The sequence below is a fragment of the Mytilus galloprovincialis genome, chromosome 2, assembly GCF_965363235.1.
Source record: "Mytilus galloprovincialis chromosome 2, xbMytGall1.hap1.1, whole genome shotgun sequence".
NCBI lineage: Eukaryota > Metazoa > Mollusca > Bivalvia > Mytilida > Mytilidae > Mytilus > Mytilus galloprovincialis.
This window is the reverse complement of record NC_134839.1, coordinates 28334280-28468218: the sequence shown is the minus strand read 5'-3', so window position 1 is coordinate 28468218 and position 133939 is coordinate 28334280. Positions and strand designations below refer to the sequence as shown.

Sequence of the window (133939 nt, the reverse complement as noted above, 5' to 3'; positions counted from 1 at the left end):
CCAAAGATCTTGCACAAGATTCAGAGGGATCTTTGCAAGACCATTCTTATTGCTCCGGCTTGGTCAAGACAGTCTTGGTTCCCAGAACTACTACTTCTGTGTTGTGCGAAGCCCCTTTGTTTGCCTCTAAGAGAGGATCTACTGTCTCAATTCAAAGGAAGAAAACTGCATCATGGTCTGGAGAATCTCCATCTGCACGCTTGGTTGTTGTCAGGGATTCCCTCAGAAAGGGAGGCTTTTCTGAGGGAGCAACCAAGCGTATCTCAGGATCAGTCAGACAATCTACAGGAGCAGTTTATGACTCCAAATGGTCTATCTTCTGTACTTGGTGTCTGTCGAAGCAGATTAATCCACTCTCTGTCACTGTACAACAGTTAGCGGATTTCTTCCTTTACCTTTTTGAGGAGAAAGGTTATTCTCCTTCTACTATAAAGGGATATAGATCTGCCATAGCCAGAACAATATCACTTTCAGGAGGCTCTGATTTTGGGGATAATGAGTTTTTGTCATTATTGATAAAAAACTTTTGCCTTAATAGACCTCGTCAAAGGCGTTTGGTTCCTTCTTGGGACTTAGGTTTAGTTTTGAAGGTTCTTCAGTTTTCACCTTTTGAACCTTTACATTCAGCCTCCTTCAAATTTTTATCTTATAAATGTTGTTTTCTGATAGCTTTGGCTACTGGTCGCAGAAGGAGTGAGATTCATGCTCTGTCAATTTCTGAGTCTTGTCTCCGCTTTGCATCTGATAAGTCTTCAGTTACTCTTCTCACTGATCCATCTTTTTTAGCAAAGAACCAGTTACCTGATAAAGGTTCTGGTATTATTACTATTCCTGCTTTACCTCCCACATCGGATAATCAGGTTTTGTGTCCAGTGAGAGCCTTGCTTGTTTACCTAGCTTCTTCAGCGAAATTAAGATCTGCTGGTTCTTCTAGGTTGTTTATTCCTATTAAAAAAGGAATTTCTGACATTTCTGCCAAAACCATTTCTACTTGGATTTGCAATACTGTCATTTTGGCCTATAAATCTGCTTCTTCTGAAGTTTTAGTTAAACATCAAGTTAAAGCACATGAAGTAAGAGCCTTAGCCTCTTCTTGGAACATTTTTAATTCCTCCTCTATGTCGGAAATCATGTCAGCTGGTTTTTGGAGGTCTGATAGTGCCTTTTATAACCATTATTTACGGTCCATGCCTCTTCATTGTGACAACCTCTATTCTTTAGGGCCTTTGGTTGCTGCTCAACAGGTTGTTTTTCCTCCTCCTAGTGATGGGGATTCAGCCCTTCGTTAAATTCTGTTATCTAAATTTATGAAGGTGAGGTATTTAATGTAATAAAAATTAAATTTTTAGAATTAAAATTTAGTTTTGTAAATTAAATACTCACCTTCATAAATCAGAGGTCCCTCCCTCCTCCCCTTCATCCCCCTTTTAGTGCCTAGCATTTTAAGGAATAAATGATGAAGGTTTAGGACACACAGGTGTCAGGTGGGAGAGGTTGTCACGGGGTCATGGTTTCTTTTTCTGGCTGGTTTCCGGTTGAATAATGCAGCGAGTGGACTGATATCTAAATTTATGAAGGTGAGTATTTAATTTACAAAACTAAATTTTAATTCTAAAAATTTAATATTTCACTTGACCCATATATTTCATCTTTTAGTACTGTGATTTTTTATGTTATAAAGTCAACCTGTAGGTTTGATATATAAAAATGATAGATTCTGAAGCGAGATGAATGATGTATCAAATATTCTTGCTTTGTACCTTTTCAAGACAAAATATTCCACTCAAACACGCACCAACAGAAAAAGGTGCACTCGATTTTCTCTTATCGATACAATTGTTACCCATTTTTTATAATTTTTTCTTGAGTCACATAATGGAAGGACAGACACGAAAATTACTGAACTAATAGATTGATATGTTATCCGATCGTGGTATTTAAAAAAAAAATAAAATCGGAGGTTAACTATCAAATAGATAAATTGAAACCTTATGCAAATGGTACACTTCGTAATTGAGAAGAAAATTGTCATTTTATTTGTTTCTAATAACTTTTAAATTTTTTGTTACTACAGTAAACATTACAGTAAACAGTTATCGCCTTCTCTAACAAAGAGCTTCCGCCTGGGTATATAGTTGGTATAACATGACAGGAATAAATATTAAACACAGATGATATGGAATACATAACAATGTGTTTTTTTTTCTCTTTATACGTATTTTCTAAAATTGAATGTATCTATATTTTTTTTTTTTTTTTTTACTAGTTTCAAGAGACCCGAAGCCTTGATTACATTCAATGCCGTCAGGTTGGAGGAAGGGGATGTCTTCTGTTTCACCAATTTCAGAAATCAATTACATGTAAATTTCATTTCAATTCAATTCAAAGTTTTATTGCCATATAAACTTTATAGTTTGTGACATATAACAACAACAAAAACAAATAAAGACAATAACTAAGTAACTCAATATATATATATAAATTCAGGTAAATATTAAAGGGTCCCCTGTCCTCAGTTCCATTGACTTTTTTTTATAAAGGATCCTAGTTTATTCACTTGTGTTGTTGTTGGTGGGTTAAGTATATATATATATAACTTTGTCATTGTTAGTGAGATTAGCAAATGAATTACTTTCTCTGTTAATGCAATTAAAATATGTTAACCTAATATTTGAATTACGGGAACAATTTATTAAGAAATGTTTCTCATCATCTAGTACTTTTCATTTTTTGCAAAGTCTCTCTTCGCGAGGAAGTTTAAAATGCCTTCCTTTTTCAATTAATAATGAATGGTCACTGATTCTAAGTTTTGTTATTAATTTTCTAAATTTAAAGTTTGAGTTAGAGAGGTTATGTTTAATCAATAGATTTGGCTCAGGTCCTTTATAAAAAATAAATTTACGTTTATCATCAATAGATCTCAATTTACCCACCAACAGGTTGTTGTAGTATGAGTTTATTTGGAGTTTAATATAGCTTTTAATATTTTTAAATTGTTTTAAATTATCACAGGTTTTTAGTCTATCTATATCAATGTTAGATTCAGAAAGAATATCTTTTGCAAAAGTGAACCATGAATAGGAGTCACTAGAATCCAAAGTTTTAGTTAATTGAAAAGATTCATGTAATAAGGGATTCAAATTTGAGGTGAAAAGCCTTGCTAAATACATACTAGTTTGCGTTTTTATATGACATTCAATGGGCAGTCTTCCCAATTCGTTCCTTGTACCAAAATTTGAGGCACTCTTGTTAGTGCCAAGGGTGAACTTGCAATAACCAAGATGCAAGTTTTCTATTGGAGTCTTGTCAATAAAATTAAATGGGTCCATAATTTTTTCCAGAAACCAAAGCTCTTTTTTAGCTTTGAAATATGTTATATATGAATCCAAATATGTTATTTCAGAATTATAAGATCAATGACAGGGTATAGAAACTGCTCATTAGTACATGGGGAAAGAGTAATGAAAATACAAAAAGACGAAGAAACAGATAAGGGGATGGCAATATAGTGAAGCATTTCTAAAGTGACGGTAAACTAATCTGTATATTTTTACTTATAACGCATTATAGAACAAATTTACAATCTATAAGACATATATAAGGTTTTTTGTTTGTTTGTTATATATAGATTAATTATATATTCTATTTCAATATCATTCAAAAACGTAGATGTTATTATCAATGAGACAGAAATCCACCATATTCCAAATGACTTGACTTAAACGATTATAGAATACTGTACAGGCTTCAACAATGAGACAAACCCATACCAGATAGTAAGCCATAAAAGCTAGTCCTAGTATAATATAAGACTTCGTAGGTTCATATTGTTTGCATTCGACTTTTTTATCGGTTTGTTACCCCTATCAAAGCATTTACATTAATAGTAAAAAAAAATATCCTATATTAAAAAACATAGTATACAACCGATATAAACTTACTAAGTCTGATAGTATAGGACTACTATGAAAGGCTGCGACTATCACTGAATTACAGGCTTCTTTTTTTTGTTTTCTTCTCTTTGGTCGGGCTGTTGTCTCTTTGATACATTCCTCATTTCAATAACCTACGACTATCACTGAATTACAGGCTTCTTTTTTGTTCTCTTTGGTCGGGCTGTTGTCTCTTTGATACATTCCTCATTTCAATAACCTACGACTATCACTGAATTACAGGCTTCTTTTTTGTTTTCTTCTCTTTGGTCGGGCTGTTGTCTCTTTGATACATTCCTCATTTCAATAACCTACGACTATCACTGAAGTACAGGCTTCTTTTTTGTTTTCTTCTCTTTGGTCGGGCTGTTGTCTCTTTGATACATTCCTCATTTCAATAACCTACGACTATCACTGAATTACAGGCTTCTTTTTTGTTTTCTTCTCTTTGGTCGGGCTGTTGTCTCTTTGATACATTCCTCATTTCAATAACCTACGACTATCACTGAATTACAGGCTTCTTTTTTTGTTTTCTTCTCTTTGGTCGGGCTGTTGTCCTTTGATACATTCCTCATTTCCATTCTCAATTGTATTCTTCCTGTTTTGGGACAGCCACATAATGAATGTGGAGGACTTTAATATGTCTGTGAATGCTTAATCCTCTTAAGAAAAAATATCAAACAAATCAATATTCAAAGATCTTCTACAATTCTAAATTAATAACTTTTCAGAATAAGTCTTTCCTAGAAATCAATAATATACAAAGAAGTGCTCTCAATTTGATTTGGCGATCGATTGCTGTTTTGTTCATATTTTTAAAATCATTCGAATCATTGCAGTCAAGTGCGCTGGAGGGATTTTTTTTTTAAATAATTTAATAAAAATACGTACTAACAACTTCATTAATCAAGACGAGTCGCAATTATTAGAGTGGTATTCTGATATAAACAATATTTATTCAGATAAAAAGAAATACACGAATCAATTATTAGAATAAACACTGAACTTGACTTTTGCAAGTTGCTACTCGAAATTGCACTTGACTGTTACAAGGAACTTCTCCAATGTGAGAGTTTTGTATATTGATAAATGTTTTATGTTCGGTTCCTTAATTATTCATCAAATCCTAGTAAACAGTAGTCCAATCTAGACAGAATGAAATTGATTGAAAAGATCTTTTATTTATAAAACAAGAAGATGTGTTAGCCAAATGACGTCTATTTTCTGATATTAATATTTTGCTTTATTTAGAAATAATAATAAAAAAAAAAAGATACGACTTTCATCCTGTTTACTTGTAGTCATAATTTGTAATTTGTTGATTCAATTTATAATAAAATTGAGAATGGAAATGGGGAATGTGTCAAAGAGACAACAACCCGACCAAATAAAAAACAACAGCAGAGGGTCACCAACAGGTCTTCAATGTAGTGAGAAATTCCCGCACCCGGAGGCGTCCTTCAGCTGGCCCCTAAACAAATATATACTAGTCCAGTGATAATGAACGCCATACTAATTTCCAAATTGTACACAAGAAACTAAAATTAAAATAATACAAGACTAACAGAGGCCAGAGGCTCCTGACTTGGGACAGGCGCAAAAATGCGGCGGGTTAAACATGTTTGTGAGATCTCAACCCTAATCGGTACCATCAGTGGCAAATCCAGAAGTTTTCAAAAGTGGGGGCCCACAAGTGGCGGATCCAGCCATTTTAAAAAAGGGGGGGGGGGGGTTCTCAACACAGATTAAAGGGGGGTTCCAACTATATGCTCCCATTCAAATGCATTGATCGGCTAAAAAAAGGGGGTTTATTTGTAACTATTATTTAATGTTTAATTATTCAGGGTTATATCTCGTCTCTCTATTTTGAATATATACCAGCTTTGATAAGTGTTTATTATGACAATAAGTTTTTATTTCTGTTCTGAACTTCTCGTATTATGAACAACAAAATTATTTATTTTGTAAAAAATGATTTCCGTTCTCCATTTAAACTATATACCTTACAACATTTTTATTTATTTACCTGCATGTGTTCGTCATTCTATGTGGCGGTATTTTTGTACAAGGTTGTGGTTGTTTTTTCTGATTTTGTTTTTAACATCTGACCGCTTATTTTATTGATTTTGTATTTACATTGTGTCATAGATCACATTTATTCGTCCAGTGTAAGTTCACAGCGTTAATATGTCTTTTGATTGAGTTAAGTCATTTCAATTGATATTTTATAGTGTGTCTTCCTTTGTTGAGGTGTTCGGTATAGTTTCATATAAGGGTGAAGGATGGTCAGAGGCGGATATAGGGGGGCCCGGGCCCACCCTTTTTGGAGAAAAAAAATTGGTTGCTTAATATATAGGGAATCACTGAAGCGTGACTAGAGCGGGCCTCTCTTAAGCAGTCAGTGGGCAGTGGAGGATCCGGGGGGGGGGGGGGGTCCGGGGGTTGGGAACCCCCTTTTTTTTAGCCGATCAATGCATTTGAATGGGAGCATATAGTTGGAACCCTCCTTTAATCTGTGTTGAGAACCCCCCCCCCCCCCCCCTTTTTTTAAAATGGCTGAATCCGCCACTTGTGGGCCCCCACTTTTGAAAACTTCTGGATTTGCCACTGATGGTACCGATTAAAACGTTTAATTTCGCTGCATTTGTTTGCACCTGTCCTAAGTCAGGAATCTGATGTTACATATTTGTCGTTTGTTGATGTGGTTCATACGCGTTTCTCGTTTCTCGTTTTTTATATAGATTAGACCGTTGGTTTTCCCGTTACAATGGTTTAACACTAGTCATCCATGGGACCCTTTATAGCTTGCTGTTCGGTGTGAGCCAAGGCTTCATGTTGAAGACCGTACTTGTTTACTTTTACAAGTTGTGAATTTGACGAAGAGTTGTCTCATTGGCACTCATACCAAATCTTCTTAGTATATCTATATAAGACTGAGAAAAGTTTATTAAAAGAAAATGTTAAAATACAAAGTTCAGGGCAAGACAAATATATAGGCCCGAAATATTGATAAAGTAGCATTGCAGCAATCGCTGAACCCGCTTTACATCTACTGGAAGTGGGGGGGGGGGGGGGGGGGGTATTGGTGTCCCGCATTTATAAAACTGCTGCCTAGACATTCAGAACAAAATGTGATCAATCATATGACATGTGAATATTAAAACAAATAAAGCACTAAAGAACTTAACCAGATTCGGTGAGCATAGTATTTGTTCTAACTTTTAAGTTGATTGATTGGTGTTTGCTTAACGCCGCATCAGCGCAAAAAGACTTCAAATAAATATTTACAATTGTAAATTAAGATCGATACAAACATAGTCATAATTTTTTTTTAAATGAATACTGGTAATCATATTTCATTGATAAATTTCTTAAATCAATTTTCCTTACAGAGATTTGTATACGATCACCTTTCAATTTAATGTTTTATTTTTTATTTTAACACTTGTTTAACTAGAACGCGTTGTTTCAATGTAAATCCTAGATCTAGACATGACATTACACGAAGGTGGTTACGTTAGCATACAATGACAAAGCTTGGCAACTTGGAACGGTTCATTACGTTTGCCCGCATTACCATTACATTTGCGCGCAAAAATCATTACGTTTGCGCGCAGCTTTTGATTACAATTGCGCGCATTCTTTTGACAGGTAAACTCAAGTAAACAGGTACAGGTATTAATACTTATTTATTTATATCTTGTTCAATTATTTACAAATATAAGTACTCATTCCGTTAGTCTTAGTCCCCAGCTCACCAACGATGAGGTGGAAGTGGAATTTCGAGCAAGATAAGTACGCTTTATTATGCACAAGCACTAAATTCTAGAAATATTATATATACAGATGAAAATGTTAAAATGTTAAAACATAGTTAATCTTTAATAAAGGTACACGTATTGATAAATTCATTACTTTACATGTCGGTACGTGCCGAAACAATATGTTTGTACCTTGGTGTAACTTCCCAAACTAATTTAAATTATTTACTAATTTTAAAAACAAACACTATAATTTGAAACACTTTTCATCCTAAAATATTCACAATGAAGTTACATGTATGCCTTAAGCTATACTACGGACTTTATAAGGATCACTTTATAATTGGTTTTAGAATTCAATATGAACAATATATAATTTGAATTTAGAAATTTTCAAAAATAATAATTGATAGTCATATTTATTATGAAAATAAAAATAATATATAGTCAATTACAATTTGATTAAATCTTTATTTATATTTTTACCTGAGTTTATCTGTAAAACGAATGCGCACAAATGTAATCGAAATGCGCCCACTTGGAATTGTACTCCTTCAAGTGTCTTTGTTGTTTACTTGTATTTTTTGTGTGGTAGTTGTAGAAAAAAATGCTATGTTGATTTATTTTCTTCATGAATGACTGTTATATCTTTTCTATTTATGAAGAAATAGCATAAAAAATGTGATGCACACTGTATTACCCTAGGGTTATTTAAAAGCTTGAAGTAATTTCGAATACATAGAAACAATACTACGGTCATTTCCTATTATTTAGTTTTAAATCTTAAGGAATTTTAAATCATGAAAAAATGTTGATTACGTCAAGGTCACATGACAAAATCATGTCTATGAGCTGATAGAATAAAATCTTTCAGCCTATCAGAAGACGTGTTACATCCAAATTAAATATATTTATCAATAAAGGGAAAACTTCATCTACAACATAGTCAACATTGTCCCCCTTAACATAAAAGTCAAATATCTATTATAAGTATCCCAACCAAGGTCACACAGGGGAACATTGACAAGCAACTACAAGTACAATATAAGCAAAAGATGTGGTGTAAGTGCTAATGAGACAACTCTCAATCCAAATAACAATTTATAAAAGTAAACCAATATAGTGAATGTACGGCCTTCAACACGGAGCCTTGGTTCTCAAACCGAACAGCAAGCTACAAAGGGCCCCAACATTACTAGTGTAAAACCATTCAAACGGGAAAACCAACTGTCTAATGGTTCTTGATACAGTATACTATAATTTGACAGATATTACAATAGATATGAATAAAAAAAGACAATAAGTACATTTGGATTGTTATGCCCAGCGATGCTACTCGGGATCACGTCATCAGCGATAAAGATTGATGTCTAAGATCCGTCCATAAGCCGGATAACATATAGCGATATTTAGACATACCAAATTCCTATATAATGCAGAGTACTAGCGTGCCAAAATAAAAAGAGCTCAAGTAGTATTCGTGTGTTCTTGTCGTCATTAAAATGAACCAATTCATCATCTATTTTGATTTTGATTTGTATGGACAGAGTCTATTTTGGTAAGTTCGGGACTATTATAGTATAAATGTATGGAAATACTGACAAGGACAGACTATTCATGTAAAATCCATCAAGCAAAATCAGTACACCAACACAAAAAAAAAATCTTTTCTGATTTTTTGTCGGTCGGAAAGGTGAATTTGAAGATTTACAATTGTTGTCTTATTGTCAATAAGTCAACTAACAAACAGGGATTTAAGTTCTTATAAATAACTTTACAACCTTAACAATGAGCAAAATCCACAGTGTAGTCAGATATAATTGGTCCCGACATGACGAAATGTAGAATAATTCATACTTTTAAACGTCAAATAAATTATTCCTACATGTACTTCGACCATTCTGTATCGCATGCATATGTATGCATCAATTTGCTTATTTCTGTAATAATTTGGTCATGCGGAAAGATCATGATGTCCTTGAACTTTGACCCCAAGGTCAGAATACCAAATATCCCATCACGTTTGCTATAGTCTTAATATAATTATATCGTACAAGTAGGTTTGTCTTTATAAACATAAAACTTGTCAGACAGACAGCAATTGAGACAATGCCAAATATATTTACGACAACGTAGTATCAAGGGTAAAATGCCAAGAGTATTACACATTGTAGTAAAACATAAGGTTATATTTTTTAATGTTGTTATCATTGATAAATATATCTTGTTTTAGTAATGGAAAGAGAACAGAACTCGTGCCTTATATGCGGAGCGGTCATTATTTATTCTTTATAAGAATTAGAACATAAACAAATTTGGTCTATAAGATAGACAAAAGATACCAGAGGGACAGTCAAACTCATAGATTGAAAATAAACTGACAACGTCATGGCTAAAAAATAAAAAGATAAACAGACAAATGATAGTACAAAAGACACAACATAGAAAACTAAAGACTAATCAACACTAACCCCACCAAAAACGCGGGTGATCTCAGGTGCTCCGGAAGGGTTAACCGATCTTGCTCCACATGTGTCACCCGTCGTATTGACAGAATCGTTCAAGATAGTCACCAACTTTTTTATTATTTAGTGAGAGAACATCATCTATATAGCGGAACGTAAAGTTATAGGATATTGCTAGCTTCTTACCTTTCTTCCTAAAAGTTTCTGTATGAAGACAGCCTCATAATAATAAAGAAACAAGTCGGCAAGAAAAGGGGCACAATGGGTTCAAATCGGAATTCCGACAGTCTGTTGAAAAATACGTACTCCAAACATAACAAATATTTTCAAGAAATCAAGAATCTTGATTATGGCAGTTTCCGAGAATTTTTTGTTTGAATCAGAGTGATTCTTTACAAAGTAGGATTTATCGTCAAATGTTAATTGTCAATTAGTCAACTAACCAACAGCATTATTGAATTCAATTTCTTATATATAACCTATCTTCAGTCTTATTTTTTTAATTCTCAAATGCCCGCAAACGTACAATGCGCACTAACAATAAGCGAAACCCATACAGTGTAAATAGTTATAATTTGTTCCGACTTTTAGTTATAAATTAACGTGAAATTAATAATTCCTATTATCGTATGCATATATGCATCAATTTGCTTATTTCTGTAATAATTTGGTCATGCGGAAATATCATGACGTCCTTCAACTTTGACCCCAAGGTCAGAATATTAAATATACAATCACGTCTTGTTTCGTTACTTGCTATAGTGTGAATATAATTATATCGTACAAGTATGCCTTTATAAAATTTAAAAAAACTTGTCAGACAGACAGCATATTGAGACCATGCCAAATATATTTACGACAACGTAGTATCAAGGGTAGAATACATAAGAGTTGTACACTTTGTAGGGAAACATAAGGTTTCATTTGCAATGTTGTAATCATTTATGAATAATATGGTATTTTGCTTTATCAAGTACCCCCCCCCCCCAAAAAAAAACAACAAAATAAACAAAAAAGAAACAAACCAACCAAACATTGAGTAAGCTCAAATTAATTAAACCAAAATCGTTTCCAACCTTTGCGAAAGATATCGGTCACTCGTAACATACTTATATACTTGGTGAAGCTAGTTTTTGATACTCTTATATTTGTAATAGGAAGCAAAGTTGCTTCTGTTTGCAAAGAACTATTTTGTGCATTTCGCCACAAAAAGAAAACCTGGTGCCAAGAAGAAGTAATAGTTAGAAGCAGTATTTTTTTTTAGTGTTGTACAATTTTATTATCAATATATTATTTGTGCCCTTTATGTATCTAAATACCAATACTATTTGTTTATACTATTCTATAAAATTCTCTTTCTTTTAATTACTTTCTTTTAATTACCTTATGTAAATCATGGATATCTTTGTTTTGGAAATAAAGGAAAAATTACAAAAAATTAATGTCAAAGTATAGATAGTGTTGTTTGTCCATTGTTTATCCCAGGCATAGATTACCTTAGCCGTATTTGGCACAAATTTTTGAAATTTTGGATCCTCAATGCTCTTCAACTTTGTACTTGTTTGGCTTTATAACTTTTTTGACATGAGCGTCACTGATGAGTTTTATGTAGATGAAACGCGCGTCTGACGTACTAAATTAAAGTCTTGGTATCTTTGATAAATATTTACACCACTTGGTCGATGCCACTGCTGGTGGACGTTATGTCCCCTAGGGTATCATTAGCCCAGTAGTCAGAACTTCGATGTTGATATGAATATCAGTTTTGTGGTCATTTATATAAATTTTCTGTTTACAAAACTTTGAATTTTTTGAAAAAAAACTAAGGATTTTATTATCTCCGGCATATATTACCTTAGCCGTATTTGGCACAACATTTTGAAATTTTGGATCCTCAATGCTTTTCAACTTTCTACTTGTTTGGCTTTATAACTTTTTTGATATGAGCGTCACTGATGAGTCTTATGTAGACGCATCGGGCGTACTAAATTATAATCTGAATATATAAATATAATTATACTTCTGATGTTAGATTACTTTCTCAATGACATATAATCTTTTGACTTTTTAAGTCATTGTGGCCATTATAGAAGCCAATGCAATCTTTACCCTGAATATCAAAGTAAGAGCACATTGAAATTCTTAAGATAATTTATAAAGACTTTGCCAACTGATAATAATTACCATTACCAGTGTTGTTATCTTTCCAACAGGAACACCCCTCCTTCCCCATTTAAAAGCTCCAACCCTTTCATTTCACAAATAAATATTGTTCACATTGTATTATAACGGAGATTAAAACCATCTAATCGAAACTGAAGAAAAAAATAATAATAATGTCGTAAAGAGCTGTATATCTCTACAACGGTTTAAAGTACAAAAAAAACCCCGGATCATATGAAACATTAAAGACGTGTTCATGCATACATCATTACATGCATCCATGGATATAAGGGTGTTAATGGAGTACGGATAATAAAACTATTTTTTATCAAGGGGTTTTAAAGTAAGAAGGTTCACTTAATGTGTAATAATAACATTGAACAATCATGTGATGGAAACAAATTATAAAACTGTTTACTCAAGTATGACAGAAAATTAAATCCACATTAATACGTTCTTACATAGTTAAAACATATTTTATTTGCATAAATACAAATTGGATGAGACACAAGTCAAACAGACTTATGAAGTCTTTTCCATTTTACATAAGCATGCATACATTTCATTTTTTTCAACATTTGTATAAATTGGACAGAAAAAAAGAAGTGATCAAAAGAAGTAGAGAAAAAGAAGGTGAAAGAATTGGAAAAAAAAACTTAATTGTAATTTGTCAAGGTAAGCACCTCCGTCGATGTTTTGTAGAAGTAATCGCTGACTGCATGGATGTATGCTCGTCTTCAATTTCATAATTTCGGATCATTTGTATGTTTCTTAGTTTATGGTAGCGTTTGGGATTAGGAAGGTTGACAATCTTCATATCCATGCATGCACAAGAAAAATTGTCTGAAAATCTACAAAACGTATAAAAGTTTCTGGGCAAAGGGAGATAATGCAACCTTTTTCGTTTTACTAATGACCACATGATTATTTTTACTTCTTCATGTTTATATTTCTGGTTACATATTGCATCAACAAAAAAAGAAAAAAAAGAATATAAATGAATAGCTATGTATTTATTTTGCCTTTTGCTATTTTCTTTTATTATTTATTCCATTTCAATTTATATTATCCTGAATATACACATAATAACAAGGTAAAACGGATTAAGTGGACTAAAACAATAATGTTGCCACTTTACATCTAGCTGTCATTACAGTAAAGAAGAGGACCAAGAAACATATTTGTTTACCAAAACGGCATTGTCATGGCAAAGCAAGTAAGAATATACATATTTGGTGTGTTGAAATGTTAACATTTTTCAATAAACTTATTATTTTTTATACGAGTTGGTGAGGAAACAGGAGTTTATGTCTGCTCTATACAACCAGGGACGAAGGATAACAAATTTAGCATTGAAAAATGTCTTCCAACTGCAAGTAGGAATATAATTAGTATTCGGGTGAATAAACAAACTTCTTTTTTTACCTACAGTAAGTTTGTATTCCATGGCACACTACAGATCGTTCCGAGGTACTGCATAGATATATCCAAATAAATCAAGCCTATGTCAAACATCCCAAAAAATGTTTCGGAAACGATAATTTCTAAAACAAAAATCAAGCATTTTCCCTTGATGTCAAGGGTCAAGTTTACACAGAGGTCATTATGATATGCGATCCGTCTTATTGTTATACACCATACAATAAGCTAGTGTCAAGAGATAGAAAAAAAGTAACAGCCTACACAAGATGACATGAGAAGCTGAACCACAACCAGAAGATGTAACACTTATAACACACAATGAACCCGTTCGACCTGTCACGTATCCTTCATAACATACGTTCCAAATCGAAAATATATTCTGGAATAATATTTCCACAGGAGTGAATATTATAGCATATGTTCCTATCGGAAAAATTAATATAGAATATTTGTCCCAACAGGAACAGATAGTATGACATTGTTTATAACAAAGTTTACAGTGGAACTTCTGTTTGGCGGAATGAATGGTAGACAGAGTTCCACTCACTGGGCCACATGGTGTTATGAGAGTAACACGCAATCAATATATCAATTTCTCTACTACATCATTTTATTTTGTCAAGTCTGTTTAGTTTTCTTCGAATACAGATTTATCTAATAAAGTTTTTAAGTCTTATCGCGACAGTCAGTAAATTCGTACTGCAAATTATCGTAAAAACCAACGTCTTGGAGCAAAATAATAATCAGTATATTGGTGATAAGAGAATCGAATAACTCATTAAAAGATCCTATTGTATCTGCTGCATAGATGTCTGGATGGAAGTAGGGTGTGCGAAGCATACTAAATATTATATCAGGCGGAGTGTTTGCGAAAAAAATCAACTTCAGAAAAGGTTAATTTGCCTGAGCCTCTATTTCTAACATCTATCTAAAGAAGGTTTCATATCATGATCTGCCAAATAGAATGCATGCAAAACCTCCAACATCTCGACTCCTAAATGCAATCCGAATTCTAAATTGGTTCTTAAATGGAACATTTTTACCCAGCTAAATTTCATATACACATGCATCAATGTCAATGTCAATGTTAATGTTACAAAACTGGTTTTCGTTCAATTAAAAGTGTGGTTTTTTTTTCAGGACGATGTAAGTTAACATTTTTATATTTTAACTGTAATATATAGATTAAAAGACATGTTTGTTTATTTGAATAGACTATGCTAACTATACAAAAATGAAAAAGTGGTATTATTGTTAATGAGCCAACTAGACACCGAATGACTTTATGTTAAACAACTTAAGACCCCCGTATGAGCTTTAACAATGATGAAACACGATATCGCTTAACAAACTTTAAAAGGCCCGACATAACAAAACGTAAAACAAATTAAATGAGAAAGACAACGACCAAGCCTTCTACACATGATTTTTGAACCCACCAATCTTTTGAATAATTTCCTTACATCACAATTTAAAGTAGCAGGTTACCAAACGTATGGCTTTCGGTTTCATATTATTGATCCTAAATTTAGAAATTTTGTATTCAATTTTTATTTTTGAAATATTTGTTTTTTGTTTTTTTTTAAACCTTATTTTTACGTCCTACTCTGATGAAAAACAATTAAAAAAAACCATCAGCAAAAATAATTGATACATTTTTCTTCCGCATTCACATTTTGGGTTCAACAATACATAACATTTTGATACCTCAACATGCTCAATGACCCGATCAAAAGGTATATCTACTCACAAAGGTGTTAAGTTAAATTCAGTCTCACAATATTTTACGTCTAATCTGAGGAATATATACGAGCTAACATAAAAAGGAAAACATACTATATTATAAACCAAAAACAAAATAATAATTATAATAAAAATAATAATAATGATTTATTTTATTATATAGTGTCACATATTCGATCAGACATATATATATATTTTATTTAATTTTTTGGATCCTTTACTATATATAATTTAGCTGATCTGTAAGAATAACATCTTCATGCCTTATATATCATGTACTGTAGTACGACGCTAGATTAAAACTAACGAGGAAAGGTAACACCCGCCCACCGAAAGCTTCATTTTAATGAAGCCCAGGTGATCGTATGGTCTAGCGGGACGGCTACAGTGCAGGCGATTTGGTGTCACGATATCTAAGTAGCATGGGTTAGAATCCCGGCGAGGGAAGAACAAAACAATTGCGAAAGCAAATTTATAGATCTAACATTGTTGGGTTGATGTTTAGACGAGTTGTATATTACATAAACAACACAAAATGAAATGACTAAACATCCAGCCTCATGTAGACTTTTGAGACACTCGTGTACAAACATTTATTTCTAATATCTAAAAGTTAAAAGAATACACTAAACAAGTCATTTTAGTCTATATATGTAAACTTCAAATCTTTAAATCTAATAATATATATAGACATAAAGAACAAGGAAACGACAAACATTTAAATGGGGAAAAGGTCATTTACAGAGATTCCTGGTCATCTTGTCACTGTCTGTATTGTGTTTTGTGATAGTTGTCACTGGTAGTTTTGTGTTTTGTGATATTTGTTAATGGTTGTGTTGTGTTTTGTGAAAGTTGTCAATGTATGTGTTATGTTTTGTACTAGTTGTCAATGTATGTTTTGTGTTTGTGATAGTTGTCAATGTATGTGTTGTGTTTTGTGATAGTTGTCAAGGGTTGTGTTGTTTTTTGTGATAGTTGTCAATGGTTGTGTTGTTTTCTGTGATAGTTGTCAATGGTTATGTTGTCTTTTGTGATAGTTTTCAATGGTTGTGTTGTGTTTTGTGAAAGTTAGCAATGGTTGTGTTGTGTTTTGTGAAAGTTGTCAATGTATGTGTTATGTTTTGTGATAGTTGTCAACGTCTGTGTTAAGGTTTGTATTAGTTGTCAATGGTTGTGTTGTGTTTTCTGAAAGTATTTAATGTATGTGTTGTGTTTTGTGATAGTTGTCAATGTATCTGTTATGTTTTGTACTAGTTGTTAATGGTTGTGTTGTGTTTTGTAAAAGTTGTCATTTGTGTTATTTTTGTTCTAGATGTCAATGGCTGTGTTGTGTTTTGTGATAGTTGTCACTGGTTGGTTTGTGCTTTGTGATATTTGTCAATAGTTGTGTTGTATTTTGTGATAGTTGTCAATGAAAGTGTTATGTTTTGTACTAGTTGTCAATGGCTGTTTTGTGTTTTGTGATAGTTGTCAATGTATGTGTTATGTTTTGTACTAGTTGTCAACTGTTGTGTTATGTTTTGTACAAGTTGTCAATGGCTGTGTTGTGTTTTGTGAAAGTTGTCAATGTATGTGTTGTGTTTTGTGATAGTTTTCAATGGTTGTGTTATGTTTTGTGAAAGTTGTCAATGTTTGCGTGGTGTTTTGTGATAGATGTCAATGTATGTGTTGTGTTTTGTACTAGTTGTCAATGTATGTGTTGTGTTTTGTGATAGTTGTCAAGGGTTGTGTTGTTTTTTGTGATAGTTGTCAATGGTTGTGTTGTTTTTGTGATAGTTGTCAATGGTTTTGTTGTCTTTTGTGATAGTTTTCAATGTCTGTGTCGTGTTCTGTGATAGTTGTCAATGTTTGCATGGTGTTTTGTGATATCTGTCAATGTATGTGTTGTGTTCAGTGATAGTTGTCAATGGCTGTGTTGTGTTTTTTTGTTTGTTATTGCGTTTTTGTTGAGAATCTTTATATTTGCATTGAAATCTTTCACAACCTTTAATGATGTTCAGGGATAAAAGAATGTGCTGTTTCTTTATGAATCAGAGAATGTCTTAAGGTATGAAAATAGACATTTATAAACGTATCTGCAATTCCCGTTCACCTTCATTGTTAGTACCAAATATTTACATAAAGACTGTCACAGAATCAACTAGCTCAGCACAATTTCTAGCCTTGATTGGTCGGCATTTCTCAATCTTTGGTATTTTTTGTGCTGTTGTTACTTTCTTTGATCTTGACCATACTTTTTTCCAAGTTGATTTTATTGTTCTTTTGATATCTTCTTATTATTTTTATATCAAGAGAATCAAGTATTAAAATGATTTTTCTTTAAAAATGGTAATGTTTCGTGAATGTAAGAACATGCAAAATAGTTATTTTCACATTTGTATTTACAGATGGAAACGACTACCAGTGATTATAATGATTGGAGAGATGACAAATCTGTTCTTCAATGTTTGTCATACATGTTGAAGCATGAAATAATGTGTGACGTCATATTTCTTGTTGGAAGTGAGAAGAAAGCCATACCAACCCATAAAACCATTTTAGCTAGCAGAAGTCCTGTTTTCAATACTATGTTTGAGGGTTCACTACCAGAGAAAGGAGAAATTGCTGTACCTGATATTGAGGAAAATACTTTTCGAGTTCTTCTTCAGTTAGTAATCTGATATGTGTTACAATATTCACTACGCTAATGAAAAATATTGTTTTTTTATTGTTTTTGCAATTTAACAGCCAATATCGTCTACTGATCTACTATTATATCAAACTTGTATGTTGAAGTTCATACATCTGTAAACTAACACAATGACTCACGGACAATATTTTCATTTAAATCAAGCTTTTTCCTTCAGTAACTGAAAGTAAGAAGTACAGATAACAGCTACTGATATTTACAATATGAATGAAAATATAGAATACATTTTGAGGGTTTGTAATTTGGGCTGTTTTATTATAAAGTCATTTTATAAAATTCACTGTTTGCAAAGGTATGAATTATTCTAAAAAAAAATAAGGATTTTCTTCACCCATGCAGAAAACCATAGCCGTATTGGTTGCAACGTTTTGCAACTTTTGGTCCTCTGTGCTTATCAACTTTGAACTTTTTCGACCTTTTTTCATCTGAGCGTCACTGGTTAGTCTTGTGTGGACAAAACGCACGTCTGGCGTATTAAAATTTAAATATGGTACCTTTAGTAAGCTAATATTCGTGTGTTTCTCTGTCCTATATGTTCTCCCATTTATTTGTATTGTAGTCCTGTCATGTAATGTTGTCATTTTAATGTTATATTTAACAATGCAATAAAAGCGAGAGGTTTGGCATGCCACAAAACCAGGTTCAAACCACCATGTTTTTCGTAAAATGTCCTGTACCAAGTCAGGAAAATGGCCATTGTTATATTATAGTTCGTTTCTGTGTGAGTAACATTTTAATGCTGTGTTTCTGTTGTGTCGTAGTTCTCTTCTTATGTTTGATGCGTTTCCCTCAGTTTTAGTTTGTCACCCGGTTTTGTTTTTTCTCTCAATCGTTTTATGAATTTCGAACAGCGGTATACTACTGTTGCCTTTATTTAACTTATATGGTGTGTCCCTTTTGAACAATTTTTCCAACATGATTGTCTAAATCTGAAGCAGTCTTCTTGCATCCAAATCTTAACATTGATATAAGAAAATGTGGTAAGAGTGCCAATGAGACAACTCTCCATTCAAGTCACAAAAGTAAAAGTAAACTATTATAGGTCAAGGTACGGTCTTCAACATTTAGCCTTCAGACCTGTCGGGTCACCCCGAACAGCAAACTATAAAGGACCCAAAAAATGACTAGTGTAAAACCACTGAAACGGGAAAAACCAACGGTCTTATCTTTATAAAAAAAAACACATTTCTGAACCACCTCAACAATATAAGATACATATATATATATATATATATATATATGCAGACAAATGTTAGCTATATCAACTGACTTTATTTCAGGTATATATAATGTGATGAAGTTAACGTTACATCTGAAAATATGCAAAATTTGTTGTATGCTTCTGATAAATATATGTTGTTCAAAGTCAAATCAGAATGCGAACAACGATTGAAAGAAACAGTCACAACATCTGATCCTTTGAAGACCCTTCAAACTGCTATGGAATTCAACATGGAAGAACTAAAATTGGAAAGCATAAGCTACATCGAAAAAAATGCTGGGAAATGTTTATTTTCGGAGCTAGCCTTGAAACTATCCAAAGAATGCGTAGAAGATATTTTAAAATCAGATTATCTCAGCTGCATTGAAACGGATGTTTCCAGTTTATTCTTGAATGGTCATCGTACCAATGCACCAGATGAGAAAGAAGTAATCGGAAAAAACATACGATCAGCTCTGAAAGATCTATTGTTTTTGGTTAGGTTTCCGCTGATTGAAATGGAATACTTTGTGAAGAACTAAATGCCACTGAAAATATTAAAAGAAAAAGAAATTATTTGTATGTTTACAACACCCTTTACGGATGAAAGGTCATTGTTTAATACGATCCCCCGAACGCCAGTTTCTGAAAGGACATTATATCGTCTTGAACGCCACCATGCTATTGACAGTTTAAGGCGAAACACAAATAAAATTGATGCACTAGGAATTCGAGTAGACAAGCCTATCTGGTTAAGAGGGGTTATAATTTATGGTGGATATGGAACTCGACCTGATTCAGATCCTCCTTGGTACATTTTTAATAGTACTAGTACCATATCATTACTAAATAGTACAGGCGAAATATGTTATGAGAAGAATGCTCAAATACTTGAAAGGGAATCCTGTCAAACATGCGATGTTAAAATTACTAATCCAATTCAATTAAAAGCAAATACACCATACACATTATTGGTTAAAAATATAAACTTTATTTCTTATTTTGAGAAGGATTGTAAAACAACAAGCACCAGTAATGGTGTAACAGTCCCGTTTAGAGACTCTCCTATGTGTATGCTGGACTCGTATTCAGCATATAGCTACATAATACTTATTGTAACAAAGATATACGCTTTCAGAGTTCCCCAAGAAGGTAAATCACGAAAAGCTCATCGGAATCATGCAATTTATAGCTTGTTGGTTTTTGTTTTATTTGTTATTTGCAAATTTAAGAAATATATTCTAAATATTTTGAATTTCAACAAAAATAAATGTTATTGTACCGATAATTTTTAATGATAATTAAATAGATGAATAAATTTCAACGAACTTCATTTTAAGGTGTTGGTGAAATAATCAGTGAAAAACAGATGTTCCATTTGTTAAAGTGTTGTGGTATCTTTGCGTTGCTAATTCCAAGTGAAGTAGTTGAAATCATGCCTTCGAAAGTTATACTGACGTCATTCCCATTATGGAATAGTAGTTTCACCGATAACGCCGGACATGACGCAACAGTTGTAAGAAAAAATATAAATTAAAGAACTGAAAAAAGGAAAGCCCACAAATGGTGACAAAATCAAACACTATAAATCACAGGAACAAGTAACAAACAACTGACATTTTCCTAACTTGGTACAAACATTTTCGAAGAGAATGACGATTTGGATCTGATTTTATAGCCACCAAAAATTCCCACTTCTTGTTTGAACGTTGTTCATAGATCCTTTATATTGACCACATTAGGTAAGCGACCGAAACAGATATAATAATTTAATGTGACAATAATTGGAATCAACCTTTTCATACATACATAACAGACATACATCATTGACTAAAAAGTTCAACAAACATTAAAACGCGCTGCATTTTTATGTTCCTGTCCTAAGTCAACAGCCTCTTGTTCAGTGGTTGTCGTTTGTTGGTGTGGTTCATAGGTGTTCTTCATATAGATTTGACCGTTGGGTTTCCTGTTTGAACTATTTTACACTTGTCATTATGAGTTCCTTTATGGCTTGCTGCTCGGTATGACATACCTCATTTTCTTATATATATGTAAACGCCATGGCTAAAAAGATAAATATTACTTTTTTGTCAGTCCTAGAACATATTGCAAATGTATAAATTATTCTAAATACTAAGGATTTTCTTATCCCAGACATAAATAACCTTAGCCGTATTTGGCACCACTTTTGAAAATTAGGGTCATCAATGCTCTTTAACTTTAAACTGACTATTTTGATCTGAGCGTCACTGATGAGACTTATGTAGATTAAATGCGCGCCTTAAATTCTTAGCCTGGTACCTTTGATAACTATACGGATGTCAATATGTATTATTGCATTGTTTACTTGTGTGCCTCTCTGTTGTGGTGTTCTTGAATTTATTTGTACTGTGGTCCTGTCATGTAATGTCATTTTAATGTTTTATTTAGCATTGCTATAAAAGTTCAAAGATGGACTAGCCACAAAACAAAGTTCAATGTGGCAGTTGTAATCTTATAGATCGTTTCTGTGTGTGTTTCATTGCCGTTTGGTTTTTTGTTGCACTTAAGTGTTACTGTTGTTTAGTTGTTTTCCTCTTATAAGTGATGTGTTTCCCTCGGGTTTAGTTTGTAATCTGGATTATTTTTTTCTCAATCGATTTTTTACTTTCGAACAGCGGTATACTACTGTTGCCTTTATTTACAGTATTTATTATGAATCACTTCAAAGTGTTCTAAAGACAGAGTATCATAAACAGAGTCAGTTTGTTCTAAAGGTTTGAAAGATTTAAAAAAATAAGATAGAAACTCTAATTTCAATGTTACTGAGACATGGTATTTCAAAAGCTTTAAACTTATTTTCATATTACGGTAAATTTGTATTCAAGTTAATTAATTGATAATTCAGATAAGCAAACTTACTGATAAATAAGTCATAATTACCGTTACTGAGTATCGTACATTTATGATTGGGAGAAAACAGTTTTAAGCTTGGGTTATCTCCCGTCTGATGGGCATCATAAAAAGCCTTGTATCTTTGATGCGGGTTTTTTTTTTACAACAAGTGTAAAACATTGAAATTAAATCAAAACCTTAAATATGAAATATATGTATGTACGATAGGATAGGTTAAGTACAAGTTATTTATCTTTTCCGGTCGTCTCTAGAATGCATACGTTTCTTTGTTTGATAAATGACTTATGGTTTGCAGTGGTAAATATTGATTATTTTTTTTCTCTTCTTTTACGAGAAAAGGGATTCTTAAAAACGACTGAACATAACTTTATATAGGTATTAGACAATCTTTTATTGTTAATGAAAATCAGAACTAGACATTTTAGAGAGAGATCTTCGTTTTTCATGGTTTCCTTTACTTTCACCTCAAAATGTCTTTCCTTGCTTTAGTTTTTTGTTTGTCACAGCCTCGTCATCATTGAATATGAACAAAAATATATCCTCGTAATGCAACTAATTTCGATCTTTTTGCAATCGATCACTGCCTATCGCAAGAGTTATGTAAACATATCAGAGTAGGGGAGTATTACTTAATTTAGTACTTGAATTTTTTTGGCTTTTTTTCATTTTTTCGAAGTATATGTCAATGTCTCCTTTTACCACATTCCTTCCGGTGCGTTTCGGATTTTACTCAAAAATATCTTAATGTTGTACGTTAAACGATTAAGTAAGCTGATATCTTGTCAGATCGTGGATGTTTAACTTTTGGTCATGATTAAAAGGATATTAATCAATCTACCAGTTACGCACTGTATCACTATAATACACATTTACAGATAGCATTGAACTATCGCCGTCTGACACAATTTGTGTCGTTAACATACATGAAAACTTGGTGTTTGACACAGTCAAACTCAAATATAAAAGTACAAATTCATTGTCACAAACGAGATAACTCAATGAAAATATTTTCTTGTTGTTTGTTTTTAGTTTGTGTAATTTATACTTGGCGCGTTACTAAAGATGTTTAAGAAAGTCTATGACTAGAAAACAGCGTAACGCGTTATGTGGATTTTACAAAAATCTTTGTAACACGTGAAAACCATGTGATTCATAAATTAGGTTACTGGTACTGCTGCATGGTATCTTAACCAATTGCTATTTCAAACTATGTATTTTTTAAAAGAACACATTATTAAAAAAACACATAAACGAATTTTTATTGTAAGCTGTTTACTCTGAATTGAAGTACTTACTTGTATCCATCCAATCATTCAAACGATATTTGAGAATTTGCAGTATTTTATATCAATCAAAAGCAAAACTTCACATTTTCAAACAATTTTGAATCTTCTTAGACCAATATATGTATTTATAATTAAACACTAGCTTCAATCAAATAAAATACAAAAAATGTATTAAATAAACACCAATACTAGAAAATTAAAGATTAAAATGCTTCTGTCACAGTGATAGCCGGTAAAATGGTATGCGAATGAACACTGAATATTTTGAATAGATATCATTTCAAGAAGAGTACTTGCTAAAACAATTATCACTCGAGGTCAGGTAATATTTCCAAGCCACTATTGACAACGTGTAATAAAAAGGGAACCTATCTAAATCACTCCATTAGAACGTAAAAAAAATATTTCTATTAATATTATGCAATCACATTTCTTAATTTGTCCATAATGAAACATGTTTACCCATCAAATTTCCATGTTTACATGCATCATTATAAATGTTAATGTTAAGTAACTGTTTTTCGAAAAACAAGAGGCGTCAATATAAAAATTTTATCTTTTAGAACATCTGATGTAAGTAAGACATTTTTATTTTTTAAACTATAAATAGATAATAGACTAGTTGATTAAAGTTGCAGATATCTTTTTTTATGCAATCTTATTACACTTAAATTTAAGACCAACTTATCTTTCAATTAATTTCCCTATACACACATAGATGTACACATCTTTGTTTATATACAAATGAGTAGAATATTCCCATACAAATCTAAACAGTACATGTATTTTGACTATCGACTTCATATAAGTGGTTATTTTACAATAGTTTGAATTATCGGTCGCTTGAGGTTGTTGGGAATATTTGCATTTGAAATCTTTGAATGATCTCATTTTCTTTTTCTTTTTGAAATATTTTATTGTTTTTAAACCTGGTTATTCCGTCCTACTTTGATAAGTACGTCTGAGTCAGTGACAACTCTACAACAGATGTATCCATCAGATCGCCATCAATGATGGTGATACATGGCTGTGTACATAATGTATATACAACTCGTCTAAACATCAACCCAACAATGTTAGATTTGTAAATTTGCTTTCGCAAATTTTTGGTTCTTCCCTCGCCGGGATTCGAACCCATGCTACTGTGATATCGTGACACCAAATCGCCTGCACTGCAGCCGTCCCGCTAGACCACACGACCACCTGGGCTCTCAAAAAAAGAGCTTTCGCTGGCCGTGTGCTACCTTTCCTTGTCAGTTTTAATCTAGCGGCGTACTACAGTACATGATATATAAGGCATGAAGATGTTATTGTTACAGATCAGCTAAATTATCTATAGTAAAGGATCCCACAAATTAATGTAACATACAGTCACAGAAAATAATTATATTTATAAGTACGTCTGAGTCAGTGACAACTCTACAACAGATGTATCCATCGGATCGCCATCAATGATGGTGATACATGGCTGTGTACATAATGTATATACAACTCGTCTAAACATGAACCCAACAATGTTAGATCTGTAAATTTGCTTTATATATATAGAAGGACTTAGGCTTAAGTACTGTAATTACCTATTACTCGGGCGTTGTAAGCTGTGTCTTCGTGGTAAGCGTCTAACCTCGTTGACCATTAGATTGAAGAGGGCGCTGCAGGCGTGCGCAGGCTCCGACATCCGCTGTATCCATCCAGAGGCCCATTGGTGTCAGTTGTCTATTCCTAACAGGGAGCACCCGGGCTTAGGGTAAAGATACAACACCCCCCTCCTTCCTAAAAAGGAGGAACTATAAGTTCCGACAAAGGCATGACAACTGAAGACGCCTCTTTCTATTAAATTCAAACTCCTAAGTTAATTGACCTAACCAACGAATGGGTTATATACTTAAAATCCACCCCCTGTTCCCTGGCCGTGGGGTCTCTAATTAAATTTAATCCTTTCCCTAAAAACATGGCATATAAAAAATAAATCACTTAACTAATTGCCTTGGACAACTAAAAAAAATAAATTTTCTCAATTTCCTGTACTAGGATCTCCAACTCAGAATTGTCCTAATTCTTGATTGCATATATCTTAAAAACACAAAAAAACTAAATCTACTTCAAATAATCAAAATTTACAAAGATCTCTATTTCTGCCAGTTCATTAATCTCCCCTCGAATTTCCAATTAATCTAAACTACAATCTATTCTACTAAATTCCCCTAATATTGAAGCACCCGTTCCAGCATGGAACAAAAAGTGAAAACCATGACCATAAAAACAAAGTATACACCAATACCGTTCTTCAATATGGCGATATGTAAAAATGTCCAACACTAATCTACTATTTTACAATTTATACACTGGCCTGGTTTTCAAGTCCTGGGGAGTACAGCTTCCAGACAGGAAGCGGAGGCTAATGCCAAAAACCAAAATCTGTTGTTGTCACTTCCGGGTGGCACATTTGAATGTGACCATGAGTTCTGCCATGGCTGGCAGCAACTCCATCCTGACGGATCTGGTTAACTCAGCTACCTGGTAGGTCAGCACGACCTCCTGGTCTTACAGGTCGAACAGTTCCCTGGCCTGAGCCACAGCGCTGGCAACAGATGTCACTGCCACTAACTTTCTAGTGTTGTGGAACACTAGAACCACCAAGGATTCATTTGGGTTGGTTGCCACTTCCACTGGCTCCTCCACTGGTGGAGTGACCCTCTTTTCCTCCTCCTTCTGGGGTACCGACTGCACTGTCTGTGTCACTGGTGGGACATCCACAGAGCTAGAGCTTACCTGAACAGTAGTCTCCGGCACTGGCACACTGGTTGTGGACTGAGCAACGTCGGGCTCTGCCACCTGGCAGAATCTGGAGTTTGCCTGACATAGGATGTCATATGCCGGACCGTTAACTCCCTGGTACTCATCTAGAGCGACGCAGGCTCAGTGTGCTGGGCTTAGGTACCGAAGCACACCTAGTATCAACCTCCAATATAAGGTTACTACCATGCTGGTGATGGGATGCAGGGAATAAACACTGCACTTCTGCCAATTCATCTCCAGACAAACGGCTCTCAGTGGTGGCATGTCCACACCTTGGATTTTGCAACCACTTGGGATGGCTGCTCTCTCCTGCAGCCAGGAGACAAACTCTGAAGATGTTGTGTCTTCTCGGCCAGTGAGCCACCTGGCCAACAGGATCACCATATGGCCCCTGAACTGGTGGAAGCCTTGATTTGACATCACCTCCCTGTTAAAATTAGACTCAAACATTGGGGACACATGATCCCCCAATGCGTGCTCCCGCAAGTGCCTTGTCATCACTGGACATCCAGGAACTGGACAAGCGACGTCCCGGACACTCACCCTCCAGGTCCTCTCCTTATACCCACTTATGGGGCCTGCCCAAACCTGAGACTCCCTGCCACTCCATGCGTCGGATATCTCCCTCTTGAAACCCATGGGGTCTGTGCTGGCAGGCACTGAAGTGGACTGCTCCTCACTGTGTGCTGTAGGCACTTCCCCTTGCACCTCTGGCTCTTCTGTCTCCTCTGGAGTATTAAGAGTCTCTTCTGAGATGGCAAGTGTCTGCAGGCCATCAACCAGAACAGGTACCTCCTGTTCTCCTGAGACACTTACCTTGGCTGCTACTGGAGCTGACTGCTCCACAGCCTCGACCACCAGTTCCCGTGGCACCTCATCCTGTGTCTCCCCTGGAGTACCCTGTACTCGAACAGGTACCTCCTGTCCCCCTGATACACTTACTTCTAGTATTGCTGGTACCTCCAGCAATACTGTAGAATCCACCACAGGTCCTTCCTGGCCAGGTTCTCCCATCCTGACCCTTCTCCTATGGGTGGCTTTATCCAATAAGGACAAATCAAAGGGCTGAATGCCCATTCCCGGCTGGGAGTCACCATCATCTCTACTCTCCTCCTCCCGGCCCTCGCTGGAGCACGACCTGAAGGACTCAGAATCAGACTTTCTGAAAAATATGAAAAAATAAACAAACATTAGTTAAACTGACAATTTACGTATTTAATACACACTAATTAAACTGACTATTTACACAATGTGGTAACCTACTCGCTTTGTAAGACCCTTTACTATAGATAATTAAGCTGATCTGTAACAATAACATCTTCATGCCTTATATATCATGTACTGTAGTACGCCGCTAGATTAAAACTGACGAGGAAAGGTAACACACGGCCAGCGAAAGCTCTTTTTTTGAGAGCCCAGGTGGTTGTGTGGTCTAGCGGGACGGCTGCAGTGCAGGCGATTTGGTGTCACGATATCACAGTAGCATGGGTTCGAATCCCGGCGAGGGAAGAACCAAAAATTTGCGAAAGCAAATTTACAGATCTAACATTGTTGGGTTGATGTTTAGACGAGTTATATATATATATATATATAAAACCTCCAAGCAAAATTGATTGTTATCTTTTGGTTCCCAATTCTTATAGTTTGTTTTTTTTAAATGTCATGTACCAAGTCAGGAATATGACAGTTGTTATCAAGTTGTTCGTTTCTATGTGTGCTACATTTATTTTGTTTGTTTCTGTTCAACTTCAGTGTTTCTGTGGGTCCGTTGATGTCCTCTTATAGTTCGTTTGTTTCCCTCAGTTTTGCTTTGTAACCCGGATTTGTTTTCTCTCAATCGATTAATTATTTTTGAACAACAATATACTACTGTTTCCTTCATTGTATCACCCCTACATTACATTTGATGACTGCATAATTCAATCAAACGATATCTATGAAATAGAACCGGTGTTCAATTAGATCCAGTCTCTTAATAATTAAACTTAAAATCTGAAATGTATATAAAAAAGTTAACATAAACCCAAAAATACACCGAATCTGAACTTTAAAAAAATATAAACTTAAAAAACTAAATAGAACTATAGATCAAACAAAAATAAATACATTAAGATAGATTTCTTTTCCTCTTGTTTGTTTTAAGATTAGTATGCTATGCCTTGTGATATCCCCAATGTTTTTGTTGTTTCTGGTGGTACTTTGCAGTGTCTTGATTGTGTTGAAATCATTTTTGTCAATGTCTAAGTTCAATATTTTTTCTGATTATTTTTTCAATGTGTGTGGTGTGCTGTGTTCTGTGGTATTTGTCAATGAGACTGGGTTTTGTTTTATAATATATGTTAATATATGTGTTGTGTTTTATAATACTTGTAAATGTCTGTGTTGTGTTTTATAATATATGTAAATGTCTGTGTTGTGTTTTATAATACTTGTAAATGTCTGTGTTGTGTTTTATAATACTTGTAAATGTCTGTGTTGTGTTTTATAATACTTGTGAATGTCTGTGTTGTGTTTTATAATACTTGTAAATGTCTGTGTTTGTGTTTTATCATACTTGTAAATGTCTGTGTTGTGTTTTATAATACTTGTAAATGTCTGTGTTGTGTTTTATAATACTTGTGAATGTCTGTGATATTTGTCAATGTTTGTCTATTTCTATGTAAACTTGAACATTTTTGTAAACGGCAGCGACATAAAAACTTAGAAATCCCTGGATTACCCAACAACTTTATTTTTTTTTCACGGAAATAAAGAAATTAATAAGTATTTGATTCCCAAGGCCGTTATACAACAAATTTCAAATTTACATACACCATTTTGGAAGCAAATTTTACAAACAGCTGAGATTGGCAATTTTGTAACATGTCTTATTTCAACTGTTTTGATTGGTCTATTTGTGTCAAAAAGTAGTTTAGCAAAAAAAATCATAAACAACATTTTGGAAGCCCAACGACGATATGTGTTAATGGCTATGCTGTGTTATGTGATGTGTGCTTATGTCTGTTTTGTGATATTTGTAAATGTATGTCTTGTGCTTATTTACAGATTGAAACAGTTATCAGTACAGTAGTAACTGGGGAGACGAAAAATCTGCTCGTCAATGTTTGTCATATATGTTAAAATATGTTTCTGTGTTGTGTCATGTGTACTGTTGTTTGTCTGTTCGTCTTTTTCATTTTTAGCCATGGCGTTGTCAGTTTATTTTCGATTTATGAGTTTGACTGTCCCTCTGGTATCTTTCGTACCTCTTTTAAAGCATAAAATTATGGATGATGTCATATTTCTTGTTGGAAGTGGTAAAAAGCCATTCCAGTTCGTAAAGTAATTTTAGCCAGTATAAGTTCTATTTTCTATACTCTGTTTGAAGGTTCTCTACCAAAGAAGGAGAAATTACTGTACCTGATATTTAGGAAAACACGTTTCGAGTACTACAGCAGTGAGAAATCATAAACGTGTAACAACATTCATTTCTAATACGGGATTTTCTCTGCTTTAATATTGCAATTGTTTTTGTTTGTAACCCGGATTTGTTTTTGTTTCAATCGATTCATGACATTTTGAACAGCGGTTTACTACTGTTGCCTTTATTTACGGTATATAATTAATTTATTTAAGATGTTGAAATATGACATACAGACGTTTGATAAAAAAGAACCAATCAATTTAGACCAAAAAAATAACAGCCAAACAAGCTATGTCAACTTTGAATGTTGCAGATCCAACATCAATTTGAGTACATAATGATTCACAGAAAATGTTTGATTTCAATCACGCCAGAACCCTCAGTGACTGTAAGTTTGAAGTTGTGATAACAAATAATTTACAAGATGAACGCAAATATTGGTATGATTGGCAGTGTTTTTGGTTTAAATCTACTTTAACAGGTAATTAAAGGGGATATCTCTTTTAAACAAACTCTTGCACTAGAAATGTCTTAATAATAAGTTGATTTAGTGTCTCTTATCATCATATATTGATAAGAATATCACATATATATGTTCACAAATGTTGACAAAGGTTTGCTGGATTTGTTTTCTCTCAATCTATTACTGTTACTATCAACTACTGTTGCCTTTATTTTGATATGTCGATAGACTTTATTTTATGTATATCTACTTTGACCAAATAAACATAACATCTGAAAATATGCGAGAGTTATTGTATGCTTCTGACAAATACATTTTGTTCAAAGTCAGAACGGAATGCGAACAACGATTGAAAGAAACCCTTAAAACAAGTCTGATCTTTTGCAAACCCTTCAAACTGCAATTGAATTCAATATGGGAGAGATAAAATTGGAAAGCATAGGCTATATAAAAAAAAATGCTCAAGTTTTTTTAATTTTCGGAGCTAGCCTTGACATTATCCAAAAGAATGCATAAACAAAATCTTAAAATCAAAATATCTCAGCTGCACTGAAACAGATATTGATTCTAGAATGGGCAACCAGTGCACCACCTTATAGAAGCTATCCAAGAAAACTCACATTCTTTCCTAAAAGACCTTTCATTTTTGGTTAGGTGTCCCATGGTTGAAAATGAAGACTTTGTGAATAACTTTATGCCGTTGAACATTTTAAAAGATAAAGCAATTATAAGTATATTTACAGCGCCTTTTACGGATGAAAGGCCATTGTTCAAATTCCAGTTTTTGATAGGACATCATATCATCTAGTGAGGCATCGTTCAGTTAGCAAATCCTTGCAAAATCCAGGTAATCAATTATGCACTCGGAATTCGAGTAGACAAACCTATCTGGATAAAATGGATCATACGTTATGGTAGGTATGGAAATCAGAAGGGTGGATATTATTCGTTTTACAATGGTACTATAGATTTCAATTCTGTTAATATAGACAATGCAATTTCCCATAGGAACTCCCTTTGCGGCTAAAACTCTGACACTTTTACTATTAAGTTTCGTGAAAAATAATATTCCAGAACGGAAAGTTTATATGCAAAATATATATAGGTCAAAATATAGTGCTGTTCGGCATATTTTCAACACGTATATGCCCTGAACGTCTAAGAGTTTAAACTCACCTCCATTTTAGGAAATTCTTAGTATTAAATTTAGGCGCTACAATGTTTTTCTATACTGGTTACATTCCTAAGTGATGTCTCTATGAGATGAAACACAGAGATCATATATGGGAACCAGTACGTTAACAATTAACATTAATATATAAATTTCCCCAAAAGAGGCGTGGTTTGAGAAACAACTGTATTTACAAAGTGCAACCTATAGCAGTTACTTTGCTAAATAAAGCAGGCGAAAAACCATTTGAAACAGAAACTTGTATATCATCAGACGTCTCCTCGAGAAACACACGATGCTCAAATCACCATACCATTTTAATTAAAAGCAAACACATCATCTCATTATTGGTTAAAAAAAAAATATACCTCTTATTTTGGTACGGATTGTTAAACAAGATGCACCAGTAATGATATAACAGTCACGTTTAGAAACATTCCTATTTGGACAACAGGCACTTACACTAATAAAAGGCAAATTGCTTATTTAGCATGTTGCTACACAACACTTATTGTACCAAGTATACAAATAAAAAAAAAAGAGAAATTTTAATTTTCTTCATTCTACGATTTATTCAAGTCCTCGCTAGAGTTAGAATAAACATCAAGCAGTAGTATTATATACGGACTTACATGTTTGATTATATCTTTTTTATGTAACTGTCAAGGGAATAACCTATCAACACATTCCTTTCGTTGCTTATTGAATTTTTATTCACAAAGATCTAAATATTTCACATTTTAAAATTTATGTCAGCAATTATTTCTCAGATCCCGGATGTTTGGGAAAGCTGAGATGTCTAATCATATTTAAAAGAATATTTTCATTTGAGCATTTAAAATCTGTCTCGATGTGATATACATTTACAGAAAGAATTTGACCTATCGCCGTGTTGACCCAATTTGTAATGTCAACATACATGTAATCTTTACTAAAATTACAGTGCAGGTACACTAAAACAAACTAGTGACCTCAATAAAAATAGTTATCGTAGTTCGATTTTAAATTAGTATAATTTTATACCGGGCCCGGTAGCATACACTTTGAAGAGTGTTTATACTTAGAAAAAGAGCAGGTTAAAACCTTTAAGGATGTACTTAGGTGAGGTTGGGTGAAATTAAAGTTGATAATGTAAGCTTGTACAGAATTCTTTCAGGATAAGAATAAGCTAAAAATATTGATAGGTCATGGACCTCCTGTTCGAGATGTTTGAGATTTAAAATATGGCGGGAAAAGGCTGACTCAGACTTTTTCCTTACAATTGCATTGGTATAATTTGGGTTTCAAAACAAAAGAAAGAATATCAAGAATCTTCTAAAACTTTGGTAAATGACCTTTCATTAGCTATTAAGTCTTATATGAAAAAGTAAATTAGTGTTATGGGGCAAAATATTTTACAATTCCTTGTATTGTATGGAAAAACACCAACAGGAATCCGAACATTTGACACGAACTCCAAAACCTCACCTAAGTACATCCTTAATACGTGATTAACCCAAACATCAAGTGTAACACGAGATAACAAGGTAATTGTTATATTTTTTAAAGTCATAAGAAACGAGTGACTGGTGAAAAATAATGTTCATCCAATTCTTGAACCAATGCATGTATATATCATAAACTTAGTCCTCTGTGCACGATTTTACCATTTTTTACGCAAATATATCGTATAATCCTCAATTTTTTTTCTATCTGTCTGTCATGATTTAACAAATATGGCTACTCATTAAATGCCGTGTTTTGAAGCCGAAGTTTACCGATTGTCACCTTATAGTAAATAATCAACAAAAAGCATGGGCATTAAGCACGTGTTTAACATATACAATCAGGTAATTGTTTATTTTTATGACAGATTCATGCGTATTGCTATCACCGGATTTTTACGAGGAGGGTCACGCTTAGGTCACTATGCATACGGAAAATATGTCGGCGAATTGCTTCCTGGCAGCAAGCAATTAAAAATAAGTAAACTTCTTCTAAATGTGGACAAATTAAAGAATTTTCCTCAGAAAAAAGTATATGTACATAAGTTGTATAATGAAAACCATCCATTTAGTTTTAAAAAACATATGCATACTTTTTTTTATTTTGAGGTTTCATACGACTTTAACTTGTATTTGTCAATGAAATAACCACCAAACCAAAATTAAAAGAATGAGGCGTATTGTTGACAGTGAGATCCAAATGTATCAATTGCCAATGGATGGAGGTGTATATTTACCAATTAGATAACAATCCTCCAATACCTAAGGGAGACAGTGAAATAACAACAAAAAAGAGTCCAAGTGAGATATCTATACATCAATGACAAAAGGAAGTGATATAACCATCAACTGAAAACTAAATAGAAGCGGTATTTATTCGTGGTTAGAACTCAATTCAATACACCAAAGGATGGAGGTGATTATTTGACAAATTAATAACTATCCACAAACTAATAATTGGAGGTGGAAAACATTTTACCATTGAGATGACTATCCATCAAAGACTTAAAGTAATTGGTAAAAGTTTTGCAAGTGCAATGCTCATCAACCAAATACTAAAGGAAGTGTTAAAAGTTTGACCACTTAGATGGCAATTCCATTAACGACTAAAAGGAGGTTGGAAAAGTTTTGCCGTTGATCGATGAACATATCCACCAAAGACTAAAAGGAGGCGGGGAAAAATTTTGCCACTGAGATTGCCGTTCACGAAAGAATAAAAGGAGGTGGGGAAAGTTTTGCCACTGATGTGGCCATTCAACAAAGTCTTAAAGGTGGTAAAAGTATTGCCAATGAAATTACTATCCATCCAAATTTAGAAGAAGATGGAAAAAGTTTGCCAGTAAGATGACTATACGTTTTAATGAACTAAACTAAAGACTAAAGGGAAGTGGAAAAAGTATTCCAGTGAGAGGACTATCCACCGAAGACTAAAGGGTTTGGATTGTTGTCAATGAGATAAACATCAAGCAATGTCTAAAGGGAGGTTGCCATAATTTTGCCGATGAGATGACTATCTTCTGAACGAACAAATGAGGTCAAGATATGTTTGCCAGGGATTTTCATTAATGACGAAACGATATCAACATATTTACCCTTATATGTCATGATCTAATTATATACTAGTAAAACTACTCGTGCATTGTTATTTTGCTTAGTTTTGCGCTTAAGGATGTACATCTTTGAGGAGCAAAAAAATTCTAGAATTAATCTTTTTTTCTAAACCTGATTTTTGGTTTATATGACTGTAAAACAAATAATTGTTGAAGAAAAAATCATATGGTATTGCGCTTCTTTTTTTGCTATGCCCTCTGAAACAACCCAATTTTGATGATTTTTCCATTTTTCATCAATTTTTACCCATTTTTGGCTATTATCGTGAACAAATCAAAGTTCCATAATTAATTAAACTTTTTTTTCATACTCTCAATAACGATGAAGGGGACCAATCTGAATAAATTCAACGAAAACAACTATAGGTAGGTGTTAATATAAGAAAGTTTGATCATATGTTGATACTTTTTCGTGTCAATTACCATGTTGTCAATTTTGGAAATTTGTGATTTTTCTCTGTTTATAGAACAAAATGCATATTTTCTAAACTTCCTTGTTATAATTGATTGAAAAAAATACACATCTATGAAATTTGAAAAGATAAAGTTATATAGGATGTTTATGTTTCGGGTAAAATAATTTTTTGTACCCCTGCCCCATTTTTCTCAAAATTTCACTCAAAAAAACTGACTCGATTAGTAATTAAATTTGAAAATTTCATTCCTTAAAAACTACTTATTGGAGATACACAATGCTTTCACAGAGTCAAATTTGAATATGATTATTATCAAATTAATTGCTATTTTCCACTTATATCACATGTTTTGGAAATATTTCTGGAACGAGATTTCAATGAGACTGAACGAGACTGAAATGTCAGAAGAAATCATCCTTAAGACACGTAAATCAACCATGGAATATGTGCATTTTTCTTTCCTGAAAAAACGCTGCAAACGTAGATTCATATATCTTATTTGTATAACAGACACACTCATTAAAAAAATATATAAATCTGACATTATCAAAAGGCTTAATGTATTAATTGACAACATATTTGTTACGATTGCAGAGTATATTTTCAAAAAAAAAAACAATCGGCATTCCAAGGATAAATTATGGTGTTCTTCTTCTTGTCTAATTTAATTGTGTAATATGTATTCTACAAGGCATAACTATAAGTTCCAACATATGCCTCTCATTATATAATACAAAGTCAGGTGATATCGTTGAGATGTCGCGTACTGTGTTGGTGATAATACGACGTTGTGCTTTCCAGTTCGCTTTTATTGCATTTGTTCGAAGTTTCGGAATTGATAACTATATACATGTATATCCAGGTGTAATGATAAGTCGTTATCCTAAGGCTATTTTTTTCTTATTTTTTCTGTACACTTAGCTTTCATTTTTTATTACCATGCATTGTCAAGCTTGGTAACTCATAATTATTTGTCAGTAACTAAATGGACGATGCTGTCCCATACTGAGCCTTCTGACCTTGTTTGTTTACATTTAAATTTCAATGGCGTCAAAATCACGTGATGTCGATTGGTTCTACCCAATCAAATAGTTCTACTGTCAATTAGGGGATTTTCCAGTCTACGGCAATTACGTTATTTCTTTGTGGGAGATTGCTTCAAAATAGTTTGCAATAATTTTGGGTTTTATTCAACAGGAAAACTCTTTTTTTGCCATCCCTTTTGACATCAATGGAATTATGTATGAATATTTATCTACAGTCATGATGGTCAGAATATCGAACTTTTTATAATGAATAAAAAGAAAATTCTATGAAAAATAAATGTAAATTATTTTTCATTAACCTACTCTATATTCCTGTACAAAATTATGTCATGGGCATCGTTTTTTCAATTAGTTTTTCTTTCATTTTGGTTGGGTTTTTTTCGCGGGAAAATCGCGAAAGACGTAAGGAGCATGTCATTTTAAAATTCCTAAAAATACGATTCGCTTGACCTGTATTGCCTGCCACAAGATTGATGACGCTGAATGGAATGTACACAAAGCAATGGAGGCCGGAAGTGGGATTTTGTGAAGTTCTAGAATGTTTTTAGACATTCGGAAGTCGGGATTGAAACGGGCATTAGAAATTTGGCATTTTTTAGCAATAATTGAGAACAATGAAAACTTACCTTCAGAAATATTTTTTTTATTCAAAAGTGCAGAAAAAACGTATTCTACATTGTTTTTCTACGCCGGAAGTAGCGTAGTGACGTCAATGCGGAGTTTCCCCGTGTGTTAAGTTCAAACACAAATACCTAACGAACTGACAAGATGACGATTTTAGACTACGGTAGGATATATCTATGCAACCGCCCGAAATGTATGAAATATATAAATAGATTTAAAAGTACATGTACATGCAACTTTGTATTCTCGGGGAATCAGAGCATAATAGACAAATGTGACCAGTATAGTTGCACAAGATTGTATCTTAAACACTTCTTATTCAATCGCTTTATACAGGCTATTTTAGGTATAATGGATGATATCCTAGTTTTAAAGGAAAAGGGATAAACAAGCTAGTTTTCAATAACCCTTGCATTCTTTAAGAAAAGTCATTTCATATAGGTCTCTTGTATTTGTATACTGTATTAACTGCATTGCTGAAAGTGTTGTTTATTATTTGTTATTTAAGATATGTTTTACTGGTATTTTTCAATTCTTCAATTTAGGTGGATTCATGGTTCATCGCCATCTTGGGTTAAATTATCGCAGTACACAGTCTAGTTATTTACCCAAAATATGCAAATTTGTAGACAGTTGTATAAAATTGTATTGGTTATACTGTTTATGTATATGAAAAAAACTTGCTGATTATTGCATTATCAAAAATATTTAAACAAATACCAAACATTTGTGCTTTAGCATCATTTTTTTCAACTAAACAATTTAAGAGGAGAGAACTCTTTTGATACAAAATCTATACAGGACTGATAGAGATTTTTTTAATTTTACTTGTAGCAAGAAAACAAGTTCGGTGACACCATTTTTTCTTATCATTTTCTTAAAACATATTTTAAAAACAATCTTGTCACAATTTATTTAAAAATTCTTTCTTATAGCTTTCTTTTTATGCACATAAATGTGTTTTTCATGACCAATCTGAACAAATTTAGGTTTACAACGCCTCATAGCTTAAAAATAGAACGGTGATCCATCCTTTTTATCATATTTTTGAAAAGAGCATACTAAAAATCTTGATTTTGATAAAGTATAAGAAAATTCTATCTCGAGAATCATACACCTATGATCTACCTTAAGCAAAAAGCAAAATCCCTAAAAACTCCAAGAAAATTCAAAACTGAAAGACCCAAACCTAATGGCAAAACCAGAACCTCAAACACATTAAACTCATCAACTCATAGACAACAACCGTCACATTCCTTACTTGGTATAGGCATTTTCTTATGTAGAATTTTTAAATGTTTCAAAAATAAATGTACAGAAAATCAAAAACAAGAGTTCATTTGAAGTCAACTGATCTTTTGTCTATCTAATGCCAATTGATTCATTTATGTTTAGGGTAAGATTCAATGCAAAATTAACAAAAGATTGAGATATCAAATCTGTATTATTCGCACAATTTTTTAGTGTTGAATGATGTTCTACTTATGGGTATGTGAAAAATAGAAATGTAAAATCTTCAATTTGTGCTGTTAAATTTCTCCCAATTTCCGAAATCTCATGACCTTATGAATGAAATAAAATCAGGAAAATTTGGCCTTATTTTTTTCTTTTTATTGCAAGATTAAATCGTCTCATTTGACTATACTAAACCAAGTAAAACGAAAAAAAAAAAACTTACCAAGCACATAAATATATAACCCAGGCGTGACTGAATATCTTCTGTTGTAAAGTTTTAAGAGCTGTGTCATATCAAGGTAAATATGACTATTGTTTCACTTGTTTATTCATTCCTTTTAAGTAGGACTAAATGTGAAAATGTTGGCCCATAAAATATTATGACATACAGTACTGTATATTCAAATGGATCATAATTTCATTTCATGATAATGTAAAAAATAGGTCCTGTATAATGCGTTGGCCATATATGTCGGATACAATACTGCTGAGTCATGGGTGTCATGGGAAGAAAAAATCTCAAGTTACATTAAAAAAGTCATTTAATCGGAGAAAAAACCAGATGTTTTACGTTAAGCCTTACAAACTCAATATTGTCTCCCGCGCAACTACTGTTTTGCAAACAGTTGAAAATGCGTATCAGATACTTTTAGATAGAATAATAAAAGCTGGGTTGATTTTAAATACATGTGTGGTATAAAATGTGAAACATATCAAATCACGTGACTATATTTTTTTGGATTGATTCACGAACCTGTCCGCGATATAGATGCTGTTCCCTCACTACATAATTCCAAATATTGTGAACTATACCATCGAGCTAGAGATAAAGAATGCAACAGATATAGTTAATTTTTCCTCATAACAGTTATCAAAGGTGCCAGGATTATAATTTAGTACGCCAGACGCGCGTTTCGTCTACATTAGACTCATCAGTGACGCTCATATCAAAATATTTATAAAGCAAAACAAGTACAAAGTTGAAGAGCATTGAGGGTGCAAAATTCCAAAAAGTTGTGCCAAATACGGCTAAGGTAATCTATGCCTGGGTTACTTGACTTACATCTATAAATTGACTATGAGGGTCGTTTAAAATATTTTACGGACGCCATCACGAGTTGGTTGACCGTTATGGAATATCCGTTTTACATATGATATAGAATATGTTCTTTAAGTTGTACAAACAATCCTGTTCCCTTTCCATGTATGTGACATAACGAATTATACCATTTACCTGGTTTGTAATTGCATGAACAACACGACGGGTGCCTGACCTTCCAGAGCACCTGAGATCAAACCAAGTTTTGGTAGGATTTGTGTAGCTTAGTCCTTAGTTTTCTCTGCTATGTCTTGTGTACTATTATTTGTCTGTTTGTCTTTATTTATTTAGCCATGACATTGTCAGTTTATTTTTGATCTGTGAGTTGAAACTTGAATGTCACTCTGGTATATTTCGCTCCCCTTTAGAAGTATATTAACGTATAATTGAGGATCTACTTACGTCCAAACTATGAATTTGTTACGAAATTTTATGTGTGCATCTTTTTTTTAAGTTGGACTAGTGATAGTTGATAAAATACTGCATTATATAATTTGATGAACAGACGGTTAGATTGCGATTTTTGAAAATACTATTTTTATTTATCGGGCCGGTTTAAGACTTATTGTAGATACTTGAACTAGACATCTATGTGTCTTTGGATAATTAATTTCGTCGGGTTGCTGTCTCAATGTCTCTTGAATAGGAACTCAGAACACCAAGCTTTTTTACCAGTCAACAATAACACTGAGATCATCCTCAGTTCTTATGTTAAAATTTATGTTGCTCAGTATCCATTTTTATGTGGTGTTAATCTATTCGTCGTCCAACGTTTTATTCCTAAATATTCAGACCCATTTTTTTGTTTATTTTGTTGGCGCCATAGGTCTCTTTGTGCGATTTTCACTGCGCTTTCTCATAACTGCTTGTTCAAAATATATTTATGTTTAACGAACATTGTAACATTAATTTCTTCTCCTTTTCATGATTCAAGATACCAATCAATGTAAAACATGTGTTATCTGTGAAGAGGACGATTGAAATATATAGAATCAGTGTGGGCTCAAGTAAAAAATGCAGGAGAGGATGAAAATATGATTAAATATGCGATGAATAATGAACCCTTCCTACATGTATGAGATATAATAATAGATTTAAAAGTACATGTATATGTAACATTGTATTATCAGGGAATCAGAGAATAGTAAATAAATCTCACCAGTGCAGTTGCACCAGATTGTATCTTTAAATTACTTCGTATGCAATTGCTATATGAAGTCTATTTTAGGTACCATGGATGATGTCCTAGTTTAAAAGAAAAATGGAAAAACGAGCTGCTTTTCAATTAACACTGCATTCTTTAATGTAGTATTAAAGAAGTGGCATTTTAAATACATCTCTTTTGATTTGTATACTGTAACAACTGCATTATTGTCGTCTTTTATTTGTATTTTACGATATAGTTTATTGTTGTTCTATTATTTCCTAATAAAGTAATTTTGAAATGTTTCAGTAATTATCTCAAAAGTGAATTAAGGTTTATTTCCCCTTTCTGTAGCCATCTTTGTACGAATTTTCAAACTTCAATTGTATCAAAACTACAGATATAATAAATAATAGCGATAGGCCATTTTGTACATATTCTAAGGGGAAACTTGATGCAGAGCATTATTTTTTACTGTTTCATTGCATTCAATAGAAAAAGAGTACTTTGAGGCAAATAAACCAAGATTTTTATAGAAAATCCACAGCCTTTAATACAGATATTTATGTTATAAAATTTGAAACATAGATTACTCACTTGCTTTTCTATGTTGTGCTAGTGTTTATTTTTTACAAAAAGTCCTAACCAACCTGGAAACTCCAAAATGTGTCGTGCTGAGTCACTAAAATCGAGCGCACCCTAAAAGGTGTACTTGATTTGGTCCATATTTTTATTTGTTGTAACCAATAACTACATTAACTAACTTGTTTAAAGGAAATCAATGCTAGCACTGCATGCAATAATCATATATCTATCAGTCATCAAATTGTCAAATATGAGAGTTCAAGGATAAAGGCTGTGGGTTTTCTATAAAATTTCCTTATGTTTAGCATTGAATCAACACAAGGGTACATAATCCTTAACAGCACATCCAAAACCAGAGTTTCATTGAAGCTAAATGATCTTTAATACCAATTGGTTCATGTATGTGTAGAATGCGATTCGATGCAAGATTAAAAAAAAGTTGAAATATCAAAACTGTAATCACAAATATTTGTAGTGTTGAATAACGTTCTACTTTCATGATATGTGAAAGATAAAAATGTAAAATGTAAACTGTACTATTAAATTTCTTTCCGATTTCAGAAATTGGATGACCTTGTGAATGAAAAAACATCAGGAAAAAGTGGTCTTATTTTTTCTTTTTATTGCAAGATTAAATCTTTTCATTTGAATACACTAAACCAGAGTTATACAAAAAAAAGATGTGACCAAGCACATAAATAAATTACCCAGGCGAAACTATCGAATCTCTTCTTTGTTCAAGTTTTAAGAGTTGTGTCATGTCTAGGTAAATAAAACTATTGTTCAATTTGAACATTTGTTTGTTTAATACTTGTAAGTAGTACTAAATGTAAAAATGGTGGTTCATTGTAATATATATATGACATACCTTTAAATTGATCATGAAATATTTCATGATGATCTTTAATATACGTCAAATATAATGCGCTAGTCATACATATCGGAAAACAATACTGATAAATCATTGGTATCATGGAAAAAAACAATCTCACCTTACATAAAAAATAATAATCATTTAAACAGGGCAGCTGGATCATTATTTGAACACTAACAAACTCATTATTGTCCTCCGCGCATGGCGTTAAGAAAGGGGGGATTTAAATACAAGGCTTCCGTCTGGTCTTGTTTAGCGCACAATTCTTGCAAGATTTTTTTATGAAACTTATATCAAAGGTTTATATCAGCAATTGTTCAACAATTACTGTTCATCAATGCTTTTATTTAAAGAGAAATGCCACTTGGAAATATAAATTATATGAGAAATTGCATTGTTATTGTTATCATATGTACAATTCTTGCCAGAATTTAATGAAACTAATATCATAGGTTTATATAAGCAATGTCTTTGAAAGTTTTGAAAATCAGTGCTGATCACATTTTTTTTTTAGTTAGTGCCCTTGTACCTTTCACGATTTTCACTGAATAAGGTATACAAACAATTTTGGGGGGTTATTATTTTAGCGTATTCAACATTCTTATCAATACCTTTGCATGTGTACTTTTAAAATTGCGGATAGTGTTTTGGCGATTTTGTTGTTTCCGCGAAAATCAGCAAGAAATCTACGACCCCCGAAAAAATCCGCTATACAGTATGTGCAACGCTGAGGACATTGATACTTTTCTTTTTGTTAATATGGTCTTAAATGCAGTGAAACTGCTTTTAACATCGAAGAGGGGGGGCAAGGGGTTTAACTGTTATGCTGTTATGGGGCAATTTAATTCTTTGTTATCTGTTATTTTGAAAATATATTTGCTGTTAGCTGTTATTGTCTTATTCTTTGTTAGCTGTTATTGGGCTATTAGTTTTTTTTGTTATCTGTTATTGTGATAATGTATTTCCTGTTAACTGTTATTGAAAATTGGAATGTTAGCATTTTTTTGACAGTCAATATTCGGTATAAATAGAAGATCATTGGACATTGGGGTCTACCACTACTGTTATGTTTGTCCCGTATTCAGAGAAGGATTCCATAAACATTTACCCATCACAGAAGTGAGGTCCAGGACAATTCAAGTATATCTTATGATTATCCTTTGTAATAAATTCCATTTTTTAATGAATGTGTATTTAGAATTATCTTAATTTTTTGTATGAGAATAATGTTCCTTGTTTCCCGTACGAACATTTAAATTAAAACAATTCTTAATATGACAAAAAGGAAAACATATGGACAGGAATATCTGACAAGGATCTCAATTAAGGACTAGGTCTTAACAACCAGTTAACCTTTTATATAATATGGTACTTAGACTCAGCTCTGTGATTCTTTTCAAAGCAGAACCAAATGCATTGTACAATGAAAGTTCCAACCATGTACTTGGGTCCGAAGCTGCACATAACTCATTACAAAAGATTTCTTTCGTTTCAAGCCATTGTTTCCCTACTAAACTATGTATTCTACTTACTAGTACACTTGGTACAATCAAAAACCTCAGCTGATAAAAAATTGTTCAAATAAGGCCTTTGAAAATAGTGGAATAAATTGGTTTTGTAGTGTCAAAATTCGTTCGAAGTACTTGATAAATTGCAAGCTTATAATTGGTGCTTTTGATTTTGCTACCCTATATACCCATTTGCCTCATAGTCTTATTAAGAAAAATTCACACACCTCATTAAATGGTCATTTAAAAAAAGTCAGAATATTCAAACTATTTTATGTCATTTTTTTTAATTAGCAACAAAGGGAGCTTCAGTCAATATATATAAACAATACACCAACGTTTCATGAGAACTGCTGAAAGCATTTTTGAGTTATTTTTGAAAACTAGAAAATACCACCTTTTTGTAATGAATAAAATCCCTTAACTCAATAACATAAAATCTAAAATCAATAAAAATCGAAAGGGAGTTTACAACAATAGATATAAACATTTCAGCAAAGTTTCATGAGAACTGCTGAAAACATTTTTGTGTTAATGTCTGAAAACTGGAAAATCCCCCCTTTTTATTTAATAAAACCCGTTAACTCGGAAACGTAAAATCTAAAATTTATAAAAATTGAAAGTGACCTAGCTCATGTTAATAGATATAAACAATTCACCAAAATTCCTTGCTTTGTGAAAGCATTTTTGAGATATTATCAGAAAACTGAAAAAAAACAACAATTTTATTGAATAAAAACTCATTACCCAGAAACTTAAAATCTAAAATTTATAAAAAAAAAATAAAACAAAAAGGGAGCTCACGTCAATAGATATAAACAATTTCCCAAAGTTTAATGCAAATTGGTTAAAGAGTTTTTGAGTTAATGTCCGACATGTTGACAACAGACGGACAACAGTATACCATAATACGTTCCGTAAACGAGCGTATAAAAAAATATTATAATATATTGAGTAGTAATTTAAACACATTCTAGATACATAAATTAATACTAAAAACATAGTCATAGAAAAGGGAATGCATTACAAAGGATTATATCCGTAATAAGAAATACTGATTTGTCAAAGACCGAATTATTTTAATATTTCGTTTACTGTTATCTGTTTTTGTCCATTTTAATTCCTTGTTATCTGTTATGAGCCAAATCAATTTGCTGTTTTGCTGTTATTGGGACCCCCTTGTCCCCCTCATCGAAACGTGTTATATGGGGGCAAAGAAACTATTGTTTGGCAGAGACTGAAAAAATGTGTTGAAAAAAGCTGGGTAAAGGTTAACTACAGGTGTGTTATTATAGTTGATTCAAATACGTATAAATATGAAACATATTAAATCATGTGACTATATTTGAAATGATTCACATACCGTAACAGAATACTTACGTATAGTTTAGGACTTATTAAGATTAACGTTAAAACTATGGATTCATTTCGAATTTGATTTTCAGATCTTTTTAAATTATATTGATAAATGTATAACGGTTATATTGCAGAATTTGGAAAATTTTATTTTTATTCATGGAATTTTTTGGGTCGATTTTGAGCTTTGGTATAGTGTATATAGTTTAAGTATAACTCTGTGTGTCTTTATATAGTTTTTGTCATCTGGTGGCTGTTACAATCTGTCTTGTATAAGATTTCAGGACACCGACCTCATTTCCCATGCAACAATAACTCTGAATGAACACACTACATGCATTTAAGTTACAACAAAAAACGAACTGATTCATGTTCTATTAATTTTGCACTTAGAATATTTTAATGTAAAAACAAAATCGAAAGTTAGTTGGGATAGGTCGTACTAATTTGTTTGTTGGTTTTGAGTTTTATTCATGTGTTATGATTTGTATGTGGTTTCTTAAAATCAAGCAGAATTCCGTTACAATTAGAATGAAATTCAAACTGTGTGGCTGTGGCCATTGATTGACATATTAAATTCATCCATTGACTGGGACAATTTACGTGAACGGGTGTCTGTAACGACCACTGTTCACGATGTACCTACGATAGACATTCAAACTGTGGGGTCACCAAAGGTTTCTTACCGCCTTTAACTATAAAATAATTCGACAAATTAATCAGGAATAACCTTTATGTTTTGATTTATATAATTGATATAAATCAAAACATCGTGTTATTTCTGAATATTTTTCGAATTACTTTATTAAGGTGTTGAGAACCTTTGGTGACCCCATAGTTTATGTGTCTTTAAAAAGTACATAGTTAGCAGTGGTCGTTACATACAAACGTTCACCTAAATTGTCCCAGTCAATGGATGAATTTAATGTGTCAATCAATGGCCACAGCCACACTGTTTTGAATTTCATTCTATATAATATATAATATGTTATACCAACTGAACTCCCTTATAACACGTCACGGAAGGGATGATTATTATTAATTTCTCCGTGCGACAAAAGAGATGATTTCAGCCTCCCAATTGTGAACTTTCCATTTCTATGTAGCAACATTCCAGCAGCGCCTGCATACGGAGTATATATCTCCAAATTGAAACGATATTCCCGGGCTTGTATTTCCTATCATGCTTTCCTTGATAAAGGGTTGCTACTCACAAGGAAGATATCAAACCAAGAGTTCCAAATGGTGAAGTTGAAATTATCCATTTTTTTAATTTTACGGACGCCATCACGAGTTGGTTGACCGTTATGGAATAACCGTTTCACAGATGACATCGGATATGTTCCTTATGTCCCTTCCCTTTTCACGAATGTGAACTACCGAATTAGACTATTTACTGGATTTGTTATCACATAAGCAACACGACGGGTGCCACATGTGGAGCAGGATCTGCTTACCCTTCTGGAGCACCTGATATCATCCCCATTTTTTGTTTGGGATCGTTTAGTTTTCTATGTTTTGTCATCTGTACTATTATTTGTCTTTTTGCCTTTTTAATTTTAACCATGAATGCAAAAGCGCAAGAAAACAAAAAAGGCACTTCGAAGAGCTAGGCAGCAGGAGATTGCCAAACAAAGAGATGAATCTATGCAAGCCATTATGACGGCACAACGTAGTGACAGTAAAATGTTCCATAAATTGGTAAATGCGCAAAGAAAATCAGGAAAAATCATATTATCAGAGCTTAAAGTACAAGGAGAAATTCACTCGTCAAAGGACGACATTCTTCAAGGGTGGAACAAACACTTTAAACAACTTGCAACACCATAAACGTCAAACGAAAATGTGGAATATACAGATAGAGAATTTGATATTGACGTTATCGAAGAAATCTGCAAAAACAACGCCTCACCTATAATTTTTACAGAAGAGGAAATTTTTCAAGCAATCGGCAAACTTAATACCAAAAAAGCTCCAGATATTTACGGCATCACGGTAGAGCATATAAAATTTGGAGGAGATACATTAATTAAGGCAGTTACAGCAATAATCAATCATATATGTTCAACAGCATCAGTACCTGATTCCCTGAAATTAGGACTACTTACTCCAATCTTCAAAAACAAAGGCATACTATCTGAAGCAAAAAATTACCGTGGAATTACGGTTCTACCAGTTATAGGGAAAATTTTAGAATGTCTACTCCGTGATCTTATCAGGGACTTCATCAAAATTCTACAAAACAGGCTTCAAAGGGGATTTACTCCTACAGTCTCCCCGCTCTACAGTGCTCTTATTCTTCTAGAATCTATTTTGGAATCTCTCGATCAAAAAACATCAATCTTTATAGCTCTTTTGGACGCAAAGTCTGCTTTTGATGTTGTGAACCATAACAGCTTGTACCGAAAACTATTCCTGTCAGGAGTAGGACGGCTACTAATACGACAGCTAAGTACTAATGCACTCACTTCTATCAAATGGGACGGTCTTACCTCTGAACCATTCCTTATACAACAAGGAGTTAGACAGGATGGAATTTTAAGTACTGAACTGTACAAACTTTATGTGAATGATGTACTTGACCAACTAGATGACAACGGGTTAGGAAAATATATTGGAGACATCTACTGTGGAGCGGCAACATGTGCCGATGATATTGCCTTGGTAGCAAACTCGCCAACAGAACTCCAAGTAATGATCTCAACGGTGGAAAATTACAGCAAACACGAAAAATATGTTCTTCAACCTACTAAGAGCGTTGTCTTAAAAAACAAAGGCAGTAACAGTAGCGCCAGTTCTCTCCAAGACTTCGCAATTAATGAGCAGGCAATTATTCAACCAGATTCAGCAGTACACCTGGGTATTAAACATAATGCTAACTTTAAAAAGACCATCACCTCTCACATAAATGAAAACATATCGAAAGCAAGAAGTATGTATAGCCTAATAGGCGCAGGACTCCATGGCAAAAATGGACTTAACCCTACAACAAGTCTTCATATATTTCATACATACGTTCTAACGGTGTTAACATACGGCTTAGAAATTCTCCTCCCAGATAAGACACAACTAGATAATATAGAAGTATTTTATCGAAAATCATTAAAGCAAATTCTATCCATGCCAACAAATACAGCAGACGTTGCAATATATACACTTGCGGGAGTTATTCCTATTATTGGGAAAATTCATAAATCAGCCCTTAACACCTTCAATAAAATTTGCGACATGGATTCATCTGTGGAAAAAGACCTTGCTGTAAGACAACTTGCATTAGTTGGATTTTCCTCTTCTAGCTGGTTTGGAAAGCTTCGAAATCTCCTTGCCATTTATGAACTCCCATCAGCACAGGATATTCTTGATAACCCATACAGAAAGGAGCGCTGGAAATCAATAGTAAAAAAGGCTGTAGACAATTCTTACAAAGCTCAAACCACATCTTCTGCTCGTCTATACTCATCGCTTCGCTTCTTATCCACCAATAATCTGCTATGGAATAGACCACATCCAAGCTTAGCCAGCGTAAATACCTCTTCTCAAGATATTAGTAGATTACCGACGAAGTTGAAACTGTTGACAGGTACTTACTATTTACAAAGCAACCAAGCTGCCTTCGACCAAAACACAGTTGACCCAACATGCCTATTATGCAAGGGTATTAAAGCCAGAAACAATCGATCATTTCCTTATGGAATGTCCAGCTCTTCATGAAATCCGTTCAACTTATCTACAAGAATTATATAATTTTATTTGTAGTATTGATGTGTGCATGAAATGTAGTATCCATAGTAACATCACACTAGACATTAACTTTATATTGGACCCTAGTAGCTTTATTTGTGCTTGTGGTTGTAAATGTAAATGCATGGATGTTTGCTACACTGTAGAATACATCACAAGGAAGCTTTGCTTTGCTCTACATGGACTACTTACTCGTATTATTAAAAACCTTCCGCCAAGCAAGCGTAAGGGTCTTTGTCAGTAACCAACACTCATCTCACGAGGCGTACGTAGTATGTCTTTGTAGGTATATATATATATATATAAACATTATTCGTCATTGTGCGAAGTGCTCCTTTGAAGGAGGGATTTTCTCAAACAGAACAGAACAGAACATGGCGTTATTAGGTTATGTTCTATTTATGAGTTTGAATCTCCCTGTGATATCTTTCGTCCCTCTTTTCAATTTCCTATTCTTTTTTTCTGCATCATTTTTTTGTTTCGACTAATGCAATTTCCTCGGCGCTTTCTCTAGACTGCTTGTTTCAAATATATCTATGTTTAATGAACATTGTTACATTAATTTCATCTCTACTTTATGATTCACCATACCAATCTGTGAAGAGGACGAGTGGGGTATAAGATTCAGCCGGAGATCAATTAAAAAGGATAGGTTTCTCGCAAAGGTGAGAAGATTCCTAAAAGGTATTATCAATTATGTGATGAATAATGTATCCTTCATGCATGTATGACATATAATAATAGATTTAAAGTACATGTAACCTTGTATAACTGGTGTTGTTGCACTAGATTGTATCTTACTGCTGTGTTATAAATATTTGTTTTCGGTGATTATTTTGTGCATACAACGTAAACTAAGCCGTTCGTTTTCTCGTTTGAATCGTTTTACATTTGTCTCTTGGGGCCTTTTGATAGCTGACTGCTCATTGTTGAGGGTCTTATGGTGACTTATAGTTGTTAATCTCTGTGTCATTTGGTCTCTTGTGGAGATTTGTCTCATTAGCATCAAAGTCGCATCTTCTTTTTCATATTCTTACGCAATCACTATAAAAAGTCTATTAAGTTACACTTTTTTGTTTTCAGAAAATGTCTAATTTTCGTTTATTTGCAAAATATCAAATTGAGAAAGGAAATGGTGAATGTGTCAAAGCGACAACAACCCGACCATAGAGCAGAAAACAGCCGAAAGCCACCAATATTACATGCAAACTAGCTTAAGGAATCTGATGTACAGTATTTGTCGTTTGTTTATGTAATTTATACGTATTTCTCGTTTCTCGTTTTTTGTAAGTTGGTCATCAGGTGCAAAAAGCGTCAATTTGTTTTACCCCGAAAACTCAGGGATGCTAGTATATGATTCCAGCTTCATTTTGTATGTAGATTGGACCCAAGTTATCAAATTGACCCCAACAGTTATTAGGTGGGAGTGAATCTGAACTTGGTTCAGCAGTCTAAAGAAGGTCATTTAGGTCCAAAATACGGAATTTTCACGATTTTTTTCAGATGTAGGACTTCAACTGGACCTGAAACCAGAAGTAGTCGTTTCCTATACGCATTTCAATAATAATTGTGATCATATTTCTGCGGGTTTGCAAGTTATTTCTGCAAGTTTAAGGCCTCTGATCTTCCTGTGAAAGGTACTGAAGGGAAGCCTATTCCTCCAGAAAACTCAGTTTTATCCGATTTCAATTTTTCCAATTCGTAATTAAGCTCAAAATGCAACTAATACACGAGAAACGTGACAATAGATAGCCTCATGGTGAGGGAACATGCATAAATTTCGAAATAAGTATCAAACAGTTGACTTCTAAAAGTGTTAATTTATATATACATCTCTTTAAATTTGTATACTGTATTAACTGCATTATTGAAAGTGTAGTATTTCATATTGCATTTTACGATATATGTTTTTGTTATTCTTTTATTTCTTAATTAAGCACTTTTGAAAATGTTTCAGTAATTATCTCAAAAGTAAATGAACAGCACATCCAAAAACAAGAGTTCCATTAAAACTAAAAGCTGAGGAGGCGATTCGATGCAAGATTTAAATAAAAAAAGAGTTATCAAAACTGTATTCACAGAAATTTGTAGTGTTGAATAACGTTATACTTTACGATATATGAACAATTAAAATATAAAATCTTTAATCTGTACTGTTAAATCTCATTCCAATTTCAGAAATCGGATGATCGATGTTGACCTTGGAATGAAATATCATTTTGGGGACTTAGTCTTATTTTTTCTTTTTATTGAAAGATTAAATCGTCTCATTTGACTACACTAAACCAGAGTTATACAAAACAGGACCTGAGCATTCACATAAAGATATTACCTAGGCTGAATATCTGTTCTATGTTCAAGTTTTAAGAGTTATGTCATGTCTAGGTAAATAAAACTATTGATTAACTTGTTTATTTATAAATTTTAAGTAGGAATAAAAATGAACATTTTGGCCCTTTAAAACATATTTATGACATATATTTAAATTTATCATGAATTCATTTCGTGATAATTTTTAATATATGTCATACTGGTATATATAATGCGTTGGCCATACATGTCGGAAACAATACTGACGAATCATTGGTTCCATTGCAAGAACCAATCTCATATTACATAAAAAAAAATCATTTGAACGGGGGAAGCGAGATCATTTTTATATAAACCCTAACAAACTCATTATTGTCCTCCGCACATGGCGTTAATGGGGACATAGAAATAACAGGCGTTCGTCTGGTTTTGTTAGCGTTCTCACGTGTACAATTCTTGCCAGATTTGTTATGAAACCTTTATCCTCGGTTTAAATCAGCAATGTCTTGGTCGAGTAAAGGGGATTACTGTCCATCAAACTTTTATCCTAGGTTTAAATCACCAATGTCTTGGTCGAGTTAGGCGATTACTGTCCATCAAACTTATATCATAGGTTTAAATCAGCAATGTCTTGGTCAAGTTAGGCGATTACTTTCCATCAAACTTTTATCCTAGGTTTAAATCAGCAATGCCTTGGTCGAGTTAGGCGATTACTGTCCATCAAACTTTTATCATAGGTTTAAATCAGCAATGTCTTGGTCAAGTTAGGCGATTACTGTCCATCAAAATTTTATCCTAGGTTTAAATCAGGAATGTCTTGGTCGAGTTAGGCGATTACTGTCCATCAAACTTTTATCATAGGTTTAATTCAGCAATGTCTTGGTCGAGTTAGGCGATTACTGTCCATCAAACTTTTATCATAGGTTTAATTTAGCAATGTCTTGGTCGAGTTAGGCGATTACTGTCCATCAAACTTTTATTCTAAGTTTAAATCAGCAATGTCTTGATCAAGTTAGGCGATTACTGTCCATCAAACTTTTATTCTAGGTTTAAATTAGCAATGCCTTGGTCAAGTTAGGCGATTACTGTCCATCAAACTTTTATTCTAGGTTTAAATCAGCAATGTCTTGGTCGAGTTAGGCGATTACTGTCCATAAATCTTTTATCCTAGGTTTAAATCAGCAATATCTTGGTCGAGTTAGGCGATTACTGTCCATCAATTTTTTATCATAGGTTTAAATCAGCAATGTCTTGGTCAAGTTAGGCGATTACTGTTCATCAAACTTTTATCCTAAGTTTAAATCAGCAATGTCTTGGTTGAGTTAGGCGATTACTGTCCATCAAACTTATATCATAGGTTTAAATCAGCAATGTCTTGGTCAAGTTAGGCGATTACTATCCATCAAACTTTTATTCTAGGTTTAAATCAGCAATGTCTTGTACTGTTTATCAAACTTTTATCCTAGGTTTAAATCAGCAATGTCTTGGTCGAGTTAGGCGATTACTGTCCATCAATGCTATTATTTAAAGAGAAATGCAACTTGGAAATATATTTATTATATATTGGAAATTGCAGTAATTGTTCTCGTGTGTAAAATTCTTGCCAGAATTTAATGAAACTAATATCATAAGTTGATATAAACAATGTCTTTGAAAGTTTTGAATATCAGTGCTGATCACATGTTTTTAGTCATTGCAGAGGCGGATTTAGGGGGCCAGGGGGGGCCGGATCCTTATTTTTCAGAAAAATTTTGGTTGGTTATATAGGGGATCACTGAAGCGTGACGGAATCCCCCCCCCCTTTTTTAGGCAGTCAGTGGGCCCCCTCTTATGAAAATTTCCAGATCCGCAACTGTATTGTACTGCACTGGGTAGGGGGGGGGGGGTAAAAATTATTTGTTTTTTTTTTTGTTTTTTTTTGGGGGGGGGGGGGTATATTTGAACATGAATACAAATCAAATAAACAATTCTAAGTTCTTTGACTACAGGTATTCTATGTCAGAAACCTATTATGTGTCAAATATTTAATAACAATCCAAATTCAGACTTGTATAAAGCGCGAATATTGTGTTCATTTATGCCCAACTACATGTATTAATTTTTTTTTTCGTTATTGTCCTTGTACATTTCATAGATGACATATATGCAACGTCAGGGACATTGACAATCTGTTCGTTTATTAAAATAAGTTTTAAATGCAGCGAAATTGCTATTTAACATCGGAACGTTTTATATGGAGGTTTAAAGTTGGCAGAGAGTTGAAAAATGTTTTTAAAATGCTTATAAATAGAATGATAAAAGCTGGGTTATGGTTAAATACAGGTGTGGTATTATAGTTGGTTTAAATACGTATAAAATGTGAAACGTATTAAATCACGTGACTATATTTGGATTGATTCACGTACCTTAGGAGAATATTCACTAGTAGAATATTCACGTATAGTTTAGGACCTAATGAGATTAACGCTAAAACTATGAATATGATTCGACATTTGATTTTCGCATCATTTTTATTTGGACTAGTAAAATGTGAAAAAGAATTTATTTACACGGATCCTTTTCATGGTGTTATCAACATGCTTCATGTGAATGGTACCGGATTAAATGAAAGTTATGTTGGTCTTTTAATTGATAGATTAGTCGGAAAGTTCACCTGTACCAGTTCAAATAGTACAATCCTTTGTTCGGAACCATTGGTAAGTTAGTAGTGTTAGTACATATCATTAAGCTTGAATAACCGTATGCATTCACAGTTTACTTAACACACCATAAGAAAGCTTAAGACTGGGCAAAACGAACATCACCAAACCTGGAAAAAAGGGGGGTGATCTCATGTGATCCGGATGAGTATCTTTCTCAAAGGGATTAAGACTGAATGTATGACACAAATTAACTACGAGATCCAAACACTATACAAACGACCAGGGGATTCAGTACATGCAAATCAAGTCGTCTTCTCTTCACCTTTACTCATTTTTCTGTCTGGGTCTGGTATTTAAAAGTAGAAATCCACTCGTTATGTAAGCTTCTAGTACTAAAGATCCGGGATGTTTGAGTATGAATCAATTTTCGAATTTTAAGGTTATAATGTTATTCATAGGATGTAATTTAAATTAACATTTTAAAATATTTTCCGATTGCGTCCTTTCGCAAAAGCGTTTAACCTATCGACGTCTGATACATTAATGTTTTATATACATGGTAAATGGATATTTAATGACTTTTACTTCAAATCATGATTTTAGTTACATATTAAAATGAGATAACCTATAAAAAGGTCCATCGAACTTCCTTTCAGTTACATACTTTCCATAGCAGGCACGGAACCAGAAATGAAAAAAAATTGGGATTGACTTTTTAACCAATTTTTTCGCTATTTGAAGAAAAATACATTAAATGAAACGAACCATCAATAAATAATCTTTCTATAACAATTGTAATGATAATTTATAAGAAGATTAATATTATCACTTCTGATTGTATGCACAAAATGTTTATAGTACAAGTGTTTTGTGTGTGAAACGGAAAAAAAACAACCGCATGATTTCGGGGTCTGAATATTAAGATTAACAGAGAATTAAGGACCACAAAAATTAACCATAGATTAAAACAGTAAATTCTCTCAATCTAAACCACAAACATGGATCAAAATTGTCATTCATTTTTTTCGTTTTTACCCATGTAATACGTCATTGCCGAGAACAGACGCATTATGTATCCGCTGATACACTAGCAGACGAAATTGTGGATAATCCAGTCGTTATAGTATTAAGAATTGAACGATGGACAGTCAGTGCGTGAATTTTTCTTGCTACCTGATTGGAAGATATTACGAGACGTGAATAATCAAAGTTTATTGATTGGTTAGGACAATCCAAACCTAGTAAATGTCCTTCAATCCCGTAGAGTATCGGATTTGTCCTCTCTATTTTAGCAATAAGATTTTACCTGGTCATTAATCATGTATATTCATGATATTGGTACACAGGTAACTTTTATCTATAAATAGTCGAATCTTCTGGAGTTTCGTAAACAACAACGATACTTCATAACGTGTGACCTCACGTGTGTGGTAAAATTTGTTGATTGATGCACGTGGCTATTCTAGTAAATGAATAAATCTACAAAGACAGAGCACTTTCCATTTTCATCAGCTAAGAGTCGACTTAGCCCTTTTTGAAAGGCTAATGCTTGTATTATTGCACTTACTACTATAACTCCATTATGGAGGACACTGCTCGTAAAAGGGCGCTCAATTATTTGAATCAGTATATTATATACTAAATACACTATAATCAGTATATTTGCAGATTTATATTTACAAAATCTTGTTTCTTACGCATCTGTGTTGCACCTAATACAATTTATTTCATATCAGTTGAGAATAAGCTTCTCGTATTGGATAAAAAGGGGTCACATGACATTCATTATTCCTCAGTAATAAATTCCAGCGGTCATTAACAGAACAAAACGGACCAGAAAACCGGTCATTAACGAATTTTTACATGATAGTGACCGGTGGGCGTGGCTTCCGTCTATTAATGACCGTTGGGGCGTGGTTTCTCTGTTAATGACCGGTGGGGCGTGGTTTCTCTGTTTGAAGAGATGTTCCTTTAATAAAACATTTTCCTGTTTTCAATATAATAATTATATTTAAGTTGATGAATTGTTTACCATATGTTTTGGTAAGTTCTAAAATTATAGAGAACTTGATTTAGTATTCATATACTGAAAAATTGCACTAAAATGAATGGCATTATTTCTACGACTGGTTTTCCCTCTTTGTCATAGAAATCGTACAACAACTCAAGTTTGCTTTGGACATTTTGAATTAATGAAAATTTTCAAAAACATGGTTTCTCAATGAAATAAACATAATAGTTCTTGAATAACTGGTCATTATCGTGATATATGGACTGCCCGTAGGACAGTGGTATTGACTGTGACAGCGATAATGACCTCGCCTTCGGCTCAGTCATTATCACTATCTTTGTCAATACCACTGTCCTGTGGGCATTCCATATATCACGATAATGACCAGTTATTCAAAGACTATTATATAAATGTTGCACCTAAAATTAGATATAATATTGAGATACAGCTATTGATGCATATACAATTATTATTATTATTGCATAGCAATATTATTTTTCCCACAGAAAGTAACCAAAAGTAGTGCAATAAATCTTCAAAATTCATGACGTCATCAACAACAAAATCTATAAGAAACGAGTGACCGGTGAAAAATAATGTTCTTACAATTCTTGAACAAATGCATACACAAAATCATAAACTTAGTCTTCTGTGCACGAATTTTTCATTTTTTTCGTGTAAATTTCGTATAATCGTCAATTTTTTTTTAATCGCTCAGTGTTGTTGTGAAAATATGGCAGGTAATTAAAGTTCGTGTTTTGAAGCCGAAGTTTAACAATTGTCAACTGTTTGTCAACAATCGACAAAAAATCAACAAAAAGCATGGAAATTGAGCACGTGTTTAACATGTAAATTCAGATAATAGTTTATTTTAAGGACATCCATGCGTATTGCGATCACCGGATTTTAACGAGCTGGGTCACACTGAGGTCTCTCTGCATACGGAAAATATGTCGGGGGAATTGCTTCCTGGAAGGCAGCAATTAAAATAAAGTAAACTTCTTCTAAATATGAATGAATTTAAGAATTTTCTTTAAAAAAAAGTACATGTACAAAAATTTTATAATGAAAACTATTCATTGAGTTATAAAAAAACATATGCATTATTTTTTTTAATTTGAAGTTTCTTATAGTCCGGCCGATTGGTGCAGATATAGAGCAGAATTGCTCACTTGATGAGGAAAGCATGAAACTTTGCATAGCAGTTCTTGGTTATATACCCTTTGATTTCAGCTATGGACCCACTCTGAAAAATCCAATATGGCTGCCATTTTCAAGATGGCGGGAAAACGATATAAAATTCAAGATTGTCCTAAAGGTATTCTATATAATTTCGGAAATTAAAGTAATGATTCTTTAAAAATGGACTTCATGTTCTTGAATTTGTTATCAATTAATTCTAAAGTATAAAACAAATAATGTGGGTATTTCTATAACACATAAGTTTCAAATATGGCTGCATATACAAAAACAAATAGTGAAATTCAAAATGTTAATCAATATGTTACATGTTATTGTAATTGTTCTTTAAACGCTTTCAGTTTTAATGGTTGGAATAGGTTGACACGAGTCGATTGACGTTAATATAGGTCGGTTAAATGTGGTGGAATAGTAGGTTTTCATCTGCCGTACCCACTACATCGTCAAATTATTCTATTTAATCAATAGGTGTACCTTTCTTCAGGCGGATTAAATGATTGCAATCATTTAAAATGGTTAAGGGTTAGGGTTATTTCCTTTTCCAACTACGCGCGTAACCAATTTGGAACATTTCAGCGAGCATGGTCCTAAAATTCACTCCTGGTCAGCACTTTTATTAGTTTCAATGGTAACAGTCATGTTTAAATTTAGCGGAACTGTGATGGTTCGTTTTATGCAAACTAGCTGAGTTAAAATCTCGTTTCCACTATTAACAAATGGCGCATTTATCACTTTATTGTTGATGGTAATTGTGGGAGTACTCAGGTTTATCACTGCGATCAGTGTGTCCAATATAACTAGCCTAAGTATAACATCGTCTGTTAATGGCTCTTTGCACACATCCAATTGTATGTTTACTCTATTAATGTCGAGAGTCGTTCCTTATAATCTTTCCAATAACAAGCTGTTAACCCAAACCACGTAGCGTTACGTTCTCTAAATCTCCATTTTCTGCCGGAATTAATTTCTCATTTACTAATGTTATCATTGCAGCAGTGTCCACAATCATGCTCACATTCTGGTCATGTATAGTACCTCGTACTACTAAGCTCTTTCTAATAGTTCGTCTGATGACAATATTGGACGAGGCAATGGGCCTCTGTTCGATTTTTTGATAAGGTGATGTTTCATGGCCAATAGACTTTGGAATCTGAGTTGTCCTACTGGCCCGACCCTTTGCTCCATTGTTGGGGTTACACTTTGATTTGCTCTGTATCCTGGTGAAGGTGACCGTTGTCTGAAATATTCGGGATTTCTGTAATTTGTCCGTGGAGATGCTAACTGTTGTCTTTAGGGACTATATGATCTCTACCTTAGTGGGGTGTTGCTGATCGATAGGCATTAAGCTTGGGTGTACTTCTATCTGCCGATTTACCACGATTGTATTGCTCAACAGATCTTCCACGTTTATATTGATCAGGTGATTTTCCATTGAACTGGTGATCTTCCATGATTTTTTTATCAGAAGAACCGAGATTATATTGATCGACCAATCCAAAGTTATGCTGATTAGTTGAAAACATAACATCAGCTAGTTTTGTGACAATTAATGTGAGGTTATGCAACTCATAATCCAAAAGGACTGCTCATATTTTCTTTATCGATCGGTGATACTACGCCATCAGCAAAGTAGACTTTTCGATGGTCATAATTGGCACTTTTTTATCCATATATTGCCATCTGGTTTGCTTTTGAGGTTTTCAATTGTTTTAACGCCTTGTTGATTGTTTTGGGTTCCTCTCTATTATATGACTTGAATAATCTTTGTCTTTACATCCTCGACGGAATGTTTTGGTTTCAATCTGGTTTGATCGTCTTTCTTGCTGAACCGCTGCTCCAAATGCTTTTTTAGGCCTTGGAAGCATCATCTATGTTTACCATGCAAGCGTACTCAAAACCAACATCGGCCTGGCAATCTGGGGCCTACACACATTTATCCTATTTTCCCATTGTCATCTACCGGCAGTTCGTTCAATTTGGTAAATGAACGCCTCCCAAATGGTGGATCCTCTTCAATTGCGTTTTTGCATTTTTGGCAGCTGTTGGTTTAGGCTCCGGTCCCTTGCATAAAGATTTTCTTGCCATCGGGTATATTCTCTCTCCAGTTAGGAGTCTGAAGAAGAGGTGTTGCCACACTCTTTTTGATTCCTCTGCCCTTTCCTGGTCAATGGAGTCAACTTGCTGTTATGGGAAGAATATTAGAGCTCCAGAAGTGGACGAGGTCGTCATAATTGGAGTGATAAATGTGGGATTTTCCATTGAGTCGACGGGGATAATACCGTAAGTAGTCGCTGTATTCAGCATTGGAGAAACTTAATAGAATCCACTTGCAGCCAATTATTTCTGTAATGGTGTGCTGATCTGAACTAAATATTATTGACTCATAGTAGATGGTTAGTGTGCGTAAGAAGACACATAAGCCTTTTGCTGGTATCCTTGATTAGTACTAGAGGTTTATAGTATGTTCTTAAATGGAGATTGTTGTTGAATAATTTGAACTGTCTCATGCAGGGCTAAGGCCCTGACATAGGACTTTTGACTTAAGGTGAAGACACCTTCAACAGAGTTGGCCTGGTTTATGTTTCATGCAAACTACAATTGGAGAAAGACCCACGGCATGGATTTTGTTTTTTACTTTTGGTAAACTTGCGTTGTACTCGCTAAGGTCAAATTTTGGCTTAGATGATGTGTCCATTGCATTAACTTCTTTATTTCGATTGTCCACTGATTCATTTACAACAGATGCCAGTTGTTGGAAGGTACCCTGCTGTTCAAATGCACTTTTAAATATAACTGTGTCTCCTTCCTCAGTTGTTGTCAGCTTGTCCATTCGTCTCACCATAACATTGAATATCTTATTGGTCTAGCCATCAATTCCGCCAAGCAATTATTACTAGCCTTGTGGTCTATCCTGTCTTCAGACTACTGAAGTTGCTGAGATATTGCTTTCATCTGTTTGTTATTGATATTCATTGCCTCTTTCTGTTCAGATTGAAACGTAATGAGACCAACACATATTTTATATATTTGCACTTCGCTCTGTTTTATATTGCGGTAAATCTCAGTTGTTCTTTGAGCATTTTATTTTCTATCTGCTAAATATTCTTGGTACAATTGTTTGATAGTCATTTCTGAGCTGTCCTCTGTTAAAGGGTCTTCAGTTGTGGATTTCTCCATATCCCCATGTGATTCAGTTGCTGCCATTTCCATGTTCTTGTCCTTGTTGTCCTCAATTCCTGCCATTTCAATGTTCTTGTCCTTGTTGTCCTCAATTCCTGTCATTTTACTGATATGTGTTTAACTGATTCTCAATTTACAGTTTAATGTCTCAAATTGCAAAATATTGCGACCCAAGAGATAAGAAAGGCACTGAATAATATCTTAAGACAGATAAATCCCAAATCACAGCTTTTATGTGTGACCCAAGACAACAAATAGTGCAGCTTTTAATGAAAGCTACTACTGAAGCTTTTTATGAAAGCTACTACTTTGTGAATGAAATGACAAGCAAGGCAAAATCAGAAAGGACAGAACTGGGACAGATACAAAATGACACTATACATCAATAAAATGCTTATATTCAGGTCAATTCTCAATAATGAATATTTGCTTATTTTTCAAGGCGGCCATTTTGAAAATAGCCGCCATTTGTATTTCAAAAATAGATCAAAACAAAATCTTGCTAAGTACTCTAAGTCATTCAAATATGTTGATTTTTTTGTGCACCCAGCATCATATCTACTGTGGTTTGTGCAATACTGGAAAATATTTAAGAACGTACGGCAGCCATCTTGAAATAAGCCGCCATATTGAATTTTGAGGGTGGGTCCATAGCTAATATTGCTCAGTACACAAAAATGTACCATCATGCAAAAATTAGTGCTTTCCTCATTAATTGAGCAATTTTTTCACCGAACGGCCGGACTATTATGACTTTAAACCAATTTTTACTTTCAAATATTATATTTCTATACACTAAATGGGTTATTGCATGAATATTGGGGAAGATTGGACATCTTGCACAACAAATGTATAGAATGTTTGCCAAATTGAATATCGTCAAGCTAATCCATTCTCAAGTTTAGAATAACAAAAACGCCCGGTATGTTTCTTTCACCAGATTAAAGATTTGTTTCACGTTTAGATACATAAAACTATTTTTGTATTTGTTTATACTCTATTTGAATAGAACTTTGTGTATTGTTGTATTGAAATAAATATTTAAATTGATAATGGAATGACTTAGTAAGTTCTATAACATGTGACCTCAGGACATTCTTTACTACTTCTGGCTATTTCTGATATTTTCGTTTTCGTCTATTTTGCTATTTGTTATTGTCTAGTTATTTATTTTTACTATCACTACATTCGCAATGAAAAAAGCGAAAATGGAAATATCAGTATAAACACGTTAATTAATGAAAAGACAAAGTGAAGGCATATATTAGAAGATTAGACTTTGTCATACATGGCGGAGAGAATAGTTTTGAATACTTGTATTTCCGTCAATTCAGCCAAGTTCAATCTTAAATTCTAAAATGTTCAATATAAAAATCACTAAAATAAAAACATCACTCGTTATCCTCTACTGTTAATTACAGAACAGTTGTTGATATGTTAAAGTTTATGTAAAGATAAAGCGGTTTACCAGAAAGTTGAAAAAAGGCTTTTAAGTACATTCCTATTGAAAAAAGCTTTAAAATCTGGGTTAAATACAATGCGTGTGTTCATGTGTATCTAACAAATCTCTCTCATAAATACAGTTTTGGTTTCCCATTCTGTCGAGTCACCAAAAAATGTGAAAAAAAAAATCATCACGTGACTAGATTTGGCTGGATTCACATACCTAGCATGATATTCACGTATTCACGGTAGTATACTCAGTGTGGGATTTGTGGAGATAGACCTTAACACTATGAATTCGATTCGATATTTGATTTTTACATCTTTTTTATTTGGACTAGTAATATGTGAAAAAGAATTTATCTACACGGATCCTTTTCATGGTGTTATCAACATGCTTCATGTGAATGGTACCGGATTAAATGAAAGTTATGTTAGTCTTTTAATTGATAGATTAGTCGGAAAGTTCACCTGCACCAGTTCAAATAGTACAATCCTTTGTTCGGAACCATTGGTAAGTTGATATTGTGTTTAAATATTGGGTCTGACAACGAATTTAACCTGTTTAAAAATTTGTCAAAATTTTCAAATTTTGATAACTTATTTAATCTGTGATCAGAAAGTACAAAAATCTCTTGGATTCTTTAACACAAATTAAATCCTGGATAATTTTTTATGAACATATTTGCAATTATTGTAAACCCAATCCCTCAAATGTGACCTTTCAAATCAGACTTATCATTGGATTTGTTCTAAAATTATCAACACGACGGGTGCCACATATGGATCAAGATCTACTTACCTTTTCGGTGAGTCTCCATGAGATTATTTTCTATTTTTCACGGGGGTCGTAATGATCACTGTAGCTTTCTATATCGTGTTTGCATACTGTTGTTTGTCACTTGTTCGGGTTTGGTTTTTTTTTTACTGATGAGTTTGAAAGTCCCCTTGTTATCTTTGGCTTCTTTTATTAGAAGACTCACCTTTCATGGGTTCTGTACAGTAAATATTGAATTATTTTAGATTAATTTTAGATTATAATTGTACACAGTGGTGTATTTTGGAAGTTTCAGCCATTAAATACTTTTACAATTGTTTTCTCAACAAGTAATCTCAAATAAAAAAAGACAGTTTATTTTTTTCGAAATTTGACTTTTTGTAACTGTTACTACGGTTCTTAAACTCGCATGGCTTCCAACATATGCTTCGTTGAGCGTTCATGATGTAGTAAATCCAGAAAAGTGATTCTGACGCTGGATATTTATAAAATGTTGTTTGTATATTTTACGGCACTGAATCTATACCGCTGCTGGTGGACTATCAGTTTCCGAGGATATCTTCTTCAGATCCGTCAGTAGTTACTCCTTTGGTACTCACATGGTTTATAACATACCTTTCTTTTCTAAATTTATAAATTATTGATAAACTGATGTTTTTACTCCCTCAGGCAAAGTTCACCATAGTTCGATTTGGCTATTAAATTTATGTCGCATTTAGTCCTATAACTTTTTAAATATTTTGATGATATCTATCATTGGCTTTCAAATATTGTCTTAACCGCTTACCCTTTCCTACGTTTACTAGTAGTTAGCTATGTGTATATCTCAATTGTTTTCCCTGTTTCTCCCATATTATCAGTTCGTATTGTAGGATTGATAGACCTTAGTACTTTTATTGTGTCAATTGGTAAATAATCCCAATATTCTTCATTTATATAAAATGCAAGTTCTAATGATTTGTTCGACTGGAATAAAGTCTGGGATATTTTGGGTTGCAACAGGACAATCAGAGAGCCGTGGTGTAGTGGTTAGTGCATCTTACTACTAATACAAAGGTTCCTGGTTCGATTTCCGTTTGGGATGAAAATTTCAGGGACTGAATTTTCGGCTCTCCCTTAACACCATATGCGCGAGTATGGTCTTCAGGAATCGATGACAGTCCGTTTGAAGAGGACGATAAATGACTGACCTGTGTTAAGAGAGAGCCATATCTCTTGCACGTTAAAGACACTCTCGTACAGATTTAGAAAAGGAGCAGGCTAATGCCGTTACAAGGCAGCACTCGCACCCGCAAAGTGGAAAGGGATTAATATAAGTTCAATTTTGAAAAACTTGTTTCCCAATCAACTATAAATAAATATGTTTAAACTAAAAAGGACAATCAGGGTATGTGAGATAGGGGAACATTTCGTCTTATAGTTTGCCATGCATAAACCCCTCGAAGAGTTCCAAAGGTGCCGAGAGCGTGACATAATGTTTGGACATTGAATTTAAATTACTCGTTTCTATACTCGACGTATACATCCTGTGCATGCGCACAAGGTCTGTCTGTATCATCAATTTACAAACAGATAAGAGAGTGTTACAGGAATTTCTCCTTATACCAATGCAGCAAGTCTTGGACTAATAACTAAGCCACTAAAATTGCCAAATAAATATAATATTTCGGTTGAATGGATGACACATACAATTCTTTATGTAAAAATCAAATTTCCTTTTTGTCACTCCTTAAAGTTTTATTTTAGCAGTCCGGCAAGACCAAATAACTCCCAAACTAAATGTAAGTAACATACAAACAATAAAAATATATATAAGCACAAGCAATTAAAGGATTAAGAAGATTAGCAGATGCCAAATAGAAATAACAGTTATAGATTAAAAGAGTAATAAGTGTCCGACACGTATTTGTAAATTATAGTCAAAACTGTCACAGAGAATAAATAGAGTAAATGTAACGGTTTATTTCTTCCTCTGTGATATTTTATCCTGAGGATGATCTGTCCCGGTAATTTTTTTCCAGGCATGGTATTTCACAGGTTGATTTTTTCCAGAGGAGTGAAAATCTATCTGTGTTATGCGGATAGTATGTACCGGTATATATTTGCCGTACTGTATTTCACAGAACCGTGTCCCATTAACTACTATATAAGTTACTCACAATCAATATATACCTGACTATAATTATAAAATGTTTCACAAAGGTAGACCAAATTTGCATAATTTATCAAAGGGAGGTAATTATGAGCAATTTATATTTTAAAGATATTAATATAATATATTTCTGAATCTATTTTATAGTGAAATTTTTCCTTGAATCTTATTTTTTATATATTCATTTATATAAAAGGATGACTTACAACTTGATTTAATAAGACAGATAACATTTCACAGGTAAAAACTATCCAGCTGTTAAACATGCTTTTGTTCCAATATATTGTTATGCTATGGTTTATTTGATTTCCATATAACCAACAGCTACATCTCTGTCCCCAGATTATTTATATAGTTAAAAATATCATCATAATCAAATTCTTTTATTACTGTTAACAGTAGTAATGCAACTATATTTCTACCTTACTTTTAAATTTATATTTGTACTGAGATCTGAAAACAACTCACTTTTACATGTGTTACACTAACCTTATTTAATCATGATATTATTTTCACAATTACGATCTTTGAAATTACTTCTGTTTTTCTTCCCTATGTTTCATGATCATTTTCTTTTTAAAAGGATGATATTGACTTGAATATTTCAGGAAATTTTTTCAAGGATAATTTGTGAAATTATTTACCATTATAATACATTTTTTTTTTAATAATTTCGCTTTATTTCAAATACACTATTGTTATTTCATAGTATTTTAAAGGATAAGTTTTTTCTAATAACTATAATAAGTTAACTACCCAGATAGAATTTAACGGCAAAGGAAAAAATATCCCAGGGAAATATTTTCCTCCGGATAAAAAAACAACAACAACTACTGTGACATTTTTTCCTCCGGATCAAATTTCACCCGGATATAATTTTGCTTTACATAAATGCATTGAATACCTTTGTCCAAGATTATGACACATAATCCGTATAAAACACTTATGCCTAAATTTACGACAAAGTCTAGAATTATAAAATCAATGCAAAACCTAAATAACATTCAAACATTTGAAATACTAAAATGTTGTTTAAAAACTATTTTCACATTGCACAGTCCAAATAATCCGGTCATAGCATTGTCATCATACGATATATTATATATGGGATAAAAATTTACTTCGCTAACACCCAATATAGAATTTCCTGACTCCATATATATATCGTATCAGGTCAGTAGCACACTATGTAACTTATAATATTTAACAAAAACAATTACTGACCCTGCTTTTCTTGTATGTGTGTCACGCCTGAGAAAAGCTAGAACATAATGACGTAACGTATATTCTAAACCTTTTGTTGATATTCCATTTTGACATTTTACATGTTTAGAATAAATAAATGATTTATACATAATATAACAAACCTGAGCATAACAACTTGCTAATCAGGGAAATTAACTAGAAAATTTTTGTAATGATATGAAATCATCAGAAATGACCTCATTACTGACATTTAGAAATTTTACATTGTCACGATTGTCCAAGTTAATTTTTAGAAGAAAAAAATTAAAAATATATTTTAAGTAGTTAACTAGAACTTATATATATATATATATCTTTAATTCTGAACAAACCAAATTACAATGGTATAGAGATACATACAATAATTACATAGTGTATATGTACAGTCATACAAAAATTATACGAAAGCAAGAGGGAGGTACAAAATGTACATATCATATATTACGGTATACATATTAAACTAAATGATATCAAGTACATGAATTACCCAGGAGAGCCTAAATGAATATTTACAAGTCTTATAAATTTGTACAAGTTATTAAGATCAGAAATATTTTAACTAATCACCAACCAGTTCATTAAATTTCAATGCATTTGGTTGATTTCTATTTTTTCTTCTTCTCAAAAACTGTTTACGATCATCATTGAATACAGTACACATAAAAATATAATGAAATTCATCTCCCGATGTCGCCAGAATTACAAAGTAAGCATTTTCTATTTTCTCTTGTTACATTTTGCCATCTACCAGTCCCAATAGGAAATCTATGATTTCATGTTCTCAATCTACATCATGTAATAATATTTCTATCATCTAAATTTTTAAAATAATATTCAAATTCACAATTTTCTTTATACATACGGTAGTTTATAGCTTTTGGCGATTCTTGCCGTTAGTGTGCCATTTCTGTTTAAATTGAACAACAAGATTTTGTTAAACAATAGTATATAGCCATGTATCGTTTACAAAATATTGGGTATCCCACACAAATAATAAACCAGATTCATCAAGAATGGATTTAACATGTTTCAACCAAGTAATATCATTTTTATTTTTATACAATGAGTACTTCTATAGTATTGCAGCCAGGAAGTTTTTCTTGTTTTGCAGACAATAATTTAGTCCATTAGTTAATTATACGGAGTTTTATATCAATTTTCAAAGGATATCTGTCCAATTCTCTGTATATCATGAAATTAGGTGTAGAATTTTTAACCTTAAGCAAAAGTTTGCAGAATTTCATATGAACCAATTCTATAACCGAATTATTACCAAAACCCCAGACTTCACTCCCATAAATTAAAATAGGTTTAACAATCTTATCAAATAATTCAATTTGACATTCAATAGAAAGATTGTTCAATCTTTTTTTTTTATAACGTCGTACTTAGCACACATTGCTTTATTTGCTTGGGCTTTTTTAGCCTTTAAAAACTTCCTGTTCTACTGAATAAGACACCTAGATAAGTAAACTCATTAACAATTTCTAGTACAATATCTTTATAATTAAGCTTAATATTATTAGGTAGTCTACCTTTTAGAAAATTACAATTTTACTTTTTTGTACATTCACTTTCAGTTTCCACAATTCACAGTATTCAGATAAAGTATCCAGTTGCTTTTGTAAGTCAACTTGCGACTCTGATAACAAAACTGTATCGTCTGCATATAATATAATAAAAAGTTCAGATAACAATTTAGTTTAGTTTTTAATTCATCTGATAGAGTTTTCAAACCATCTATGTTCTTTTCTATTAGAAAATCTTCTAAATCACTTACATATAAAGAAAAAAGTACAGGAGATAAACTTTCCCCTTGTCTAACACCAACATTACATGGGGAAAATTCGGAAAATTCATTACTATAACAAATTCTAGATTTTATGTTACTGTACATATTTGTAATAATATTAAACATTTTACCATTCACAGAGTATTTAAGTAATTTTTACCAAAGTCCTGCATGCCAAACAGTATCAAAGGCCTTTGCAAAATCAAAAAAGGCACAATAAAGATTTTTCTTTTTCTGTTTTAACAGTTCAAATAATAGATGAGGTACAAAAATGCTATCCATAGTAGAATATTTTTTCCTAAATCCAAACTGGTTTTCTTTAAGCAATAATGAATTCTCTAAAAATGAGCTTACTCTAAGATTGAGTACTGAAGTAAAAAGTTTACCAAAGCAGCTTAAAATAGTGATGGGTCTATAATTTTAAGGAACAACAATTGAACAAGGGGGGGGGGGTTCTTATCTTATCCTGTAAAGTTACAGAGACGGTTTTTCTAAGATTGTTATTCTGCAGCATTGTATGGTTTTGTTAAATATTATAAGTTACATAGTGTGCTAATGACCTGATACGATATATATATGGAGTCAGTAAATTCTATATTGCGGGTGATAGCGAAGTAAATTTTGATCCCATATATATCGTATTGGGCCACTAGCACACTGTGGAATCAAATCTTAACGACTATCAGGAACATGTGTATTTTAAACTAGTGTCCTGTCTTCTATATTAAGAACCTACTTCCTTTGGTCTGTACGACAAAAATGTCAAAAAAATAACCATTTGTGTGGTCACTTGTACAACTTGTCACCATCATAAACGAGGCTTCGTCAATGACCTGTCAAGCGACTTAACAGTGGAAAAACCGATGACGCGAGAACAGTAACTCTTCGTGTGACAAAGTCAAATACAGTCAAACAATGACGATTATATATATTACGATACTGATTAAATTTTTTTTTATACAAAAATCATACATTTTATAGAAATCAATTGTTCAAATTGTGTTATTAGATATATAAATGCAAATACGTGATGATTTACTATTCTTATGTCGAAGATCGAATTAATTGCATTAGAAAAAAATGATTTGAAAACAACGTTATGAATTGCCTGCGTCCGAAGCGCTTTTTAGGATTTACCTTCATCAGAAACGTTCAAGGCCGAATATTTGAAAGACAAGATGTATATTGATTGAAACAGTAATATTTAGTTAAACTGGAATTATAAGAATAATGCTGCATAATGATATTATACAAAAAATTGGGGGGAAAACTAAAATAAACATGCAAAATCAATTGCTCTTTCAAACCAACAACCTTTGTATACGAAATATGTTGAAACCCATATTTATCAATCAATATACACAAATATACTTCAAAATGCTTATTTTATCTGGTCTAGAGTAAAAAAATATTTAATAATATTGATGTGTTAAATCATCTTGACCATTTACAGTCTTACTTAAACAATGTAAAGAATTCTTATTAAAAACTGTATACCGACTTAGTGCTGCCTTTTTGAAATCCTTAATTGATTTTTCGGCACATCTGTAAAAACCGGAATCCAATGAAAACGAATAAATTTCGCCAAACATTTGGTTACGATGACTAATAACAACAAATTACATCGTTGCATTAGTTTGCTATGGTATGTTTTTGAATGGTTGATGTAGTCGGTATTTAACATAAAATATAGAGTGTTAACATGTGCCTATGGCTACAAGGACGGTTAAGCTCACACATAGATATCGGAAGATGTGGTGTGAGTGCCAATGAGACAACTCTCAATCCAAATAACATTTAAAAAAAAGTTAACTATTATAGGTCAATGTACGGCCTTCAACACGGAGCCTTGGCTCACACCGAACAACAAGCTATAAAGGGCCCCAAAATTACTAGTGTAAAACCATTCAAACGGGAATGCGTGTTTTCTATATTTGCCTGTTAGAAGTCCGATGCTGTAATTCAGCAGCTGTCGTTTGCCATAATTGTTTTTCGTTAATTGCTTGAACAGTTACTGTATGGAAAGTTGTCTCATTCGCACTCACACCACATCTTCCTAGATCTATATACTCAGAGCATCAAAGGATGACAGACAGTGACGTAAAGACTTAAACTCCTGAGATGCTAAACTTCTAGTGGTTGTACATTAAATGAAAAATACAAAGGTTGAGACAAACGTACAAAAACCAAACAGGCTTGTTTAATAATTGTTTTTGAAAAATTGCGTATAATACCTGTTTTAATATGTATAGAGATATTAAGATAAATGCTTCTTTCCAAAATATGTCACATTGAACAGAAATCATGAACTAGTTTAATTTCTTTCAAAGGATGTGGTTCTGTCAAACTCTTATGTTCATCACTAGATGTAATAAATGTAATCGACTGATACAACTGTTGTTTAATTATAAAAACGTGTTTTATATTACCTTTGACCAGTATTTTTGTCCAGATGAAATATATCGTTCCAACAAGACAAACAATCTGGTCAACACGATTGTCTTCTGAATGACATAAAACACGTTTATCAACAAAATTGTTTTGCAACGACATTTATCGTTACCTAAAATTTGTCATAGTAAATTAGTGACGTTTTTTCTTGGACATGACATTCCTTTTGCATTGTCGTCCATTGATGGAGACTAAATTTTGAATCACCGCCGGTTTCGTCACGTATGACATGTAAATTCCATCCATCATTGTCAAAATATTATGTTATTATATATCAAGTCTGCTTCATAACAACAAAAAGATCAGTAACAATATGGTTGTGCTAAAAGTCCTCTGGATTTCTCTTTTTCTAAATTATTATGGAACATATGGAATAGTGGATGATATTGGTGATATGCTTATAGACCCATATCATGAAGTTTTGGACGAATTAAAAATCCCAACGAAAAGTGTGTCTATGTTTCAATTAGATGACATATTAGAAACATTTTTTGGAAAACTTAAGTGTTTACCCAAAGGATCTCATCACTTACGTATGTGCCGAACTGCAGTGGTAAGTTTTATATTGAAATAGGAATTACTTAAAATTCCTTCAGAATTCAGTAGGATTACTAATAAAGCAGTTTACATGAAAATTCTTCTTCATTTTCGAAAGCAATTGTCAGAACGACAATATTTTTTTTCAGAATTTTGTTTGTATAGACATTAATGGTATTTTGTATTTTATATATATTAAATTTGATATATATCTTAGTGAACCAACTAATTGTTTTATTCATGTCTATGGCAAGGCTCAAGCGGCAATCCTGACACGAACGGTGTCCTCTTTATTTTCATCCAGGTCTATGTCAAGACAAAACGGTAGCCATTTTTATTTCCACACAAGTAAATGTTAAGACACAGTCGTTAGTCTTTTTTTTTAATTTAATTCATGTCTATGTATAGACACATAAAGCAGCCATATTTTCATTTCATACATGTCTATGAGAAGACAAGAACGGTTGCCGTCTTATTGTTTCATACATGTCTATGAGAAGACACTAAGTATAAACGGTAGCCGTCTTCATTTTACATAAATTTCTATTTGAAGATACTAATGGTAGCCGTGTGTTTTTGAAAACGTAAAAGGAAAAAGTTCTGTACAGTTGTTCGGTAGAAGATATGAAAAAACGGGAGAAAGTCATTTGCATAAATTTTTAGAGTGTTTTTTGAGAAAAAAATATTATCATTTATTTCCCCAATCGCTTGCAAATACAAATGTAGCATAGTGGGTAGTCGACAAAATGGTTGACAAATGATGCTTTATTTCCTGATATCTATCTCTTGGAAAATCGTTTTCTAGACCTACACTTTCCAAACAGTGAGCTATCCCTGATGGTATAATTTTTACATAACATACCTAATAATGACATATACATGTATCGATATGAGATAAAGATGGATCATATAATGTCATATTAAGTTGTAACTGTTCAATATTAGACATAAACCAGAGTCCTCCGGGCTAAATTATAATCATTAACTACAATAAATCAGTTTGTCCAATAAATTGATTTATTTCAGATGCTCTTTAAAATTATAGATAAAATGAGACAGGAACAAAACGATACAAAATAAGACATCACAAGGCCAACAGGTTGTTTTAATATCAGTTTGTGAAAAATAAAAAATAAAACAATAAATACCGTATCAGAGAATGCTCGTAGTTCCTCTGAGCATGGTAAACGTACTTCAGCTGATAATTTATAAAGTATGCCGCAATTGTCGGACGGCTGTACTTCGCAGTAGGTTTTATAACAGTATTAACATAAAAGATACAAGTTGACGAGTTCGTGTGCGATGTCTATCTGGATATCATTCTGTCTAGTTATAATATTAGTAAAGTATTTTATTGAATGGTTCTAGCAAAAGAATGTTTTCCGTTCTTTGGTCGGGTTGTTGTCTCTTTGGCACATTCCCCATTTCCATTCCATTTTTCACAACAAAATTGGAAAATTGACTATTTTTATACGTTCTCCGCCGTTTATGCAACAAAATATAGTTGTCAGAAATATCTCGTCTGTAGTATGATTATCATTTTATTCCCAACATATTTCTGACAAAATTTACGGTAAAACATGCAAAAGCAAACATATACAATGCTGAAATATTGTTTTAGTTTTATAAATGAAAAAAGGGAAAATTGTTGATTATTTTAGAGAGAATATTATACAGTTTAAACTTTCGAGTAAAAGTATGTTTGAACAACTTCCAAGTACAACAAAGGACATTGACCCTTCCTTCTTTATATTATTTAGTGACATGCCATTTCCGTTGCAAACGACTGAACTATGATACTTGTAATAGTACAAAGGGAAATATAGAGCTTGTAACACTATGACATGACTCCTGAAAAATATACAGGTCATTAAGTTGATGTTCCTGGCGTATGCAATATCTCTATGATGTTAATCATATTTTTAAAATAAGCAGAAAACAGTATATTAAATGTTCCAAAAAAAATTTCTTAGATAATATATATAAAAGTGAAAAAGTAATTTACAAGCTTAAAAAGTAATAAAAACGTTCTTGGTCCGAATTTATTCACAATAAGGATAATAGCTCAAATCTATTTTTACTGCTAGTAAAATGGAGCAAACGAAACCCACCATGCTCGCGTTGCTTTCGGTCACTGATTATATTAATTTATACAATGCTTGTTTATAGTCGGCCTAATAAGTCATTGGACCAAATGTTGTAAGCATTTCCATAAATTACAAGTCATTTAAAGTTTAAAAAAAATGTAAAACCCTTCTATCACCCTGTTTCATTGTGGTGGGAAGCACAAATAAATGAAACCGTAGCGCTTTGGATGAAACAGCGACCGCTGTAAAGTAATTAACTAGTTTTATAGAGATATTCATATTATGCTGTATTTCTGCTGTTGATACTGACTTGATTTTATTACCTCTGTCTAAAGCGGCAAAGTAGCAATATTGTGGCAAAGAAACAAAAACCTATGATATAAAAATTTATTCGATTGAAATTTCATTTTTAAATTATTTTTTTTGGCCTGAAAAGCTTGAACACAGGTCTTTTATATTTGAAAGTCAAGTATTTTTTACCACACACAAAATTAATCATTTTGACTAGTTATTAAATACATTTTAGCTAGACGATATGTTTTGTAAGTACAACATAATATCAAATTGGTTGTCAAAAAGATCATAAACTGCCAAATATAGTTGTTCAATTGACGAACATACACGAATCAACTTCCTAAGGCTATGCTATAAAATATTCATATTATTATTTCTCCCAATAGGGTTTTATTAATTATGAAGTATTGGAAAATTGCGATACAACATGTCTTTATATTAACTTTGAGTGTATTCAAAAAATTGTCCTCTTAATGCAATTAATATAGAAAAAAACAATAAACTGTTACGAAAAATATAAATTGATCAACTTTTTAAAGGTGTTTATTTTTCTTTCAAGCAGATATTCTTAAAACACACACAGGAACAAGAATTTAGCATACAAACCAATGTTTCTATTTCGTTTCCCCACTCACGAAACTAAATTGTGTCATTCCCTTCTGAAACAAATCATTGTTTTGTCTCAGTTAGAAATTTGATTTTAAATAATTACATTTAACCCCACCCCCCCCCCCCAACCCCCCCCCCCCCCTCGTCTAACAAAAAAAAAATATGAAAATACTGTATTTACATTTTATAGACTAGGAAAAGCTTTCAAACAAAACTAAATCTTTAACATTAAACGTAATGAAGCCAAGGAAAGCGGACGACAAATACGTTTCGATGACCAGTAGGTTATTCAACTGAAATCTTGATGTGTTCTGTGCATGAAGATCAGTGACCAAATTAAGAAAAAAATAACCCATAATTTAATGAAAAATAAGCTATGTATGGACTATTAACAAGCAATTATTGTGGATTTACCGTCACGTTGACGTTTAACCCCACATCTACTTTTTTCATATCTGAAGGATTTATGTTTTCTTGTTACTTGTCCTATACAATGTTCAGTAATGCATAGACCATTAATATTGTGTTGGTAGAGGGGTCGGGCACTTTTTTTAATTTGTTTGATTCTTAATTTCTTGGGGGTATTTTTTTTTTCTGGAAGGGAAGTGATGAAATATCTTGTTGCCATGGAAAATAAGGTAATAATATAAACACAACATCGGATGTACAAACATTTGTCATTGAAAACAAATGTTTTTATTTTGGTTAAACTCGAATAAAAATTTTGTTACGAGAGAAAGAAAAAATATGCCAGACAATTTGACTCTCCGCAATAAGAACTTTTGTGAAAAGATCTAGGAAGATGTGGTGAGAGTGCTAATTTTGTGAAAGCACGTTCTGGTGCTTTATAGATAAAAATGTATATATTAACTATGAACAAACATAACAATTCTTAATTTGTTTATTTTAACATTTTGTTTTGCTTAGAAATAAGGTGCATCAATATAATTGATTCACAATAACTTATGGGTACTGAATGTCAACGATGTAAACCTTCCTAAACCTACATTACTTCTCTGTGGTGTGGCTAATAAACAAGTTTTTAATCATAAGTAAACGGAAGATCCGTGATTTTTTTAAGATAAAATATTCAATCAGATCAAAACAAAAATATTTTGTTTTCCCCATTTGAATAATGTACTTTCTTAGCCTGCATATAGGCGTTACTTCACAAATAATATAAAATGCATATAAATATATATACTTAATACATATAGTGACATGCGTCTGTCTGAAACATGAACTTTGTAAAAAAAATCGTTTGCTATTTAGGAAAGAGGTAGGACCGATTACTCTTATATGTGTTTCACCAACAGGAACCAAAACTAAAAGTTGTCAAAACTTGTTAATGTCACTATATCCTTAACTTAGAATGTTTATGCACATTTCATATATCTTCATAAATCTACGTATTGCTTTTACTAGTTTCTCGGGGGTTTTATTGATGTGAACAGAGACTATCAAAGAAGTGTATTCAGCTCAAAAGAGTAGACAACAATTTCCAATGAATTTATTACACACTAGGACCAGTTTGTCTAGAAATATTTTTTGATGCCAAATGAAGATAGAAGAAACGAGCAACAGCAACACAAGTGCGTTCAAGTTCAGTTAAAATGAACGTCACACTTAACTCCGTAACATTCAAATGAACTTTATCTCGCTGTATTGAAGACCCATTGGTGGCTTTGTGCTGTTTTCTGCTCTTTGAACATATTGTTGTCTCTTTGACACATTCCCCATTTCTATTCGCAATTAAATCTGAAATTTATTCAAATCTTTTTTTTTTTCTAATTGGGATGATTAAAAGGAGCTTGTCAAACATTGAATCAACACTAGTAAGAATAATGACTATATGGTTCATAAATTATTTATTTATTCAATGTAAATAGTTATAATAAACTCTTGAAAATTGATATCAGATGATATCCAATTCACACTCGTTATGAAAATTATAATTATCGCATTGAACATTAACAAAAATAATGAATATAAAAAAATCTGCCATCTTTACCGACATTTATAAATGACAACACTTTTATTTAGAAATGACAACAACAACAACTGAAGATGTTTCTAATAAATGACAACCTGTTTAATTTGAGGATTTCAATTGTCAAGTCCCCTTTAAAATCGACCAATATACCAGAGACGTATTATTTGTCTTTGAGTGTACTTACAAACGGTTCATGCAAGAACATGAAATAAAAATCAGTACTGGAAAGTCACCTAAATTTATAATAAGAATATAGAACGCTAGTCAATTCGTAACATGGAAATTTTGCCATGTTTTGGTAAATACAAAACTCCTTAACATAATGTTTAGATATGTTCACTGTTGTTTCTAGTATGTTTTTGAAAAATCAAGATTTTTTGCTGAAAACGTTTTCTTTTTATTTACAGTGCCTTCAAAGTAAGGATATTTTCAAAGCTTTGGCAATAAACGAGGGAGAAGATCTACTAGAAGGAAATTTTGGCAAACTATCAATAATCTTAACCTATCATTTATTGAATATAAACCATTTCTGCCACCAAAATGCAAGTGTAAATCCAGACATAGACTATTACAAAAGACAATTATTCAATACACTCGGCCAAACTCAGCAGAATATCAGAGCAAATGCCTTACAAAAAGCTCTAGAGGACATCGACGATCAGTACGAATCTGACGAGGAAAAACATGACGATGACAGCCACGGGAGCGAAGAGCATGTCACAGATGATCATGGTCATGGTGGCGATAGTCATGGTCATATCGATGATCATGATGACGATCACACCGATAGTGAAGAATCGTCAACGATGAAGACCAACGTTCATGATAACGATTCTGATCCTAATGAATCACATGAAAGCGATGAGAGTGACCACCATGACGACCACGATGATAGTCATGAAGATGACGATGATGAAGTCAAGGTTATCAAGACTAAGGTAAGTTCATGATGAATAAAGACCATGAAGATTGTCATAACATGACGGCGATGGAGTAACGGTTAAACATTTAACGTATAAGAGTTTTAAAAACAATATTATCCTGTTTTAAATATATCTTTATGTGTAATTATAGATTTTCGTTGTTTTTTTTCAATTTTTCTTGCTTGAGCCTAATCGTCGAAAGAGAGAAAAGCAATAGAATTGAGAAGACCAATGATAATCTGTTTATTGCTATTTTACATAAATTGTTCTATATATTAAGAATGTTCTTATCACAAGCAGAAAACCCAAGCCGTTTGTGGCACAACTTTTTTCAACTATTGATCCTCAAAGCTGTACAACTTTGTACACCCTCCCCCCCCCGTTTTTTTGACTTTCGAACTTTTATATCTGGGCGTCACTGGTAATACTTGTTTGGACGAGGCGCGTTTTTGACGTAATGTATTTTAAACCTGATGCCTTTTGTTATCTATTATTCATGTGTTTCTTTGCCTAATACGTTCTCCTATTTATTTGTATTATAGTTCTGTATTATTATGTTGTCATTTTAATGTTATATTTAACAATGCCATCACAGTGCGAGGTTTGGCATGCCACAAAACCAGGTTCAACCACCATTTTTTTCTTTAAAAATGTCCTGTACCAAGTCAGAAAAATGGCCATTGTTATATCATAGTTCGTTTCTGTGTGTGTAACATTTTTACGTTGTGTTTCCGTTATGTCGTTTGTTTTCTCCTATATATGAGTGTGAATTCACATTACTATAAGACGTGTCACGGAACTTTTCTATCCCAAATTCATGTATTTGGTTTTGATGTTATATTGGTTATTCTCATCGGATTTTGTCTAATGCTTAGTCCGTTGCTGTGTGTGTTACATTTTAATGTTGTGTCGTTGTTCTCCTCTAATATTTAATGCCTCAGTTTTAGCATGTTACTCCGATTTTGTTTTTTGTCCATATGAGTTTTGAACAGCGGTATACTACTGTTGCCTTTATTTACTTATCTCTTGTGAAAAATCTGTTCTCGGCAAGTGATTGGTCAAAATTAAATTATGACGTCAGACTTTCTTGTTTTCTTCTGAATTTTCCTATTGTGATGTAATGAAAAAAGGCGACACTGCCTGATGACGTCACATATAAAGAATACAACTTTACTTTGAAAAGGAATGCTAAAAATCATTTGAGAAACAGATTCCAATGCTTATAACTGGCGTATTACGATATTTATCAGCTGTTCGATATTTGTATTGGGTTTTGAATATTCTTAAAATTTGGGCATTAAATTTCATTTCATTCATTTGTGATGCACTAAATGAATCATATTACATAATTGAAACAGACATAAAATGAACAGAACTATCAAACAACTATCTAATAGCAAATAGTGTGTATGAGACATTTTCTGTATTCTTGTAATTATTTCCTCTTATTATTGTATTTATAGTGTGTGAGTGCCGGTACAATATTTGATGAATTGGATTTGGATCCAGAAGAAGATGTCCTTGATATCGACACTGTGGATAAAATATCACAGTTATTGGTCTATCATTTCATGACAGGTATTGGCTTTATCCTTATGTTTAAGGTAGCACAATACAAAGATTTTTTTACTTCCAATCACTAACCTTTGAAGTGCTGTAACTTTCTTATGAATGCATAGAAAATAATAAAAGAGGTATACATAGATAGATAAAAGATTAATCTATTAAATGAATGCAATATTTTTATTATGCAATCATTATGTAATCAATTCTTATGTAATAAGTGGCAAAATCTTGGTAAGTTCACTTGAATGAATTTAGCTCTATCATCTCTTTAACTATACAGAAAAATTTAACGAAATCTTAATCAACACATCATGGGCTTCAAAAGGGTGTCTCAGATTGTCTCTATGGTATTCCATTCTCTCATAAACCTCTATTAGTGTAAACATCCTAACCACATAAAAGATGATAATGTTTAATTAGGTGTAAACTTTGTTCTATACATTCTATCTGAAATCTGAGACACCCTTTTGTAGATAATGGCCATAGGAACAACATATAATAAAATCAACCCTCTAGGGATACCTATGCAGAAGCTAATTTCATTTGAAGGTGGAAATTTAGTGAAAAATATTTTAGATACAGTTAACATTATAATTGGTTACATAATTGTTGCATAATACTAATATTGCATTAATTTGAAAGAGTAATCTGTTAGCTATCCAAAACTACCACTTTTATAAATTTTCAAGCATTATTAAGAAAGTTAAAGCATTTTAAACTTGGGAGTTGGAGTTATAAAATCTTTGTATTGTGCTACTTTAAATCAAAATTTGAAAGAATTGCAAATATTTCATAGGAATGTTAGAAATTCACACAATTATATATTGATATATCCATATGTATCCGTGCTATACTGGGCTATGATTTCGTACTCCTTTCTATTTTGAATAAGTTTTTTTGTGATTACATTAAGATGCTCCATAAAGAAAAGCCGACAACATGTGGTTAATTTTGTGTGTGTTTTTTAACGAAATTCTTCTGTATTTGTATCATTCGAATGAAATTTACAGTGGAGATATTTTTTTTTTTATTTATCGATTTCATGTTTTGGTTGTAAATTTCCTTTTCTTTCTACTACAGGTGCCCGAATTCAGAAGGACTGTCGAATTTTCCCGAGAAAATCCTATTTTAGGAATAATTTACTCACGTATATGGATGCCGTCAATGATAGCATTCCCAAAGAGGAATTCGTAAAATTGATGGTCACCCTCAAAATTGCTTCTGGAATGGAAGAATCACATGACGATCACTTGCACAGCAGAAGAAAACGAGACTTGACAAACGTGATTGATCAGTCAATAATACATAGAAGGTCAAAGAGAGCCACAACAAGCGCCCAGGTATACACACTTTAATTCTTGCACTGGCAGAGCTTAAAATTAGTACATTTCACGACTGTATATCTTTTTCATATATTTTTATTTAGAAATACACAATTTTGATACGTGAATTGAGTTTAATTCATTAAAACGTTTTAAAATTTAAAAAAATACAAAAAAGTTTAGATTGAATTATTATGCTTATTGTCAGAATACTATCTTACAATGGCCAAAGAGCATTAAATAATGATGTGGTTTTATTTCAGAAAACCTGCTATTCTCCAAACCAGCTTCTTGCTATTTACAACTCGCAAACTGGAAATACAGTTTCTAAACAAAAGTTCATGGAATTATGCCCGTCTCTACTTTATCAACAAGTATCTGGTTCCTGTTCTGGTTTGTCAAGTACTCCAGTAACAAAAGCAATTGGTGATGCAGAAAGTAAGTTCTTATCACGTGATATTGGATTTAGGGTTCTTTTTAATTTATGTTGTAATTTGATAAGAAATGCTGATATATGACCTTTTCCAGTCTTGACAAACCGAAGCACTATGTTGAATAAATACACTTCTTTTCTAGACCTGTATAATACTTGGAAATGTTATATTGATAAGTCGAAGCTTACAGAGATCTACCCAAAAGTTTAAAGATTTAGAACCGTAAATGAAATATTGAGATAAACATGGTCAATTTAGAAAACTATAAACACAGGAAACATTTATTTTATCATATAAGTCAATATTATTAATTCGTATATTTTAACAAATTTGATTCGTTTAGGGATAGTCACATGTTAAACTATATTTTCGAAGGTAGAGAGAAAACGGCGGATAGCAAAAAGCATATTGACCGGCAAAAAGCATATCGCACGGTTATTTTTAGAATATCTAAAAACCGATATACTTTGTGACGTCATGTAATGAATTTCAGGATATTGTTAAACGTTTTGAAACACATGATATCTGTGATCGATTATTTGACGAAAAAAATCTTCAAATACATAAGATGTCTAAAAAAAAATTAAATGAAATAACAACTAATATGTTGTTATTGTCAAGGAAACAATGTAATATCTATAAAATCCCAACAAACCTAGAAATGACGATTTTGATACAAATATGGTCGAAAATTAATAATATAACAAATATAGCCTTTGTATGAGGTCAATACAGGATATATCGACCCAAAGAAGTATATCGACCTCGGACTTCGTCCTCAGTCAATATACTTCTTTCAGGTCAATATATTCTTGTATCGACCTCATACAAAGGCTATATTTGTATACTAGCATTTGTCTCTGTAAAATTATAACTTTTATATATGCATTAAAAATAAAGGTTAAACAAAAATTCAATAACAAGTGCCTGTGATACAAGTTAATGGTGAAATTAAAACATCAATGTAAATACTAAGGTAAAAAAGGTTTTTAAATGAACAAATATGTAAACATTATTTTGAAACATTATAAAAGAAAAAGAATATACAAATTGAATACTAATAGTTTACCTTATGTTTCATTCTGCTTCCAGGATATGGATATGGCTCGTTTGCTGTATTTCTGGTTTGTCTTTGTTCTGTGCTCGCCGTCCTGGTTATACCATTAGCCAAAAGTTCAAAGACCTGTTTCCGTGCTGTAATGAACCTGTTCTTAGGATTGGCTGTCGGAACATTGACCACCGATGCTTTGCTCCATCTTTTACCAACGGTATGCAGTGTTCAGTTTTATTTACACTTGTTTGTTTGATTGTGTAATTATATACATTTGTTAGATTATATGCAGTTAGATATTTATATTGTTCTTATAGATGGGTATATACTGTTACAAGTTATATATGATCACTTTCTTTAAATGTTTCTCTGTTACATACAGAAAAAACACAGACACACAATGGATTAAAAAAAGTCATGCCTCGCAAAAACATCCATCTGGTTATTATCAAGATCTGAAAAAGTATAAAACTTCTACATTTAGTTTCCTTTTTAATGCCCGTTTTCATTTTTGAAGTTTTCTTAATTAACGAAATTTGATCCCCAATTTATGTATATTTCATGTTCGCAAAGCATTTGAAATTTCGTATTTTTTCAGGCATTTGGACTCCATGGTCATAATGAAGAAGAGCATGCACATGGAGAGGATTTCATGGAAAAATATATAGGATTTGGATTAGCAGCCTTAGCAGGTAAATATGAATATGTTTTTGTTTTGTTAAACGGATATCAATTACTTGATTTCGTTCATTTTAAATGTTGTTACACTCTCTCATTCCAATGAAGTCGCAATGTCTTTATAACTGTGTAATAATTTACATATTTTATATTAAAAAGAACTTTCACTTTATGCAAAGTCCTAATCAACATATTATGTCCAGAAATTTGGTTGTGCCCATTTTGATTGATAACTGATTTACTAGAAGTGATTCTGAAAGAGTCATTTAGGATCATATACTTTTTCTAGTTCTTATTATAAAGTCAATTATAAACATGATTTTGTCAGATATGCCTTACCCAACACTTTATTTGATATCTGATGGTAGAACGTTGACCTGTTTTTCAATCGACAATTCAAAGTTTTATAATATCCTCTGAAAAATATAACACATTGCTAAGTAGTGCATTGAAGGTTGTTTCTACTAATTATATTCATTCAGTTAAACTTGGCCATTAGAATTGTGTTGGATTTTAATTTGCCAATCTTTTTGAATCTGCTCCCCTGAAATTACAAAGTTAAATGTTTTGAATATAAAATTTACATATAGAATTTATACTGACAAAACTGTCTTCAAACAAACCTCGTAGTTTATTATGTGTGACAATCTTTGGAAGAAACTATACAGCAAATCATACGACATAGTTTCGTTTTCTTGTCAAAAGTAAATTACTGACGATTAAATCTCGATTGAATATGCATTCAAGAGTAAAAAAACACCCAAACAGAGTTTTTCAACCGAATAAGATTTTACTTGTATGATATGCATGTATTAACTGACATTAAAATCAGACTCTATTAAAATATAAATGCAGGATATCAGACAAATTCGGTTAATTTACAGATCAGGCGTTTTTTTTTTTTTTGACATGAGACCGCGAAAACATTTGTGAATTATAATTTAAAGGAAACTGAAATCGTCTTTTATTATGAATTCTAATTTGTAGTCGTCCATTTGTGTCGAATGCAAGAAAAATATCTAGCTTTGAAGTAGACCTCGTGTTGTAGTAGTATCACTGCAGTTTCGACTATTTGATTGTATGGTCAGTCCAATTTTACTTTATGGGTCGGAAATCTGGGGTCATGAAAATGTTGACATGATTGAAATTTCAAAGTGCACTTGAGTTTCCTAAAAAGAGTCTTGAATGTTAGATCAACAACACCAAACTATATGGTCTATGGGGAAACTGGCAGATTTCCATTAAAAATTAATATCAAAACTAAATTACTATGCTTTTGGTCAAAGCTAGTGCAAAGTGGTAGTAACAAATTATCTTGGATCTTGTATCAGTTAATGTATAACTTACATAACTCAGGCCAATACTCATTTAAATGGTTATCTTCCCTGAAACAAATTTTAGATGATACAGGATTTTATTTTGTCTGGAATGCGCAGGGTGATATCAAAAGGTCGGATATTAAAAAAGAAATAAAACAGAGATTGGTTGGTCAATTCGGACAGAGTCTATCTGCTGATATGACAAACTCATCTAGAGGTGTGTTTTATGCTTCATACAAAACAATATTTATTTAGAGCCATATTTACTCAATCTTAAAGTGTCAGATCGATACATCGACAGTAAATTTATATGTTCAAATATCAAAATCCCTATCGAAGTTGGTCGGTGGAAAAATACACCAAGAGAAAATTGTTATTCTCTTGTAGCCTCATACGTGTGCCTAAGTTGTAATAAATTATCTTGTCTTGTCTATGAAATTACTGAAATGTTGGCTGTTTATCACTACATATCACTTAAAATTAAAGACCTTGTTAGGACATTTTCAATTTAATCCCGTGAGAAGGTCTATGAATTCTGCTTCATATGACACCAAACAAAGTGTACAGACTGGGTTTAGTGTCAGTTTAAAATTACAAAGTAAGATATTTCATTATCTTAGACAAAATAGGCGAATCAACTAGGTTTTTGGGGGGATTAAAAGGCAATGTTAAATGTCATATGGTGGATCATTCAATGGAACATGAATTATAGAAGGGTGAAGTGTATACTCTAAAGTTATGATATTTTTTTACGTTTGCTTTTCTTTCTAAAAGATCATGACAAAATAGAGCATAGGTTATATAAATTTTCTTAAAGGCAACAGTAGTAAACCGCTATTCAAAAGTATTAAAACCGATTTTGATAAATTATGAAATGTCGACAGATAATTCGCAATTCATGTATTGCATTTAAGCACTTGTGTTAATTCAATTTATCCATTCATCATTTACCATTTGATGACTTTTAAAACTCCAATCAGAGCAACGCAAAAGTACAAATATACCTTTTACATACTGAAAAGCATGACCATTTACCTTTTCAAATGTTAAATATTTTTTGCACTTTGATGATAAGTGATTAAATCTTATTCATAAGAGGAAAACATCATGTGTTACTTAATCAAGTTAATGTATTACCTACAAATATATTTTTAACATATGCAACGCTAATCAACAGAAAGGTACACACATGAACAATTTGTGTTCAGCAAAAACGTGATATTTTTATTATTTGTGGTGACTTATTGTTCATTGGGTTATGTATTTTTATAGATATCGTTTATTTTATCTTTATCGTGTACACATTTACACATGTTTTACACATGTCACTATAATGAATATTTTACTTACTCACTACTTGCATGCCGTTTGTCTTTAAGCTGTTTTCTATGGAAATGTCGCTTTGTATTCGACTTATGAGATTGATTACCCCTATGGTATTTTTCGCCTCTCTATTTTGAAATCAAATCTCAATAATACTAGTAATATGCAAACTTTTTCTAAAAACATATTTCGCCTGTGTATCAGGACGTCACAAAACGGATGTATATATGTGTATTCACGTTTTTCTTTGTCATACATCTAACAAATGAAATAAGAAAATTCACAAATGCTTTGATATCTTTTAATTTTTGAGAACCTTGTGCCAAACCATTTAAATAAGCTTCACTTTCAAATTGCAATTGAGATATGGTTGACAATAGAAAAACTTTCCATCCAGGACCACAATTTGCGAGCGGATATCTTCAGTTATAAGGTGTTGCTCTTTAACAAATAACAACATATACTTTGAATAAACTCATAAAGTAAGAAACAACGTTAAAATGTAAGAAAATCAACCAACTGCTTTATTCAAGAATAATACTTAGAAACTGTAAGTAATATTAAAGGGTCGCTAGCGGCATGTTATCACGGAGTAAGAGTTATAAAATTACATTAGTCCGATGAGGCTATCAAATTAAATAAAATGGGATGTGGTAGGATGACAATGAGAAAACTATCTACCGGAGCTAAAATGACTTGGATGTTCACAATTATAGGTCATCGTCTTTTTGTCAGCTGTCATATAAAACATTTTGTTCTAGTCAGAATTATATTTTATTAAACATGTTATTAACGAAAACGTATGCGATATTGCCACCTCACGTTTAGCGGCCAAAGATCAATCAGGTAATAAAATTCACGATCATAGCTGGTCCAATGCACCTGTTCTCATCCCCAATGTTATCTACCCTACGGACAAGTTGTTTCGTGTTTATATGTAATGACTTTGACTTGTTATGGTATTTACCTAATTTACTTGCACAATAGACATCCTGAAAGTGACATATTTTGTCAGCTATTCAAAATTACTTTACATGAACAGATTGCCGTCAAAGGACAAGCTATTTTTGATATACAATTTATGTTTATATTATATTTTGTCATGATTTAACCGGATACTTTTTATGTGTATGTCGGTTATGATAGCACTTTGAGATTGATGAAATATTTGGAGTAATTATATTTTTGGTAATACCAAAATTTGTTTTTGTACATCATATGTTTTTTTTTAAATACATTTCCAATCAGTCGTGCTTAAAAAAAATATTGATGATTCATAGGGGACTCAGACGTCAAAACCTGAAAAGGCGCCAAAGGACGTCGATACGAAACATATAATAATACTAAAATGGTGGATTAAAAATAATAAAAAAAAACAATAAAGAAAGAAAGTCAAAACTTTAACAAACCCTAAACACGGGTTTTTACTAACAAAAAAATTTAGTAATTTTTTTTAAGTAGGTTTCAATATTAAAGTAATATCACTTATAAAGTATAAAACAATAGTGCCACAATGATTGCAATATCCATATAATATCAATATTGTCATCAAACTAGTAGATGTAATATCCTGTTGGATTTGCAGTCCTTCAGCACAGCACTGATGTCAACCTAATAGTAGTAATATCCATAAAAGGGAATTCGTTTTTTCTGACCACTGAATATGGAAATGTCAGAGTAAAATCGGACGATGTTGGCCTATTGGCAGTTATTCTTCAGATTATACTGATGTTATGATTATTTAGCTTCACAAATAAAAACATTAGAAGTTTTTCAATGTTTTTTTTTTTTTTTTTTTTTTTTTATTATTATTTTTTTTAATCTAAATGTTAACGCGCGTCTGGCGTACTAGATTATAAGCCTGGTACCTTTGATAACTATTTACGCATTCAAGTATATGACATTCTTCTCTCTATTTATTACAGGTATATATGGATTTTACTTGCTGGAGTTAGTGATGTCGTTCTACAGAAAAAATCCAAACTCCGCACATGGACATTCACATCTACAATATGAATTAGATATTAATGTAAGATACTACAACAATTTGAGTCCTTGTCTTTTTTCACATAATTATATCTATATCTAACAATATTTTCAAAGACAAAACGCCTAAAATGAAGCGTAACAATATAGGATTTTGTGACAATTTTCTTTTGTATTGCTGTTAACGTTTTCAACGCCCTTTGTTAAAAAGGAAAGAATGTAACGCATTAATAAAATTCTTTCAGATGCCAAATGGTAATGTGACGGAATCAAAAAAAGATTTGTATAACAGTCAGAATGATATGAATAATTCTATACAGTTTGAAACAGGTAACAAAGGTAAATATTACTATTGTTAGAATGTTAAAAATGTTATATATACAAATTGTTCAATTTAGTGTACAAAGAAACTAACAAACATTAACAAAAACAAACCAAAACAGTTATACAACCTATAATGTGGGGGGGGGGTCTATTTGTTAAAAAAAATCTAAATTTGACTTTAGTAGCTAATCAAGGATATTTCTCATATAGTGGAATCGACTAAAATGTAAAGTGAACAACCAAATTTTTAAGACAAACTTGCCTTTGTGAAAGGAAAATCATTGCAAAGTCATCACATTATATAAAACATGGGCATAATTCATGCTAGAGCTCTGTCTATTTTGAGAATGATATCCTCCTGGCGGATCAGCCTTATAATCTGATTTTAGATACTGGTAACAAAGTGGCGAAAACACGTATAAAAATTTGGAAAACTGTAGACAATTCACTTCGTTATTGATAGACATGCATGTACTGTTTGAAATATCAAAAAAGGAAATAAACAGCATCCATAGTTTGTTCACTTTTATATTTTCAGGTCTATCATCATTATCTTTGATGGTGTTAATTGGCGATGGTATTCATAATTTTGCTGATGGTCTTGCCATAGGAGCTGCATTCACTCAAGGCAATGCAGTCGGAATTGCTACCAGCATAACTGTGTTTTGCCATGAATTGCCACATGAACTAGGTATTGATTGTTAGATGTTGGTGCTAATTTAATATTTGTAAAAATCATGAACACATTACTGTGGATTCATTTATTTTCGTGGGTACCAATTTTCGTGGATTAATAAAACTAAAATGTTGGTGGATATTTAATTTCGTGGTTCTGATGAAATCTTCATAAAAGCCTAAGAAAAATTGGTATTCGTTGAACATTTAATTTCGTGGTTAACCGGTTCCCACGAAATCAACAAATATTGGTATCCAACGAAAAATAATGAATCCACAGTATATATATTTATTGCAGGAGTAAAAAATTCTGTGTGTATTTTTTTGTTCACACAAAAATGATAAAATAATAAAATTTGATCCGGCTATAATACTAGTGAGAGGTTTAGCTAGCTATAAAACCAGGTTAGATACAACACTTTCTACCTAAGTGGGTACATAGTTAGGAATGTGACAGATGTTATCCACATTTCGTTTGATGTATTGGAGCTTTAGATTTTGTAATTTGATGAGGGACTTTCCGTTTTTAGCTCACCTGGACCGAAGGGCCAAGTGAGCTTTTCCCATCACTTGGTGTCCGTCGTCGTCCGTCGTCCGTCGTCGTTAACTTTTACAAAAATCTTCTCCTCTGAAACTACTGGGCCAAATTAAACCAAACTTGGCCACAATCATCATTGGGGTATCTAGTTTAAAAAGGTGTGGCGTGACCCGGTCAACCAACCAAGATGGCCGCCATGGCTAAAAATAGAACATAGGGGTAAATTGCAGTTTATGGCTTATAACTCAAAAACCAAAGCATTTAGAGGAAATCTGACATGGTGTAAAATTGTTTATCAGGTCAAGATCTATCTGCCCTCAAATTTCAGATAAATCCGACAACCTGTTATTGGGTTGCTGCCCCTGAACTCGTAATTTTAGGTAATTTTTGCTGTTTTTGGCTATTATCTTGAATATTATTATAGATAGAGATACACTGTAAACAGCAATAATGTTCAGCAAAGTAAGATTTACAAATAAGTCAACATGATTAAAATGGTCAGTTGACACCTTTAGGAGTTATTGACCTTTATAGTCAATTTTTAACCATTTTTCCTAAATCTTAGTTATCTTTTACAAAAATCTTCTCCTCTGAAAATACTGGGCCAAATTAATCCAAACTTGGCCACAATCATATTTGGAATATCTAGTTTAAAAAATGTGTGGCGTGACCCGGTCAACCAACCAAGATGGTCGCCATGGCTAAAAATAGAACATAGGGGTAAAATGCAGTTTTTGGCTTATAACTCAAAAACCAAAGCATTTAGAGCAAATCTGACAAGCGGTAAAAGTGTTTATCAGGTCAAGATCTATCTGTCCTGAAATTTTCAGATGAATCAACAACCTGTTGTTGGTTGTTGCCCCTGAATTGGTAATTTTATGGAAATTTTACTGTTTTGGGTTATTATCTTGAATATTATTATAGATAGAGATAAACTGTAAACAGCAATAATGTTCAGCAAAGTAAGATTTACAAATAAGTCAACATGACCGAAATGGTCAGTTGACCCTTTAGGAGTTATTGCCCTTTATAGTCAATTTTTAACCATTTTTTCGTAAATCTTAGTAATCTTTTACAAAAAATCTTCTCCTTTGAAACTACTGGGTTAAATAATCCAAACTTGGCCACAATTATTTTTGGGGTATTTAGTTTAAAAAATGTGTCCGGTGACCCGGCCATCCAACCAAGATGGCCGCCACGGCTAAAAATAGAACATAGGGGTAAAATGCAGTTTTTGGCTTATAACTCAAAAACCAAAGCATTTAGAGCATTATCTGACTGAGGGTAAAATTGTTTATCAGGTCAAGATCTATCTGCCCTGAAATTTTCAGATGAATCGGACAACCCGTTGTTTAGTTGCTGCCCCTAAATTGGTAAGTTTAAGGAAATTTTGCTGTTTTTGGTTATTATCTTGAATACTATTATAAATAGAGATAACCTGTAAACAGCAATAATGTTCAGAAAAGTTAGATTTACAAATAAGTCAACATGACTGAAATGGTCAATTGACCCCTAAGGAGTTATTGTCCTTTATAGTCAATTTTTAACAATTTTCATAAAATTTGTAAATTTTTACTAACATTTTCCACTGAAACTACTGGGCCAAGTTCATTATAGATAGAGATAATTGTAAGCAGCAAGAATGTTCAGTAAAGTAAGATATACAAACACATCACCATCACCAAAACACAATTTTGTCATGAATCTATCTGCTTCTTTTGTTTAATATTCATATATACCAAGGTGAGCGACACAGGCTCTTTAGAGCCTCTAGATAATTTTTTTTGTGTGTTCAGCTTTTTATTGAAAAAGGGGGGGGGGGTATTTTACTTTTAACTGAAACTAAAAATTTGTAATAGGATTATCAAAGTGTATATTATCATTGAAAATACTTTCACATTGGTTACATTCCTGCATTCCAGAAAGACCCAAGAAAAGATCCCACTGAAAATGATGAAAAACAAAATAACCAATTTCTTTTTTTTAATAAATGAAAAACATGGTCATATTTTTGTGTAAATTGTAAACACTCACTTAATATTAGCATTATACCACCTTTTATTGTTATAATTAAAATCTGTTTCAGGTGACTTTGCTATTTTGTTAAAAAGCGGATTGAGTATAAAGAAGGCAATGTTATTGAACTTTTTATCAGCATTAACTGCATTCATTGGATTGTATGTTGGACTGGCAGTTTCAACTGACGAATCTATACGGCAATGGATATTTGCTATAACTGGAGGACTTTTCTTGTACATATCTTTAGTTGATATGGTATGTATCTTTAAACTTTTTAAAACAAAGTATCTGCAGTGATAAAAAAAATATATACTGGAGTTAAACATCTTAGAGCAGGTAACCAACGATGGAGTCTTATAAAAGTATACATTACGAATTGTTTGTATGGAGCGTAACAATATATAAGTGGCTTTACAGCATGATAAACCTCATGATATAAACATGTGAACAACATCTGAATTTCTGTAGCAAAGCCCATATATTTGACATACATTAAGTGTGTTTTATCTATTTCTTAAGGCCAACTTTGATATATATTCAGTTGAATAAGGGCACTGGGTATTATCTTTGTCTAATGCTGTTAATATTCATTATTGCTGAAGGCATGACAGATAACTTGTTTATTGCCTTTGTATTAAATATATTTTTGTTTTCTTTAAATTCTAAGAGTCTATATATTATATGTATTCCTTTTCTGTCATGTTTAATATGTTTTACGTGCTTTTTTCGCAGCTCCCCGAGTTGATAAATGGTCATATTGGAAGTAATTCAACCAAAATTGTTGGTATGATCTACAACAACATAGGAATACTTATTGGAGCATTGATATTATTTCTCTTGTCTGTGTATGAAGAGCAGATTAAGATTTGATTAAAGAGGTTAGTATGATTTATTTTACTAGTTCAATACTTATGTTGTGCACACATTTAAAAATCTATAAAAAAAAAATTTACAAAGATGCCAAACTTCGTGCTTATAATTTTATGAGCCAAACGTGCGTTTCGTCTACATAAAACTCATTAGTCTAAGGCAAAATCAAATACAATACAACCTAAATCTTAAAAAAAATGTAACAAAAAGTGCTTTGGCAATCTATCCATCTGAGTAAAAAAACATAAGTGTTTCCAATACTCCAATATTTAATAAAACCGTTATTTACAATAAATAGCATATCAATGATATTTAATGTCAACTGAAAAGTGGTGACTATGAAGCTGGCTAAAATTGAAATCAAATAAGAGGACATGCAATCGGGTACACATATTCATATATAAAAGTAGGACATACCACATGATGAAAAACACAAGACGTAAGGACAATAAAGTTCGCCAAAATCAAAAACTTGTACTGTGAAGTTGAGGATTATAGCAATGTGGACCCTATCAAACATTGTAGTGGTTAACATCGTTGATTCAAAAGGAAAATCTGTTTCTGCTTAAATTGATCCAAAAGCATCACAAAACTTTTCGAATTAGATATGTTTTGATTTTATTGTATATTAAAGGTGTTTATTTATTTATTTTAGTTTGTTAACCAGAACATATTAAGCGCACTTCAACATATACCAAAGATAAGCAACATATTGTCAAAAACTTTCCAGTGGAGTCTTCTCTAAACCTGAAGACAGAGAAGAAATATATGGGTGCTTACTTGTTTTCAAATGTATTCTTCATTAAACATTGAATGATTTCTATATTTTGATGTACTCTTAGAGCATATTTTGTTTCACATATTATCACTAAAATGTTTCTATAAATGATAATGTATTTGGAAAATTATAATAGTTGAATTACCGCTGGAAACCTTTATGTTTTAATGTCGTATATACATTGTTTGTCAAAACATCCGAAAATAAACGTACTATAAGTATCCAATACACTGCATAATAACAAAATAATCGGTCATTTCGTGAACTGTCAGCATGTTCAGTATTGCATGCATTGCGTTGTGAGTTTTCAATAAGAATTCGTCTTATTGAACATTAAAATTGACACTGCTTGAAAATTTGTCCATCCAAAAACATTCTCATTATTCTAATTACGTGTATCAGGCATTTGGACTGACATGGTAACGACGTATGTCAAACATTTTAATATTGGTAAAATGTTTCGGACTAGAACTTTTCCTAAGAATTTTCAATCATTAGAGTAATAAATTTAGGGCAAAAGGATACGACACACATTATCAAAATTCCTCTTATTGTTCAATTGGAAAAGGTTGAAATGTTATTGGTTCATTCTATTTAAAATCTTAAAAGTTAATAAGTGCATATTGTCTTTGGACATCTATAAAACAGCATTTAATCAGTCATAAGTACATGTAAGATTGATTTCTTGTACATTGACAAATGAAAAACAAACTTCAATGCAGTTTTACGTGTATCTATGTTAAATAGACTGTATTTTCATCACTAGTTGTTTTTGCAAAAAGAAAATTATGATTAAATAGTAATATTTATCAAAATCGAAAGTTAATCTCATGTTACGTAATTTAAAATAAATAAATAAATAAATAAATAATCTTTATTTCAAGAGGATGATCCCATTAGTTAAAACTAATCTTCCTGAGAGTCCTCAAAATAATAATAACATATTTATAAGTACATAGAGTATTATAAAGTTATATTATACACAATATACAATTAATATTTAAATAATAATGAAAAAGCATATCAATTTGCACAATTGATGAAAAATTTGTAACATTTTGTTTTAAAAGATACAAGTGTATTACTCATTTTTATTTCATTTTTATTTACTGTTGTAAACTTTTAATGTATATTTATGATATGGATTTTATATACTTTACCAAATAGTTTCATATGATTTTGTGACAATATTAATGATATACAAATACATGTGAGCTTTTAGTAGCTTCTTGCTCTGAAAAAGTGTGTACCTAGTTGGAGTTCAAAAATTGTGTTGAAAAAAAAGCTCATAAAGATGTATTTTTAAAATGACACAGATGTAAAATATGAGAAGTTATTCTTTAATAAAACTAAGACAGCAGAAAAAAAATAATTGGATCACTGAGGTCGTTTGAATCTCGGATTCAATATGGTAATACTTTCATAAAAGTAAATTTTTCGTATGAATATCTTTCAGTTTTAGAGAACCTGTATTTTAAAGGTACAGAAAGATTATCAATATCCGATATCAACTTTTCAAATAAGAATAATCTAACTGTATGATGAATAGATTTATTTAAATGTAAAAGTGTTGCGTAATATTATACTTCATATATAAAAAGTTCAGTGTTTGTTCAGCAGACCTGTAGCCCTTTTCACAAAAAAAATCTTAAGTGTAAAATTAATCTAACGATAAAAATATTTGGTTGAATTGTTAAGGAATATTTTAGACTTACGATAAATTTTACACTGAAAAAGGGCTACTGGTTTTTTGTACTTGAACGAATTAACTTAGTAATTGAAGCGTTAAGGCATAATACCTCCAAAGTTAGACCGTTAAGTAAATAATTAATTTTGACTGTTAATGAGACGAAAGAACTTCATATCGTATGATATAAAATGCAGTCTCTTTAATAATCGAACTTTGAAAAGGGTGAAGGTTGAAAATATTGACTTAGTTAGTATAAACAAGACATAAAACCGTCATTCTTTAATAAGAAATCGTCTCTTAATTATAAATAAAAATCTAGCAAAGTTTATGGGTGGCCATCAGTTATTAAATTGCCTCGGTTTGAAGATTTTTACGATACAGTTGTTATTACAGTAAATGCATCTTCAATGCATTTAAAACAATAATACATTCCCATACTATTTGTTTTAGTAAAGTGACTATAATATTTATTTCACCAGCCAACTAGTTGTTATTCATTTATTCAGATTAAAAAAGGCTTATGTTTCCACAATTATTGTTAAAACTAAATATATATATATATGGATTATATTTTCATCTGCATAGCTATCATTATATCTTGATATGATTATTGTGTGTATATATAACACAAGCAGGTCTTGTGTTTTTTATTGTAAAAACATGATTGTAATTTTATTTTAAATCTTCCATTTCATTGCAAAAGTTAATTTGTATTGATAAATTTTGCCATCTTCATTGTTATCATTTAGCTTCAATTGTTATATTTAATTACAAATAAAGAATTCATTTTATTTTTTATTAAATCAAGCTTTGTTCCGTTGTTTTCTTCTTATAGTTGATGTGTTTTCCTCGGTTTTAGTTTGTTACCAGGAATTGTTTATGCTCAATCAAATTATGACTATTGAACAGCGTTATACTACTGTTGCACTTATTTGGGAAAATGTTTGAAATAAAATGGAAATTAAAAAAAAAAATAATGAAAGAAGGTCAACCGATGAGCGAAGAATCATATCAAGTATATACTAATGTTATGACGTATTAGAATTATGAACCGTCATTAATAATTTTCAGAATCAAATGTTTGGAATATAAAATAACATATTTACTTCTATTATGGAACTTCATAATCAACAGATATTAAAATTGATCATAGATACTAGGACTAAATTTTGTATAAACGCCAGACGCGCGATCGAAGACACAACAAATGGAGGTTATCTTTCCTTTCATGGGTATGGCAAGCCGTTCTCGTCAAAACTATGTTTAAACCCTTTTTTCGAAAAAAATACACATTGAGAATTAAAAACCTAAAATAACACACTGAGAAATCGAAATTACACACTGAGATTTAAAAAAATAAAAAACACACACTGAGAATTCAAAATTACACACTGAGATTTTAAAAAGACACACTGAGATGAAATAAATTGAAAAACACACACTGAGAATTGTTAATTACACACTGAGATTTCAAAAATACGCAATGAGATTAATATGCAAATTACTAATGAATATTCATGAGATGAATAATTCAACAGATTTATATCTTGATCTCAAGAACTCTTGTCATTATAATGAAATGCGATTCCTTCAACCAACATTCGTAATAAATTTCAAGACTTAACATCGCTCATATTCATAAGTTTGTTGCCTATAATTCAGATCATTACTACCAGTAATTAAACATGTGTCCCTTTTCAAAGTCTTCCAACTGTTTCCCTGATTTCGCTAGTTAATCTTTTATATTTTTGTTACGTTTATATGCTATAATAGACACTTGAGTAAAAATTTCACTGCATTCCTTTGCAGATTGTTCCAATGTTTTCTTATAATTTTAATAAAGTTTTTCACCATTTGGTTATATTTTGTAATAAGAGTAAGTGGGTATTTTTCTTGTTCTTGTATTTCTAAAGGTTTTTTTATTAATAATTTGGAACCAAATCGAAGGACTAACGAGTTTTGTCCCCTTGTTGTTTTAAGCTTGTAATAGATTCAGATTAAGTATGCTAATTAGATATGTGCGCATAAAAAGTGCGCACAAATCTCAGTGTGTAATTTTAAATTCTCAGTGTGTAATTTTAAATTCTCAGTGTGTAATTTCAAATTCTCAGTGTGTGTTTTCAGTTTATTTATTCTCAGTGTGTCTTTTTGAAATCTCAGTGTGTAATTTTCAATTCTCAGTGTGTAATTTTCAATTCTCAGTGTGCGTTTTTCATTTTTTGTTATCTCAGTGCGTCTTTATGAAATCTCAGTGTGTAATTTTCAATTCTCAGTGTGTAATTTTCAATTCTCAGTGTGTAATTTTCAATTCTCAGTGTGTAATTCTCAATTCTCAGTGTGCGTTTTGAAGTTTTTTAATCTCAGTGTGCTTTGTTGTAATTCTCAGTGTGTAAATTTTTCGAAAAATGGTTTAAACATAGTTTTGACGAGAACGGCTTGCCATACATGGGGCTTAAATATTGCGACGGCATTATGACAAAAAACACCTTCTTCGATGTCAAGTTTCTTTCAAGAAGAAACTTTACTACTCTTAGATTATTCCCTGCGGTCAGGCTGCTGTTGGATTATTCCACGAAGGCATCATTAACTTGGTAACTTTATACATGATGAATACATGAATACAAAGAACAACCCAGTAACGTCGCCCGGGTTACCAAGGTCCTCTTCTGCTACACGAAACACTCTACTAGCATTTAATTTGTGTGTTCCATGGAATATCCTTCGGTTTGATTTATGTTCAGCCAGAACATTACTAATTCAGATATTTATAAAACTGAGTTATAATCATGTACCGTGACTGTTGAAAGGCTCTGGCTACAAGTGATTCAACTCCTTTCAATTCTTCTTTTCAACATACAAAACAAAAAAAAGGAGCACGTGCAAAACATTGGTAAACTGAACAAGAATAAGTTTCCTCATTACCTCATGTAAAGTTTCTGAACATAATTGTTTATAAAGACGGAAAAGAGCTTCATTACAAAAATACTGACCTGTCTGTATTTTGGAGAAAAATGTATTTATGCATCCTTTGTCAAGTGTATAATCTCTCAAATGTTTTAGAGAATTAACAGGCAGTTAAAAAATAATACTTCTAATGTAATGTAACCCTAGAGGATGATGAATATGTGAAGAAGAAAAAAAATCATTTCTGGCATTTGCTGAAATACTTTTTAAGTTTTAATGACATTTTTGACATTGAATTAATTTTCATGTCTTTACTTGAATAAAAAAGTAAATAATTAGATAAAGTCAGTGTCACGTGAATGTGTTTGACTCACATTTTTGGTAATGGAAGATTAATGGGACCGACAGATGAATAAAAAATAAAAAGAACCTAAAATATACACTTACCACTATTTTAACACATATATCCATGACATCAAAAAGTTCATTGGTCTTAATCATTTTTCTTGTAGGTATTTAAAATTGATTTTCTTTTTTATTTGTACAATAACGCAAATTAAAGCTCGTCTGTTCACAATTTTTCAGTCTTTATGAAGCAGAACTCCTACAAAACCTTCTAAAAGACAAAAATATGATTTTGCTAAATTCTTTTACTTCACTTTTAAATATATTGGTTATGTCCTGTTTCTTAATAACCCACATATTTGTGAGTTCTTTCAACTACCTACGAAAGTAAGTCTGCCTTATAACTTGACTTCTCCTCATTGTTGATTCTAATCAGTGGGACGACTTCAAACTAACACTTATGACAAATGTGATGATTTCAACATTTCAAATGTCAGTGTCCTATTTTTCAGCAATAACATACCCTTTGTGTTTTCGTATGGCGTTTACATCTCAATTAATACATTACGCTAGTGCATGTTCACAATATATGGACTTCATTATCAGGGATTTGATCCTTATACAAGTTTTACAGTCACCATCACGAATGGGTTGACCTATACGCTATATCTGTGTCTCAAATCCAACACAAGTTTTACAGTCACCATCACAAATGGGTTGACCTATACGATATATCTGTGTCTCAACTCCTACACAAGTTTTACAGTCACCATCACAAATGGGTTGACCTGTACGATATATCTGTGTCTCAACTCATTGGCGCAGTCTAAGATCTTAAGAGACCAGAAAAGTCGTATACTCTGTAATTTTCCTGACTGTTTTCTATTCTCGATTATAAAATTTCAAATGGGTGTGAATTCACATAAGGGGCCGGGATACGTAGTAGGAGAAGCTTACCCTGTCGACTCATCAGGTTTAGCTCCTTTAAATTTTATTCCGTCCTTCATCTTTGATTTAGGGATACATCTTGAATTTGATGTAGAACTACAAAACTGGCCTTTAGATCTTGTCATTGATATATAGATATCAGCAACACTTTTTCAAGCAAAAACTGAAACTCGTAAATATGAGTAAATAGCTGACAGTTATGGAGTGTTTTAAGCAAAATTTGGATAGCCGATGATCTTGCTCCGGAACCCAATAGACATCAACCTGTCGTGGAGTGGCATTTTTTTCAAATTGTCTGATTTTATTTTATTTTATTTCTTTATAGGAGAGCTGAAAAAAAATGTTACTCGTCAGTTTTTCTTCCCTCCCTGGTTTTCTGGTTGAACATTTTGTATTTGTAGACCTCCTATTCTATTCGTAGCATTGGAGACCATGTTTGTGGATTTTTAATAATTTGTTACAAAACATATCAGTGCGACTACTCATCCCAGGTTACATTTTTGTTTTATATACGCATTTTAATAAGACAATCTCCGTTCGTATTAGAACAGCAAAGTAGAACATAACAACACTCCTCTGTTAAGTACTTGTCACATGCGGGCTGACACATGTAGACTAGTCTATAGGTCAGGGTGTTAGATAGTAAAATGAGGGATCACGTTTTTAGAAATGCTAATACAATAACGGGCTATTTGTCTTACCTGCAGATAAGTCCTTGTTGACCAAAATATTTAACTTTAGCCCTATATTGCAAGGCTAACATTTCTGGAACCTATTGCCATAAAAAGTGAAAACGAGTTAGTTGGTCCCCTCCGTAAACTATCCAGTAGGCTTTCGGAATATACAAATATTAACGTTGTAAAGAATTTCAATAACGGCCGGGAAACAGACTAAAAATGGGTATACTAATTCGCCTTTTCAGAACCAAGAGGACAATGGGTAATCTCATTGTTCGTACCCAATCGCAACGTTTTGGTGTACGCTTTTGGAAATATTACCCGGAATGCATTTGATTCTGAAACGGCGATTTGAACTTTATTTTTCTACAATCTTTCGGAACTCATCAATTTAGATGAAATTGTAGGTTCCAAGTTTTGAAAAATGTTTTTTTTTTTCTTTTGGAAAGTGCATTATTAGCCAATAGTTTTACACTTTGCCAAATATATACACATTAAAATTGATACACACTAAAATTGATATATTTTTGTTGCGATTTGTTTTCATGCCTCGTTCACACGTACATATAATTCGAATGGAATTCGAATCGAATGCGAATCGAATTCGCTTATCGCATTCACACACACTCTTCTTCTGTAAGCGAAGTAAGATTTTATGTCGATAAAGTTGAATTATGAGAGATAATTACTTTATTTTTGATATTACATTAAAACAAAATTACTTCGTCCTGAAATGGGTTTTTAGAATTTAGAATTTGGTTAACCGACATTGTGTTCTTTAATATGTAAACAAATGATGCAGATTTTATCTAGAAATACTTTGGAGTGACTCTACCATTTAGAGAGAGATCTTGGCCACTTGCAGTGCATCAATGATATTCGTCGAGTTTGCCAACGGTTGTCTTATATTTCAACAAACAGTTGGCTCCACCAATTGTATCATCCCCTCCAAGACACATAATATAACAATATCAATAGTCAACATATCAGCCAGTCCTTGTTGCTCATATAGAAAGTCCTGCTCACTGGACACAAAGCAAATGACCGAAAAACAAGATTGTCTGCTTTTCAAATTTCTTGAATTTGACACAGATTTTAAACTTTAAAATTGGATATATGACAAACGAATTTCAAGCTTCCCAGTGTCTACTTTACATTTCTCAGTAGTAACATACCTTTTTCTCAATAGTATACATACTTTTCGTAGAGTCATATAAACCCGACATGACAAAATGTGAAAGAAATTCAAACGAAATTTCGGCTAAATTTCAAAACCAAAAACAAAGGCAAGCAACCAACGACAATCACTGAATTATTGGCTCTAGAATCCAGAAAGGAACAAATTACATGTTCACATAAATTATACGGGCTTATAACCTTAATTGTTTGCAATGCAATACCGTGATTAACCAGTCAAATTAGAAACCGATACATCTCAGTTGTTCCACTACTTAAAAGTCTTTTGGCGTTATGAAACAAGGTGTGCTTTCAAGACGATTCGGCGATATTGCATTAACGAGGAACACAAACATATTTTAAATTAAAAATCAATATAAATAGAATTCAGCTAATGAAAAACAAAACAAAACAGGCAATTTGTCTGTTGTACTCGTTGAATATTAAAAAAAAATGGATCATGTATTCAAACAAAGTTTTACGATGAGCAACTTAAATTTCGGGATCATATATCTTTTAAAGACCAAAGAATGGTAGTCCGTTCTTGTATTATCGATATAACATCTTAGTAACAAATTTTCAGTTTTCTAAATCAAAATATTGATACATCAAATCGGCAAGCTTATGTCCGCCTAGAGATTACTCTAGTTTAATCGGGAATCACATTTAGCTATATATATATATATGTATATTAAACAACGAATAACTACACAATATGTCTGGTACAAGTATCACAAAGTAGTGCATCGGCTATTTTACTTATCGTGTTGTATCTAAAGGCGTCTTTCTATGTTGTGATGTTACACTATTTTTTCGGATAAGGGAGAAGGTTTGGTACCATTAAAACGTTTAATCCCGCTGCAATTGTGTGCACCTGTTATAAGTCAGGAATCTGATGTTCAGTAGTTGTCGTTTGTTGATGTGGTTCATAAGTGTTTCTCGTTTCTCGTTTTTTATATAAATTAGACCGTTGGTTTTCCCGTTTAAATGGTTGATACAATAATAATTTGTTAGGGTCCTTTATAGCTTGCTGATTGATGCGAGCAAACGCTCTGTGTTGAAGACCGTACCTTGACCTATAATGGTTTACTTTTATAAATTGTTACTTGGATGGAGAGTTGTCTCATTGGTATTCATACCACATCTTCCTATATCTATCAACAAACATCAATAAAATAAACATCAGCCTGCTTGATGACTGGTTTCTAGAATTGGTTATTCTCATCAGAAGCTTTCTGTGTTATTTTTCGAAACCGTGACCAAAACCCCTTAATTCTCGGTCACACTTTGCCGGATAGCACGAACAGACGCCTTACGGATGAAAATAAAAGTTGTCCGTTGACAAAATTGTTATCCGTTGGGAGTCCGTTGATGTACTGACCGAATAAAACGGACGTGTAACGGATGCATAACGGACACACACCGGATATGCAACGAACGAGAAACGGACACGTACCGGACAGAACGGATTTCGAACGTACATCCAACGGACGAGTACCGCATAAAACGGACACCTAACGGAAGCGTACCGGATAAAACGGATGAACAAGATATACGGGAAAATCAAGGGCGACAATAATAAAACATGTAAATCGCATAAATATTCAAAATGTGTCTGTGTTACTGGTTTTGGTTTGTTCTTCAAAATTCCGCCAAAGGGCAGTGTCTGCCCTGAATATGAACTGCTTAATTGTGAAGACGTGCCTATACTCTAAGATTGATTATGAATAATAAGAATTCATGAACCTTAAGAAATCTGACATACCAATAATTGGCATTTCTGACGCAAAATTTTCAATTGGCATTTATCCGTTTCAGATCCGTTCATCAACCGTTTTATCCCTTACACGTCCGATAGAAGTCCGTTTCTTATCCGTTCAACATCCGTTTTATCCGTTAAACGTCCGGTAGAAGTCCGTTGGTGAATTTATCTTTCAGACCTCCAACGAATGTATAACGGACACGTACCGGATAAAAAACGGAAACGAAACGGACGAGTAACGTACAAAACGGACGCCTAACGGACGTTCAACGGACATTTTATCCGTTGGACGTCCGTTCAAAGTTTTGAACATGCTCAAAATTTTCCACCGGACAGAACGGACGTCGACGGATAAAACGTACGCTTAAGGTAACACGATACCGAATGGCATATCTCCTGATTTCTAAAATTTTTGGCATACGTGTACTTTGAATCGAGTTACATCGGAATATGTAATAAAAAATGGGGGTCACCATTTTTGTTTTTTTGTAATTTTCATAGGAAAACGTCAATTTTGGCGACAAATTTACTTAGGTATATAGGGGAAATGCCTTTTTTCGGCTTACTTTTTTAAATTTTCGAATGGATGGCTATTTTCTTATATACGGAGAAAAACAAAAAACTAACATTATATCCAGGATTGCATAGTGAATCCATACACGTATAGAAACTCATATGTCACCATCCTTGTTTTTGAAATAAATGGCTTCAAAGTTGATCGATAGGCCTAGAATTTGACCAAAAACGTGTGAAGTTATGGTGTACGGAATATAACGTTATTCCTTCTCAGAGAAATGGAGAAAAAAAATATGTGTCGGGATCTGAATGAGTATATTTTATTTTCATTTCCCCTGTCGACGGTCGTAAAGTTCCTAGTAATGCAATATAAAATTCTACTGAATAAGATATAATTTTATTTCGTCCTGCACATGGAATTTCACTAAAATGAATTAATATTAATATCGTCCAATTTTCACATCAAACGAGCATATCATGACTTGAAACTTGCGTGAACAGGTTCCGTGTGAATCTTATGATAATAGTTCATGCATAAATCACCGGAATTTTGTACACGTTAAATTCACGTAAATATTTGAAATAATATTATTTAAATAATATCTTTGTTCTAAAATTTGATTAAAACCATTAAATGAAACATTTCACGTGAGATTCATCCGAATTACTGATTTTTAACTCCGTCATATTAGACAATGGTGGAATCATCACTGCATTCCGTGATGCAGAAATATAGTATTTTAAAAATTTTGATTCATTTAACAGTTTTTAAATTGCTCGGTTTGATGGTTGTTTAACGTTCAGTGGCAAATAGTTCATGCATGTTCGGGACGATACAATACAATTTTGAAAGCAGTTGTTTATAAAAGACACATTTGATGCATCAGTCAAAAAAGATTAAACATTCTGTTATTTGTGAAAATTATGCGGAAAAATAATGATCCTGATAAAATACACATTCCAAAAAAATAAAATAACAAAACTCCAAGAAAAATTCAAAACGAAAAAATCCCTTATCAAATGACGAAATCAAAAGCTGAAAAACATCAAAAGAATGATAAACAGCTGCCATATTATTGACTTGGTACATACAATACATGTAGTATAGTGTACTCTGCGTGGTGTATTAAATGTGTTACTTGTTTGCTCTGGAAGTCGGACAAACCTTACAAACTGTTAACCCGAATATTTCAGTCGTTATATTCCGCTTACTACTAAGTAAGTAGAAGAGATCGATTACGGGGAGGGACTGAATTATTCGGGTTAGCAAACTGTATGCAAAATTTCACAAATTTCAACATTCTGTCATTTGTGAAAAAATATTTACATAACAATTCTTGAGATCATATATGCATTCTATATAAGTAAAACAATTGCGAAATTTAAAAGTTCCAGCTTGAAATTCAACCTGTATTAGATGTAAGCCGGAGTCTGTACTCTGTGTGCCTTTGTATTTTATCAAAATGCCTAATCCAGCAACCTGTCATGAAACAAAAAAGAAAATCCAGACGATATGCGCACCATAATATGAGTAGTAACACCAGGTACATAGTTTTAAAGCTGAAGCAAAACATTAACCCTATATATAAGAAGTGCGGATTAACGGTCGAACGGACAAATGTTAAACAATATGATGATACGTGCTCTATAAGTAATTTGGTGACAATGCATATTTTTGAATATGCAGTTCATATAATGGAATGGTAATTTGGAGATCTGAAATGTAGTAGCAATGTAAGGAGGCTAGCATTTCCCTCATTTCGTCTTTGGTGGAAAGTTGATTAATTGGAAATTTTACCGCATCTCCTTATATTTCATTATAGTTTGAATTTTCTAGAGAAGAGCAAAAGTTTTAAGACTTAAACTAATATTTACCAAGAGACTGAAATGTTACTGTGACAATTATACTACACATACTAAAAAATTTTTAACGTTTACTAAAACTACAAATAAGAAGTGTAAAGATACTATTCCAATTAGCGTTATAGTCACGATTTTCTTGATGTCTTCAAGGTGTTGATGTCGTTTGATTAATGCCCAGCTATCTTATAAATTGCATATCATATATCTCCATTTATCATTCTATCAGCCAACTTTTGTACAAATAACATGTACATGTACACAATTGTTTTTCATTTGTACTTGTACTTTTACAAATAAAGTCTCATGTTACCCCACTTCCATAATGAGCAAGCGGTAACGGAGATATTAAGTTTTGCGTAACTGTTCAATTTTGGTCTTCCTCGCGGTCTGCGTTTAAACTTTGTTGAATTTTTTGAAAAAATTAGAGGCAATGATTTAAATTTTAACAACTAAAGTTACAAGTGACGGGTGTAAATTTTAGGATTAATTGCTGTGATTATTGGTTGGTTAACGTCCAGTGGGAAATATTTCATGCATGTTCAGAACGAGAACAAGTTAACAATAAATACAATAGGTAGGTTTTGCAATAGAGGCAGGGCATCCGCGATGATGGTCGGGAAAATTTTAACTGACGCTATTTATGTATATATATACTTGTTCTAAACACTAATTTTAAGAAAGAAATTTTCCGGGCCTTTTCCGACACCTAGTATGCCTGCAATATGGCGCTCAGAGCCCTAAAAGGTAACTTTGTTAATTTTCTTTCAGTCGTTTTGTCTCCCAGCTTATACATGTACATTATCACGGCCGACACTCGACTAACCGAGAGATTGGTCGGTTAATCTATATTGAGTATGCGGCTATATGGGCGATTGGTCTGTTAATCGGGTTGGTTATACGTCTGTTAAGAGTAAAACGCTTAATTTAATGTAAAACTCTATTAAGTATACAGATTTTTGGCATGTTATAAGAACCAAATCAAAAAAAGAAAAGTGTCTGACAAAATGATATCTATCATAGAACATTTTGCATTTGTAAAAACATTTCTTAGTCTGCGCAGTTTTCAGTAAAACTAAAAGGCGTCGCGCAAGTATGTAGTATTTATGCTTATACGCATAGCAATTTTTTAAATAAAAGGCGAAACAAACAAATTTAGATATCATTTAAAGGACAAAAAATAGTACTGTGGTTCTAAAAAATAAATTGACATTAGTAAATATTTCATAATTGTAAAATAACGTGAATAATACCACGTTTTAGTGAAAATTATGGGAATAAAGTCTGTTAATGGGTTGGACAATTTAAATTGTGTCAGTTAAGAGTTTTTTAGCCACGACAAATTTAAGAATGAGATGTTCCTGAGTAAACACAAATGACAATACGGTGCCACAGTATCCTAGAAAGAGCATTTTTATTTTGACTTTCTTTGCATTTTATTGAAGGGTGTGTCACTTCAATATAGCGTGATGTGTATTGGCCTCTGGAATATGCATGAATTTTTTATTGACGTTTTCAATCAGCCTTAATTTTTGTGTCTGTTTGAAGTAGCACGTTCTCAATTCCGACTGAAAGTGTCTTTCTAATACAACACAGGGTACATATAACGTGTTCTCGTTCACATATGAACATGATATTTGTCATTGGACGTTAAACCCTAATTCGTCAGCATCATCCAATTGGTTCTTTTCTTCTATTACTTAATCATATGTTGTTTACAAATCACTCTAAAGAAGTAAACGGAAAGGAGCGAATGCAGCTACATTTGGTTATTTTAAGTTTCAATTAATTTTATTCCGTTTAGTTCCTTTCTACATATAGTGGAGCGGCGAATGTTGAAAAAGTCGCTTAGTTAACGATTTTAAATTACCTAAATACCTCATGGAATTTTAAGGTCTTAAATTGTTTATCGATTATTCAGCTTTAGAAAAATATTTGTCGTCAATATCAAATGTGGTACAAATGACGTTAAAAATAGCCTTAACTGAAATAAATACCCCACTGCTGATTCGGTAGTCAAATTTCACAACAAACCCGTTCTAAAAAAAAATATGTGAATGAAATTGGTAAATACAGTTATTCGTGAACTTCATACAATGTAAGGGCATTTCCAAATAGTCCTAAATTTAATGCTTAATGCATCTGAAAATGGTTGAAAATAACACTGTAAAAATCATCGTTTTTTATCTAGCATTAGTTGCACGTGCAGTATAGGTGTATTTTAAAGGCACAACAGTGAAGCCGCCGTATATTACTTCAATCGACCCGATTTACTTTTTGAAGTTAATTCCAAATAATATAAATATTTGGCTAAATATCTGCTTTTTATCCAGATTTCAAGTCCGAATATTTGTCACAGATTTACCGATATTGTTGTGGTTTCTAGTTATAGTCCAACATTCAGCGATTTAGCGAAGGTCATTTGTAGTCATTTTCAAGCATATTTCTTGTTCATTTTATAATTTTATAATAATGATTAATTTATGTTGTTTGGTATTGTTGTATACTCGTTTTTGTTGAATTGAACTGGGAAAGTGAATTTCATTTTAGGGTTTGTTTGGTTTTCAGGTGTGTTTGATTTGTTTTTTTTTTATTCAATCAAATGGACATTTTAAGATCATTTAACAATCTCGTTAAAACTGGTCCCTCTAGATGCCAAAAAAAAAGGAAAGTGGAAGTTTGTGTTGACAAATGCATTATCTGCGATTATGTTGTTTATGAAATATTAATAACATCAACAGAATCTGGAAGAAAAAGTCTGATTACTGCTGCAGCAAAGAGACGTGATAATTTGTTCAGTTATTTGAACGAATTCTGCAATGAAACAGCAATTGAAATACCCGTATTTAGGTATCATATGTTATAAAAGCTACACAAGTAAGCAGAATTTAAAATCAGTATCAGCTGAAAAGGAATCACCAGATATAGATTCCGATTTATCTAACTGTTTAGTGCCTGAAAAAAATTATCACAATACATAAAAGTGTATTATTTGCCAAAAAAATTTCATAAAAGGGTGAAAACATTACATACAATTTCATCTGCTGAAAGGTTAGTCAATCTTATAGATGCTGCTTTTAGAGCATGCGACGGTGAAATGATTAATTGAAAAGGGCAAGATAATCTCAATAGTGCAGGGTATCACGCAGCATGTCTGACCACAAACTTGGCATATAGACCAAAATCCACTGATCAATCTGCGTATGATTAGGCATTTAGCAGTAGTTTAAATTATAGACAGAGACCTTATTCTTGACAAAAAGTCTCTTGTTTTATCATCACTTTTGACAAAGTATCAGTCTTTTTTACCTGATAAAATAAGTAAGACATACTGTAATTCCTCTTAACATAAGGCTAAACTTGAGAGGTACTACAGGGATGTCATTGCCTTTTTTGCTCAACAAGGACAATATAAATCTAGAATTGTATTTGCTAGCAATATTTCCATTGGAAACGCTGTTAAAACAGCGAATAACATCTAAGCAGAATTAGAAATGCTTGCGATAAAAGCCGACTTCATTACATGTAGCTCCACCAAAACCAACGAAGAAATCGGTATGCATGTACTTTATGAAGCAGCCTCAATATTATGACAAAAAATGGAAAATATTTATATATCTAGGCATTATTATCCTGCAAATAACTAAGTTCACATGCATATCGTTGGAAATATCAGAAGCATTGTTGTCAACCTGTTTGATAAGTTTTGTTACTTGTCTCTTGACAAAGTCTTTTGAAACATTTTCTTCAGTATCAATGAATATTTCGCATGACATTCGGAGAAACTGTGCTACTCTCGCAGAGTGTCTGGCGTCAAATTGTAATAACATATAATTACTCCAATTGAAGTCTTCTTATGCCGGTCGTTCATGCTCTGGGTGGGTATGACTCCACTTCAAGTTTATTTTGGAATCGATTAAAAGTCGGTATTCAACCTCTTTAGGACAAAACCAAGCCGTTTCAGTAATCTTGTAGCATTAATGCATGATGATGTTGATAGTGCTGTAGTTACCGCTAGAGTGCTTGAAGCTTCTTTATATGACTCGAAACACAAATTTAAGAATTATCACAACGATTTAAATTTGCGGAGATATCACTTTGCTATAAATAAAGATAAAAGTCTTATAATATCAAAAAAAAGAAGATGTAGTATGATTGCAAATGAGACAACTGTCCACAAAAGACCAAAATGACACAGACATTCACAACTATGGGTCACCGTACGCCCTTCAACAATGAGCAAAGCCCAAATGGCCATACCGCAGTCAGCTATAAAAGGCCCTGATAAGACAATGTTAAACAATTCAAAAGAAAAGCTTTCGGCATGTGAACTCGTATTTAGGCAACACGTACTACTTACAATGTGGCAAAGCAAAGTTTGGTTGTCGGCAAATTTAGCCAACCGAAATAATGGCTCCCCATGTGCCTTTGTTGGAAAACTGCGCAAAATGACAAGTTAGAGCCAGTTTTCTTTGAGGGACAAATGGCATCGGACTTTCTACAAGATCTAATTTGTTCATGTAAGGGGGGAAACATGCCAGGCAGCACGTGTTTGCAAGGAGCAGGGTCTTCCTTTCACTGATTTATGTTTTTGTCAAAATGTAGGTAATTGTAATGAAATATCATTAAAATAGTTCTTGTAATATTTGGTAGTATAAAAAAGAAGATGTGGTATGATTGCCAATAAGACAACTATCCACAAAAGACCAAAATGACACAAACATTAACAATTACAGGTCACCGTACGGCCTTCAACAATGAGCAAAGCCCATACCGCATAGTCAGCTATAAAAGGCCCCGATAGGACAAATTGAATGTAAAACAATTCAAACGAGAAACCTAACGGCCTTATTTATGTAAAAAAATGAACGAAAAACAAATATGCAGCACATAAACAAACGACAACCACTGAATTACAGGCTCCTGACTTGGGACAGGCACATACATAAAAATGTGGCGGGGTTAAACATGTTAGCGGGATCCCAACCCTCCCCCTAACCTGGGACAGTGGTATAACAGTACAACATAATAACGAACTATAAAAATCAGTTGAAAAAGCTTTACTCATCAGATGGACAAAAAATACAAGTGGACGTGACCAGGTACTTATACATCCCGACACAAAAAGACACAATGAACAGATCTGAGAGTACTTGCAGTTATCTGATAGCTAGTTCAAAGCCACTAACAACTAATAACAAAAAATCAGGCATCTAAGACTAAACTATACTTTATTTTAATTTGCTATAATGTTTTTGACGTTTCATTTGGTAAGAAAATAAACTCATCATAGATACAATCACGGGCATGTCTCAATTTTAGGAATTTGTTCTACAACACGCTTGCACTAATTGAGTAATATATCAAACTCCAATAACTATATTATATAAAAAGGTATCTTGTATTGAGATAGTTTGAATTTATTTTAAGAAAACTCAGTGACACGTCGAATTCTTGAAAACTGAAATGAATTTTTTCATGGCTGCATATTTGGTTTGATTTATTAACTATGCATTTCAGATACTCTTTGAAAAACTTTTTAACTATTAAAGTATTCAAGAAATGCTATTTGTCGATGTCAATTATCAATGTAAATATGTTCCTGTTTTCCATTAGGCATTAAAATTTGTATACCATGGACTACCTTCAAAAAAGTTAAATAAAACGTTGTTCTGACCTCATGTGCAAATATGAAAAAGATTTTGTATGATCTAACGTTTTTCTACATAATACTACTCATATAATTTTTTGAATAGATTATTAATTTTGAAAAATATCAATGGTATTGTTTCTCTAGATGAAAGTAGGATTTTTTTAAGTGATGACCTTTGACCTTGATTTTCGATATTATTGTACCAGATTTGATATTGACGACACATATTTTCAAAAAGTACAGGATTTCAGCTTTCCAATGAGCTATTAAAATCCCATGAGGTATTTAGGTAATTTAAATTTCTAAAATTGTCCTCTCCGCCGCTCCACTAATAAGTGCAGAGGAGAACTACATTTGTCTATGGTGGCCGGTGAATCCATTTCGCGTTTTCGCGATTTCGCATTTCATATTCTATAGGGCGAAGACGCGAAATAGCGAAAAGGCGAATTCTCAAAGTCGAAAACGCGAAGTCGAAAACGAGAAATCGGTTTCGCATTTTCGCGTTTTCGACTTCGCAATTTCGCGTTTCCGCCATGTAGAATATGTTAGGCGAAAACGCTAAAGCCCTAAAACGCAAAATGGCATTAACCTGCCACCATAGTTGTCCGCATGTAAACTTCTAGAATTTATCACCAATATAAGTACATCGCAATCCGTTACTGTTTCAACAGCCATCGGTGTTTCATGTGTGTATTCTTAAACAAGTATTATTTTTCTCTCGTTTTTAGCAATGTATCACTCTCTACTGTCCTTATATATTATTCTATATTCTGCGTTTCCATCCAGATTCTCGTGTATACCATGAGGGTCCGGATTGGGGGTTTTGATGATTTCTGTACTCTTTAAATTGTTATGTCATTTTTTTCTACATTTTGTTTATCTTACTCATTATTCTTTCTTTCTTTTCATATTTTGTCATCCCAATATATTTTACTTACTGATGTTTAGTTACATTACGACGTTTATCTCTGATTTATATATATTGGTTACCAATGTAGATGACAAATTTGTGTCATGCATGACAATTAAGCAGAATCAACGTGATATATGCGATCATTCTTGGATGAAATTAATATTACTTTAATATTACACTTTTTGAAACCATTTTTATCAATTTTCAATTTCATGTGTTGTTTCCGTATATGCTATGTTTCATTGCTCATGTGGTGTTTTCGTATATTTTAACCGCTCGTCTTGAGCCTACTCATTTGATCCGATAACACCCAAAATAGCAATAAAATTATACTTTTATTGCCATTCATAACTCTTAACAGACCAATTAACAGACCGAGTTTTATACATCCGACTCATTAACAGACCAGGTTTTAAATAAAGATTGATTTATGTCACCAAAATACAGATTTTCGTGTAGATTTTTCACACAATGATATCAATATGGTTAACAAACATAATACCTTTCTTTTTTCGATGTTCAAAATATTGAATGCAAGTAAATTTATCCAATGTGTCATTTTGTGTACATTTTATGTGTGTAAAATGTGTATAAATTTATTGAGTAACCCGCCTTTTCATTTTATAGATCGTACATCGAAGCTAGAAAAATAATAATTACACCACTGAATTCAGTACATTAAATTGTTTTGTTAGACATGAATACTTTTTATGATGAAAATATATTTAGAAAGTAATACTATGAAACATGCTGAACTTTCAATGATTTTCTCGATAACACCTGATTAACAGACTTTAGCCCACCCGATTAACAGACCAACCGCCGATATAGCCGTATACTCAATATAGATTAACCGACCAATCTCTCGGTTAGCCGAGTGTCGGCCGTGATTATTTCCAACTCAAAACTAAAAAAACACCCCGAATACCCATGCAACGGTAAATTAACCCGAATATAAAATCTAAATGATTTCAACGGAGATAGCTTTTTTACAGTCTCTTGCCGTTTGAATAATAAAAAGTCATTCGTTTGCATGTAAATTTCGAGAAAAAAATTACAACGGAATCAGGGAACACGGAACCGGTTTGACTACAGCCAGTCCTAACTATCAACTTGCGTTTGTAGACGCAAGTGGATACTTGGGGCTGGCTTTATTCAGACTGTAACGGAACCTGAATTTTGTTATTTTATTTCTGCCGAATCAAGTGCCCATGTATTTCTCAGCCTTCGTTAACTTTCTAATGCTTCATTCCGATGTTGCTGTCCGTCCTGAGTAGACCTGGTTTATACGATTACAAAGCTGGCACTGTATAGTAAAATATTTCCAAAACTATATGGAATTTACTCTGTACAGACCAATGAATTTCAGAGACTATTTACACATGGAACACAGGAAAAGTTATTCGGCTAAATAACCACTTTTTTACATTCCATACAAACAAACTATTTTCAGTATGATTTTCAACGTCTGCTTGTATTGTGCTCTTCCCCCTAATTATATCCGTATTCTCATCCAAATAAATTTCCATTTTGTCCGAGCGGTATTTTTGATGACCATTTTAAAACGTATTAATAGTTGTAGAATTCCCCGTTTTTTTCACACATAATCCTAAGTTTCTATAAATTAGATTTCTACTTTCAAAACAAAATTTCATGGGGATACGGCGTGAATCATGAATAAGTGCTTATTGCAAAAATAAACCAAGGTTTACTTTTATAAATTGTTATTTGGATGGAGAGTTGTCTCATTGGCACTCACACAACATCTTCATATATCTATACCAAGAATAAAAATAAAGTGATAAAACTGTGTCCGTTATGCATAAGAAAATATCTATAATACTAAAATTACGAGGTCCAATTTGTCAGACGTCATCACGTAAAAACGACGAATCAAAGAATTCAACTTTATATACAACTAATATAGTTCAAAGGTGTAGATTAAAAATTACACCACTCCAGGCCCTTTTGTTTTCCACGTAATTAATATCGCCAATTATTAGGAAGTTCCGGGTCGAGTCCGATACCGATACCAATAGTATAGTCACCTGTTACCTATTATCTTATCTGTACGTTCCGCATCTGACAGGCGCACCACCAAACGGTGTATTCAGGATTAATATGCTATATAAACGGGTCATAATCACAGGGTTGACACTACTAAATTGTCAAATTGTTACCTTTTGTAGTATTTTAATCCGTAATCTAAGATAACAATACGAATACTAAAAATCTGGACTAAAAATAAGTTTCAATTTGTTAGCGGGCATGACGTAAAACAGCAAATCAAAGAATTCAACTTTATTTATAACTAATATAGGACAATGCTGTTGATTAAAAAATACTCCATTCCAGGACCTTTTGTTTTCCAAATATTTAATATTACCAATAATTGATAAGTTCCAGTTCGACGGGTTCAAACAGAAAGATTTAAAGGCAGAGAAAATTGTGCATCTTATAATCGGCATGACTTTATCAGATGACAGTACTAATACTAAGATAAGGCTTGCGCATAGTTATATACTTTATTTCAGTCACGGACCCGCGATATCACGGGTGTGTTCTAGTATAGATAAAGCGTGCAGATGCTTAAATATCAAAGAAACAGAATATTTAAAAAGTAAAGTAATACTTTTTAAAGATTAACAATGAGCAGAATGATTGCCGGAAAACGATAAAACAATCTATGTCAAATAACCGTATTGCATCAAAACTCTCGGCACTCTGCATCTAGGGAAAGTTACCGTTAAAAATGTCACACAAAACCCGCTGCATTGGCTTATATGTGTGAACGTTATTCGATAACGTCAGGAACGATAACTCGTGTTGTAACGTCATTCGGTATCGTGTTACCTTAACGGACATGCAACGGATATGGACGGACATCTAACGGATAAGAACGGACGTCTAACGGACATGAACGGATTGAAAAAAAGTTATCTGTTAGGCGTCCGTTCGAGTTATCCGGTAAGGTGTGACCGAGGCTTTTCACATAGATGATATTGGAAATCCAACAAATGACGTTACGTTATTTTCCTGTTGTCATTTTTTTTATGTAATTCTTAAAAGGTAAATTATTGAAAGTCAGATATTTCGATTATTAGAAAATATCATGAACACTTGAAACGAAATTTACATTTGGAAGTACTAAGGTATTTCGCAAGAATATCAAAGTCGCATGATTATTGCGCGAGAAGCGCTTTTCTGGATTGATTGTCACCATGAACGCTACCCCCCCCCCCCCCCCTCCCTCTTTTGTAATTGTTTAAATACAATATAAAATGACTGAATGGTCTTTGGACATTTATAAAACTTTAAAATGAAAGGCTGAAAGCGAATTAAAACTTAACAAATACAACGGTTTATTTATAAGTATTAACATAATAAAAGACGGATTTCTATTCTGTCACTTCAAAATCAAGTATAAAGGGGATGTGTATTCCTAATTTCCTTAAGAAGTAGCGCCATGTAAACCAGTTGCTCTCAATGATTAACGAACAAAGTTCAACCGGTTTTTGTTCTAATATTGATAAAGCTTCTCTGATAGAATCATCTGGAAACTGGATCTGGTATGGACTCAAATTTAGTCCTTCTCTACAATTTATCAGAGCTCTTAAATAATCACTTCTTGTGGTTGGGGAGACGTTGTTGTAAACAGCCGTTGGGAATGGACAGAATGTTTTCAAGCAATGGTTACAAAGCAGACGAGCTAGTCGGCCATTTCCATCCGAAAACGGATGTAATGTCAGGAAACTGAAAAGTAAAACTGAAGCACATTTGAAAGAATTTTTAAGCTTTTCTTTCTCGTCGTCTATTTTTGATACTTCTGAAATCATGGTGTTATACTGGTCAACTACTGCCTGCAAAGCTTCGAAAGCTACATCCTCTGTTTTATAAGAGGGATAAAAGTATTGCTTCCCTTCAAATTCAGCTGTTCTTGGTAAAACGCTAAATTTTCCAGCAGGTGTCTTCATTTTGTCGATTAAATTGCACATCAGAATCTCATGGCAGCTTTTGATACAGGTTTCAACATCAATTAATCCTACGTAACCGGGTCGTTCTTCTTTTGGTATCTTCTGCAATTCGTTTTTCAAATGATGGTATCCTCTCAGTAAGTTGATTGTTTCTGTTGCCTTAGTCTGGTCATTGTGAGAATTCATTATGAAAATCTGGGCATCTTGAGAACTCGGCAAGCTATTTTCATTACTACTCAAACTCCCGCCATTCATCGTATCGTCGTAAGTAGAGTTGTTACTCGTCTGTGAACTCGACAATGCGTATTTTTCCATTCTATCTTCCAAAGAATTAATTGAATCAGATTTTTTACATTTATATCTAGATAGATTATCTTTTCCAGAGTTTGAATGTTGTCGTTTGAGTCCTCGTTTTGGGGTCATTTTGGCACTCTCATCGTTAACGATCTCATCAAACGTTCTCCTATGAAGAATTCCAATGTCTTCTCCAACTTGTATTTGATACAAGAATTCTAAATACATCTCTTGTTGAACTGTCTCGTACCTTTCCTTCTTTCTCTTTCTTAGCTTCAACCATGCCCTTTTATATGCCAGAATCTGTGCGATCATTGTGGAAACGTTTGGTATCGAATCGTTGTTCGGTTGTGTATTTCGCCATTGGGGACGCTCAACTGGATCAAATCCCAAGTAACGTGAACATGCCATGTCTGTAAAACTACATTTACATAAAAAGAAAAATCTCTCTTGATCGCAAAAAGTTCAGTTTGTCAACGTTTACACTCGTAGAGGTTATATCAATTGTGGTGACGTCTGTGGTGCTTTTACTATTCATACTGTTTCCCGCCGTTGCCAGAAAGTATTATATTTTTAAACAGTTACACTACGAGGGTGGTGGTATTTTAACGACCTTGACTACCCATACTATCCATGAAGGTCTTGCATGGCTGGTCAGTCACTCCGTCCGTATCTATTTTTAACAATGCTTTGATATTTATGAAGAATAATAAGCCCCCCCCCCCTCTAAAAAAAATAATCTAACTCTTTTTTTTTCTTTCAAAAAATGATGTCTTTATATTCATCAAACCTCACATTAGATAGTTCCTGACTTCAGACCTTGACTACCCATACTATCCATTATTATGATATTTTCTTAAAATCAAAGTAAGATTTTATGTATACTTGGAAATTGAAAATGGATGAATGGGTGACTAGAAATACATTGTTAGGTATACTGTATACTGAAATGCAGTCGACTTTAGCGTTTGATAGTTCATTGATAACATTCTGGCGTATCACAAACAAACAACTTGTTACGTCTCATTTCATATAAATATATATTACGGATTACAAATGTGTCGAGGTTTGTGATTGGATAACAACATAGAGATGTCAGTATATATTCAGGAAACTGCCGGGGTATATACGACGTTTTTATCCCCAATTGGAACCTCAAAAACGTCATCATAACACCGGTTACTATGTGACGTGGTCAAGAGCTATCAGACTGCCAGAGGCTCACAGAGGGAAAATAATGACGTGCTTCAGTCAATAATCGATCAGGTTTCACATGATGTTTAACAAAACAATGTAGTCAAATGTAGGCATAAATTTTTTACTGTTGAAATGTGCAAAGTTAATCGAGATTGAATAAAAGAATATTTACTTTCAAGTATTTTAAATTTATGTATATTTCATAAATGTTATTGATTGCATTATTGAAACTGGACAACTAAAATGGGGATAATATTTTCGTAAATATATATTATTGTGGAATGCTTGTATTAATATAATAAGCTATACAGCAAAAATTATAACAAACCGACGAAATGGGCTTGAATCTATCTGTCTTACGGTAATGATAACCTGTGTGATATCCAGTAATGGCGGACAAATCGCGATAAGGTGTATGTGGTTATGACAAGCTTTGTCCAAAAATTTCCAGAGATAAGTTTTTATGCTCTTTAAATCAATGGTGAAATCTTAATATTATTCAATTATGGAGATCTCGTTCTCGTTAATGGTGTAAACTAAATTCGTTGCAGTGCGTCGTCGTTTAACAATTTATATAATTAGGATAGCTGTTTCTGAAATGATACTGTCCAGCACTAATCTTGCTATACCTTTATCTTTTTAGAGTTTTATGACCAAGATTTAAGCGTTGTCTCGACAGTGATTAACAGACGCCAGGGCAGAGAACAACACGATGACTTCGCTTGGAAAATTGACTCAAAACTTGACCCATGTCTTGAAAAACTTAAATACGACTTCATGTATTTCTGCTACAGGTTTATCAAACCAACAGAAAAGGTCAATTATATAGCTAATATCACTTACGCGTATTTCCCCCCAAAACACACACACTGTGGAACAGGTCAAAGTCCAAAACTGTCAAACACGTATATATTTTACATAAAAAAATCTTAAAAAACTAACATAATTTGATCGAGCACAATTTTTTAAAAAGACATAATGCAGTAATTCTGCATTAACATGGTATTTAAATATTCTTTTAAGAAGTTAAATAACAATTATATAAATATGATGTATATAAAACTTTTCACTGTGGCCACCAAATATTTTATTTACATAACTTGTCAAAAGGCATAACTAAAATAGTAAGATAATTTTTCACAGAGTCAGGGGTGTCATTCGTAGCTGTTACCTGTTCTTTTCCTTTTGGGTTTTCAGTAGTCCTTCCTCTAGCTGAAGTTATTTACTGTTTTTGGCAGTGTGGCGTATAGGGAGGGGCAATAGGGTGTCCATTAACTTGTTAACAACACATGATTTTGGCAAAAACAGTTAACAAAAAATAAAAATAAAATTAAATAATTCTTGCCAGCATTTTTTTTTTTAAAGAATTTACTTTTTTTAATCATGTTAATATTGAATTTAAATTTGCATGATGAAAAATTATATATGTTTTCAGATGGACTGGAAATTTATCTCGTCCAGAAATTGCCCAAGCTGATAACATGATGGCCATTGGGAACAGAAGAATATTTTCTGAAGAACATGACATGTTCAGAGAGAATGTCCGAAGATTTTTCCAGGAAGAAGTGCTTCCTCATCACTCAAAGTAAGATTTTATGTATACTTGGAAATTGAAAATGGATGAATGGGTGACTAGAGATACATTGTTAGGTATACTGTATACTGAAATGCAGTCGACTTTAGCGTTTGATAGTTCATTGATAACATTCTGGCGTATCACAAACAAACAACTTGTTACGTCTCATTTCATTGGCCGAAAGATTTAAATACAACAGCAATGTAATAAGTGTGCACATGAATTGACACAGGTGACCGACAATGGAATTTACTATGTTACTACGAACGTAAAAACAATGATTTGTATAGTTTACAAACCTTTGGTCAAAAGAAATAAATAAATGTTTTATTAACTTCAAAAAGTGGGGTCGAAATATTATACTGATAGTTTATTAACTTAAATAGTGGGGTCGAAATATTATACTGATAGTTTGTTTTAAGTAATATTCTAAGTTCTTTGCATGCAGCAACTCAATTATCTTGTACCCGGCATGATGAGAAATATAAGGATAAAATAAAATACATGTGCCGCTTTTATACGGATGAATATATGAACCACTTTTAATTTCTTTCATACTGACGATAGTTATAATCCTAACAACGCGTAATCACTTATAATAAGTATCTCATAATACTGATCCATTACAATCATTAATCAGTGGTTGCACTGACATTCCTCTTTTATTATTTTCATGCTATAAAACATACACACAGTACAAAAATGTAGCTATAAGCGTACCATAAACGGAGGAAATTGTCCCCCAAAGATAGAAAAAAAATAACTTTAATCGTATCATTGGTGCACCTGAATGAATTCAGTGAAGGCATGTTGTTGTAATAAATTGAAATGTTACATCGGCGAAGATTATTTCTTATGCATGTGTGGAACTAAATAATAAATTAATACTTGTGAGAAATCGTAGTTTATACGGAACAATTCTCTTGTTTGAATTCGGGGCCTTTTATAGCTCACTATGCGGTATGGGCTTTGCTCATTATTGAAAGCCGTAAGGTGACCTATAGTTGTTAATTTCTGTGTCATTTTGGTCTCATGTGGATAGTTGTCTCATTGGCAATCATACCACATCTTCTTTTTTTTAAATATAAATGTACTGTTTTCGATTTTAAATGGATGAACATTTATCTTTCAATTTTATACTGTAAGAATAGAGCTGCATAACTTGTTGAACTTTCCGCTAAAGTATATGTAGTATGTATTCGTATTTAAAATGAAATACAAAACGAAACGTATGATAAACTGATAAACAAAATATCAAGAAATTAAGGATGACTAAATGCATGCACAAGAAGAAACTCACCTTTCTATTGATACATTTGCATGATTTAATGAATAAACACTTTTTTTAAAACTGTTTGTGTCTATTTACATAGATATAGGAGGATGTGGTGTGAATGCCAATGAGACAACTCCCCATCCAAATAACAATTTATAAAAGTAAACCATGATAGGTCAATGTACGGCCTTCAACACAGAGCCACTGAACAACAAGCTATAAAGGTCCCCAAAATTACTAGTGTAAAACCATCTAAACAGGAAAACCAACGGTCTATAAATATTTACAATATATAATTTACGTTCGTTTTTCAACCAAGAATAGCAAAACCTAATGAAGTACATCGTTGGAGTTTATAAACTACATTTAATAATCCCCTGTGCCATGATTGGCCATCTCCGTTTTTTCTTAACAAAGCATGGTTGGTTACATGTTATGAATTTACTTACAATTTCGGGATTTTTTTTTCTTCATGTAAACGGAATCAGAAAAAATCGCTATCCTATGTCGAATACACAAAACTTGGAAAAGAATATGATGTGTTTGTAGAAAAGTACGGTTTCATTTTTCAAGTACAACGTTAATTTATCGAGTCCATTGAGTAAAAGAAAATGCAGGATAAGCAAGGGGGGGGGGGGGTGGAATAAATGAAAAAATATGAATTGAGTGTTTTTTTTCCTACATTGAACTTTTGATGTTGTCCCTTGAGCTAGAGGAGACATTTAAATTGAATATTTAGATGTGAAAACTGTTAAGATTTTTAAGTTTAAACTTTACTACCAATTGCAGAAAACTATAAAACCAATGAATTTCACATGCACATTTATAAAAGCTAGAATTGTAATTGGAATCATGTATGAGAATATGTCGATGGAAGCTTTAAACGACCTTGACCAGATATGTGAATATTAATCAGTCCATTCAACGTTATAGTATGTGTGTTTTATTTTCGAAGGTGTGAGGTCGAAAGTTTGAATTGACCAATGGAAACGATCGTTCCTTAGAGAGTTAATCTAATAAAGTTTGTTTGACTGATTACGTCGCACTACCTTTCGCTAAGCTAAGCCGCATATGAGTGTAAAAACTTTGATTTCTGTAAAGTTAAAAATTATACTTTATTCCATCATAACTCAAGGACAGCATAATAGTAATAGTAAGCTACTGTAGACATATTTTAATATTTCAGAAAACCTAAAAACATATTTCTATTTTAATTGCTTCCGTTCAATCTATGTTATAATTGTCTCAAATCTTTTTGAAGAAACTTTAAGTATAAAATATGTTAATGATTGAATGGAATAATAACAATAAATGTACAAGTTGAGTTACAGTACCTAAAACCACTGACAGGGTTTTAAACTGCCTCATTTATGTGTTTTTTACTTAGCCTTCTATTATTACATTGATCAATGGAAAAACAAAATTTGTATAGAATTAAAAAAAGTAAAACTCAAAACACTTTAATATTTGGATAACAGATAAACAATAAAATATACTTAAATGCATCATACCAATGAATGTCTAGGGTTAATGAGGTCAAATTCGTTATATCTAATTTGTTGATTTAGAAACAAGTTAATATCTTCCATGGTTCTTCTGAATAGATGTCATACAATCAGACATACCCATCTAATTTATTTGGAGTTCCCTTCAGTGGTGTTATCCGTTACTAAGGAAATTACAGATTTTTAAGATAACTCCCATTTGTCATGCTCAGTGCTGTAATTTGTAGGACTATTAATATAAACCTGATCTTTTTATTCAGATGGGAAAAAGAAGGACAACTCAGCAGAGAGGTTAGTTTTGGAATATAAAGTTGTTAAAAACAAACACATTTACAGGCTTGGCAAAGTTTTGTCCTGTAAATATAAATACAAATGTTTATAACACATTTTACCCTTCCACTCATAATTTTATCTTCTTATGTAAGAGAATTGTACTAACTTCCTGTCCACTTCTATAACCCAATGGAAAAAATCATGTGGTGTCTAAATCTCCCATAGATTGCTTCCCAAAATAGACTTAAGTTGTAAATTACATGTAGTTAGGCGTAAGAAAGAATGAAAAATATTGATGAATTGTTCTTAATATTGACACATATACCAATTAGATAAACAAAACCTAAATTGTTAACCTCCCAGCTATAACATTTTGGCTGTTGTTTAGGTTTGGGAGAAAGCTGGAGCCAATGGATTACTAGGAGTGAACACACCTGAGAAGTTTGGTGGTGTTGGCGGAGATGTTCTGTCAACTGCTATCACATGGGAGGAACAGTAAGTCATCAATCATACAACATGGAGAAGGCTACACATGACAAAACAAAACTTAAGTTGCTGCAGACTTTTCTATCAAATACAGCATGTTCGTTTATTTAAAAGGGTACTGATTTAGATGGATGGTAAAAAGTTGTATGTTGGTCAATATTTGATTTTGTACCAAAGTTATATATATATTGGCCTCTTAGAAAACTTGTACTTCATTGACCAGTTCAGTTTGTGGTTTAATTTCTACCTACAAAATCCATGAATAATAATGAATTCACAGTACATCTTTTTCACGATACTTAAGAAAAAGATGTAGGGTATATTATCATCAAAATACAGGGCTCACGCTACGAGGCAACTAGGGCGAAGAATTCGCTTTCCCGTCCGTCACTTCGCTTTTCCCGACCCCCAAAAGCGAAAAGAAGTAGCCCTGTTGTTTACAATACTCGCTTTCAGTCGCTTTCGTCATCATGGTCATTGGCAAATTCAATTTTTACCAAGTTGACGAAACAGCAATTTTTCATTTAAAAGTAGAGAAATTCAAGGCATAAACGATTTACTTTCTTCAGAAAAGAGGTTTAAGCATTGATTTAAAAGTTGGTAACATGTTATTTCATAAGAAAAATTTTGTATTACTTCCAGTACTTGTTTCTCAAATCGTATTCAAATCATTCTACCTTTCAGCAAGATAAGTTATTACATCATTGGAACTTGATGAAATTTGCATGAAGTTAATTTGTTATCCATGTATTGCATTAAAAACGTCAAATTCCTTTCTGTGTCAAGCCTTGTCTATTTAGGCCATGTGAGCTTTTCTCATCACTTGGCGTCAGTCGTCGTTAACAATTTTTCAAACATCTTCTCCTCTGAAACTACTGAATGGATTTGAATGAAACTTAAAATGATTGTTCCTTAGATTATCCTGCACAAAGTGTGTGCTTCGATTTTTGATCCGTCAAAAAACATGGCCGCTGTTACTTAAAATAGAACATAGGGGTCAAATGCAGTTTTTGGCTTATATCTCAAACACGGAAGCATTTAGAGCAAATCTGACATGGGGTAAAAATGTTCATTAGGTCAAGATCTATCAGCCCAGAAATTTTCAGATGAATCAAACAAAACCATTGTTGGGTTGCTGCCACTTATTTGGTAATTTTAAGGAAATTTTGCAGTTTTTGGTCATTATCTTGAATATTATTATAGATGAAGATAAACTGTAAACAGCAAAAATGATCAGCAAAGTAAGATCTACAAAAAGGTTAATATGACCAAAATTGTCAATTGACCCCTTAAGGGGTAAATGTCCTTTAATGACATTTTTCACAATTTGTTCATCATATTTGCTAACATTAAAAAATCTTCTCCTCTGAAATTACTGAATGGATTTGGATGAAACTTAGCATGATAGTTCCTTAGATTATCCTGCACAAAGTGTGTGCTTCGATTTTTGATCCGTCAAAAAACATGGCCGCCCTTACTTTAAATAGAACATAGGGGTCAAATGCAGTTTTTGGCTTATATCTCAAAAACGAAAGCATTTAGAGCAAATCTGACATGGGGTAAAAATGTTCATTAGGTCAAGATCTATCAGCCCTGAAATTTTCAGACGAATCAAACAAACCATTGTTGGGTTGCTGCCACTTAATTGGTAATTTTAAGGAAATTTTGCAGTTTTTGGTCATTATCTTGAATATCATTATAGATAAAGATAAACTGTAAACAGCAAAAATGATCAGCAACTTAAGATCTACAAATAAGTTAAATATGACCAAAATTGTCAATTGACCCCTTAAGGGGTTATTGTCCTTTAATGACAATTTTTTCACTATTTGTTCATCATATTTGCTAACTTTAAAAAATCTTCTCCTCTAAAACTACTCAACCAAATTCAACCAAACTTCAACTGAATGATCAGTAGGGTGTATAAAATAAAGTTTGTGTTTTATTTTCTATTTTGTCTAAAAACATGGCCGTCATGGCTAAAAATAGAACACAGGGTAAAATGCAGTTTTTGGCTTATATCTAAAAAACTCCAGCATTTAGAGCAAATAAGACTAGAAGTTAAAATATTTATTAGGTCAAGGTCTAACTGTCCTAAAATTTTCAATATGCAATTTGCAAAAAAAATAATTTGTTGTGCTACTTCCAAAAAATAGAAAATATTCTGACCAGGAAAAAAACCATGTCCCCCTACAAGTTAAATGGTCCATGCCTAACTGTTATTAATGAAATCATTTAACTGTTTTGCTGTTATTGGAGCCCCTTGCCCCTTCTCAGCAGTGGAATAAATCCAAATTATGAATGAAGAAATTCGAAAGAATATCAATTTAATAATGTAACAATAACAATTTTATTGTTAAAATTCTTTTATTGTAACTATAATGTAATAAAAATAAACTCATTTTCTTTATTTATAAACAGTAAGTCATATTTATTTGTAATATTGAAGAATTGTTAGCTGTACATGTTTGCCTGGCATGGTTCAATATGTTCAATAAGGCATTGCTTACCAGGTGAGCGATTCAGGCTCTTGAGAGCCTCTTGTTGTAAATTTTTCTTTGTCCGCGGCCACCATTTTTATTATTGGACATATTATTGTACAACTACGGATCAGAGTGGGGATTTTATTGGAAACTATGACTGAAATCAGGATTCTTACAATAATGACTACGGACACATGAATTGCACTGCTAACACAAAAATTGATCCCAAGAGGCCAAATTACGCATTCTACACACATTAACATACTTTTGGTTAGATCTTCTTGATTTATGTATATATTTCCATGTATATGCATTGTTTCAATTTATAAGTTAAAGTTGCTCAACTCTGGGACTATATGATACACTAATATAATTATATTAAATGTCCAAGCTTAACTGTTAAATTTATATATCTTTTTAATGAGAAACACTTAATTTCATGAACATGATAACAGAGTAGTTTTTTTTATTGAATTTTAATTGATATAACAACTTTCTTTTCCTTTTGATATAAAATTTTTTTTTTTATTATTGTCATTTATTTAATTGTTTTTTTCTAACAAGAGGACTCATATGATTGTGCAACTAGATATGATATAATTAAACAACAGTTGTTTTTATTGTATACCCAGGTACAAATTGAACAATAAAATAAAAAAAATAAGATACATATGGCCCTTAATGTATTAAAGTAAAAACTAAACATTGTAGCGCTGGGAGCAAATAAGCACTTCTCTTTCAAATCTCATCACTTCTCCCTCTCAATTTCTAAAAGAGAAGTCACTTCTCCCTATGATTCTGAAGTAGTGTGAGCCCTGAGATATATAAGCTACCCTGTGATCTTGTCCAATAGACAAAAGAGATTTCACACAATAAAAATAGCTTTAAAACACCTTTTAGAATGAAACTTAATAGATTGTGTAACCATGGCAGATGTCAATTATCATTAAACCAATAAGAGTTATTCCATTAAAGTAAAATAGAAGAGACAACCAACATGTTTTCCCTGAATAACTTTCCATTGATCTACATCATATCTATTTTTTTAATTTTCTTTATTAAAATTAAATATTTTATCAGACTGACACAAGTAAATGATTGAATGAAGCCAAGATCCTCAAATAACTTACAGAATACAAATGATAGAACCAAATAAAGAAAAGTTTCTTATTCAAGAAAGGGTCAATTATTTCATCACAATCGAAAATTAGGAGATGAGTATACTGAGAGTTCATGAACTCATTCTCCTGTCAAAGATAATGACTTAAATCTTGTTGTAATATATGTTTATCTGTTTACAGGATGTATGTAAATTGTTCAGGTCCTGGTTTTACTCTACATTCTGATATTGTGATGCCCTATATAACACATTACGGTACACAAGAACAAGTAGAGAAGTTTATACCAAGAATGGTAGCAGGAACATGTATTGGTGCCATAGCTATGTCAGAACCAGGGGCAGGAAGGTAAGCAGAAAAAAAATAAAGTTATTCAAATATCTTACAGCAAAATAAAGTTGATAATATTACATGTACATTTTTGCAATTTTAAGAAGAGCTGCACTACATTGTGCATCCAGCTGTCAACGTATATTTGTTCCCCCTAACAGAAGTTCCAATGGAAACTTTGTTATAAACATTGTCATAATATCTATTCCTGTTGGAACGAATATTCTATACCATTTATTCCGTTAGGAACATATACTGTAATATTTATTCCTGTGGAAAAAATATTCCAGAATATATTTTCCTTTTGGAACTTATATTATGAAGGAACTTATATTCCGTGACACTGAACTATACCATATTTTGAAAATGTTGCAGGATTAGACATTTACAATTTTTGTTATTATAAAGGAACCTGCTTAGTGTCAAAACTACTAAAATTAACACTTGTTTGGCCCATAAAATTAAAATTTGACTGGATAGAATGTTGGCTATTATAATTTTTAATGTTCCAGAGAAATTATGTTCCATCCAGTTATATAAACAAGTGTACACTAAGTACTGATCTAAGCATAAAAAACACCAAGAGCACTTAAAATTGGAATTATATTTTTTTTCAGTGATCTTCAAGGTATCAGGACCAATGCCAAGCAGGATGGTGATGACTGGATATTAAATGGCAGTAAAGTCTTTATAACCAATGGTTGGATGGCAGATGTGGTTATAGTCGTAGCTATCACAAATCCTACCGCCAAATCTGCTGCACATGGAATTAGTCTGTTTCTGGTGGAGGAAGGCATGAAAGGATTTGTTAAAGGAAGGAAACTGGAGAAGATTGGTTTTAAAGCTCAGGTATGAAGATAAGGAGATGTAGTATGTTTGATAATGGGACAACTATCCACCTGACATGGATGTTAGTAGCTTTAGGTCACCAAACAACCTTCAACGATTAGCAAAACCCATACTGCATAGTCAGCTATGAAAGGCCCTGAATGACATATTTTGAACAGTTAAAACAAGAAAAACCAATGACAGCAATGCAAAACAATCACCTAATTACATGCTCCTGACTTGGGCATGCAAATAAAGAATGTGGTGGGGTTAAACATGTTTGTGAAACCTCAATACCTCCCCCTTACCTGTGTTAAAACATAAGAACATATGGAATTGATTGAATTATTGATGCATATGATGAAAAACTGAATTAGTCTTTGCTACAAGAACATGAATAATGGGATAGCTTAGCTATATTGAAGATAAAAAAAATGTTGATGTAATTAAAAACTTACAGATATTTATTTTATTAGGGAAAAGAGTACAGAAGAAAATTAATGAAATAAAAATTCTTGATTTCTTCTAGGACACTGCTGAGTTATTTTTTGAAGATATTCGATTACCAAAATCAGCCTTACTAGGAGAGGCAAACAAAGGTTTCTACTACCTCATGCAAGAATTACCTCAGGAAAGACTTCTTATCGGTGCTATGGGACTTGCTTCATGTGAATTTATGTTTGAAGAAACAAGAAATTATGTTAAAACAAGGAAGGCTTTTGGGAAAACATTGAGTCACTTACAGGTAAGAAAGTTCAAGGGAGATAATACATAATTAAAACTTATTATCTCCCATTGATGCCAAATGGACATTGAAAAACTTTTCTTAAACTCTTTTTTTTTTGCAATATTTTGATATACGGGAAAAGATTTTGAAGTGAAAAAATATGTTAACCTTTATTGTAAATTGTTGAAGTATTTTTTTTAATTTGGTAATTCTATATTCATATTTTCATAGTTAACAATTTTTATAAGAAAGTGATTTACACCAATTCTTTCTGTAATATAATTTGAATGGAAAGTTAGAACAGTTTAAGTAAATTGTTAAAATTTTCAGGAACTAAGAAATAATATACAACGAAGATTTCAATAATTGTACAAGTTATTATGCAATTTTGTTAGAAGTCCGTTGAATTATGATTTCTTATAATATCAGCTTCTTTATCGCAGAATAAGGTTTAGTTTAAAAAAATATCTGCCTCAAATGGCACAGAAAATAGGAAAAGCATAAAATCATTTTGTTGTGACCTGATGATTTTGTTTATTTAACATGCTTGATAAATTAGGCATTTAGCAGAGAATGCTGTATATATAATATATTTGATCAGGCCAGTTTTGTTAATAGCCAAAAAAATACTTTTGACTAACTTTTAAAAAAGATAGTACAGATATGTTTCCTTTTGTCTAATCAGTTTGAATAACAGTAAATAAATTTATGTTTAATTTCAGACAATGCAACATAAACTAGCAGAGTTGAAGACCGAGATAAGTGTAGGAAGAGCTTTTATGGACAATTGTTTAGAGATACATAATGAAAAGGGACTGGATAATGTCATGGCTTCAATGGCTAAATATTGGTAAGACACCAAATGAAACTGATGATGATGAAATTTCTACTTGACCCTAGGTCCATTTAAGATCATTTAAATCACAGCTTACCACTAAAACATTTAAATCACAGCTTACCACTAAAACTGGTGCTGAAAAGTTTCTAGTAGAGACAGTATATTATTGGTCTGATTGATTCAGTTGATACTATATTTCTTTACTTCCTATTGAAATTACAAGGAGTTTTTATTGGTCACCAAATTTATTTTCAAGATAAAAGAAGTTAACAGGAAAAAAATAATAATTGCAAATAAACTATATGGAGGTGAAATGTATTGGTGGATATGAAATAAAATATGATCATATGGTTTCCCAGAGGTAAACATGGTTTTTAGAATCTTTTTTCTAAATTTGGTATATCATGCACCAAACAATAGAAAAACCATAAAACCTTGTGTAAGTTATCATGACCCAGTTTGGTTACTATAGGGAAAAAACATCATCAAAATAAACAGTTCTGCTGTCTACAATCCTAAAAAGAACAATAAAATGGGTTATTGCAATGAAGTAGGAAATGGTTCACATGAAAATAATTTTTGAACTTATTGCCACAATTATTTTTTTTAAATCAATACAGAAAATTATCTACCTTAATTCTACATGGTATTTTAAAAATGCATGTATGGTTTCCTTTTGTTTACTTAGGTTTATAGTAAGCATCTTATCAAGTGAACAGCAAATTATCTCCCTTGAAAGTTGTATTCTATCAAGTGAATAGCAAATTATCTCCCTTGAAAGTTGTATTCTGTCAAGTGAATAGCAAATTATCTCCCTTGAAAGTTGTATTCTATCAAGTGAATAGCAAATTATCTCCCTTGAAAGTTGTATTCTATCATTTAGAATACAAAGTACTAAATAGTTTTCCATTGCCGACAATGTTAGCCTTTTGTTTAATTACTTCTAAATAAAAGACATTTTGTGGTTGAAAGTGGTATCAAAAGAAAGAACAATTTATTGTCATCAAAATACAACACAAAAAAATATATGGTCCCATGGCTTTTACGGGTGAATTTTGGGGTTGTCAAGAATGCATGACAATCCCGCAGAAAAATGTCACTGATTTTTAGCACTTCACCTCAACTAGTAAAAAAATTCTAATAATTCCTATGTAAATTATTTTACAAGAAAACTATGCTCAACTGTAGTCATACTAAAGAGGCTTTCCAGAAAAAAAAAATATCCATTTAATATAACAACTAATCACAAAGACTTACCATTTTTCTTCTCTATGTCATGTTCCCTTCACCAAGATGGCTGTGCCCATGGATTTTCATTTGGTACATTGATACCATCAAGTGAACAGCAAATTATCTCCCTTGAATTGTATTCTATCAAGTGAATAGCAAATTATCTCCCTTGAAAGTTGTATTCTATCAAGTGAACAGCAAATTATCTCCCTTGAAAGTTGTATTCTATCAGATTAAAATAAACAATAAATTTCCCCATAAGCGACAATGATAGCCTTTTTTGAGATACAGACTTTAAAAAGTTGATTTTTTTAACGAAACCTAGCTAGAATTACAGAAAAGTTATTCGGACAGTATATTTTGGTCAAAAAAATATAGGTTCGCGTTGCTTTTCTTTACATATTTTGTACTTAATTATTTCCCATGCCTATCAACTTTGCATTTAAAAAAACGTGTCCTGTCCTAGCTTTGAAAAGACATCTCATTTCCGTTAGGGCTAAGGAAAAAAAATTTTTTGGCCTATGATATAATGCAGAATGCACAAAGTCTCTGATAATAAAAAAATATGGGTGCACATATCAACTAATCAGAACTACCCATACTCTTAATTCTGAATACCATGTTGTGCTCATAAAATGGATGCGCCCACCCATACAATCTAATGGTGTATTGTAACCTATACAGTATTCAATACTTCCTAGAATCATGCAATTCATAGTGCGTTAGATGCACAAATATATATGCAACAAATAAATCAGCTTCAAAACGTTGTGGCATAACTCTCTGAATTTTCACAATTTTTTTAGAGGTGACCCCAGTCGAAAAATGTAAGAAAGAAAATTCTGATTTTTGAAGTAAATGCGGTACTGCTAAAAAGGGCCTGGCGATAAGGTCCACTTTCTCCAATGATTCTTTATATGTCATCAAGTACTGATTGTATTGATACCAAAACTGATAAAATATGTAACTTATGGTGAATTTTAAATAACAGTTTTAAATGAAACCATTTTCGTATAAAAGTACATTTTTGAAACAGGCTATAGCTATTCAAAATATGTAAACATTGAAAACTATTCATTAACTACAGAATGTCATGTCTATTTTAATTTTCATAGTTTGCCATTCGAGTGATCATTTCAGTGTTCGGAGGGGACCATTTCTGTACCTTTTCACTAAATTTCGTTATTTCAATAACAGCACTTGTGTCGAGATTGTCATGTTTAAAAATCGATGTTTGTGTCCAAACTCTAGACGTATACTTGCTTTCGTCAAACAAATCAGCAGAAGTTCGGAAAATAACATATTCTCTGCACTGCAAGTCAAAAGTCTAGCCCACCCTTGTTTCCAAGGTAAAACGCACTACAAATATGAAACAGACTATAGCTTAAATAATAGTTAATCAATTATTCATTTATCACCAAAAAATAAGGTTTCACATCAAATTTCAAGTAAAACTACTGTTTTTGACACTTTTTGAGCACTCTGATAAAGCAATGTCGACTCTGTATAGATTGAAATAAACAATTAATTTCCCCATAGGCGACAATGAAACCCTTTTTTGAGATACAGACTTTAGAAAGTCGATTTTTTTAACGAAACCTTGCTAGAATTACAGAAAAGTTTTTAGGACAGTATTTTTTGGTCCAAAAAATATAGGTTCGCATTGCTTTTCTTTACACATTTTGTACTTAACTCCCATGCCTATCAATTTTGCACTTAAAAAAACGTGTCCTGTCCGTGTGTTGAAAAGACATCTCATTTCCATTAGGGCTAAGGAAAATATTTTGTTTGGCCTATGATATAATGCAGAATGCACGAAGTCTCTAATAATAAAAAAATACGGGTGCACATATCAACCAATCAGAACTAGCCATACTCTTAATTCTGAATACCATGTTATGCTCATAAAATGGCTGTGCCCGTACAATGTAATGGTGTATTGTTACCATCAAGTGAACAGCAAATTACAGGGATCTCCATGGCCTGTTTAACGATGGCGCCCCACCATCGTTCAAATGTCTTGCGCCAATGTCAAATGACTTGCGCCATCGTTAAATTGTCTTGCGCCATCGTTAAATTGTCTTGCGCCATCGTTCAAAACTTCATCGTTTTTTGCAGCCCGACGCCATTTTTTTATCAATTATAATCAAATGCATGTAATTGCATAACCCTTAGGCTTTTTATGTTATATCCAATACAGTTCTAACGCCTGAAGGATATCCGGATTAAGATCGCTAATCAATTGTACCTGTACAGGTAGATCAACAAACCACACAGGAGAATATTATCTCAGGATAGACGATCCATTTGTCGAATTAATCAACTAAGTTTTAGCAAATGATTATGATAATTTAGATTAAATAAAAAAAAATTAATAATCCAGTTACAAAGAAAACAGTTTAACAAGTCGAGCACGTGCTTTATTTTGTCTTATGCAATCAGCAGCCCCTTTTTTAAGAAGTACAAAATAAGACGCAAAACAGTAAATATTATTTCATTGCAAATAACTTGAATACTGCTGTAACGATAATTTAGAATTACTTTAAAAGTTTAAAAGTAAAAACTTAAATATTTCCTGTAAAGAAATATCGTATCGTAATTCCGAATTATTTTCGTATATTACAATCAAATTGATACATCCGTGTTTCCGGTTTCTATTCAGACTCGAAAGATGCATGTTGCACAGCATCAATTTGACAGATAAAGTCATTAAAAACGTTTTCATTTGTCAATGTTTGCTTTACAAATCTCTTTAACCTTTTACATAACCCGTACGAATCGTTTTGTTGTTGCTGCAAATCAGCCATACCGGTAATGGGTTCTGAAGTTGACAACTGTCCATGAAAAATAAGCTCCACATCATTTGATTTTTAACCCCCATAACAATTCCCAAAAATACAAGAAATCTACATGGGGACCTTCATGACAGCTTTTGGTCATTCTCGACTAAAGGGGGACCATGAAGACTTGGCATTTGAATGGTTAAAAATGGCAACAAATGAAAATATTGATACTTCTAATTCTATAATGAAAATTCAAATAAATATAATTTAAATAAGCAATGATTTAGCATGTTCACCATTCCTAGTATAGAGGGATAAAATACTTCTGATCGCGCTACACTGTACAGCGTAGACACGGTTTGTAATGTGAAAGTTCCTCCATTGTTCAATTTTCATCCATGGAGATCCCTGAATTATCTCCCTTGAAAGTTGTATTCTATCAAATGAATAGCAAATTATCTCCCATGGGTTAAAAAACAATAGCTCGACACTTTATTAAAGTTTGCATCCTTTATCTGGATACTACTTCAAATAAACTTGTAAAATTTTTATAAATACCAGGAAGAAAATATTGTGAATATTAATTGTACAAAAGATTTAGTTTATTCTGAAACTACAAAAATATAGATTTTTAAATTTTGAAGGCTTTATTTGTATGTAATTTATCCTGAATTTTTGTAATTTTTCAAATTCTCATTTATATTAACACAGAAATTTCTGAATTTACATAATATGATCTCTTTTATAAGGTTATATCAACAAAGACGCATCAAATAAAAAAGGTGTCTTAGCCATGAACGACATAAATTAGTTATTACTCAGTATGTTGTTCTGTTTCAATTTCATGGCTCTTAAGGGAATTATGAATATTAACTCTCTAATAATATTTTATTTTACTATTTTAATAGGGCATCAGATTTACAAAACAGTGTGGCAACAAGATGTCTGCAGATGCATGGAGGCTGGGGTTACATGTGGGAGTATCCTATTGCACGAGCCTTTGTTGATGCCAGAGTTCAACCTATCTATGGTGGAAGTAATGAAATAATGAAAGAACTTATAGCCAGAAGTATTGTTAGTAACTGAGACAGAGAATTTGAAGTGTTGTGACAATCTTGTGTTAACATTTGAATCAATCACTTGCCAGGGTTAATTCATTAGATGGTCTGCTACATATACTATTTATAAACTTTGATAGGAGTTGGGGGCTTGTATTAAATAAACAAATATATCCTTCATATCAATAAATTTAAAGAAGACTTTGGGCATGTTAGCTATTAATATCTAGTATATTACACTTATGATTGATTGTATACATTGATAAATATTTTATGGTCAAAATATGAGTATATATAAATCAGAAAAACAGAGATATTTAACTTTAGAATGACTAAACTTTTTATGGAACAAGTTTATAAAATATTGGTTAAACCTAAAAGATATGCATAAACACCTGTAAATTTTAATAAGTGAAGGCACTTTGAGAAACTTTTATGTTGAAATTGCAGGTTAAATATTACAATTTCCTCTTAAGATAAGTACCATATTTTTTGTCGTCAACATATTGTGTAATTTAAATGAATTACCCATAGATTCTCTGTGTTCTGAGCAGTTATAAACGATGGGAACAGTGTTATTAATTTCTGATACTTATAATCAGAGTTATTAGTTTATATATCCTAGAAAATTGTTACAAACTAATGTTACTTTATCTGTGATAGTCATCCTCTATTTTCTACATGCATTTTATTCACTTCATAATATTTATATAGTGGTACAAAGCCAGACTCTTAATACTACAGTGTTTGTTAAATAATTGTATTTTGAGAAGAAGAATATAATTTATGTTACCTGTAATTATTCTTTAAAAGAAAATACAGAAAATTATGAATTGATTCTTGTGTTTTTGTTTTTGAACCAGGGCATATATATTAGTACAATGTATATGGGTATTAATGAATGTGTAAGTAACTGATGCATATCTAGAATTTGATATTTAATATATGGCATTATCATCATCAATCTTAATACATGTATCAGTCATCTTAAGAAACAATATTTTAAGTTATTGTATAGCAATATAATATTTCCCACAGAACGTAACCAAAAGTTAGCGTGCAATAAATTCTAATATTGCACTAGTGCAATAAATTTTCAAAATTCATGACGTCATCAACGTTTAAATCTTAGTTTAAACCAATTTTTACTGTCAAATATTATATTGCTATACAATAAAAGGGTTATTGCATGAATATTGGGGAATATTGTCCCTCGTAGAACATATATTGCACTCGCAAGCTCGTGCAATATAGAATTCTACTCGGGACAATATTCCCCAATATTCATGCAATAACCCTATATTATTGTATAGCAATATAATATTTCCCACAGAAAGTAACCAAAAGATAGCGTGCAATAAATTCTAATATTGCACTAGTGCAATAAATCTTCAAAATTCATGACGTCATCAACGACAAATTCTTAGTTTAAACCAATTTTTACTTTTAAATATTATATTGCTATACAATAAAAGGGTTATTGCATGAATATTGGGGAATATTGTCCCTCGTAAGCTCATGCAATATAAAATTCTACTCGGGACAATATTCCCCAATATTCATGCAATAACCCTATATTATTTCATGAATGTGCTTTATAGTGTACCATTGATAGTGTGTAAGTTATTGCATATGGTTCCATGCTTTATAGTGTACCATTGATAGTTTGTAAGTTATTGCATATGGTTCCACTTATTTTAAGTTAGAAATGATAAAGCTGATGATAGACCAATTCCATCCAAGTTTCAGATCCATTTACATTGCTCATCTTGCATATTTTAAGGTGGTACCCAACACTTTCACTAAAATTAATTTGGCTCGTTTAATTTTCATAAAATTTTGTCAAAGTATTTCCTTTGACCCTTTAACAAAAATATAAAAATTTCTAAAATTTTGAACCAACCGTTTTGTCAGTAAAATTACACTGGTTATATAGCGATTTGACAAACACCAATTTTGATCATTGTGATGCTTAATATTCCTTTTACAACACAGTGTAATTAAAACGTTTAGCTGACTTTACAGAGTTATCTCCCTGTAGTGTTAGGTACTACCTAAAGGTTGGACCCTCTATGTCATAATTTTTTTCATTTGACTAAATATCTTGGACAAAATGACTGGTTTTATTATTTCCCATAAATTCATACAATTACATACTTATAAAAAAGAAGATGTGGTATGATTGCCAATGAGACAACTCTCCAGTCCATCTAAAGGTTCTTTATTATGCTCCTAAGAAAGATTTGAGTGGAGCATATAGACAATACAGTAATTTTCTGTTTGTGTCTGTCTGAAACAATATCCAGATAAAAAGATGATGGTTTATATGGAAAAGAGGGACGGAAGATACCAAAGGGACAGTCAAACTCATAAATCTAAAACAAACCGACAACGCCATGGCTAAAAATGAAAAGGACAAACAATCAACAGCACACACAACACAACATAGAAAACTAGAGAATAAACAACACAAACCCCATCAAAGAACATGGGGTGATCTCAGGTGCTCTGGAAGGGTAAGCAGATCCTGCTCCACATGTGGCACCCGTCGTGTTGCTTATGTGATAACAAATCCGGTAAATAGTCTAATTCGGTAGGTCACATTCATGAAAGGGAAGGGGATTGTAGTTACGACGTAAGGAACATATCCGATA

At 32.5% G+C, this 133939-nt stretch overlaps 3 protein-coding genes and 2 long non-coding RNA genes across 7 annotated transcripts; 3 read left to right on the top strand and 2 right to left on the bottom strand.

Moving 5' to 3' along the window:
- The first annotated feature begins 12827 nt into the window (after positions 1-12827).
- Positions 12828-20677, top strand: LOC143063309 (BTB/POZ domain-containing protein 6-like). Its single transcript, XM_076235373.1, has 4 exons — positions 12828-12996; positions 13466-13537; positions 17874-18133; positions 19456-20677. The coding sequence occupies exons 2-4, from the start codon at positions 13526-13528 to the stop codon at positions 19463-19465; spliced, it is 282 nt and encodes a 93-aa protein (XP_076091488.1). The 5' UTR covers positions 12828-12996; positions 13466-13525; the 3' UTR covers positions 19466-20677.
- A 455-nt stretch (positions 20678-21132) lies between these two features.
- LOC143063310 (uncharacterized) lies at positions 21133-26444 on the bottom strand. Its single transcript, XR_012974991.1, has 2 exons — positions 25135-26444; positions 21133-21440 (listed from the first exon to the last, which is right to left on the bottom strand). It is a non-coding gene; the product is annotated as an uncharacterized LOC143063310 (long non-coding RNA).
- Positions 26445-53143: 26699 nt separating this feature from the next.
- LOC143063306 (zinc transporter ZIP4-like) lies at positions 53144-93358 on the top strand. 3 transcript variants are annotated; one of them, XM_076235369.1, is made up of 13 exons: positions 53144-53341; positions 75467-75997; positions 77446-77560; positions 78629-78888; positions 79134-79308; positions 80397-80572; positions 80954-81047; positions 85601-85704; positions 85907-86000; positions 86524-86676; positions 89285-89472; positions 89950-90095; positions 90743-93358. In XM_076235369.1, the coding sequence occupies exons 1-12, from the start codon at positions 53222-53224 to the stop codon at positions 90085-90087; spliced, it is 2148 nt and encodes a 715-aa protein (XP_076091484.1). In that variant the 5' UTR covers positions 53144-53221; the 3' UTR covers positions 90088-90095; positions 90743-93358. The 3 variants fall into 3 exon arrangements, with proteins under 3 accessions (XP_076091484.1, XP_076091483.1, XP_076091482.1); XM_076235368.1 differs by lacking the exon at positions 53144-53341 and adding an exon at positions 61390-61635; XM_076235367.1 differs by lacking the exon at positions 53144-53341 and adding an exon at positions 69823-70092.
- On the bottom strand, positions 80571-83894 carry LOC143063307 (uncharacterized). The gene is made up of 3 exons (XR_012974990.1): positions 83703-83894; positions 81373-81449; positions 80571-80810 (listed from the first exon to the last, which is right to left on the bottom strand). It is a non-coding gene; the product is annotated as an uncharacterized LOC143063307 (long non-coding RNA).
- A 22000-nt stretch (positions 93359-115358) lies between the features above and the next one.
- Positions 115359-132120, top strand: LOC143063305 (long-chain specific acyl-CoA dehydrogenase, mitochondrial-like). The gene is made up of 9 exons (XM_076235365.1): positions 115359-115590; positions 116210-116359; positions 119392-119422; positions 119793-119899; positions 123675-123839; positions 124439-124670; positions 125179-125394; positions 126099-126226; positions 131136-132120. Exons 1-9 carry the CDS (start codon positions 115487-115489, stop codon positions 131311-131313), a joined length of 1311 nt encoding a protein of 436 aa, XP_076091480.1. The 5' UTR covers positions 115359-115486; the 3' UTR covers positions 131314-132120.
- The last annotated feature ends 1819 nt before the right edge of the window (positions 132121-133939 follow it).

Bases quoted from the DNA above. Each gene is read 5' to 3' on its own strand.
- LOC143063306 (XM_076235367.1), top strand. From the start codon at position 69,853: ATGGTTGTGCTAAAAGTCCTCTGGATTTCTCTTTTTCTAAATTATTAT. The intron at 80,573-80,953 runs GTATGCAGTGTT...GTATTTTTTCAG, and splicing joins TGCTCCATCTTTTACCAACG to GCATTTGGACTCCATGGTCA. The intron at 81,048-85,600 runs GTAAATATGAAT...TATTTATTACAG, and splicing joins TGGATTAGCAGCCTTAGCAG to GTATATATGGATTTTACTTG.
- LOC143063305 (XM_076235365.1), top strand. From the start codon at position 115,487: ATGACTTCGCTTGGAAAATTGACTCAAAACTTGACCCATGTCTTGAAA. The intron at 125,395-126,098 runs GTAAGAAAGTTC...GTTTAATTTCAG, and splicing joins AAACATTGAGTCACTTACAG to ACAATGCAACATAAACTAGC. The intron at 126,227-131,135 runs GTAAGACACCAA...CTATTTTAATAG, and splicing joins GCTTCAATGGCTAAATATTG to GGCATCAGATTTACAAAACA.